Source organism: Somniosus microcephalus, chromosome 5 (genome assembly GCF_052327205.1).
Source record: "Somniosus microcephalus isolate GS21.2 chromosome 5, FLI_Smic_1.0, whole genome shotgun sequence".
Taxonomy (NCBI): Eukaryota; Metazoa; Chordata; class Chondrichthyes; order Squaliformes; family Somniosidae; genus Somniosus; species Somniosus microcephalus.
In genome coordinates, this window is record NC_140991.1 from 25,575,757 (window position 1) to 25,719,935 (window position 144,179).

The 144,179-nt window shown below is 46.6% G+C and overlaps 2 protein-coding genes across 3 annotated transcripts in view; one reads left to right on the forward strand and one right to left on the reverse strand.

The window, feature by feature from the left end:
- Positions 1-8,260: 8,260 nt before the first annotated feature.
- LOC147116963 (uncharacterized) lies at positions 8,261-116,386 on the forward strand. Its single transcript, XM_085987469.1, has 11 exons — positions 8,261-8,566; positions 41,941-42,079; positions 63,392-63,545; positions 75,854-76,091; positions 76,239-76,327; positions 83,234-83,532; positions 93,369-93,530; positions 95,529-95,665; positions 96,649-96,755; positions 112,823-113,226; positions 114,339-116,386. Exons 1-11 carry the CDS (start codon positions 8,458-8,460, stop codon positions 114,343-114,345), a joined length of 1,845 nt encoding a protein of 614 aa, XP_085843595.1. The 5' UTR covers positions 8,261-8,457; the 3' UTR covers positions 114,346-116,386.
- A 15,935-nt stretch (positions 116,387-132,321) lies between these two features.
- Positions 132,322-144,179, reverse strand: part of LOC147116964 (WD repeat-containing protein 48) — a 144,462-nt gene continuing 132,604 nt past the window's right edge. For both annotated transcript variants that reach the window (XM_085987467.1, XM_085987468.1), the window contains exons 14-19: positions 142,812-142,907; positions 140,100-140,205; positions 139,612-139,699; positions 138,111-138,187; positions 134,966-135,158; positions 132,322-134,048 (exon numbers count right to left, since the gene is read on the reverse strand). In XM_085987467.1, the coding sequence (XP_085843593.1) occupies positions 133,953-134,048; positions 134,966-135,158; positions 138,111-138,187; positions 139,612-139,699; positions 140,100-140,205; positions 142,812-142,907 (656 nt within the window). In that variant the 3' untranslated portion in view covers positions 132,322-133,952. The remainder of the gene's footprint in view (positions 134,049-134,965; positions 135,159-138,110; positions 138,188-139,611; positions 139,700-140,099; positions 140,206-142,811; positions 142,908-144,179) is intronic.

A 144,179-nucleotide genomic window follows, 5' to 3' on the forward strand; every position in this document is an offset into this window, starting at 1 on the left:
GGAGGCTTCCTGATTCTGTCTGGATAACGCCTCTTTGGGATATCAGGTTCTTCTGGCAAGGTTGAGTCGGGATCAATGTCGTTGTTTGGTTCGTCTGCTTCCAATATCACCGATTCTGCGGTAGATGCAATTGGTACTTCGGTTTCATCGCCAGGTGTATCAGATCGTGGTGTGGAGTTGACGTTTTCCAGTGACTCTAGAATCTGGTCAGCATGGCGTCTTACAATGCTCTCTCCAACGTCCACGGTATACATTAGAGGTCCTTGCCGCGTACAGATCGTTCCTGGCTGCCATTTCTCTGTGCGGTAGTCCCGGGCCAAAACTGGTTGACCTATCTTAAAACTCCTGGTCGGCCTTTCATTCATATTCTGAAACTGCCTGTTCTTCACATCTCTTCTGACGTTTGGCTTAACCAAATCCAAGCGGCATCGTAGTCTTCGATTGAAGAACATCATGGCTGGAGTTTGGTTGGTAACCGCATGTGTCGCATTCCGGTAGGCAAACAAGAAGTTATCCACCTTGTGTTGTAGGGGTATATCTTCATTACACATTGCCTTGATAGCCTTCTTGAATGTTTGAACAAACCTCTCGGCCAATCCATTAGTGGCTGGATGATATGGGGCGGATGTGCAATGCTTAACACCATTGTTCTTTAAGAACCTCCGGAACTCTTCAGACACAAACTGTGGTCCATTGTCAGAGCAAATCTGTTCAGGCAGCCCATTCCTGGCGAATATGGTTCGTAAGACTGTGATAGTTTTTTCTGTGGTGGTTGAGGACATTTTTATTACCTCTGGCCGCTTTGAAAGTGCATCCACCGCAATTAAAAACATCGAGTCCATAAAGGGACCAGCAAAATCAATGTGCACCCTTTGCCATGGAGATGAGGGCCACTCCCATGGATGTAGAGGGGCTTGTGGTGGGGCGTTTTGGACCTTCTGGCATCCTGTACAGCTCTTGGTCATCTCTTCAATTTCTCTATCGATTCCCGGCCACCACACAAATGCTCTGGCTAAGTTCTTCATTTTTACCCCTCCCAGATGACCCTCATGAAGCTCATTGAGCACTCTATCCTTCAATTTGGGTGGAATTACTACTCTGGATCCACACATCAAGGTTCCTTTGCACACTGACAGCTGTTCTCTTCTCGGCGAGAATGCTGGCAGCAGTGGTTCGCCATGTGCTGGCCATCCCTTCACCGTTAAATCATAGACCCAGGAGAGTGTCGGGTCATTTCGTGTTTCCTTTTCTATGTTTGCATTCGTCACAGAGAGACATTCGACTATAATCGAGTGGAATAACTCCACTGGATCCACTGCCAGTTCTTCTTCCACCGTCGGCAACGGGAGGCGCGACAATCCATCAGCATTCCCATGCTGTTTAGTTCCTTTGTACTCGATGTCATATTGGTGTGCCCCTAGGAAAAGGGACCACCTCTGTAGCCGTTGTGCCGTCATTATCGGTACGCCCTTCTGAGGGTTGAAAATGGAGACGAGAGGTTGATGATCAGTTAGTAGAGTAAATTTCTGACCGTGCAGGTAGTGATTGAACTTCTTCACCCCCCACACCAGGCTGAGGGCCTCTCTGTCAATCTGGGCGTAGCTACGCTCGGCTGAAGTTAACGAGCGTGACGCAAAAGCTATCGGCCTCTCTGAACCATCAAGGAATTTATGTGACAGTACCGCCCCAATGCCGTAGGGAGACGCATCACACGCCAGTCTTATCGGTAGTGATGGGTTGTAGTGAGCCAATACTTCTCTTGAAGTGATTAGGTCCTTACTCTTCTGAAAGGCCCGCTTACATTCATCGCTCCATTTCCATGCTACTCCCGTTCGTAGTAGGGTGTTCAGTGGATGCAGAATTGTGGACAAATTCGGCAAAAACTTATGGTAGTAATTCACCAATCTGAGGAATGACCTCAGTTGCGACACATTTTCAGGCGCTGGAGCCTTAACTACCACTTCAATTTTGTCAGGGGACTTATGCAACCCCTCTTCATCAATCACGTGGCCACAATACGATATCTGTTCCTTAAAAAACTCGCACTTGGGCCGATTGGCTCGTAGCCCATGTTCACGTACTCTAGTGAGCACCTGCTCTAGGTTGGCAAGGTGTTCACTGTCATCTTCACCTGTCACTAGGATGTTGTCCAAGTAACACTGAGTCCCCGGAATCCTTTGCAGGACTTGTTCCATCGCTCTTTGCCATATCGCCGGAGCTGATGCTACTCCGAATACCAGTCGATTATACTGGTAAAGACCTTTGTGAGTGTTTATCGTGAGATACTTCCTAGAGGATTCTTCAACCTCCATCTGCAAATATGCTTGTGCTAGGTCAATTTTTGTAAAACGCTTCCCTCCAGATAGTGAGGCGAAGATATCTTCTATCCTTGGAAGAGGATATTGTACTGTGTGAAGGACTGGGTTCACCGTCACCTTGAAGTCCCCACAGATGCGAACCTTCCTTGGCTCCTCAGACTTATTGTTTAACGTTTTCTTCATGACAGGGACGATGGGTGTCACCCACTCGCTCCAGTCTACCTTAGATAACACGCCTGCATTCTCCAGATTCTCCAGCTCTGCCTCGACAGCTGGGCGAATTGCATATGGTACCGGTCTTGCTTTGAAAAACTTGGGAATTGCATTCTCCTCTATTTTTATCGAGGCGGTTACGCCTTTAAGAGTGCCCAGTTCTTGTTGAAATACCTCTTTGGCGTCAGCTAAGATTGTTGACAATCGTCCAGGAGTGACGTTGTCATCCTTTTTACCAGCCACCGTCAGTGCCTGAATGGAGTGCCAGTCTAAACTTATCTTTCTGATCCATTCACGTCCCAATAACGGTGGTCCACCATCTTGCAGAATGTAGAGATACAATTTCCGTATTTTCTTGCCGTTGTATTTGACAGGCACCCTTATTTTTCCTCTGGGGTATACTTTTTGCCCTGTATACGTCCTCAAGACAATGGATGTCTCTCTCAAGGGTATGTGTGAGAATAGCCGCTCGTAGTCTCGTCGATTCATGACGGTTAGAGCTGATCCTGTATCCAATTCCATTTTGACTTGGGACCCTGCTATCGTGAGGGTGACCCAAATGGTTCGGTGATCCTCTTTTGCGATTATGTTGTGAAGTTTGAGACAGCTTAGTCTCTTGTTCCCGGATTCACTATCGCTCATCTGGTCTTCGGAACTACTGTCCGTCATCTTTTGTACTTTCCTGTATGGTTCCTTAGTAGCCTTTTTGTTGTCGTTGGTCTTCTTCCCAGACCTGCAAACTCGTGCAATGTGTCCCATCTTTCTGCATTGCCTGCATATTTTGTCCTTGGACCAGCAGTCCTTCTGGTCATGGGTTGTTCTGCCGCAGCGATAACATTTTGCAAATCCCCATGTCATTTCGTGGGTGCCGTATTCCTGTGGCTTTTGTTGTATTTCCACAGCTCCCCTTGCTGCTGCTTCGTACGATACTGCCACGCTGAAAGCCTTATCTAGCATCAGCTCTTTCTCTGAGAGTAACCTCTTCTGGGTTCCTTCACTCAGGAGTCCACAGACAAATTTGTCCCGTAAGGTATCTGCCAGTCCTGCTCCGAACTGGCAGTGCTTTGATAGCTTGCGTAGTTCCGTAAGGTAATCAGCATTGCTTTCATTTTTATGCTGATTTCTCCTGTGGAATTTAAATCTTTCTGCTATCAGCAGCGGTGTAGGATTTAGGTGTTCCTGTAGGATAGCAACAATTTCGTTAAAACTCTTCGCCTTCGGTTTGGCTGGAGTAATCAGGTCCCGCAATAGGCCGTACGTTCTTGCGCCCATTAAATTTAGCAACACCGATGCCTTTTTCTCATCGGCTATTTCGTTTGCCTCGCAATATACCTCGACACTTTCCACATACGTGGTCCAGTCTTCTATTTCATTATCGAAGGCAGTGATATCGCCAGTCTTTGGCATCTTGAAAATCTAAGATGGCGCCTCTAAGATGGATCAAAATGGCGCCTCCCGCGCTTTTCCTTCTTCCCTGCCGAGTTAAGATGGCGTCTCCCGCACTTTCCCGCTGCTGCCGCTGCTGCCAACGCTGTTGCTGGCGATTATATTTATTTTACTATCCTGTAATGGTGACGCCCTATGGCCTTCGCGCCTCCCCGATCGCTGCTGCCAACGCCGCTCTCCGTGGTATTTTTATTTTTCTATCGCGCTTCAATATTTGCTCCGTTAATTGAAGAACCGTTCCCGTCATGGAGCGGACCCTCTGGGACACTTCCCTCCCTCTTCTTAGGTCTGAACGCTGCCCGGCTTCGAAGCACCGGCCGCGCCCTGTGTGCTCCACCCTCTCTCTCTCTTTGCTTCCCGACTCGCTGCCCGGCCCCGTTGCAGAGCCACCCGATCGAGCTCTAGCCCGCCGCAGCCCAGGAAGGATCAGTGCACTACCTGCCACCAGCCCGATTAGCTGGGAAACCACAGACTGGAGAACCAAGCCTGGCTCTCGACAGTCTCTCCTGCACTTTTCAATTCGATGATTTGGAGGGCGGTTGCCCACGGTCGACGCCCGTTTCTCGAGTTTCTTTGGATTATTTTTTTTTTCTTTCTTCTGGCTTCAACCTTCAATAACGTCATCTGAGGTGCTGCCGAGTTGCAGGTAAGTTCGTTTCTTACTCGTCGCCAGTATTATGTCCATGTATAATTGAGACACGGACTGCAGGAGTTGATTATAACAAGTCTTTACTGAATGGAGACAACCTGGAAACTGAAACTACAGAAGCCTGCTAAGGCCTTTTATACAGGGGTGGTCACTGCCGGTACTGCAGTCTGAGACCAGTTATTCCCTTAAAGGTACATACACAACATTCACCACCCTCTGTGAGAAGAAATTCCTCCTATGAATCTGCTTCCGCCACCCTTTCAGGTAGTGCATTCCAGATCACAGCAACTCACCTCATCTTGCTATTGTTCAATACAACAAGGCTGACCTGAAAATAAAATCACAAAATAATTACGGATGAGGAAGCCTACTCGACCCATTTTAGTGCATCCACCTAAAAAACCTACAGTATCAGCACCTTCCTCTTAAACTATTTTAAGACTTTATCGTCTACTATCCTCTGTTCCAAATTTCAGTGACTTGTCGGGCAATTAAGAACTTCCTTTACAGTGCTCTGGTCAGAGCACATCATTAAAAAGGAAAAAATCGCAGGGCTATGGGGAAAGAGCAGGGGGGGTGGGACTAATTGGACGGCTCTTTCAAAGAGCCAGCACAGGCAGGATGGGCAGAACGGCCTCCTTCTGTGCTGTAAGATTCTATGATTCGATACTGTGTCCAGTTCTGGTCAAGCCATTCGAGCCATGGATCCGTTGCAGAGAAGAGTCACAAAACTGATTCTCGGTAGTGTCCAAGATTGAATTATAAAGAAACATTGGCAAAATTGGGCTCTTTGGCCTTGAAAGGTGACTAAGAGGGGATTATAGATAATATCAAACAGTGTAGAAAATATAAATCTGGTACATCAAATTAAACCATGACCGGACAACAGGGGGCACAGATGCAGGAATTATCTCTAGAAGAGCAAAGGGGGAAGCCAAAAGAATTTTACTTTGACAAGGTTATTAGAACATCTAAGGCTAACACTCCAGTGCAGTACTGAGGGAGCGCTGCACTGTCGGAGGTGCCGTCTTTCGGATGAGACGTAAAACTGAGGCCCCGCCGGCCCTCTCAGGTGGACGTAAAAGATCCCACGGCGCTACTTTGAAGAGCAGGGGAGTTCTTCCCAGTGTCTTGGCCAATATTTATCCCTCAACCAACACCTAAACACTAAAAACAGGTTAGCCGGTCATTATCATGTTGCTGTTTGTGGGAGCTTGCTGTGCGCAAATTGGCTGCCGCGTTTCCTGCATTACAACAGTGACTCCACTTCAAACGTACTTCATTGTTCACCCTTCACCCCTGTGCTCGTGGACCTACATTGGCTCATGGTCCGGCAACACCTCAATTTAAAAAATGTCATCCTTGTTTTCAAATCCCCCCATGGGCTCGCTCCTCCCTATCTCTGTAACCTCCTCTAGACTGCAATCCGCCGAGATCTCTGCACTCCTCCAGTTCTGGCCTCTTGCGCATCCCCAATATTAATCGCTCCACCATTGGTGGCCGTGCCTTAAGATGCCAAGAGCCTAAGCTCTGGAATTCCCTCCCTAAACCTCTCTCTCTCTCTCTCTCTCTCTCTCCTTTCAAATCGCTCCTTAAAACCTAACTCTTGTCCTGATATCTCCTTATGTGGCTCAGTGTCAAATTTTGTTTGATAACGCTCCTGTGAAGCACCTTTGGACCTTTTACTACATTAAAGGTGCTATATAAATGCAAGTTGTGGTTGTTGTAAATTCTAATTGAACATAAAATAACACACTCATAAGAATTTTAAAATGCAATAGTGTGGGGAAGAGAAAGAACAGGCCATTAGTACGGAAAGCCAATTTATTTCCCAGACTCTTTACAACTTGTCCTGTAAGGGACCCTGTCAGAATCATCCATTAGAAGGATTTGTTGATGGGGTGAGATGAAGAGGGGTGGGAGGAGGCGCGTGTGGAGCGTAAATGCCGGCACGGACCAGATGGGCCGAATGGCCTGTTTCTGTGCTGTAGGTTCTATGCCAAAACTCAAATGACATTTTTTTTGGAGCTGGGTCCAGTGGAAATGTAATTCTGAACTAAATAAATAAATAAAATACATTTGAAGATACTAAAATTTGGTCTAAACTCTTCCCATTTATTAATCATAACAACAACTTATATTTATAAAGTGCCTTTAATGTAGTAAAACGCCACAAGGCGCTTCACAGGAGCGATTATCAAACAAAATTTGACACCGAGCCACATAAGGAGATATTAGGACAGGTGACCAAAAGCTTGGTCAGAGGTAGGTTTTAAGGAACGTCTTAAAGGAGGAGAGAGGTATGGAGGCTTAGGGAGGGAATTCCAGAGCTTAGGGCCTTGACAGCTGAAGGCACGGCCACCAATGGTGGAGCGATTAAAATTGGGGGATGCGCAAGAGGCCAGAATTAGAGGAGTGCAGATATCTCGGGGGTTGTGGGGCTGGAGGAGGTTACAGAGATAGGGAGGGGGTGAGGCCATGGAGTGATTTGAAAACAAGGATGAGAATTTTAAAATCAAGGCGTTTCTTAACTGGGAGCCAATGTAGGCCAGCGAGCACAGGGGTGAAGGGTGAACAGGACTTGGTGCGAGTTCAGACACAGGCATTTAAAATATATTTTTTAAATTGTTAAAAAGAAAATTCCCCTTTAATTGCAAAACTATCAAACTGTCCTAAGAAATATATATATATATATATTATATGTACATATAGCGCCTTTCACGACCACCCGAAATCCCAAAGCGTTTACAGCCAATGAAGTACTTTTTGAAGAGTAGTCACTGTTGTAATGTAGGAAATACGGCAGCCAATTTGGGCACAGCAAGCTCCCACAAACAGCAATGTGATAATGACCAGATCATCTGTTTTAGTGATGTTGGGTGAGGGATAAATATTGGCCAGGACTCCGGGGATAACTCCCCTGCTCTTCTTCAAAATAGTACCATGGAATCTTTTATGTCCACCTGAGAGGGCAGACGGGGCCTCGGTTTAACATCTCATCCAAAAGACATTTGGCAACCTTTTAAAATTGAATGATTCGAGTTGTCTCTTGGCAATGAAATGCTCCCCTGGCTGTGCCTGCGGCAGGGCTGGTCTGGTCTGGCAAGGCTGAGCCTGGTCTGGGGCTGGATTGGTCTGGCTGGGCTGAGCCTGGTCTGGGGCTAGGCTGGTCTGAGCCTGGTCTGGGGCTGGGCTGGTCTGGCTGGGCTATGCCTGGGCTGGTCTGGGCTGTGCCTGGTCTGTACCTGGCTGGGGCTGTGCCTGGTCTGGGCTGGCTGGGCTGAGGCTGGTCTGGGCTGGCTGGACTTGGGCTGGTCGGGCTGGGGGCGGGGGCTGGGGCTGTGCCTGGGCTGTGCCTAGTCTGTGCCTGGTCTGGCTGAGCTGTGTCTGGTCTGTGCCCGGTCTGGTCTGGCTGAGCTGTGTCTGGTCTGTGCTGTGTCTGGTCTGTCTGAGCTGTGCCTGGTCTGGTCTGTGCCTGGTCTGGGCTGTGTCTGGTCTGGTTGAGCCGGGTCTGGGCTGTGTCTGGTCTGGTGGAGCTGTGTCTGGTCTGGTCTGGTCTGGGTCTGGTCTGGTCTGGTTGAGCTGTGTCTGGTCTGGCTGGGTCTGGGCAGGTATCTCAGGTATACCAGCCTCCGGCAGGGTGTGCCGAGCCTCGGCGCGTCACTCCCGGCTCTCCTCTCCTCCCCATATCCGTCACCAGATCAGATCAGATCAGAGCCACAGACATGGCTGACGCTTATCTCTACAAACTTTGCTCATCCTCGCCTTAGTCACCTTCCCTCCCCGCCGCCCCGGGCTCACACGGCCGGCTGTTTGGTGGGGGAGAGGGGAATGGAAATCAGCGGAGGCGACAACAGCCCATCTCTGAGTGAAAGCGCCGGCTCCAACTCTTGGATGAGATCGTGGGACAACAGCAGCACCTTATCGGCATTAAACATCGGTAGGGAAAGTTCAACCCCAACACTTGTTGCGCCTTGTCAGGCTTTGGTTTATTTACCTTGGGTGCACTGCATGCTTCTTGGTTGTATTTTCTCTCTCTCTCTCCAATCATCCTTTTTCTTTCTTCAGTTTTACTCTCTTGACTTTCTTGCTGGGGTCTGAGTGATTGCACAGGTGCCCCTCAAGCACTCTTGTCCAACCGGCCTGTTATTCCCGTGTCATGCCCCGGCAGTGAGAATTATTGGCAGGTATCCCACCTCGACCCCCCCCCCCCAAGGTAGATCCCAGGTCCTGGTCCTGGCACCACCCAGCACTCGGATGTGTCCTTCCCCCGTCAGGAGTCACCGAATAACGATTTAACAGCACAAACCCTTAACCATCATCTCCCAGCACCCCCCCCCCTTCTCTTTCGGATGAGACGTTAAACCGAGGTCCCTCCTGCTCTCTCAGGTGGATGTAAAAGATCCTATGGCACTATTTCGAAGAAGAGCAAGGGGGAGTTCTCCCCGGTGTCCTGGCCAATATTTATCCCTCAATCAACATCACTAATAACAGATTATCTGGTCATTATCACATTGCTGTTTGTGGGAGCTTGCTGTGCGCAAATTGGCTGCCTCATTTTCTAGACTACAACAGTGACTACACTTCAAAAGTACTTCATTGGCTGTAAAGCGCTTTGGGACGTCCAGTGGTCGTGAAAGGCGCTATATAAATGCAAGTCTTTCTTTATGAATAGTGAATTATTTTATTATTATCTCTGCTGGGATCCGTTAATTCATTACAGAGCTGGGGGAGTCGGACCTGGGGACCATCCTGGCCTGATGGCTCAGTTACTGAATAAGGTCGCTAAACCATCAAGGCCCCTCAGTCCCTCTTCCTTTCTTGCCGTATAACATGAGAGAAAGGTTTTCAGGATAGTTGTTTTGAATGTTCTGTTTGGGGCCTTTGGCTGTAATCTAAAAAGCATCGCTTGGGACTGTCGACTGTCATGAATACATTGAACTGATGGGTCGAGTGACGGCTAGCGAGGTGTAGATTTACTAAAGGTCAGCCTCATTGTTCTGACTTTGCCACAGCTGTTTGACTGATCTAAAGTCTGGTTTATTTGTAGATTAATTGGCTTCCAAAAGTATTTATCCCACTTACAATCCCGACAAGTCATCATTGTGGAGAACATTGCAATGAAAATAATGCTTTACTCTTGGTTTTGCAAAGTTGAATAATAGGTTCACCGATTTGTTTCAATTATATCATGTACTATTTATCATTATTTTTAAAAATTCCCACTCCAATTTTCTAGCTTTCTCTCCGAGGGGCGCTAAGTTCGCACAGGTGCCTCAGCCGTGGTTTAGTTGCTGGCGCTCTCGCCTCAGAGTCAGAAGGTTGTGGGTTCAAGTCCCACTCCAGAGACTTGAGCACAAAAATCTAGGCTGACACTCCAGTGCAGTACCGAGGGAGTGCTGCACTGTCGGAGGTGCCGCCTTTTGGATGAGATGTTAAACTGATCTCTCGGGTGGATGTAAAAGATCCCATGGCACAATTTCGAAGAAAAGCAGGGGCGTTCTCCCCGGTGTCCTGGGATTTACCCCTCAATCAACGTAACAAAAAACAGGTTTATCTGGTCATTGTCACATTGCTGTTTGTGGGAGCTTGCTGTGAGCAAATTAGCTGCCGCGTTTCCTACATCACAACAGTGACTACACTTCAAAAGTACTTCATTGGCTGGAAAGCGCTTTGGGGCATCCGGTGGTTGTGAAAGGCGCTATATAAATGCAAGTCTTTCTTTATGAATAGTGAACCAATCTCTTATTATGGGATGGACGTGCTGCACCTTCAGTGTAAAATTTTTTACATGGCTCTTGAAAGGTGGACAGAACACTTGTCGCCAATGAGACGTAAAACCAAAAATCATTTTTTATTGGCAATTTTTCACGATTATATAAAGCTTTAATTAGAGGATATGCCAGTCACCCTTTAGATATATATTGCAAACAAGGTGCGTATTATGAAATTGATGCAAGTCTGTTGGGTAAGTGCCATATCAGATACTCACTAAATATGTTTTCAGTTTATGTCGTAAACTTAAAATTATGATTAAAAATGTTTCAACTGACCATCTCCAGTTTGCAGACCAGGGTGATTTTAGGTTTTATCCCTGGTCTGTGTTGATTTAGCTATTCCTAGGCTGCGTGACATTAAGGGTTGTTTCAGTAGGTCTCGGTGCCAATTACTGATATAAATGCCAGACTTGTTCACAGATTAACACAATGTGAAGTGACATCATGATGCCATGAAAAGTGATGCCATCGCACATGGTGTACATGCTTATTGAATCAATGTTTGTCATCCTTGTGATCAGATGATTAATGTTGAGGAAATTTGTTTGTGGCTGCAGGGTTTTTTTTTTAATCAGAAGATGTTCGTTCTGTAGCAGGTGATTCTTTTTTCTTTCTCCAGCTCGCAACCAGTTTTAGAAATAGCCTTAAATTAAAACAGAAATCGCTGGAAACGCTCAGTCGGTCAGGCAGCATCTGTGGAGAGAGAAACAGAGTTAGCGTTTCAGGTCGATGAAGCGTTTCCTGTTTTTATTTCAGATTTCCAGCATCCGCAGTATATTGCTTTTGTTTTAGAAATGGCCACTGCGGCTTAAACTGGGGCCTCAGCTTAACGATCGGTCAAATGAGATGTTAAATCTTTCAGATGGGTATTAAAGATCCCATTTTGAACAATAGCTGGGAGCTTTCCTGGTGTTGTGGGCAACCTTTCCCCCTTCAACAGATGTTAAATCGAAGCCCTATCTATCTTCTCAGGTGGATGTAAAAGATCCCATGGCACTATGTTGAAGAAGAGCAGGGGAGTTCTCCCCGGTGTCCTGGCCAATATGTACATCTCAACCAAAATCACTAAAACAGATTATCTGGTCATCATCACATTGCTGTTTGTGGGAGCTTGCTGTGCACAAATTGGCTGCTGTGTTACCTACCTTACAACAGTGACCACACTTCAAAAGTACTTCATTGGCTGTAAAACTCTTTAGGATGTCCTGAGGTCGTGAAAGGCGCTTTATAAATGAAAGTCTTTCTTTTTTTTAGATATACAGGAAACTTTGTTATATCCGGCACCGACGGGACCGAGCTGTTGCCGATCTATCAAAACTGCCGGACATACCAGCGTTAATGTTGAAGCATATGGAGGTTTTCATCTCCGTATCTGACAACAAACACTGTTGCTTAGCAACAGCTTCTAAACAGTCGGCCCGTACCTTGGATGCGTCTCTGTAGCTTAGCAACAGCTTCAGAGAGACTTTCCAGAGCCCGACTGTTGAAAAAAAAGCCACGAGAAGAAAAAAAACCTAACAAAACGGCTCCTGATTTCTGCCGGTAGATTGAGGTTTCCGGACATACAACCTCCGGATAAACCAAAGTCTCCTGTAACCTCTCAGTTCTGGTATCATTCTGTCAGGAGGAAAAGAGAGAAGGTAGACGTTTAAAGGGACTTTTGGCCATCCCCACACTTCTCAGAAATACCTGATGCAGCAGACACAGAAGGAGGTAGCTGAAGGCCACTAGTCTTGACTGTGGCTGCCTTACATACAGGCCCCTTGCATTGTATAGCCCAGGGAGGTCTAGGGCCATCAGAATCCCAAGAGGCTGTTAAGGCAACCCTGATGCTAGCCACATTCCTTCGAAGGAATCACTCAGTAGAAGGTGGTAGTAGAGATATCCTGATCCGAAACAAAGCACAATCACCAAAGGGCAGCACAGTGCCAGCTCAGGCTGCCAACTTTCACACACTACACAATTTACAATTTTTTTTACAATTTAAATCGCTTTATTGGCATGATAAGTTACATCTTATGTTGCCAAAGCATCAAAATACATCTATGGTTTAGCACATAAACGCAGTTCTATTCATACAGTGTATAAACAGGTATATCCCTGAGTGTATAAATATACATTCGCATTGTTTATATATATTTTTTTCTTAGTTTACTGGTTGTCCCTCTGTTCATGGCAAGCTGTAACATAGTGCGCCGCCAGTGTTATACAGCTTCTCTCCTCTCCCAGTAGGAATGGGAGTTTTTGGTTGTCATTCAGATTTCTGAAATCAGGGCATATTTGTGAGAATTTTTGGTAGAAATTCTCCCTGATGCCCTGATATTTTCCACAAGCTGTGAGGAAGTGCATCTCTGTCTCCACCACTCCCTGACTGCAGTGAGAGCATATCCTGTCCTCTCTTGGCAGCCTGGTCTGCCTGTGTCTGCCTTTTTCGATCGCTAGGCTATGTTCGCTAAGTCTGTACCTTGTCAAGGTTCTTCTCAGTTTGTTATCCTTTACCATGGTCAGGTAATCAGCTATGTTGTATTGTCTGTTTAGGGCCAAGTAGCAATTGAGTTTGCTTTGGGTTTTTGTTGTTTCTGCCCAATATGTCAGATATTTTTCCTTTTGCTTAGCGACGATTGTGTTGGGTCGAATTCTTTGTGTTACCCTGTCACTGTCCTGGGGCTGGTTATTGTTAGTATTGTTAGTAGTTACTTCACTGAGTCCCAGGACTAGTTGACTGAGGGTATTCTTCTTTATGGTCAGCTCTTGGCATTTCAGGGCGTCGTAGTGATAGCATTGGGGATTGCTCATTTGTAGGTGATTCCAAAATTTGGTGGCTCTTTTTTGGATAGTGATTATTAATGGATATTGGCCTAGTTCCGCCCTGCATGCATTGTTTACTGTTTTCCTTTGAGTCCGGAGGATACTTTTACAGAATTCTGCATGTAGGATCTCAATTGGGTGTTTGTCCCATTTTGCAAATTCTTGTTGAGTTAGCGGTCCCCATACCTCACTGCCATAGAGTGCAATTGGTTCAATTACTGATTTGAAAATTTTGAGCCAAATGCTAATTGGGATTTCTATTTGGATTGATTTTTTGATGGCATAGAAAGCCCTTCTTGCTTTCTCTTTCAGTTCATTCACAGCCAGTTTGAAGTTTCCCGTAGAACTGATTTTTAAGCCCAAGTATGTGTAGTTAGTGGTTTGTTCAATTTTGGTTGTTCCTACTGTGAAATTTATTTTGGGTCCCTGATGTTTGGATCTTTGCTGGAACACAAGGACTTTGGTTTTTTGGGGATTTATTGTCAGGGCCCAAGTCTGGCAGTACGACTCCAGCAGGTCCAGGTTTTGCTGTAGCCCCTCTTTAGTAGGTGACAGCAGAACCAGGTCGTCTGCATAGAGGAGGAATTTAACCTTGGATTCATATAGGGTGAGGCCGGGTGCTGTAGATTGTTCAAGTAGTTTTGCCAATCCATTTATGTAAATATTAAAGAGTGTCGGTGAGATTGGCGAGCCCTGCGTCACCCCCCGCCCCTGTGGGAAGTATTTTGTTTGTTTGTCTCCAATTTTAACTGCACATTTGTTGTTTGTATACATTGATTTAATTACATCATATGTTTTCCCTCCTACCCCACTTTCGATAAGTTTCAGGAATAAACCGTCATGCCAGATGGAGTCGAAAGCCTTCTGGAAATCTACAAAGCATGCGTAGATTTTGCTTTTGTTATTGTGAACGTGTTTGTCAATTAGGGTCTGTAGGGTGAAGATATGATCGGATGTTCTATAGTTTGGCAGGAATCCAATTTGGCTTTTACTCAAGACATTGTGCTCCTCAAGGAAGTTTATAAGTCTTTTGTTTATGATGCTACAGAATACCTTCCCCAGGTTACTGTTTACACAGATGCCTCGATAGTTGTTTGGGTCGATTTTGTCCCCACTTTTGTATATGGGCGTTATGAGTCCTTTGTTCCAGATATCAGGGAAATAACCGACACTCAGAACCAAGTTGAAGAGTTTTAGGATAGCCAGTTTCATTTTGTTGTCTGTGTGTTTAATCATCTCGTTTAGTATGCCATCTGTCCCGCAGGCTTTTCCTGGTCGCAGGTCCTTGAGTTTTTCAAGAAGTTCTTTTTCTGTTATTATGGCGTCCAGCGGGTTTTGGTTATCTTTTATGACCATTTCTAGCTTTTCCAGTTTTTTGCATATTTGGTGTTGCTCTGGTCTTAGTGTTTTTTTCTGGTATAATTTTTCAAAGTGGTTTACCCATGTGTCCCCATTTTGAATGGCCAAATCGTCGTGTTGTTTTTTGTGTAGTGTTTTCAAGTTTTCCCAGAAACAATTGGAATCAATGGATTCCTCCATGGAGCTGAGTGTATTCTTAATATATTGCTCTTTTTTGGTTCTGAGTGTGTTTCTGTATTGTGTTAGTGTCTGACAATAAGTAAGGCGTAGTTCCTCGTTTTCTGGATGTCTGTGTTTTTGGTTTGATATTTTTCTAAGTTTTTTCCTCATGTTATGGCAATCTCGGTCAAACCATTTTTCATAGTTTTTTGTTTTGGGTTTGTTCTTGCGAGCTTTCAAGTTTGCATTTGTTGCCAAATTATCAAAAATATTGTTTAGTTTACTAACTGCCCGGTTTACGCCTTCTTTATTGTGAGTGTATATGTTATCCAGAAAGGTGTCTAAGAGAGCTTGAGTTGATGCATTGCTAATTGTTTTCTGGTATTTTTCCGTGTCGTTTTTGGCCCATCTGTACGATTTTTTGGTGTTGTACAGTTTACTGGGTTGTGTTTCTATGTTGTTTGTTTCTGTCTTTTTGAGGAACATAGTAATTTGACTGTGATCTGACAGTGTTGTTTGTGGTTTGACTGTGAATGCTCTGAAAGAGGATGGGTCTAAGTCTGTAATCATATAGTCTACTGTGCTGCAGCCAAGAGGTGAGCAATAGGTCGATCTTCCTAGGAGGTCTCCTATGAACCTACCATTGACAATGTACAGACCCAGGTTTCGACAGAGCTGTAGTAGCTGTTTTCCGTTGGTATTTGACTGCTTGTCGCAGTTATGCCTGTATGGAAGGGAAGGGATGTCAAAGTGGTTATTCCCGAAAACATAATTGTTTCCCTGATTATTGGTGAAGTCTGGTTCTTCGCCCGTTCTTGAATTGAGGTCCCCACAGATCAACACGTTCCCCTGGGCCTGGTATTGGATAATTTCCCCCTCCATGTTGGAGAAGGTGTCCTCTTTAAAGTACGGGGAATCGATTGGAGGGATATAAAGTGCGCAAATGTAAACATCTTGGGTGTTTGAGATAATCTCCCTCTCAAGTTTGAGCCACATATGGTTTTCGCCCTTTTTTATAAATTTGATGTAATTCTTAAGTTCTGTTTTAAACCAGATCAGTATGCCTCCGGAGTCTCTGCCTTGGGTTACACTTGGTAATTTATTGGAGGGCACCACCAGCTCAGTGTACCCTTGGGGACAGCCAGTGTGTCCTTTTCCTTTATACCAAGTTTCCTGTAAAATGATAATATCTAGGTCTTTAGTTTCATCTATGAACTCTGGGGTCCTACTTTTCACTTCTCGCAGTGAAGAGCGTAGACCTTGGATATTCCAGGTCGAAATATATAAGGATTTCATGTTAAGTTTGATCTTTTACTATGATAGGTTAAAGAGTGGTACGTGTTTGTCGTGTCTAAGTGTGGGAAAAAAAAGATCACATCAGTTGTCTACAAAAGTTAATACAATTTGGTTACAGTTCTTTCTATTAATTAGTCCTTGATCCATAAGGCGGAAGTAGATGCTGCTGCACATCTGCTTATTGTCTCTTAATGGATTGTTTCTGTCTGAGGTATTGCGTACGTCCTGTGCATCTCTCCCTCTGTCTGGCTGGGAGCAGTCCTATTCCCCTGTGGGACAGGAGTGGTGCAGGTCTGACATTGTTGTTTTGCATGGGGATCCTCTCTGGTCTCGGTTGGTGTGTTGGTGGTCCTTGTAGTGTTCCTGATATGTACCCCGCTGATCTCTGGTGGTCGGGGGGGGGGTCCTCTTTGAGTCTGGGTATGGACCCGGTTAAAAGCGACGTCCTACACAATAGAGGAAATAAATGCCCTGCGCTTTGCTTGAATACTGTGTTGATTGTTTAACTTTCATGTTTACAGTAGAGCAGGAGTCGAGGATAACCTGAAGTAGTAGGAATATTTGGCAGTAGAGAGGGAGATGCTGTAATTCTTAATGCAAGAAAGGTCAATCAGAGTATTTTCTAAATGGCGAGAAGCTAGGAACTGTGGCGGAGCGGAGAGATTGAGGTGTCCACGTACAGAAATCACTAACAACTAGTGGACAGGTACAAAAAATCATGGAATGTTAGTCTTCATCTCAAGGGAGCTGGAATACACAAGGGTGGAAGTTAGGTTACAGTTGTATAAAGCTCTGGTTAGACTGTATCTGGAGTAACTGCACTCAGTTCTGGGCACCGCACCTTAGGAAGGTTATAATGGCCTTGGAGGGGGTGCAGCGTAGATTCACCAGATACCAGGGCTAAAAGGGTTAAATTATGAGGACAGGTTGCATCGACTAGGCTTGTATTCCCTTGAGTATAGAAGACTGGAATGCTCTACCCGAAAAGGTGGTGGAAGCTGATTCCATAAATAATTTTTAAAAGGGAGTTGGCCGGGTACTGGAGGATGAGGAACTTCCAGGGTTACGGACACAAAGCGAGGGTGTGGGATGGAGCACGACTGCGCTTTCAGAGAGCCAGCACAGGCACGACGGGCCGAATGGCCTCCTTCTGTGCTGTAAGATTCTATGAATCTACGAGTGGTTAGGATTTGGAATGTACTGCCTGATAGGGTGGTGGACACTGATTCAATAGTAGCCTTCAAAAGGGAATTGGATAAATACTTGAAGGAGAAAAGATTGCAGGGATATTGGGGAAAGATCGGGGGAGCGGGACTAACTGGATTGCTCTTCGAAAGAGCCGGTGCAGACTCAATGGGCCGAATGGCCTCCTTCTGTGCTGTACTGTTCTATGATTCCTATTGAGGGGTGATTTAATGAGGCATTAAAAATGATTAAAGGATTTGATATGGTACATAGGAACAGGAGGAGGCCATTCAGCCCCTTGGGCCTGTTCCGCCATTCAGTTAGACAATGGCTGATCTGCATCTTAACTCCATCTACCCACCTTGGTTCCGTAACCCTTAATTATCCTTGCCTAAAAAGAATCTACCAATCTCAGTTTTGAAATTTTCAATTGACCCCCAGCCTCAGCAGCTTTTTGGGGGGGAGAGAGTTCCAGATTTCCACCACCCTTTGTGTGAAGAAGTGCTTCCTGACATCACCCCTGAACGGCCTAGCTCTAATTTTAAGGTTATACCCCCTTGTTCTGGACTCCCCCCACCAGAGGAAATAGTTTCTCTCTATCTACCAAATTATATCCTTTAATCATCTGAAACAGATAGAGAGAAACTATAAGTGTAAAAACAAAGAAACACTTGCCTTTATTTAGAACCTTACATGGCTTCAGGATGTTCCAAAGTGCTTTTCAGCCAATTAAGTACTTTTGAAGTGTGGTCACTGTTGTAATGTGGGAAACGTGGCAGTCAATTTGCGCACAGCAAGATCCCACAAACAGCAATGAGCTAATGACCAGATAGTCTGTTTTATGTGTTGGTTGAGGGATAAATGTTGGCCAAGAATGCTTGGGAGGAAAAAGGTGACTTTGGACCGATGGTTCCCAGAGCTCTCCACCACTGGTTTTTTTTTCCTTGCATCATGACTGGGTCTGTCGTAGACAAATCGATAGGGATTGATTGCTGTGATTAGTCAACAACTCCGTTATCATTATACCATGCGACTACCAGGATGGTAGAAGGCGAACTAGATGGACCTTGGTCTTTTTTCATCGAGCAATTCCTGTGTAAGTTAAGGATTTTTTTATGCTGCTCAAATTCAGTGACCTCTCCTGGAAGTACGTGTGAAAAAAAGAAAAAGGTAAGACGTGCATTTCTATAGCGCCTTTCATGGCCTCAGGACATCCCAAAGCGCTTTGCAGCCAATGCAGTACCTTTTGAAGTGTAGACTCTGTTGTAATGTAGGAAATGCGGCAGCCAATTTACGCACCGCAAGATCCCACAAAAAGCAGTGTGATCATGACCAGGTAATCTGTTTTTTTTTAATGATGTTGAATGAAGGATAAATGTTGGCCAGGACACCAGGGAGAACCTCCCTGCTCTTCTTCAACATAGTGCCGTGGGGTGCTTTACGCCCAGCTGAGAGGGGCCTCGGTTTAACATCTCACCTGAAAGACGGCTCCTCCAACGGCGCAGCACTCCCTCAGCACCGCACTGGGGGAGTGGTCAGCCTAGAGCTTGTGCTCAAGTTTCTGGAGTGGGGACTAGGAACCCACAACCTTCTGCCTCAGAGGCAAGAGTGCTACCCACTGAGCCACGGCTGACACACGAGTTCCTCTCTGGGCCCCTGAGCATCTGATCAGTGCCCTATGTAAGGTGCTCAGTGCGTTTGCACAGGTTGCTCCTGCACTTCCCGCTCCTCTTGCCTTCCCAGTGTGAAGCTTTGGGAAAAAGCAGAAATGCGCGCACACAGAGAATGGCTCTGCTAACCAGAATGGGGAACACAGAAAGGCTTAACGGGCTGACTGCCAACCAACCTGTTGGCTCTTTGTTAACACTAGAAACCTAAAGGTGGAGCCCCTGGGAACTCTTATAAACTTTCAAAGTGAGATTTTTTTTTTTAAAGTTGGCTTCGTGCAGTTGTGCCGTCGCCGGTGTGAAACTCAAGTGGTGTGAGGTTACCCACTGGCCCCAACACCTGAAGCTGAAGTGCCTGCTGGTTCGGCTTCAGTGATTGTGCACATTTAGTGTCACAGCAATGCACAATGTGCAGTGATCTGCCCTATTAAATATGGATCAGTGCCCAGAACCAAGACCACAGGATTTGTTTGGCAAACTTGCAATTAACTTAAATTTAGATCTTTGGCAGGCCCGTGAGTAGATCAAGTTAAATGTCAGTTCTAAGCACTAAGGGCATTTTTATTTGTTTTTCTCTCTTTTTTCCTACATCACTTTTCTTCCCTCCTCTCTTGAAGCAGTAACGAAATTGATGGGCAGGAAAAGACCAGCTGGTACATCAAGCCTGCCCCACATCTCATGATGGTTGGAGCACCCTGACTAGGCACTTCCCACCCCTGCTCGTCCCCACACCCCCTCTACTCCCTCTTCCCCAACCCCCCCCCCCCCCGCCCTCCTCACTACCAGCCACTGGGCAGATGCATGGCAGATGCAGTATAACGTGGATAAATGCGAGGTTATCCACTTCGGTGGCAAAAACAGGAAGACAGATTATTATCTGAACGGCAATAGATTGGGAAAAGGGGAAGTGCAACGAGACCTGGGTGTCCTTGTGCACCAGTCGCTGAAGGTAAGCATGCAGGTGCAGCAGGCGGTTAAGAAGGCAAATGGTATGTTGGCCTTCATAGCGAGAGGATTCGAGTACAGGAGCAAGGATGTCTTGCTGCAGTTGTACAGGGCCTTGGTGAGACCACACCTTGAGTATTGTGTGCAGTTTTGGTCGCCTTATCTGAGGAAGGATGTTATTGCCATGGAAGGAGCGCAGCGAAGATTCACCAGACTGATACCTGGGATGGCAGGAATGACGTATGAAGAGAGATTGGGTCGATTAGGCTTATATTCGCTAGAGTTTAGAAGAATGAGAGGGGATCTCATTGAAACTTATAAAATTCTAACAGGACTGGACAGACTAGATGCAGGAAGGATGTTCCCGATGGCGGGGGAGTCCAGAACCAGGGGTCACAGTCTAAGGATAAGGGGTAAGCCATTTAGGACTGAGATGAGGAGGAATTTCTTCACCCAGAGAGTGGTGAACCTGTGGAATTCTCTACCACAGAAGGCAGTTGAGACCAATTCATTAAATATATTCAAGAAGGAGTTGGATATATTTCTTGAGGCTAAAGGGATCAAGGGATATGGGGAGAAAGCAGGGACAGGGTACTGAATTTGGATGATCAGCCATGATCTCATTAAATGGTGGAGCAGGCTCGAGGGGCCGAATGGCCTACTCCTGCTCCTATCTTCTATGTTTCTATGTAATCTCCTGGGAGATGCGGAAAAAACCCAGCCTCAATATAGGGACAAATTCTCTGGAATGTTCCTCTCCGACCTTCTCAGGCGATCTAACCGGTCCAGGAGATGACACGGACCAAGTGTTATCTATACAGACACTTACCTTCTATATGATGCGATTTCAGTGGACTCCCTTCCTCCAGTATCTTGCCCAAGTGGCCGTTATGGATCTTTTTGCTACCGACGCTTATTTGACCCTGAGCTGAGCTTCCAGGCCTATATCTTCTCCATCACCAAGGCCGCCTACTTCCACCTTAGTAACATCGCCCGTCTCCTCCTCTGCCTCAGCCCATCTGCTGCTGAAACCCTCATCCATGCCTTTGCTACCTCTGGACTCGATGATCCCAATGCTCTTCCTGGCCGGCCTCCCACCTTGCAATCTCCGTGAACTTGAGATCATTCAAAACTCTGCTGGCCATGATCGCATTGAATGGCGGAGCAGGCTCGAGGGGCCGAATGGCCTACTTCTGCTCCTATCTTCTATGTTTCTATGTTGCTATGGCCGTATCCTAACTCGCACCAAGTCCCGCTCACCCATCACCACCGTGCTCGCTGTCTTACATTGGCTCCTGATCCGGCAGCGCCTCAACTTTTAAACTTTCATCCTTGTGTTCAGATCCGCCCACGGCCTCACTCCCTCCCTATCTCTGTATCTTCCTCCAGCCCCGCAACCCTCTCAGATCTCAGCACTCCTCCAATTCTGGTCTCTTGTGTAAACCCGATTTCCTTCACTCCACCATTGGCGGCCGTGCCTTCAGCTGCCGAGGCCCTAAGCTCTGGAATTCCCTCCCTAAACCTCTCCGCCTCGCTACCTCTCTCTTTCCTCCTTTAAGTCGCTCCTTAAAACCTACCTCTTTGACCAAGCTTTTGGTCACTTGTCCTAATATTTCTTTGTGTCTTGATGCCAAATTTTGTACTCATAAATAGAGGTATTGGTTTGGCCACAACTGGAGTATTGCATCCAGTACTGGTCACCACACTCTAGGAAGGATGTGAAGGCCCTCGAGTGGGTGCAGAGGAAATTTACCAGAATGGTTCCGGGTATGGGGGATCTTAGCTACAAGGACAGGTTGGAGAAGCTGGATTTGTTTTCATTAGAGCAAAGGAGGTTGAGGGGTGATTTGATAGAAGTACAAGATTATGACGGGTTTGGATAGGCTAGACGGGGAAAGGCTGATCCCACTAGTTGATGGTACAAGGACTAGGGGACACAGATTTAAGGTTTTGGGCAAGAGATACAGAGGGGGACATGAGGAAAAAAAATTTTACGCAGCGAGTGGTGAAGACCTGGAACTCGCTGCCGACGGAAGTGGTGGAAGCGGAGACACTCAATGCTTTCAAGGGGAGACTGGATAGGCACTTGAGGGAAATAAACTTGCAGGGCTACGGGGATAGAGCGGGGGAATGGGACTGACTGGACTGCTCTACAGAGAGCCGGCACTGACTCGATGGGCCGAATGGCCTCCTTCTGTGCCGTTATGACTCTATGATAACGCTCCTGTGAAGCGCCTTGGGACATTTTACTACGTTAAAAGGCACCTTTATAAAGGCAAGTTGCTGTTTTTATTGTTCTGCTGCTCCCCTTCCCTTTGTCAGCTTCCCAAAGGGCGACCGTAGAAGACAGTCAAGTTCGACCTGGTAGTTCGAGAAGTGCGACCAGGTCTGGTCTGACTACAAAACCAGCCATTTCAGAACTATTTCTCAACCGGTCACTGCCCACATTTAGGAATTTGCAGGTCCCAGCTCCAGGATGGAGCACAACTCGAAGGGACCCATAGGAAACAGGGAAATTTAGATTATAAAAGTAAATTAAGAAATAGTAATGCCAATTGAAATTAAACCAGTGACTAATCAAAAGATAGAGAGAGCGCCAGTAGGAACAATAGAGAGAAAAGGGAGGAGGGGTAGAATAGATGATGTGTAGAGCAGATGTAATGTTTTATAAACTTTTTGACTGTGGCTCTGCTGGTAGCACTCCCGTCTCTGGGTTAGAAGGTTGTGGGTTCAAGTCCCACTGCATAGGACTTGAGCACATAATCTAGGCTGACACTTCAGTGCAATACTGAGGGAGCGCTACACTGTTGGAGGAGCTGTCTTTCGGATGAGACGTTAAACCAAGGCCCCGTCTGCTCTCAGGTGGTCGTAAAAGATTCATAGATTCATAGAAGATAGGAGCAGGAGTAGGCCATTCGGCCCTTCGAGCCTGCTCCGCCATTCAATGAGATCATGGCTGATCATCCAATTTCAGTACCCTGTCCCTGCCTTCTCCCCATATCCCTTTAGCCTCAAGAAATATATCCAATTCTTTCTTGAATATATTTAATGAACTGGCCTCCACCGCCCTCTGTGGCAGAGAATTCCACAGGTTCACCACTCTCTGGGTGAAGAAATTCCTTCTCATTTCAGTCCTAAATGGCTTACCCCTTATCCTTAGACTATGGCCCCTGGTTCTGGACTCCCCGGCCATCAGAAACATCCTTCCTGCATCTAGTCTGTCCAGACCTGCCAGAATTTTACAGTGTTATTTCGAAGAAGAGCAGGGGAGTTCTCCCCAGTGTCTTGGCCAATATTTATCCCTCAACCAACATCAATAAAAAAGATTATCTGGCCATGATCACATTGTTGTTTGTGGGACCTTGCTGTGTGCAAATTGGCTTCCACATTTCCTACATTACAACAGTGACTACACTTCAAAAAGTACTTAATTGGCTGTAAAGTGTTTTGGGACATCTTGAGGTTGTGAAAGGCGCTATATAAATGTAATTTCTTTCTTTCTGTTTGTCTCTCTGTCTGTCTGTATATTCATAGTATACTATATATATGGTATAAAATATCCATGCTACGTTGTGGGAGTAAGCTTTGCTAATTTACTAGGGTTATGGCAGAGGTTATAGTGTACCCTCCATGGCCTCGCCCCTCCCTATCTCTGTAATCTCCTTCAGCCCCACAACCCCCCGAGATATCTGCGCTCCTCTAATTCTGCCCTCTTGACCATCCCTGATTATAATCGCTCCACCGTTGTTGGCCGTGCCTTCTGTTGCCTCGGCCCTAAGCTCTGGAATTCCCTACCTGAACCTCTCCGCCTCGCTACCTCTCTTTCCTCCTTTGAGGCTCCTTAAAACCTACCTCTTTGAACAAGCTTTTGGTCACCTGCCCTAATTTCTCCTTATGTGGCTCGGTGTCAAATATGTTTTCTTATAATACCACTGTGCAGCGCCTTAGGACGTTTTACTGCGTTAAAGGCGCCATATCAATGCAAGTTGTTGTTGTTGTACTACTGTGCATACCCACCGTGTTAGTATCTGGTGGGTTATGGTCGTGCCAATAGGGATATGCCGGTTGCTGTTTTTGGGTAGGGTGTAGCCTGCTCTGGTGTACGACCTATGCGCAGCTTCTGTTGACATGCCGGCCAGCTACCTGGACAGTGGGCAAAGAATGAGGGCCAGACTTTGAATAATGTCTACTGGATCAGCCTCAGGATTGTATAATTTTCTCCTGCATATCCTTTCCACTAGTGAAACAAAAGTCAATCCCGAGGAGGGACAGTAATCCCAGGCTACTCATAGAATCATAGAATGGTTACAGCACAGAAGGAGGCCATTTGACCCGTCGAACCTGTAGGGAGCACTTCAGCTAGTCCCGCTCCCCGTAGCCCTGCAAATTTTTTTTCCTTCAGGTACTTATCCAGCTCCCTCTTTGAAAGCCGTGATTGAATCTGCCTCCACCACCCTCTCAGGCAGTGCATTCCAGATCCTCACCACTCACTGCGTTTAAAAAAAAGTTTTTCTTCGTGTCGCCTTTGGTTCTTCTGCCAATCGCCTTAAATCTGTGTCCGCGCGTGCACACCTCCTCACAGTGGAGTTGAGAGTGGATTTGAAGGAAGCTTGGGTGAAGTGGGAGAAAGGAAGAAACATAGAAAAATAGGAGCAGGGGTAGGCCATTCGGCCCTTCGAGCCTGCTCCACCATTCAATACGATCATGGCTGATCCTCTATCTCAATACCATATTCCCGCTCTCTCCCCATACCCCCTTGATGCCTTTTGTGTCTAGAGGAAGACATTTCTGGTGAAGTATCAGGAGCAGGGAGTTTGCCCTCAGTGCCATGGGCAACATTTCTCCCTCAACCAACATTACCAAACCACAGACTAACTGGCCTTTCACCTCTTTGCTGTTTGTGTGTTGTTGCTGGCAAAATGGCAGCCGTGTTTGCCTAGATCAGGGTCGCCAACTCTGGTTGGACGTATTCCTGAAGGTTTCATCACATGACCTCCCAACTCCAACCGCCCCGCCCCGCCCGGTCAAATAGCCTTCCCCCCCCCCCCATCTCCAATATTTTTATAACTAAAACGAAAATGTTCCAAAGAAAATGAAAACAACACACAATTCTTTATCGCCCCTATGATTTTTCTCCCCCAGGAGTTGTTGGCAGTGGTGTCCTGGAGATTAATCTTTCATTCCTGGAGACTCCAGGTCAATCCTGGAGGGTTGGCAACCCATGTTCCCTTTAAGCCGCGCGGCCGGCTCACCGGCTTATAAGTAGGAAAAACCGCGCATGCCCGGTATTTTGATTGGGCTGTGCAGCCCCTTAAAGGGGCCGCGCTCCCAAAAATAATTAAAGGGAACTTTGTTGGCAACCCTAGGTTAGATATTAGGACAAGTGACCAAAAGCTTGGCTAAAGAGGAAGGTTTTAAGGAGCGCCTTAACGGAGGAGAGAGAGGCGGAGAGGTTTAGGGAGGGAATTCCAGAGCTTAGGGCCTAGGCAGCTGAAGGCACGGCCGCCAATGGTGGAGCGAAGGAAATCGGGGGATGCGCAAGAGCCAGAATTGGAGGAGCGCAGAGATCTCGGAGGTGTGTGGGGCTGGAGGAGGTCACAGAGATAGGGAGGGGGCGAGGCCACAGAGGGATTTGAAAACAAGGATGAGAATTTTTAAAATTGAGACGTTGCCGGACCGGGAGCCAGTCTAGGTCAGCGAGCACCGGGGGGTGACGGGTGAACTAGACTTGGTGCGAGTTAGGACACGGGCAGCAGAGTTTTGGATGATCTCAAGTTTATGGAGGGTGCCAGGATGTACGCAGGACAGGTGCCGTATAACGCAGTATATTATTATAAAACTATCGATGACTACTAGTAAGCCCTGACAAACGGACAGCAGGAAAGAAGAAGAAGCTGGAACAGGCTATCAGCTGCCACTGGCTCAATTAGTTCTCTGTTGTGATTGGAATTTAATTAAACCTGTGAAACCTGTAGTACTGTCCTCGGGGATCAGTGAATTGCGGGAAGGTGATGCTGGGAGAGGATATAAAGAAGACAGTGTGAATAGGTGAGACTCTATCCATCAACACTTCTATAGCGTGATGACAGCGCGTGAATAGCAGGAACTTGCAACAAAGGACCACGATGAGATGTGAAAGGGTTTTTGGGAGCTGGTGTTAACCCTTTCATGTTAATGATTGTGTCAGGAAGTAGTACAGAGGCAGCAGGAAAGAACGATTTCTGCACACTCGTGGGGGCAAGTTGTATCAGAGTGTATATCTATGGGGGACAGTTATATCAGGAGTGTATATGGTGCTCTGATAGTGCTCCCACAATGGTGATAGGTAGGGAATTCCGGGATACCGAACCAGTGACGGTGGAGGAACAGCAGTGTAGTCCAAGTCAGGATGGTGTGTGACTTGCAGGGCAGCTTTGGGTTGTTGGTGTTCCTACGACATTGCCGCTCTTCTTCTTGGTGGCAGAAATGGCAGGGGAGGTGCTGCTGAAGTTAACAACAACAACAACTTGTATTTATATAGCGCCTTTAACGTAGTTCCGAGGGACTGCCTAAGAAGGAACGTAGTAAAATGCCCCAAGGCGCTGCCCAGGAGTATTTTAAGACAAAAAAATTTGACACCGATCCACATAAGGATAAAAGCTTGGTCAAAGAGGTAGGTTTTAAGGAGCGTTTTAAAGGAGGAGAGAGAGGCAGCGAGGCGGAGAGGTTTAGGGAGGGAATTCCAGAGCTTAGGGCCCAGGCAACAGAAGGCACGGCCACCAAAGGTTGAGCGATTATAATCAGGGACGGTCAAGAAGGCAGAATTAGAGGAGCGCAGATATCTCGGGGGGGGGGGGGGTGGGGGGTGTTGTGGGGCTGAGGGAGATCACAGAGATAGGGAGGAGCGAGGCCATGGAGGGATTTGAAAACAAGGATGAGAACTTTGAAATCGAGGCGCTGCTTAACTGGGAGCCAATGTCGGTCAGCGAGCACGGGGTGATGGGTGAACGGGACTTGGTGCGAGTTAGGACACGGGCAGCCGAGTTTTGGATGACCTCAAGTTTACGTAGGGTGGAATGTGGGAGGCCAGCCAGGAGTGTGTTGGAATAGTCAAGTCTAGAGGTAACAAAGGCATGGATGAGGGTTTCAGCAGCGGATGAGCTGAGGCAAGGGCGGCGACTGGCGATGTTAACGTGGTGTGTTGCTGCAGTGCATGCTGCAGATTGTAGATACTGCAACAGTACAACAGTGATGGAGGAGGTGGATATTGAAGCTGGTGAGCGGGATGCCAATCAAGCTACGATAGCAAAATACTGCTAACTGCTCTGACCTGGATGATGTCAGTGTCTTGAGTGTTGTTGCAGCTGCACCCGTCCAAGACTCACACTCCTGACTTGAGCCTTGTAGGTGGTGGATACGCATGGCTTGACGGTGTCAGCAGTTGAGCCAATCATCGCAGAGTATCCAGCCTCTGTCTTGCTCTTTTATCCATTGTGTTTTTGTTGATATATCCATATAAATGGGGGCATTTGTTACACAGAATTAGATAGTATTTACAGCACAAAACCGGGCCATTTGACCCAACAGGTCCATGCCGGTGTTTATGCTCCACACGAGCCTCCTCCCTCCCTACATCATCTCAGCCTATCAGCATATCATTCTGGTCCTTTCTCCCTCATGTACTTATCTAACTTCCCCTTAAACGCATCTTTGCTATTCGCCTCAACTACTCAAAACACCTTTAAGGATTTGTGTACATGGACACGAAGGTCTGTCTGCTCATCTACACTTTTCAAAAAGAAAGAAATTACATTAATACAGCGCATTTCATGACCTCAAGATGTCCCAAAGCCAACAAAGTACTTTGGAAGTGTAGTCACTGTTGTAATGTTGGAAACACGGCAGCCAATTTGCACACAGCAAGCTCCCACAAACAGCAATGTGATAATGACCAAATAATCTGTTTTTGTGATGTTGATTGAGTGATAAATATTGACCAGGACACCAGGAATAACTCACCTGCTCTTCCTCGAAATAGTGCCATGGGATCTTTTACGTCCACCTGAGAGAGCAGACGGGGCCTCGGTTTAACGTCTCATCCAAAAGACGGCACCTCTGACAGTGCAGCACTCCCTCGGCACTGCACTGGAGTGTCAGCCTAGATTTTTGTGCTCAAGTCTCTGGAGTGGGACTTGAACCCACAACCTTCTGACTCAGAGGTGAGAGCGCTAGCAACTGAGTTGGGAGAGAAACTTCAAAACCCATTCCACACAATCACCGGCAATTACCTTGTTACAGGCAGCTGTTTACCATGCAGCTGGACCAGCCACATAAATACTGTGGCAGGTCAGAGGCTAGGTATTCTGCGGCGAGTGTCTCACCTCCTGACTCCCCAAAGCCTTTCCACCATCTACAAGGCACAAGCCAGGAGTGTGATGGAATACTCTCCACTTGCCTGGATGAGTGCAGCTCCAACAACACTCAAGAAGCTCGACACCATCCAGGACAAAGCAGCCCGCTTGATTGGCACCTCATCCACCACCTAAAACATTCACTCCCTCCACCACCAGCGCACCGTGGCTGCAGTGTGTACCATCTACAAGATGCACTGCAGCAACTCGCCAAGGCCTCTTCGGCAGCACCTCCCAAACCCGCCACCTCTTCCACCTAGAAGGACAAGGGCAGCAGGCGCATGGGAACACCACCACCTCCGTGTTCCCCTCCAAGTCACACACCATCCTGACTTAGAAGTATATCGCCGATCCTTCATCGTCGCTGGGTCAAAATCCTGAAACTCCCTCCCTAACAGCACTGTGGGAGTACCTTCACCTCACGGAAGGTGGTTCGAGAAGGCGGCTCACCACCTTCTCAAGGGCAACTAGAGATGGGCAATAAATGCTGGCCTTGCCAGCGACGCCCAGATCCCATAACCGAATAAAAAAAATTGCAATATTTCAATTCTAAATTTCTAAATAGGCAGTTTCGATGTTAAATGTTGAAGCAGAAAAAATCCAAGAGAGGCTTTTAGTTAAATGGAATGAAAATAATGTGCATGGAAAATGAAAGAGATCTGGGGATCCTGATTGACAATAAATTGAAGTTAACGCAAGCTGTGGCTTGGTGTCTAAATAGATAAGAACACAAGAAATAGGAGCAGGAGTAGGCCATAGGGCCTCGTGAGCCTGCTCCGCCGTTCAATAAGATCACGGCTGATATTCAACCTCACTTTCCCGCCCGATCCCCATATCCCTTGATTCCCCCAGATTCCAAAAGTCTATCGATCACTGTCTTGAATATACTCAAAGACTCAGCATTCACAGCCCTCAGGGGTAGAGAATTCCAAAGATTCATCACCCTCTGAGTGAAGAAACCTCTTCTCATCTTTGTCCTAAATGGCCGACCCCTTATCCTGAGACAGTGACCCCTGGTTCTAGACTCCCCAGCCAGGGGAAACATCCTCCCTGCATCTACCTACACTGTTAAACCCTTTAAGAATTTCAATGAGATCACCTCTTCACAAAGGAGGACACAAATAACCTCCCAGAGATGCCAGGGAACATAGGGTCTGATGAAAGGGTGGAACTGAAAGAAATCAGTATTTGTAGGGAAATGGTGTCAGGAAAATTGATGGGACTGAAGGCCGATAAATCCCCAGGGCCTGATAATCTACATCCCAGGGTACTTAAGGAAGTGGCCCTAGAAATAGTAGATGCATTGCTGGTCATCTTCCAGAACTCGATAGACTCTGGAACGGTACCCATGGATTGGAGGGTAGCTAATGTTACCCCACTATTCAAAAAAGGTGGTAGAGAAAAGGCAGGGAATTATAGACCGGTAAGCTTGACATCGGTAGTGGGGAAAATGCTAGAGTCCATTATAAAAGATGTAATAGCAGAGCACTTGGAAAGCAGTGACTGGATCGGACAAAGTCAACATGGATTTACAAAAGGTAAATCATGCTTGACTAATCTGGAATTTTTTGAGGATGTAACTGGTAAAATAGATAAGGGAGAACCAGTGGATGTGGTGTATTTGGACTTTCAGAAGGCTTTCGATAAGGTCCCGCATGAGAGATTAGCGTGCAAAATTAAGGCACATGGGATTGGGGGCAAGGTATTGACTTGGCTAGAGAACTGGTTGGCGGACAGAAAGCAAAGAGTTGGAATAAACGGGTCGTTTTCTGAGTGGCAGGCAGTGACTAGTGGGGTACCGCAAGGATCGGTCCTAGGACCCCAGCTGTTCACAATATATATTAATGATCTGGACGAGGGAATTGGATGTAATATCTCCAAATTTGCAGACGACACAAAGCTGGGGGGGAGGGTATGCTGTGAGGAGGATGTCGTGAAACTCCAGCACGATTTGGACAGGTTGGGTGATTGGGCAGAAACATGGCAAATGCACTATAATGTGGATAAATGTGAGGTTATCCACTTTGGTGGCAAAAACAGGAAGGCAGATTATTATTTGAATGGTAATAGTTTGGGAGAAGGGGAAGTGCAAAGAGACCTGGGTGTTCTTGTACACCAGTCACTGAAGGTAAGCATGCAGGTGCAGCAGGCGGTTAAGAAGGCAAATGGTATGTTGGCCTTCGTAGCAAGAGGGTTCGAGTACAAGAACAAGGATGTCTTGCTACAGTTGTACAGGGCCTTGGTGAGACCACACCTTGAGTATTGTGTGCAGTTTTGGTCGCCTTACCTGAGGAAGGACGTTCTTGCCATGGAAGGAGTGCAGCGAAGATTCACCAGGCTGATACTTGGGATGGCAGGAATGACGTATGAGGAGAGATTGTGTCGATTGGGCTTATACTCACTGGAGTTTAGAAGATTGAGAGGGGATCTCATCGAAACCTATAAAATTCTGTCAGGCCTGGACAGACTAGATGCAGGAAGGATGTTTCTGATGGCCGGGGAGTCCAGAACCAGGGGTCATAGTCTAAGGATAAGGGGTAAGCCATTTAGGACTGAAATGAGGAGGAATTTCTTCACCCAGAGAGTGGTGAACCTGTGGAATTCTCTGCCACAGAGGGCGGTGGAGGCCAGTTCATTAAGTATATTCAAGAAAGAGTTGGATATATTTCTTAAGGCTAAAGGGATCAAGGGATATGGGGAGAAGGCAGGGACAGGGTACTGAATTTGGATGATCAGCCATGATCTCATTGAATGGCAGAGCAGGCTCGAAGGGCCGAATGGCCTACTCCTGCTCCTATCTTCTATGTATCTATGTACCTCTTATTCTTCTAAACTCCAGTGAATATAGGCCCAGTCTACTCAATCCCTCTTCATAGGATAACCCTCTCGTCCCAGGAGGGTGCCTGGTGTGGTACTGAGCCATACAAATGGGGAAGATCCCAGGGACATTTACTGACTTGTGCTGGAGTTAGCTTCCCTCAGCCAGTGCAACAGTGGGAATGGTTTAATTGCTCCTTGGCGCTCCTTACCTCCTGCAGTCGTTCTTTCCTCCCACAATGTACAAACTCTTAAAAACCCAAGCTTGATGTCGTTCATCACTAGTTCCTAGCAGGGTGTCAGTCGTGGCTCAGTGGCTAGCGCTCTCGTCTCTGAGTCAGAAGGTTGTGGGTTCAAGTCCCACTCCAGAGACTTGAGCACAAAAATCTAGCCTGGCACTCCCAGTGCAGTGCTGAGGGAGTGCTGCACTGTCGGAGGTGCCGTCTTTCGGATGAGACGTTAAACCGAGGCCCCGTCTGCTCTCTAAGGATCCCATGGCACTATTTTGAAGAAGAGCAGTGGAGTCCTGGCCGACATTTATCTCTCAATCAACATCACTAAAAAGAGGTTATCTGGTCATTATCACATTGCTGTTTGTGGGAACTTGCTGTGTGCAAATTGGCTGCCGCGTTCCCTGCATTACAACAAGTGACTACACTTCAAAAAAGTACTTTATTGGCTGTAAAGCGCTTTGGGACGTCCTGGGGTCATGAAAGGCGCCGTATAAATGCAAGTGTGACTTTTACTTTTTCCTAAAACAAATGCGCCTTCTCTGCTCTTCAACCGTGGTGGTGCCCTGCGCTGTGGGCCTTGGCTTCTGTTCCTCAAAAAAAAAAATTTTTTTTAATTGGCCATTTAACAAAATAAAGCACAGCGTGTGAAAATGAATGCGACACTGCAGCAACCGGCGATATTTCCTGTTTAACGAAAGAGTTAAATTGCTGACCCACATACGCTAACCTTGTTTTTATTATCTTAGCGACGTCAGTAAATTGCTTCCAAACTCAAAAATTGGAAGGGTTTTTACAGGCCGCTCTGCTGTCGGGCCCGGTGGCTCCAGAACCTTGCTGTCGGCGCCCTGTGGAGAAATCAAACCGTTGGACAGCATTGGGCATTTGAGTGTTGTCGGAAAGCATCGCAGTGGTTTAAAAAATTGTTTCCTTCTGTCTTTATTTGATTTTTTTTTAAATTATGATATTTGAATATGTCACTGGGTGAAATGAGCTTAAATGAGTAACTGAGCAGATCCACTCCGGAGACCTGAACACACAATCCAGGCTGACACCTCAGCGCAGTGCTGTGGGAGTGCTGCACTGTCAGGGGTCCCAGCTTTTGGACACGTTGTTAAACTTAAGGCTGCGACTGTCTGTTGAAGTGGGTTTTAAAGGTTCCACGGCACCACTTAGAGGAAGAGCAGGTGGTTCTCCCAGCGTCCTGACCCATACTGCTTCCTCCGCAAAAGGCGAAGTGGTCACTCATCTCATTGTTGATGATGGGATGTTGCTGGCACCGAACAGCTCCCAGATGTTTCTACGTAAAAAAAAAACAGCCACCGAACGTCAAAAATAATTTTCCAGTTCTGACGAAGGGTCGCCGGCCTGAAACGTTGACTCTATGGGCTGGATTTTCATTGGGCCGTGAGGCGGGATTGGAGGCGTGTGGGGGGTTAAAATCCTGAAATCGGGGGTCCCGACCCCATTCTGCCCCCAACCCGCCTTCATGCCAGTTTCAAAGGAGGCGGGTACCCACCCCGCACTGGGACCCGCCTACCCGAGGCGGGAAGGGGATTAGTGCCAATTAACTGCCTGTTAATAGATAGTTAACAGGCAGTTTTTAGCCTAATCCCTATTTTCATTGTTAAACTGTGGGATTCCCGACAGCTCCAAACCACGCCAAGTTAGCGAGGCGAGCCGTCGGGATGAAGGGCTTGGAGGGGTCGAGATGTCCGGTGTTCAGGTGAGTGATGGGTGCATGAGTGCAGAGGTATGTGTGTTTGGTGTGTGTAAAGTGTTTAAACAAGTTCTACTAACCTTTACTTACCTTTACAGCCTTCCTTCCTTCAGGTCTCGAGAGTCCCTCATCTCACCGGCACAGAAAGCAGAATGGCCGCCAGCTGTCAAAATCTGCAGCCTCTGCTTTCTGTTCTGGGGAGATCTCTAAATCATCCTGAGAGGAAGGAATTAACCTGGAGTACAGATTGTCAGTGTTTGACAGCTTCAAACAGCTGTGAAACACTGATATTTCATCTGTCAAAAGGTCTTGACAGATGAAATTTCAATCTGTGACGTCACCTTTTGCCGGGTGGCCCTTAATTGGCCTGCAGAGCCCACTGGGCGGGCTCAACAAGGTCAATCAAGTGAAAATCGCGTGGGTTGGCCACAACTCGATGGAGGCGGGACTACAACCCCGAAAGTTGTAGTCCCGCCTCCTCAATGAAAATCCAGCCCTGTTTCTCTCTCCACAGAGGCTGCCTTGGCCCGCCGAGTGTTTTCCAGCATGTTCTGTTTTTTATTTCAGGGTTCCAGCATCCGCAAGTATTTTGCTTTTGTCAAAAGTAATTCATTGTGTGAAGCACTCTTGAGGTGTTTCAACATTGTGATCAGGCTCTATGTAAACACAAGTCTTTATTTATTAGCTCAGTAGGATGAGGGAGCTGAATTTGTTGTTGTAATGAGCCGATCGCGGGAGGTAATGATTGTATCCACTTCTGCTAATGCCGCTCACTCACGTGTCGAACATTAGCTCCTTTAAGCCAGTTCACCTGATGATGTTATCGGCTTCTAGAGAATTTTTGCATTACTTTTTCATGCCAGTTTCCTCCCCTACCCTCCTCCCCCGAAGGCATTGACTGGTTTTTTTCCCTGGGCTACGGTTCCACAAAATCTAGCTGTTCTCCGGTGCCTAACCCAAGTGGGCCATTTTTCATGTGCGAGCTTCGCCGGTGAATGCGCTCAAACTATTCAACTGCCGTGGGTGAAAGGGGACGCTCAGCAGGGGTCTCGCGGTGAAACCCTATCATCCAAAGCTCTCCTGACTTGCATCAAGGCCCGTGCACCCCTCACCCTTGGCCTACATTAGCTCCCGGTCCAGCAAAGTCTCAATTTCAAAATTTTCATCCTTCTGTTCAAATCCCTCCATGGCCATGTCCCTCCCTATCTCTGTAACCTCCTCCAGCGCTACATCCCTCCCTATCTCTGTAACCTCCTCCAGCGTTATAGCCCTCCCTATCTCTGTAACCTCCCCCAGTGCTACATCCCTCCCTATCTCAGTAACCTCCTCCAGCGCTACATCCCTCCCTATCTCTGTAACCTCCCCCAGTGCTACATCCCTCCCTATCTCTGTAACCTCCTCCAGCGCTACATCCCTCCCTATCTCTGTAACCTCCTCCAGCGCTACATCCCTCCCTATCTCTGTAACTTCCTCCAGCGCTACATCCCTCCCTATCTCTGTAACCTCCTCCAGCGCTACATCCCTCCCTATCTCTGTAACTTCCTCCAGCGCTACATCCCTCCCTATCTCTGTAACCTCCCCCAGTGCTACATTCCTCCCTATCTCTGTAACCTCCTCCAGCGCTACATCCCTCCCTATCTCAGTAACCTCCTCCAGCGCTACATCCCTCCCTATCTCTGTAACCTCCTCCAGCGCTACATCCCTCCCTATCTCTGTAACCTCCTCCAGCGTTATATCCCTCCCTATCTCTGTAACCTCCCCCAGTGCTACATCCCTCCCTATCTCAGGAACCTCCTCCAGCGCTACACCCCTCCCTATCTCTGTAAACTCCTCCAGCGCTATATCCCTCCCTATCTCTGTAACCTCCTCCAGCGCTACATCCCTCCCTATCTCTGTAACTTCCTCCAGCGCTACATCCCTCCCTATCTCTGTAACCTCCCCCAGTGCTACATCCCTCCCTATCTCAGGAACCTCCTCCAGCGCTACACCCCTCCCTATCTCTGTAACCTCCTCCAGCGCTATATCCCTCCCTATCTCTGTAACCTCCTCCAGCGCTACATTCCTCCCTATCTCTGTAACCTCCTCCAGCGCTACATCCCTCCCTATCTCTGTAACCTCCTCCAGCGCTACATCCCTCCCTATCTCTGTAACCTCCCCCAGTGCTACATCCCTCCCTATCTCAGGAACCTCCTCCAGCGCTACACCCCTCCCTATCTCTGTAAACTCCTCCAGCGCTATATCCCTCCCTATCTCTGTAACCTCCCCCAGTGCTACATCCCTCCCTATCTCAGTAACCTCCTCCAGCGCTACACCCCTCCCTATCTCTGTAACCTCCCCCAGTGCTACATCCCTATCTCAGTAACCTCCTCCAGCGCTACATCCCTCCCTATCTCTGTAACCTCCTCCAGCGCTACATCCCTCCCTATCTCTGTAACCTCCCCCAGTGCTACATCCCTCCCTATCTCTGTAACCTCCTCCAGTGCTACATCCCTCCCTATCTCTGTAACCTCCTCCAGCGCCACATCCCTCCCTATCTCTGTAACCTCCTCCAGCGCTACATCCCTCCCTATCTCTGTAACCTCCTCTAGCGCTACATCCCTCCCTATCTCTGTAACCTCCTCCAGCGCTATATCCCTCCCTATCTCTGTAACCTCCTCCAGCGCTACATCCCTCCCTATCTCTGTAACCTCCCCCAGTGCTACATCCCTCCCTATCTCAGTAAACTCCTCCAGCGCTACACCCCTCCCTATCTCTGTAACCTCCTCCAGCGCTATATCCCTCCCTATCTCTGTAACCTCCCCCAGTGCTACATCCCTCCCTATCTCAGTAACCTCCTCCAGCGCTACACCCCTCCCTATCTCTGTAACCTCCCCCAGTGCTACATCCCTATCTCAGTAACCTCCTCCAGCGCTACATCCCTCCCTATCTCTGTAACCACCTCCAGCGCTACATCCCTCCCTATCTCTGTAACCTCCTCCAGCGCTATATCCCTCCCTATCTCTGTAACCTCCTCCAGCGCTACATCCCTCCCTATCTCTGTAACCTCCCCCAGTGCTACATCCCTCCCTATCTCTGTAACCTCCTCCAGCGCTACATCCCTCCCTATCTCTGTAACCTCCTCCAGCGCTACATCCCTCCCTATCTCTGTAACCTCCTCCAGCGCTACATCCCTCCCTATCTCTGTAACCTCCTCCAGCGCTACATCCCTCCCTATCTCTGTAACCTCCTCCAGTGCTGCATCCCTCCCTATCTCTGTAACCTCCCCCAGTGCTACATCCCTCCCTATCTCTGTAACCTCCTCCAGCGCTACATCCCTCCCTATCTCTGTAACCTCCTCCAGCGCTACATCCCTCCCTATCTCTGTAACCTCCTCCAGCGCTACATCCCTCCCTATCTCTGTAACCTCCTCCAGTGCTGCATCCCTCCCTATCTCTGTAACCTCCCCCAGTGCTACATCCCTCCCTATCTCTGTAACCTCCTCCAGCGCTACATCCCTCCCTATCTCTGTAACCTCCTCCAGCGCTACATCCCTCCCTATCTCTGTAACCTCCTCCAGCGCTACATCCCTCCCTATCTCTGTAACCTCCCCCAGTGCTACATCCCTCCCTATCTCTGTACCTTCCTCCAGCGCTACATCCCTCCCTATCTCTGTAACCTCCTCCAGCGCTACATCCCTCCCTATCTCTGTAACCTCCTCCAGCGCTACATCCCTCCCTATCTCTGTAACCTCCTCCAGCGCTACATCCCTCCCTATCTCTGTAACCTCCTCCAGTGCTGCATCCCTCCCTATCTCTGTAACCTCCCCCAGTGCTACATCCCTCCCTATCTCTGTAACCTCCTCCAGCGCTACATCCCTCCCTATCTCTGTAACCTCCTCCAGCGCTACATCCCTCCCTATCTCTGTAACCTCCTCCAGCGCTATATCCCTCCCTATCTCAGTAACCTCCTCCAGCGCTACATCCCTCCCTATCTCAGTAACCTCCTCCAGCGCTACATCCCTCCCTATCTCTGTAACCTCCCCCAGTGCTACATCCCTCCCTATCTCTGTAACCTCCTCCAGCGCTATATCCCTCCCTATCTCTGTAACCTCCCCCAGTGCTATAAATCTCCCTATCTCTGTAACCTCCTCCAGCGCTACATCCTTCCCTATCTCTGTAACCTCCCCCAGTGCTATATCCCTCCCTATCTCTGTAACCTCTTCCAGCGCTACATCCCTCCCTATCTCTGTAACCTCCTCCAGCGCTATATCCCTCCCTATCTCTGTAACCTCCCCCAGTGCTATATCCCTCCCTATCTCTGTAACCTCCTCCAGCGCTACATCCCTCCCTATTTCTGTAACCTCCTCCAATGCTACATCCCTCCCTATCTCTGTAACCTCCTCCAGCGCTACATCCCTCCCTATCTCTGTAACCTCCTCCAGCGCTACATCCCTCCCTATCTCTGTAACCTCCTCTAGCGCTACATCCCTCCCTATCTCTGTAACCTCCTCCAGCGCTACATCCCTCCCTATCTCTGTAACCTCCTCCAACGCTACATCCCTCCCTATCTCTGTAACCTCCTCCAGCGCTACATCCCTCCCTATCTCTGTAACCTCCTCCAGCGCTACATCCCTCCCTATCTCTGTAATCTCCTCTAGCGCTACATCCCTCCCTATCTCTGTAACCTCCTCTAGCGCTACATCCCTCCCTATCTCTGTAACCTCCCCCAGCGCTACATCCCTCCCTATCTCAGTAACCTCCTCCAGCGCTACAGCCCTCCCTATCTCTGTAACCTCCTCTAGAGTTTCAGTAGCAGATGTTTTTTGGAATACCCTTTGCCAATCTTGGATGTTGTGAACAGCTCTCTCTCTGGTGCCCTGACAATATTATATCATGGCCTCAAACTGCCAGCATCTACAGGTGTGGTGAGCAGTCCTGTGGTTTATGACTATTTTGTGAATAACTGGTCTGGTGCTCAAAGACAGGATTGAGAGCACAATTGACTTCTTGTATTCGACGAACCTTGTGCAGTGGTTGATGGTGCACGCTCAGCGTGCTGGCTGAGAACAGACTGCTTTAATGAAGAACTGGGTCATAGCAGGTTCTCCTGATGACTTTCTGGGCACCGCATCTCGGGAAAGATTATATTGACCTTGGAGAGGGTGCAGCGCAGATTTACCAGAATGATACCAGGGCTTAGAGAGTTTAATTATGAGGACAGATTGCAGAAACCTGACTTGTATTCCCTTGAGTATAAGGGGTGATCTGATCGAGGTGATTAAAATGTTATAAGTATTCAGTAGGGCAAACACAGAGAAACTATTTCCTCTGATGGGGGAACCAAGAACGAGGGGGCATAATTTTAAGATCAGAGTTAGGCCATTTCGGAGGGAAATCAGTAAGCAATTTTTCACAAAAAAGGGTAGTAGAAACCTAGCATTCTCTCCTCAAAAAAGCTGTAGCTGCTGGGGCAATTGAAGCTTTCAAGACTGAGAGCGCTAGATTTTTGTTAGGTAAGGACATAAGAACATAAGAAACAGGAGCAGGAGTAGGCCATTCGGCCCCTCGAGCCTCTTCCGCCATTCAATAAGATCATGGCTGATCCAATCTTGGCCTCAATACCACTTTCCCGCTCTCTCCCCATATCCCTTGACTCCCTTGTACAGGAAACTTTCGATTAACCGGCCCCTAAATAACTCTATCCACCGGCAAAATTCAGGAGTCGGTTCCGTTAACTTTTATTACTTTCATTACCTTTTTAAACTCCATTTGTTGCTGTGCAAGGGTGTAGCTGAAGCTGTTGCTAAGCTACAGAGAGGCTTGCAACTTGTGCCGATTGTTTTGAAGCTGTGGGTTTGTTGCTTTATACGGAGCTCTGAGCTCCGTATCTTTTACTATAGCGTTCGGTTATCCGGAATTGTTGATGAACCGGCACCACGTCGGTCCCGTCCGTGTCGGATAAAAGAAAGTTTCCTGTAGTTCAAATGTCTGTCAATCTCCGCCTTGAATATATTCAGTGACTCCGCCTCCACAGCTCTCTGGGGTAGAGAATTCCAAAGATTCCTGACCCTCTGAGAGAAGAAATTCCTCCTCATCTCCGTCTTAAATGGGCGACCCCTTATTCTGAAACTGTGCCCCCTAGTTCTAGATACCCCCACTAGGGGAAACATTCTCTCAGCATCCACCCTGTCAATCCCCCTCAGAATCTTATATGTTTCAATAAGATCACCTCTCATTCTTCTAAACTCCAATGAGTATAGGCCCAACCTGCTCAACCTTTCGTCATACATCAACCCCTTCATCCCAGGAATCAATCTAGTGAACCTTCTCTGCACTGCCTCCAATGCAAGAATATCCTTCCTTAAATATGGAGACCACAACTGTACGCAGTACTCCAGGTGTGGTCTCACCAGCGCCCTGTAAAGTTGCATCAAAACTTCCCAACTTTTATACTCCATACCCCTTGCAATAAAGGCCAACATTCCATTAGCCTTCCTAATTACTTGCTGCACCTGCATGCTAACTTTTTGTGTTTCATGTACTCGGACCCCCAGATCCCTCTGTACCGCCGCATTCTGTAGTCTCACTCCATTTAAATAATAATTTGCTTTTTCATTCTTCCTTCCAAAGTGGATAACCTCACATTTTCCCACATTGTACTCCATCTGCCAAATTTTTGCCCACTCACTTAACCTATCTATATCAAGGTATATGGAGAAAAGGCAGGCAAATGGAGTTGAGATACAGATTAGCCATAATCTATTGAATGGCGGAGGGGGTTGAATGGCCTACTCCTGTTCCCCAGTTCCTGGAGTGCAAGTGTACTGTGCGGATAGTGTTTGAGCTGCACAAACTAGCAGAGCCTCGGTTTCGGCCTCTGGTTGACAATGAGCTAACAGATAGAACCCGAGTTTCCTACAAAAGAGTTGAAGAGAAGGAAGGATATATGCAGTGAGGGGCACTTTCTAGCTCAATGGATATGCTGTGGCATGCATAAAGCAATAGGTCAACCTACCCCCTGAATGATACAAACAGCTCACCTGATGGCTTAATAGGTAGCTACAGTGTGTGGTGTTGTACTGAACTACAAGGACCAGAGGTCCCAGGTTTGATTCCTGGCTTAACTTATTTCACCCTTCTGCAACAGTCCAATTGGCAGTTTTGAAGTGTAGTCAAAAGTGGGAAATGGGATCGCCAATTTGCGCACAGCAAGGTCCCACAAACAGCAATGAGATAGATGACCATTTAATCTGTTTTAGTGATATTGGTTGAGGAATAAATATTGGTCAGGATACCAGGGGAGAACTCCCAAGCTGTTCTTCAAATAGTGCCATGGGATCTTTTACATCTACCTGAGAGGGCAGACGGGGCCTCGGTTTAACGTCTCATCTGAAAGATGGCACCTCCAACAGTGCAGCACTCCCTCAAGAGTTCTACCACTGAGCTGAGGCTTTGGGAAGGGGAAAAATATCACCTGATTGCTATTCAGTAGGCCTGCTGGAGAGCACATCTGTATTGAGGCCAGCTGAAGACATAATCGTAAAGAAGGACTATTTGGATAAGGATCTAGAGGCCTGCTGACACCCATGGAACTGTAACACAGAAAAAGACAATGCCTACAGGATAGGAAGGGAGATAACTCGGAAAAGAAATACCGTGATATTTACACTTGTGTACAGCTTAACTCAGTGGTAGAGCTCTTGAAGATCAAAAGATCCTGGTTTCAAGCCCCACTCCAGGACTTGAGCAGAATAATCTAGGCTGACGCTTCAATGCAGTACTGAGGGAATGCTGCATTGTCGGAGGTGCCGTCAATCAGACGAGATGTTAAACCAAGGCCCAGTCCATCTGGTCGGGTGATTGCAAAAGATCCCATGGCATTATTTAAAGAAGATCAGGGCGTTCTTCCGGTGGCCTCCCCAATCCTCCCCAACCAACAAGGATTAACCAGCTATTCACTTGGTTTGACCTTGTTGAATGCTATGTTTGTGTCAGCCTTGACACTCTCACCTTGGAGTCAGAAGGTTGTGGATTCAAGTCCATTTTTCGGATAAAACGTTATTTCGAAGGAGAGCAGGGGAGTCACCCCCGGCGTCCTGGACAATATTGATCCCTCAACCAACATCACTAAAAACAGATTATCTGGTCATTATCGCATTGCTGTGCGTGTGTGGGATCTTGCTGTGCGCAAATTGGCTACCGCGTTTCCTACATTACAACAAGTGACTACACCACAAAAGTACTTCAGCGGCTGTAAAGCGCTTTTGGGGGCGTCCTGAGGTCGTGAAAGATGCTGTAGAGAAATTCAAGTCTGTCTTTCTTTATATTTTGAAAATCACATCTTGTGGAGCTCTTTAGACCTAACTCTGGTCAGGTGACGAGCCTGAAGTACAGGAAACTCTTTTTTATCCGGCACCGACGGGACCGGCGTGTTGCCGGTTTATCAAAAATTCCGGATGACGGAGAGGATTATCTACCGAGGCTATTTTTAACAAAGAAAAATAAAAAAATCAAGAAATGTGCAGTGTACAGTAATTGGGTACTCACCTACAGAATGTTGTGTTAAATGGATGGTGGAAGATGCTTGATTAAGTACAGTACTGCCAGTTGAGGGTAATGCAATGCAGTGATTACCAGCAGCGTGGGAGACACACAGCACCCCTGTAAAATGGCGGATCAGAAGAGACTACCGGCAGCACGGGAGAGTCAGACTCCTGTTACAGGGGTATTGAGGTGTTCCAAGTTCCGACAGCGCCAAGAAGCCGAGTAGTGGCAGTTTGGAGAACTCCCCCCACTGACTAACTCGGCTACCGCGGGAGACTTGTACTCGGCAACATTGCCGGTTATTGAGGTGTTGTTTTCGGAGTGAGAATTTTGCCAGTTAATAGAGAATTCCAGATATTTAGGTGCCGTTTAAACGAGAGTTTCCTGTAACTGGATTGTTACTAAAGTTCTTCCTTGTTCTTCAAATCTGTTCTTCCAGGAAGTGGTTCGGAAATAGACGGCGGGGACGACGATAAAGAAATTGCATCGAAGGCGGTGGCCTTCGTCATCAGAAGCTCCCGGAAGGGTGTCGTCCCCCTCTGCGCCGATGTTGCCAGTCTCTTGAAGATCAAGTGGAGGTGAGTCGCGGCGGAAGGCAGGCTGTTACATAGGGGTGAATTTTAACACCCAGAAAAAAACGGGTGGGCTGTGGTCGGCGTTAGATTGAAAAATCAGAAACCCGTCTCCAACCCGCTGTACAGCGTTTGAGTCGGGAAAGACGTTATTATAATTGCAATTCTTTCTTTCACTTTCTCTTTCAAATTTCCACCAGAAGAATTTGGAAAGCAGTCTGCAACAGTACTGAAATGTTGTACTTAAATATATGTGTTTAAATTAGGATTTTTATTTCGAACCGCCCTCCAAACTTTACTAGCGGTACAGGCCTTCCATATCTTGCTACCTTGTATGCGTGAACAATACTTTTTCTCTGAGTTGTCAGTATGAACATGAGTAAAAGGCAGTTGTTTTAATAATTATAACATTAACAAAGCAGCCCGCTTGATTGGCACCCCATCCACCACCTTAAACATTCACTCCCTCCACCACCGGTGTACCGTGGCTGCAGTGTGTACCATTTACAAGATGCACTGCAGCAACTCGCCAAAAGCTCCTTCAACAGCACCTTCCAAACCCGCGACCTCTACCACTTAGAAGGACAAGGGCAGCAGACGCAAGGGAACATCACCACCTACAAGTAGTGTATGTACCTTTAAGGGGGAGAACTACTTTTTACAGCTCCTGTATCCTGTAGTACCGGCAGTGACCACACCTGTATATAAGCCCTGAGTGGCGCTCTGTACAGTCAGTTGCAGTTTGAACTTCATCCAGTAAACACCTGTTGATCGTTCCCTGCAGTCTTTGTCTGATTATTGAAAGGACACAACATTAAGATACCCGGATCTAACATTGGTGACGAGAAGATTTGAACCTACCTGCAACTCTGCATAAGGAGGTCGAGTCCAGAAGCACGGGCATCGCAGGGGAGGCTGTCGAGAGCCAGGCTTGGCCTTCCAGCCACGGTGGTCCAGCGAAACGGGCTGGCAACAGGTACTGCGCAGACCCTTCCCGGACAGCGGCGGCTAGAGCCGACCGAGCGGCACAGAAAGGGCCGAGCAGCGTCGACGGGGGAGAGAGAGAGGGCAGAGCGCACGGGGCGCAGCCGGTGTTCAAGGGCCGAGCAGCGTCAATGAGAGAGAGCAGAGTGCAGTCGGTGTTCGGGACCGAGCGGCGTCAACGGGGGAGAGAGGCGAAAGAGAGCAGAGCGCAGCCGGTGTTCAGGGGCCGAGCAGCGTCAAAGGGGGAGAGAGGCGCGCAGGAAAACGCGAGGCGCTGCCATTGCCACGAGGACCGCAGAGAACGGCATTGGCAGCAGCACGCGAGGCCCACAGGGCGTCGCCATTTGCCAGGAGGACCGCCGAGAGCGGCGTTGGCAGCAGCACGGGAGACGCCATTTTAAGCCGCTGCGGGGGAAGAAAGGAAAGCGTGGGAGACGCCATTTTAAGCTGCAGCAGGGAAGAAAGGAAAGCGCGGGAGACGCCATTTTAAGCCGCAGCGGGGAAGAAAGGAAAGTGCGGGAGACGCCATTTTAAACCAGTCTAACCACACCCAAAAATGCCAAAGAGTGGCAGTATCACAGCGTTCGACAATGAAGTCGAAGATTGGACGACATATGTCGAACGCATAGAAGTATACTGCAAGGCGAATGAAGTGCCAGATGACAAGAAAGCGCTGGTATTGTTGAATTGAATGGATGCAAAAACGTATGGCTTACTACGAAACCTAGTAACCCCAGAGAAGCCAGTAGAAAAGGGTTTTGAAAACATAGTGTCAATCCTACAGGACCACTTAAACCCCACACCGCTGCTGATAGCAGAAAGATTTAAGTTTCACAAAAGGAACCAGCATAAAGATGAAAGTAATGCTGAGTATTTAACGGAACTGCGCAAGCTATCGAAACACTGCCAGTTTGGAACGGGACTAGCAGATACTTTAAGGGACAAGTTTGTGTGTGGGCTTCAAAGTGAAGGAACCCAGAAACGGCTTCTATCAGAAAAGGATCTTACGCTGGACAAGGCTTTCAGCATTGCAGTATCACACGAAGCAGCCGCACGGGGCGCTGCAGAGATACAACGGAGATCGCAAGAATATGGCACAAATGAAATGTCATACGGAACAGTGAAGTGCTATCACTGCGGCAGAACAACACACGACCATAATGATTGCTGGTTGAAGGACAAAGTGTGCAGACAGTGTGGAAAAGTAGGACACATAGCAAGAGTCTGCAGTTCGGGAAAGAAAACCAGCAGCAAAAAATCTCCACAGGAGAAGTACAAGAAGGTACATAAGGTGATGGAGAGTAGGTCAGACGAACAGAAGAGTGATACAGACTCCGGAAGCAAGGAGCTGGGTTGTCTGAAACTACATAATGTGATCAAAACGGAGGATCACCAAACTATCGGTCACGCTCAAGATAGCAGGAGTCCAAGTGAAAATGGAATTGGACACAGGATCAGCCCTAACAGTCATAAACCGAAGGGACTACAAGCGACTATTCTCACATATACCCTTGAGAGATACAAAGATTGTCTTGAAGACGTACACGGGGCAAAAAGTCTACCCCAAAGGAAAAATAAGGGTGACCGTTATATATAACGGCAAGGAAATACCAAAAATGGACCTATATGTATTGCCAGATGGAGGACCACCACTACTAGGACGTGAATGGATCCGGAAGATACAGCTAGATTGGCATTCCATACAAGCACTGACTGTAGATGCCAAAAAGGATGACGACGTCACACCTGGACGACTGTCAAAAATGCTAACTGATGCACAAGAAGTGTTCCAGCAGGGACTCGAAACACTAAAAGGCATAACAGCGACGATCAAAATAGAGGAAAATGCAAGCCCAAAGTTTTTTAAGGCCTTATGCGATCCGCCCAGTCGTCGAAGCAGAGCTGGAAGGTTTGGAACGTTCAGGAGTACTGTCCAAAGTGGACTGGAGCGAGTGGGCTACACCCATCGTTCCTGTAATGAAGAGGTCGTTTAGTAATACGCCTGGGGAACCAAAGAAGGTTCGCATCTGTGGGGACTTTAAGGTGACAGTGAACCCAGTCCTTCACACCGTACAATATCCGCTTCCGCGGATTGAAGATATTTTCGCCTCGCTATCTGGAGGGAAACGCTTCACTAAGATTGATCTGGCCCAGGCGTACCTGCAAATGGAGGTAGAAGAAGCCTCGAAACAGTACCTCACGATCAACACTCATAAAGGTCTCTACCAATACAACCGGCTGGTGTTCGGGGTAGCATCAGCTCCGGCTATTTGGCAAAGGGCAATGGATCAAGTCCTGCAAGGGATTCCAGGGACCCAATGTTATTTGGACGACATCCTGGTCACGGGCGAAAATGACAGTGATCACCTCGCCAACCTGGAGCAGGTGCTCACTAGATTGAAGGAATATGGGCTCCGAGCTAATCGCCACAAATGCGAGTTTTTCCAGGAGCAGATCTCGTATTGTGGCCACGTTATTGATAAAGAGGGGTTACATAATGTTAAGTATGTGTATTGTATTGAACAATTAACACAAAGACTTAAACGTATAACTCAAACAGGTCTTTACTGGTTGGAGGTAGGGACTACACGTAGGTCTTTACTTCATGCCCACAGGCGGGAACTGAGGGGGATCAGTACCCACAGTACTATTTATACCCCTATGGCCAGGAGTGGTACTGCGTATCACTACGCCCAACAAGTAGTGCAGTCCTGTCCATAGGTTCAAAGTAGCACACATATTACATACACAACATTCCTCCCTTCCTAGCTTTACAGTCATCTCCCCATTTAACATAACGTAATAACATATATACATATATAACTTCAGGTTTACATAACAGAATAACATAGATACATAGATAACTTCATGTCAAAAACAGATCACAGATTCAGTCTCTGCGGAAAACAGTTCACAGATTCAATCTCTGTGGTGTAGTCGGTTCACGTTGCTAGAGTGACTCATTCAATAGTCCTTCCATGGATTTAACAGTTTGAACTTCCGAACTGAATTGGCTCCGTTCGGAGGGACCACGTGTGTGATCTGGTAGAGGTGATAATGGTTCAGATGGGTCATCTTCTGTTTTTACTTTTCCTTTTCTGCTTCTTGGAGACTCTCTGGGCTCCATTGTCAGCTGCCACAGCTGCCAGCTGCATGCGCAGTTCCTCCTTCTCTTCCTCCTGTTTCCGTCGTAGAGCCAGCTTCTCCCGATGTTCCGTAGACTTTTGGTGCTCCTCCATGATTTCTGCACTTTGGGAGTCGAAGTTACAAGCTGGGCAGGACAGGACATCGTAATATTCGGTGTCGTCCTGAGCTAGACCAGTGAGAGGGTCGTCTATTTCCTCCATACCTAGCTGGACGTTAGCCAGCTCTTGTTCCAAATCCAGACATCTTTCCTGAAGAGACTTCTTCATGTGTACCTCTGCATCCAGCTTTTTCTGGGCTTTCAGCAAGTCGTTTACTAGTGACCTCATTTGTGATTTTAATACTTCAACTTCCTTTGGAGATTGATTGATCGGACTATGCAATCCCTCTACCGGAGCAGCTGTTTCAGCGGTCTGTTGTTCTACGTTGACGTGAGTCAGCGTACTTTTGGCATCCAAGGGCTGCTCTGTTGCAGTCATCTCAGTCTGTGTTGCCACCTCAGCTCTTCCAATAACCTTTGAGAGCTCCGAACCCCTTTCGTTTGAATATTGAAGTTCATGTTCAAGTTTTTCCCATTTCAGAGTCCTGTCCTTCAGCATATGCAGGAGTTGGCTGACCGTTAACTCCTCTGACATCAGACGTTTTGTGTGCTCCTGCTCCATTTTCTCCATCAGCTGCTTCTGTTGTCTTTCCAGATTCTCCAACTCTATATCAAAGAACTCTTTCGTTGCATTCAACTCTTGCTCAAAACGGCGAAGCATTTGTTCTAATTGCTGTTGTAGTTTGAAATGGAGTTGAGTTCGAGCCCGGTGTCCCTCAGAAATGGGCACATCAGTAGACTTGCCAGACTCAGAATCCACAGTTAAACTATGTTGTTGTTGCTCAGTGGAATTCTGTGCTGAAACTTTGTCTTTTGCACCTGAGTTGGGCTTACCATCATCCGTTCCAGAGTCTGGGCCGACTATCTTCACCGAGTTCTCACTCGTTATTGTTTGTAGGAAATGCCAGTCCATATTCATTTTCCTAATCCACTCCCGTCCTAGTAGTGGAGGACCTCCTTCAGATATCACATATAAGTCCATTATTTGACTGTCTTCGCCCTTGTGGGCCACTGCAACCTCTATTTTCCCGATGGGGTACACTCTTTGCCCCGTGTATGTTTTCAATATAATCCCCGTATCCTGTAGGGGAATATGTTGGAATAACTTTCCGTAATCTTTCTTATTTATGACCGTCAATGCCGATCCAGTGTCCAATTCCAGTTTTACTTGGACTCCTTCTATCTGAAGAGTGACCCAAATTGTCTGGAGGTCTGCACCCTTACCAGCGTTGAGTACTCTTAAGCTAGCCAGTTCATTACAGCTTAAGCTAGCCAGTTCATTACTGCTAGCGTCTGAATCGGACTCCTGTTCGGTCACCTTGTGTACCTTTGCGTATTTTCCTTGCGGTGACTTCTTGTTGCTGGTCTTCTTCCCTGACCTGCATACTCTAGCTATATGTCCAAGCCTACCACAAGTTCTACATTCTTGGTTTTTAAACCAACACTGGTTCTGATCATGCGTTGTCTTTCCACAACGATAACATTTGCCAGAACTCACACCCAATTTGTGTGCACTGAGCTCCGGTGACCGTAGCTGCATTACTGCCGTGCCTCTCGCTGCGGCTTCGTGTGCTGCTGCCATAGTGACCGCCTTCTCAAGCGTCAGCTCATTCTCCTCGAGCAGTCGCTTTTGTGTATCCTGTTTAAATAAACCACACACAAATTTGTCTCGTAGTGCATCTGTCAATCCCGTTCCAAACTGGCAATATTTCGCTAATTTACGCAATTCCAGCAAATATTCAGCATTGCTTTCATGCTGTAGCTGCCTTCTGTCGTAAAATTTAAATCGTTCCGCTAGCATCAGCGGCGTGGGGTTTAGATGATCTTTCAGGACAGTAACAATCTCATCGAACGTCTTATCCGCCGGTTCATCTGGTGATAACAGGTGTTTCAATTGCCCGTACGTCTTCGCACCCATTAAATTTAATAATGTTAGAGCTTTATCTTGGTCACGAATTTTATTGGCCTTACAATAATTTTTTACTCTTTCAACATATATGGCCCAATCTTCGAGGTCACTATCAAAGGTGCTAATATTCCCGTGTTTAGGCATTGTAGATTTGCAATTTCTCAGATTTTATTTTCTTTACTTGTTATCAAAGATGGCGGCTTCCCGCTCTTGCCGTCGTCCTCCGCCCACAAAATGGCGGTTTTCCCGCGCTTGGCGGTCTTCACCCGTCCCCCGACGCCGTCTCCCTTCAGCCCTCGAGTGCGGCCCTTATCTTCGCCGCGATCGATAGCCCGCGCTGTGCACCGCGACTCTCGCACCTTGAGCTTCTGCAGCCGCCGCGCCTTTCAGTCCGAGTGCGGCTCTTATCTTTGGTCCCGATCGCTGGCCCGGCTGCGCCCCTCACTTCAAAGCGGCCCGGCCCTTATCTGCCGATCGCTATCGCCCTACCTCTCTCTCTTCCCCAGTCCTGTCTTTACTCCGGTTCACAAGCTGATGGAGGCTTCAGGGTCCTAATGCCTGTCACTTCCAGTCGCTGGAAGCTGTCAGGATTTCTGCTGCCCTTCAGTTTTGAGTGGGGTGTTGAGGATTGAAACCTCTCTTCAACGTCCTGTCTTTGGACGAAGCCGCCTGGAATAACTGCCGCAGGGTAAGAGCCTGACTCGTCGCCAGTGTTAAGTATGTGTATTGTATTGAACAATTAACACAAAGACTTAAACGTATAACTCAAACAGGTCTTTACTGGTTGGAGGTAGGGACTACACGTAGGTCTTTACTTCATGCCCACAGGCGGGAACTGAGGGGGATCAGTACCCACAGTACTATTTATACCCCTATGGCCAGGAGTGGTACTGCGTATCACTACGCCCAACAAGTAGTGCAGTCCTGTCCATAGGTTCAAAGTAGCACACATATTACATACACAACACATAAGTCCCCTGAAAAGATTGAGACAGTAGTCAAGGCTCCAGCACCGGAAAATGTGTCACAACTGAGGTCGTTCCTCGGGCTGGTGAACTACTACCATAAGTTCTTGCCGAATTTGTCTACCGTACTACACCCACTGAACACCCTACTGCAAACGGGGGTTCCATGGAAGTGGAGTGACGAATGTAAACGAGCTTTCCAGAAGAGCAAAGCATTGATCACATCGAAAGAGGTGTTGGCTCATTTCAACCCAGCACTACCAATTCGGTTGGCGTGTGATGTATCACCCTATGGCATTGGAGCGGTGCTATCGCACAAATTCCCGGACGGCTCGGAGAGGCCAGTGGCCTTTGCGTCTCGGTCACTAATCTCAGCCGAGCGTAACTACGCCCAGATTGACAGGGAGGCCCTCAGCCTAGTGTGGGGAGTGAAAAAGTTCAATCACTATCTGCACGGGCAGAAGTTCACCTTGCTGACTGACCACCAACCACTTGTCTCCATCTTTAATCCAAAGAAGGGCGTTCCGGTGATGACTGCGCAACGGCTACAAAGATGGTCCCTTTTTCTAGGGGCGCACCAATATGATATCGAGTATAAGGGCATGAAACAGCATGGAAACGCTGATGGGCTATCACGCTTGCCACTGCCTATTGCGGAGGAAGCACCAGCAGTGGATCCTGTCGAAATATTTCATTCGACTATAATTGAATGCTTGCCAGTAACTAACGCTGGTATAGAGAAGGAGACCCGAAATGACCCGACACTGTCTCGGGTATATGATTTGACGGTGAAGGGATGGCCAGCACATGGCGACTCACTGTTGCCAGCATTCTCATCCAGAAGAGAACAGCTGTCAGTATGCCAGGGGACCTTGATGTGTGGATCCCGAGTGGTAATTCCACCCAAGTTAAGGGAGAGAGTGCTCAATGAGCTTCACGAAGGTCATCTGGGAGGGGTGAAAATGAAAAGCCTTGCTAGGGCTTATGTGTGGTGGCCAGGGATCGATCAGCAAATCGAGGACCTGACAAAGAGCTGCTCAGGATGCCAGAAGGTCCAAAATGCACCACCACATGCCCCTCTACACCCATGGGAGTGGCCCTCATCTCCTTGGCAACGGGTGCATATTGACTTTGCTGGTCCATTCATGGACTCAATGTTTTTAATAGCCATGGATGCGCACTCGAAATGGCCTGAGGTGATCAAAATGTCCTCCACCACCACAGAGAAAACTATTGCAGTCCTACGGACCATTTTTGCCAGGAACGGCTTGCCAGAGCAGATTTGCTCTGATAACGGACCACAGTTTGTGTCCGAAGAGTTTCGAAGTTTTATGAAAAGGAATGGGGTAAGGCATTACACATCCGCCCCGTATCATCCAGCCACAAATGGATTGGCTGAGAGGTTCGTACAAACCTTTAAAAAGGCGATAAGGGCCATGTGCGATGATGAAATTCCACTACAGCATAAGGTGGACAATTTCCTGTTAGCCTACAGAAATGCGACACATGCAGTTACCAACCAGACCCCGGCCATGATGTTCTTTAACCGAAGGTTGAGATCTCGTCTGGATTTGCTCAGACCAAATGTGCGAAGAAATGTTGAGAATAAGCAATTCCAGCACATCAATGAGAAGCCGACAAGGAGCTTCAATGTAGGGCAACCAGTCTTAGCCCGCGACTACTGAACAGAGAAATGGCAACCAGGAACGATATGCACACGGCAGGGGCCACTAATGTACACAGTGGATGTTGGGGAGAACATTGTGAGACGCCATGTTGACCAGATCCTAGAGTCACAGGAACGAGTCAACCCCATGTCTCGGCCATACGTACCTGGTGAGGAACCCGACGTACAGGTCGCATCTACCTCAGAAACAATAGCATTGGAAGCTGATGAATCAACTGACGACAGGTTGTTAGAATCGCCTCCGCACCAAGAGCGAGACACTCGGGGAAAGACGTTATCCAGAAAGAATCAGGAAGCCTCCCCAAAGACTGAATTTATAAATAGACTATTTCCAGTTAATGTTGCATGTTAAAAGTGTTAATTGTAATTAGTTTGATATTTAATTGTTAAATGAGTGTTCTGGTACTGTTAATCTAAAAGGGGAGGAATTGTAGTGTATGTACCTTTTTAAAGGGGAGAACTACTTTTTGCAGCTCCTGTATCCTGTAGTACCGGCAGTGACCACACCTGTATATAAGCCCTGAGTGGTGCTCTGTACAGTCAGTTGCAGTTTGAACTTCATCCAGTAAACACCTGTTGAGCGTTCCCTGCAGTCTTTGTCTGATTATTGAAAGGACACAACATTAAGATACCCGGATCTAACACTACAAGTTCCCCTCCAAGCCACACACCATCCTGACTTGGACCTGTATCGCCGTTCCTTCACTGTCGCTGGGCCAAAATCCTGGAACTCCCTTCCTAACAGCATTGTGGGTGTACCTACACCATATGGACTGCAGCGGTTCAAGAAGGCGGCTCACCACCATCTTCTCAAGGGCAATTAGGGATGGGCACTAAATGCAGGCCTAGCCAGCCAGCGATGCCCACATCCCATCAATGAATTAAAAAAAAAGGAGGCTCACCACCACCTTCTCAAGGGCAACTAGGGATGGGCAATAAATGCTGGGGTTACCAGCGACAACCACATCCCAGGAGCGAATATAAATAAAAAAATTAGAAATATAAAGACCTGCTTCTTCACCACTCCCCTGTATCCCTCAGCTTAGCTGCGTTCAGCTTTCTTACTGAACTTGTTGACGATTAACGACAGATCAACACAGATACACTATCCACCTTTCTTTGCTTTCAGATTTTCCTCAGAAAAAGTTGAAGAGTTCACGCTCTGTCGAAAACTTTCAAGCTACCCAATTATTTCTCTGTGGGTTTTCCATCTACAGTATATGTCCATCAATTATAGAGGAAGGCAGCAGGAGCAGGCTCACATCCTGCCAGCCATGGCACGCTCTGTGAATGTGCAGACTTGCTGTCAATTGCAAGCTTTTCTCCAATTTCTATGCAGCTAGAATCAACGTTCCCTTGGCCGCGCCGTCATCTCAAGGTCCCGCGCATCTCGAGGTCCCGCGCCGTCTGTGAGCCGGCTCCCCAATGCAAAGTTTGAATGGGCCGCGCAGCCCATTAACAGGGCCGCGTGGCCCCCCAAAAAAATGAGGAGGAACATTGGCTCGAATGTCTTTTTTTGGCAGCTGTGCCTTCAGCTGCCTGGGCCCTAAGCTGCGAATTCCCTCCCTAAACCTCTCTACCTCTCCCTCCTCCTTTAAGACGCTCTTTAAAACCTACCTCTTTGACCAAACTTTTGGACAACTGCCCATGAATCTCTTTATGTGGCTCGGTGTCAAATTTTGTCTGAAGCTCCTGTGAAGTGCCTTGGGATGTTTTACTACATTAAAGGTGCTATATAAATGCAAGTCGTTGTTGTTTTTAACATAACAAACTTTTTTCCAGCACTAAATTTTCCAGCAAGGGGGAGTTTAAGATAGTGACATCATCTGAAAACACAGCGTCAGTTTCCACATGTACGCTGACGACACCCAGCTTTACCTCACCACCACCTCCCTCGACCCCTCCACGGTCTCTAAATTGTCAGACAGCTTGTCCGACATCCAGTTCTGGATGAGCAGAAACTTTCTGCAATTAAATATTGGGAAAACCGAAGCCATTGTCTTCGGTCCCCGCCACAAACTCCATTCCCTAGCCACTGACTCCATCCCTCTCCCTAACATCTGTCTGAGGCTGAACCACACTGTTCGCAACCTTGGTGACATATTTGACCCTGAAATGGGCTTCTGACCACATATCTGCAGCATAATTAAGACCGCCTACTTCCACCACCGTAACATCGCCCTTCTCCGCCCTTGCCTCAGCTCATCCACTGCTGAAACCTTCATCCATGCCTTTGTTACCTCTAGACTTGACTATTCCAATGCACTCCTGGCTGGCCTCCCACATTCCACCCTACGCAAACTTGAGGTCATCCAAAACACAGCTGCCCGTGTCCTAACTCGCACCAAATCCCGTTCGCCCATCACCCCTGTGCTCGCTGACCTACATTGGGTCCCGGTTAAGCAACGCCTCGATTTTAAAATTCTCATCCTTGTTTTCAAATCCCTCCATGGCCTCGCCCCTCCCTATCTCTGTAATCTCCTCCAGCCCCACAACCCCCCGAGATATCTGCGCTCCTCTAATTCTGGCCTCTTGAGCATCCCTGATTTTAATCGTTCAGGCATTGGTGGCCTTGCCTTCTGTTGCCTAGGCCCCAAGCTCTGGAATTCCCTGCCTAAACCTCTCCGCCTCGCTACCTCTTTTTCCTTCTTTTAGGACGCTCCTTAAAACCTACCTCTTTGACCAAGCTTTTGGTCATTTGCCCTAATTTCTCTTTAAGTGGCTCGGTGTCAAATTTTGTTTTATAACGCTCCTGTGAAGCGCCTTGGGATGCTTTACTATGTTAAAGGCGCTATATAAATAGAAGTTGTTGTTATTGTTGTTCATACTAATTAGTTTTCCTTCCTGCTTCTTGCTTGCTGATTTGATACATAGCCTACTTGTTCAATTTTGATGTGTTGCAATGTTAAGAAAAGAAAGAACGTGCATTTATATAGTGCCTTTCATGAGTTCAGGAAGTCCCAAAGTGCTTTACAGCCAATGAAGTACTTTTGGAGTGTAGTCACTGTTGTAATGTCGGAAACGCGGCCGTCAATTTGCGCACAGCAAGCTCCCGCAAACAGCAAAGTGATAATGACCAGATAATCTGTTTTTGGTGTTGTTGGATGAGGGATAAATATTGGCTACAGCTCCCCTGCTTTTCTTCAAAATAGTGCCCTGGGATCTTTTACACCCACCTGAGAGGGCAGACGGAGCCTCGGTTTAACGACTCATCTGAAATATGGCACCTCTGACAGTGCAGCACTCCCTCAGCACTGCACTGGGAGCGTCGGCCTAGATTGTGTGTTCAGGTCTCTGGAGTGAGACTTGAACCATACATGTGTGACATGTGACAGACAAACCATACCATAGATGCATATATACCAAGTTTAACTAACATTGAGTTATAAGATCAGGCACCATGACAGGGGCCCAACTGAATGGTCCTCACGTGTGAATAGAATCATAGAATGATGTAGCACAGGAGGAGGCCATTTGGCTCATCGTGCCTGTGTCGGTTCTTTGAAAGAGCTATCCAATTAGTCCCAAACCCCTGTCCTTTTCCCATAGCCCTGCAAATTTTTTCCCTTCAAGTATTTATCCAATTCTCTTTTGAAAGTTATTATTGAATCTGCTTCCACCGCCCTTTCACGCAGTAGATTCCTTTGTGGATATGATTTAGTAACTGGTTAAACAGATATTAACCAACTACTAAATCATGTCCATGGATTATATAATTTATATAATAGCCTTTGTGGGCCATTCAACTGGGGGAAAGGAATGTAGGGCATCATACCTGAGTCCGCTACCATTAGTACCCAATAATACTATATAATAATAATGGCCGTCTTCTGTGCTGTAGGTTTCTACGATTCGTGAAATTTCCATAAGGTGCCATTGGATAGCAACTGGGAACGGTTGGCTGATTTCCCCCCCCCCCCAACATCTTAATTGCCCCTGCTATCTAGCCTGGCGACATTAAAGTGCCCCAACTGATATCAGCGAACACAGCACAGAACAGGGATCAAACCCGACCCTGGCTAAAACTGTGTACCTCAGAAGGTGGCTGGGCTCATTTAGGACGGGCCAGTTGATGGAACTGTTGAAGCGAAGGCAATGCAACACAATTAGTAACCGTGTAACACCAGGCTCCTTTTGTTAATCTTTAACTCCAAATAACTAACTTTTCTTCTTGAGTCAGAAAAGATTTACAAAAGAGTTGTTCAGATTTTATAGAGAAGCAAGTCACATGGTGACCTGGGTGAGACGCTAGCTTGAATTCCAGGGGACATGTCATATGAATTCAAGCCTTTGCTGATGGGCTGCAGGCGAAGCCTCGTGTAGCCTCCATATGTGAGTGAATGACAGTCGGAACCCAACTTGTCTCCAGGGTGTGTGTCAACCAATGCAAGCTTGAATGACTGCTCGACGAAAGACCCATATAAAAATGTTTATTCAGTACCGGGTAGAAAATATCTGCCGATGAAGAGAACCTTCAGGGTAACGTTGACTTAGCTCACCGGTGGCGTGATGCTATAAAAGCTTCTTAATGAGCACTGCATGTTCCTGATGTGTTCCCGTCTTCAGTTACTCAAGTTAGATTTTGCAGAGTACATTGAATCAACAGCAGCTATAACAATATTTAAATAGGCAACTTGGGGAGGATTGTCACATCACAAGAGTGGATCAGATGAAGAAGGTCCTTCAAGCCATCTGGTTCCCCACCCTCTGGAATACCAACTCTATCATCTCCCCATTACAGAGTCTGGGTGGTTTTTTTTTAATGAGTCCAGTGTCCTGTCAAATATGTTTTCTAGCAACCTGTTCCAACCGTTCACCCCCTACTGTGTAAAGAAATACCTCCTGACGGCTATCTTAAATTTGGCCTTCACAACCTGGAACCTTTGCCCTCTTACTCAGCTGTCCTTGCATATCTGAGAGTATTGTTCTGAGTTTACATTTTCTATCCTATTAACAGAGATGGCCCAATCTGTACAATAGCAAAATACTGCGGATGTTGGAAATCCGAAATAACAACAGGAAATGCTGGAAAAACTCAGCAGGCCAGGCAACATCCGTGGAGAGACAAAGGGTTTGACCCGAAACGTTGACTCTATTTTCCCTCCACGGATGTTGCCTGGCCTGCTGAGTTTTTCCAGCATTTTCTGTTGTTTTTATGGCCCAATCTGTGTTTGTTCTCCCCAATGTAGAGGAGACTGCATCGTGAGCAGCAAATACAGTATGCTAAATTGAAAGAAGTATAAGTAAATCATGGTTTAACCTGGAAGGAGTGTTTGGGGGCCCTGGACGGTGGGAAGGCAGGAGGTGAAAGAGCAGGTGTTGCATCTCCTGCACTTGTACGGGAAGGTGGCGCGGGAAGGGGAGCGGGTGTTGGAAGAGCGGACCAGAGTGTCGCGGAGGGAACGGTTCTGGGTCTTTTTTTGATTTTCCCCTTGGTAAGTTCTATCCCGTCCATGGAGTACACAAGGCTTCTACTTAGATATTTATCGTTTTCCTTTGTCCATTCGCCACTGATCAGTTCATGTGAAAAACCTGTGGCACTATAATTGTAAGATCTTGGTTATCCCCACCATCCACCCTTCCCCCTAGCAGTGAATGGAACTAGCTTACAATGATACTGTCATTCCAACTCGTTTAAGTATATCAGGAACAGTTAAAGTCCAGCATAGATCATTGGAGCACCAACTCAATACGTCCCCTCATTTCAATCTAGCTTCACTTACAGCTACGCTCGGCTTCCTTCCCTTTAACCAGTTACTAAATTATAAAACTCGAGGAACAGCACCTCATCTTCTGATTAGGCACTTTACAGCCTTCCGGACTCAATATTGAGTTCAACAATTTCAGATCATAACCTCGGCCCCTATTATATTTTTATATTTTTTATCCACACTTTTGGTTTGTGCCTTTTCCTTTTTTTCTCTCTCTCTCCCACATGGCAGCTGTCTCTCACTCTGCCCGCGCATTTCACACTTCATCTAGAGCCATTGTCTGTTTCTTTACCTGTCTTATTACCATCTCGTCTCACCTTGAATATCTCTTAATGTCTCTTCTTTCATCCCCTCCCCCATTTCCCAGCCCCCAAACTGCCTTTTGTTTCATTTCCTGCCTTTTCTCTCAGTTCTGTAGAAGGGTCTCGACCCGAAACGTTGACTCTATTTCTCTCTCCACGGACGTTGCCTAGCCTGCTGAGTTTTTCCAGCGTTTTCTGTTGTTATTTCAGATTTCCAGCATCCGCAGTATTTTGCTATTGTACTAAATCATGTCCATGTCCTGCCTGTGGTACCCACTGACCTTAGTCTGAAAAGGAGTCTATTACTGTAAGTGGGTACTTTATTAAAGGTTTTTTTGGGAGTCTAGGTGCACTATGTCATAGGGTTTTCCAGCACCAATTTGGAACGTTACCTGCTCAAAAAAGTCTGAGAGTTTGGTATGACGAGATCTACTCCTCCTAAAGCTGTGTTGCCTGTCATTTAGTAGCCTATTATCATACGGGTACTTTTCTCTAGAAAAGAGAAGGCTGAGGGATGACCTGATAGAGGGCTTTAAAATTATGATGGGGTTTGATAGGGTAGACGTAGAGAAGATGTTTCCACTTGTTTGGGGGGGTGGGGGGGAAGACCAAAACTAGGGGCCATAAATATAAGATAGTCAGTAATAAATCCAGCAGGGAATTCGGGAGAAACTTCTTTACCCAGAGCGTGGTTAGAATGTGGAACTCGCTACCACAGGGAGTCGTTGAGGCGAATAACACAGATGCATTTAAGGGGAAGCTAGATAAACACGAGAGGGATAGGAATAGAAGGCTATGTTGACAGGGTTCGATGAAGTAGGGAGGGGAGGAGGCTCGTGTGGAGCATAAACACCGGCATGGACCTGCGGGGCTCAATGACCAGCTTCTGTGCTGTAAATACTTTGTTTTTGGTTATTAATTCCATTCGTTTTTCAATTATTGAGGTGAGGCTCATGTGTTTGTCGTTGCCCTTCGCCCTTCTTGAATTTGGGAAATACATTTGCCTCTTCGCAGTCTGTTGGAACCTTCCCAGTTGTTTTTTCAAAATGACACTTTCCAACGTTGGAGCTGCATTCCTGTGGCTTCCTCAGATTTTTTTGCTATCTGTTGATTTGGAGATAAGTTCTTCTTTTTCACAGTTTTACACCTGCACGGTTGTGCATATTTGTACGGCTGCATTTGTTGACGATCATGGAATGATACAGCACAGAAGGAGGCCATTCGGCCCATCTCACTCTTTGGTAGATCTATCCAATTAGTCCCGCTCCCTTGCTCTTTCCCCAGAGCCCTGCAGATTTTTCCTTTTTAAGTCTCTATCCAATTCCCTTTGGAAAGTTATTATTGAATCTGCTTCCACTGCCCTTTCAGGCAGCGTGTTCCAGATCATCATAACTTGCTGAGTAAAAAAAAAAAATTCTTCTCATCACCCCCCTGGCTTTTTCTGCAAATTAAAATCTGTGCCCTCTGGTTACAGACCCTTCTGCCAGTGGAAACAGTGCCAGTGGGTTCGATCACAAGTGCCTAACAACTCGAGCAGTTTTCTTTCCTTTCTCAAAACACGTGGAATTTGGTTCGTGTTGAATCTTTCACTTTCCCCCCCCCCCCCCCATCTAATTTCCTGAAGACACTGACTCAAGCTGGAGTGCAGTTGCACAGGCAGCACAAATGGCCGGTCTTCATGTGGGTCAGTAGGTTATTCAATTGAATCATTTCTTTCTCCGCCCCTCCCAGCTCAGGAACACTGATCTGCCGATTGTAGTATTCCTTGTGGCACGTTGGCAGTACAAGCCACTTTGGGACCTTCTTCGCCTGTGTAGCTCGGTGCCACAGCAGCAATGTCCCCCGTAAGGAGTGTGATGGAATACTCTCCACTTGCCTGGATGAGTGCAGCTCCAACAATACTCAAGAAGCTCGACACCATCCAGGACAAAGCAGTCCGCTTGATTGGCACCCCATCCACCACCTTAAACATTCACTCCCTCCACCACCGGCGTACCGTGACTGCAGTGTGTATCATCTACAAGATGCACTGCAGCAACTCGCCAAGGCTTCTTCGGCAGCACCTCCCAAACCCGCGACCTCTACCACCTAGAAGGTCAAGGGCAGCAGGCGCATGGGAACACCACCACCTCCGTGTTCCCCTCCAAGTCGCACACCATCCTGACTTGGAAGTATATCGCCGATCCTTCATCGTCGCTGGGTCAAAATCCTGGAACTCCCTCCCTAACAGCACTGTGGGAGTACCTTCACCACACGGACTGCAGCGGTTCAAGGCGGCGGCTCACCACCACCTTCTCAAGGGCAACTAGGGATGGCCAATAAATGCTGGCCTTGCCAGCGACGCCCACATCCCATAAACTAATTTAAAAAACAATTTTTTCGGGGATGTGTGGCCCCTTCAAGGGGCTGCCTGGCCCATTCAACCCTCCGCGTATACGCGGTTTTTCCATTAAGGAACCGGCAAGCTGCTCAGCTAAATGGAAGCAATGCACAGCAGGTGATCCATTCACCTGATCATCCACTTCCTACATTACAACAGTGACTACACTTCAAAAAGTGCTTCATTGGCTGCAAAGCGCTTCGGGAGGTCCTAAGGTCGTGAAAGGTGCTATGTAAATGCAAACTCTTGCTTTCTTTCCATTTGAGGGAGGCCTTTACGCTGTTAACCTGCAACCAACTGCAGGAGAATGCTCGAAAGACACAACTTGTTGCTGGTTGTGCCGTTCATTGAAGCGGAAAGTCACGCAAGGATTTAAAAAAAAAATGTTTCAAGTAAGCTGCCATCAAACCTTTATATCAAAAGTTCCAACTCCCCTCAACCACGTAGTAATTCCCCGAATCTACGTTGTCCTCCTCGGTTGGGAGAACAGGTTGACTGAGCCCATTTCTGTCTCCATAGATACCGGCAGGGCTGCTCCTTGGCTAACCGAGGTTTGAATGAGAAAAGGAGGAGTGTATATAATATTAAACCCACTCATCTATTTTCGAGGTGGTCGTGCGAGGAGCTTTTACATTTGCGATTCTCATCGCTACCCTCATTATCAGTGTACCGACCGGAATGGAAAAGACCACTGCAGCCACCTGATCAGACCCATATATTACATGCCATGATTCATTCACCTCGTGGCTAACTTGTCCAAGTCTCTCTTGTATCTGCTGGTACAGTCAGTCCCCCAACCGCCTGCCGTAGCTGGACATTCAACGTGTTTTTGTCGCCACACTGCATAAAGTGGTTAAATCTAAACTGTCGCCCTGCTTCTGCTAAATTCCAGGCTCCGCTCTTGTTCCTTGCTTGTGTTTTTATTTATTTTTCCGTGCCCAAGTGAGCCTCGGCAGTGGTGTAAGCAGGCTATTCCTCTATAGTGGCATCATAGCTTAGCCAACGCTCTCCTCACCATGCACCATCTTCCCTCTGGATAGCAATCAAGAGAGCCAAACCTGGCCGCCTTATTCCCCCTTCCCTAATCCGGGAACACTGAGGCCACACTAAGGGAATTTTTTTTTTTTGGACACCAAGGGTTATATGGGGATAGAAAGCAAATGGTATGTTGGCCTTTATTACAAGAGGATTTGAGTATAAGAGTGAAGACGTCTTACTGCAATTATATAGGGCCCCGGTGAGACCACACCTGGAGTATTGTGGACAGATTTGATCTCCTTACCTAAGGAAGGATGTACTTGCCTTAGAGGGAGTGCAACAAAGGTTCACCAGACTGGTTCCTGGGTTGGGGGGATTGTCCTATGAGGAGAGATTGAGTAGACTAGGCCTATATTCCCTAGAGTTTAGAAGAATGAGAGGTGATCTCATTGAAACATACAAAATTCTTACAGGGCTTGACAGGGTAGATGCAGGGAGGATTTTTCAAGGCTGAGATCGATAGATTTGTGGATATTAAGGGAATCAAGGGATATGGGTACAGTGCAGGAAAGTGGAGTTGAGGTAGAAGATCGGCCATGATCTTATTGAATGGCGGAGCAGGCTCGAGGGGCTGTATGGCCGACTCCTGCTCTTATTTCTTATGTTCTTAATGACATCACCCCTGGCACCAACTTAACAGACCAGGGATTGAAGCTGGGACTTGTCTGGCCTGTATGGCTCAGCTACTCACTGAGCTATCGGGGAGCTCTTGGCTATAATTATTTGAATAAGATTTTGTTTAAGATTCGAACAAAGACGGACAGGTAAAGACCCTCTGGTCCATCCCGCCTGTCCCACACAACTTGTCATACCTTGTGCATCACAATATCGACACTCCCCATCCCACCCGAAAACTGTGTCATCTCCTGGGAGAGGCGAAGAATCAGATTTAAAAAAAAAACAGGCCAATTTTGGGGGGGGGGGGGCGGGAAATTCCTCTCCGACCCCCCCCCTTAGGCTATCAAAATTAGTCCAGGAGATCACTCTGTCCCTGATGATTCCTTGCAGTACCTACCTCTTGTACGAGGTGATCTCCGTCCCAGCCAGAAACAGGGCCAGTTCTTGCTGAAGGAATTCACCGAATCGGCGTCCACCGCGCGAGCCGGCAGCCTGTTCCAGAGGTCCACTATTCTCTGGGAAAAGAACCACCTCCTGACATCTAACCTAGATCTAACCTTGTACCAACTTAGAATTGTGACTCCCCCCCGCCCCCCAGTCCTCCCTAACAGTGTCAGCTGTGGCTCAGTGGGTAGCGCACCTCGCCTCGGAGTCAGAAGGTTGTGGGTTCAAGTCCCGCTCCATGGACTTGAGCACATAAAGCTAGGCTGACACTCCAGTGCTGCACTGTCGGAGGTGCCATCTTTCGGATGAGACGTTAAGCCGAGGCCCCAATTGCTCCCTCAGGTGGACGTAAAAGATCCCATGGCACTATTTTGAAGAAGAGCAGGGACGTTATCCCCGGTGTTATGGCCAATATTTATCCCTCAACCAACATAACAAAAACAGAAGATCTGGTCATTATCACATTGCTGTTTGTGGGACCTTGTTGTGCGCAAATTGATTGCCGCATTTCCTACATTACAACAGTGACTCCACTTCAAAAGTACTTCATTGACTGTAAAGCGCTTTGAGACGTCCGGTGGTTGTGAAAGGCGCTATATAAATGCAAGTCTGTCTTTCTAACTTATTTAATTGGTCGCAACATGAATCATAACAACTGGTTCTTCCCCTTCATTTTCCAAGTTCCTCTCCAGCCGTTTCGAGATATCCCTTACCCTGGCACTGGGGTGGGCAACACACCCTCCAGGACCACCTTTTATTGATTATTTGTAAAACAACAACAACTTGCATTTCTATGGCACCTTCAATGTAGAAAAACATCCCATAACACCTGTTGTGAGACTATTGTAGCTCAGAACAAAATGGGCCATTTTCTGGGAGTGAGCCTGGTTTTTGATCCCGGGGAAAACCAATCCATGAAACATCATAAGACAAAAATGATTAATTTCTGTCACCACATGACTTCTGCAATGTCTCTGGTCGCTGTGTGTTGTTGTGTGTTGCTGTCGTAAATGTTTTGGAAGATTCCCTCTAGTTTATTTGTGTCCTTATTGAAAGCTCTCCGGAAGATTCCCTCTGGTCACTGTGTGTCGTTGTCGTAAATGTTCCACAATATTCCCTCTGGTCACTGTGGAAATAGTAAACATTTTTTTTTAACAACCTATTTATGATTTCACTAGAACTACTGCAGATAAGAAGTCCTCCCGATTTGTTTACGACGCGGCTAACGCCCAGCGACTGAGGAAATCTTAGCTGATTTAATAACTTCGAATTTACAAGACTTGGGGGCAAAAATTGGGTGGCGCCCCCTTTGGGGCGCTAATTTAGCCGGGGCCCAACTTTTAGTGCCCTGAAAAAGTTAGCGCCCCCATGCCCGAAATTCACTGGTAGTGCCCCAAGAGGGAGGCAGGGCGTCGTGCCGCGGTACTGCAGGCCTTCCTCCCCTTATTAAAGGGGTGGGACCTAGCACAGCGCGACCCAGGGCCCAACTTGGCCACCAGGGATCGGGGTGCTTGCAAAAGAGCCCGGCACTCAAGAAGGGTGCCGGGCTGACGGAGCGGGGCCGGCACCCCGTGGAGGGGCTACAGAGGAGGCCGGGGACGGCAGAGGGGTCAGGTGCTGGTAGGCGGCCAGCAAAAAATATGGCCGCCTGGCACCTCCCCATAAATTATCGCCGTCCCGGCCGCACGTACAGCACCGCCCCCCCCCCCGACCCTGTCAGACATAGTGTCTGGCTGTAAGTCAGGGGGCGCTACTGAAGTTCGCGGCTGGGGTGCAGCGCACGGCAGTGACGTTATCGCTGGAGGCGCAGCGCTGCGGGGCGCTACCGGTTAACGCCACCGCTGAATTTTGCGGGAGGCATTAGCGGCGGCTCGCTCGGGCGCTGGTTGCTTTGCGCCTCGTTAGTGCCCTCTTAGGGCACTAATGGGACATGCAAAGCAACTGAATTTTGCCCCCTTTAAGGTTTTGATATTGTGCATGCAAAGAATGTTTGATTTTGTAAAGTGAAATAAATAATTGGTAACTCTCCTTTCCAGATTAGAACGAACCATCAAAGCTCAGCAACTGGAGATCCATCGCTTGCTCAGCGTGTCACGGACACATTGCAATCAGTCCGCAGCCAGCACTCAAACCAGCTCCAGCGACCTCAGCAGCTCAGTCCCTTCTTCAAGTGCCCAGTCCGTCACGCAGGTAGGAAGCTTCCTGTAAACATCCACCCTTCACCCCAACTGAGGACTGATGCCTGCCAGTCTGGGACCCAGCAGCTTATAACTGGCCTAACGAAAAGCTGGTTAGCGTGAGATCGAAAGTTGAAGGCGGAGTGAGCAGAGTAAGACCGCTGAACATCTATTACACCTGTATCATAGAACATAGAAAAATAGGAGCAGGAATAGGCCATTCGGCCCTTCGAGCCTGCTCCACCATTCAATACGATCATGGCTGATCCTCTATCTCAATACCATATTCCCGCTCTCTCCCCATACCCCTTGACGTAAGAAAACTACTAGGTACTTGGTCTGAGTATTAAACAAAGCTTTAATCACCTGTTTTTCAACATGGAGATCTAGTTGTGTCCTTCATTAGTTCCTGTTAAAGAATGTCCTGAGCAAGCTGGGCCCATGCCCGAGTATTTATACTCACCCTGGACAGCGCCACCAGCAGGCCACCCAGTATTATTACATAAGTCATTTCCACATGAATGACAAGATTCCTTTGTGTCTAGAAATCTATCTATCTCCTTCTTAAATATATTCAGTGACTGGGCCTCCACAGCCTTCTGTGGTAGAGAATTCCACAGGTTCACCACCCTCTGAGTGAAGAAATTTCCCCTCATCTCAGTTCTAAATGTCCTACCCCGGATCCTGAGACTGTGACCCCTCGTTCTAGATTCCTGAACATGCTGACTTTTCTGCTGCATTCATCTTACAGCGGCGACTTTTCTTTTTAACCATCCTTGGGATGTGGGCGTCGTTGGCAAGGCCGATATTTATTGCCCATCCTCTAGTTACTCTGAGAAGGTGGTGGTGGGCCTCCTTCTTGAACCGCTGCAGTCCGTGTGCTTTATTCTTTGTAATGGTTTGAGTGGCTGGCTAGGTCACTTCGGAGGCAGTTTTAAGAGAGCCAACCATGTTGGTGTGGGACTAGAGCCAGACTGGGTAAGGACGGCAGGCTTCCTTCCCTAAAGGACATTAGTGAACCAGTTGGGTTTTTAAACGAGAATCCAATAGCTTCGTGGTAACTTTTTAGTGATACCAGATATTTATTTCCAGAATTTAAAAAAAAACTGAATTCAAATTCTCAAACTGCCATAGGAACATAGGAGTTGCTAGACAAAGAAAGGCCAAGATTCACCTTCTAACATCCTGATAGTCATGTGACACAACGACAATGGAGTTGTGATTAATCACAGCAATCAATCGCCATCAATTAGTCTGCGACAGATCCAGACATGAGGGAAAACCCCAGTGGTGGAGAGCTTTGGGAACCATAGGCCCAAAGTCACTCCCAGGCATGTTTCCAATTATAGAAACAAAGAAACATAGAAGGTAGGAGTAGTGCACAAGGACACCCAGGTCTCGTTGCACTTCTCCTTCTCCCAATCTATTGCCGTTCAGATAATAATCTGCCTTCCTGCTTTTGCCACCAAAGTGGATAACCTCGCATTTATCCACATTATACTGCATCTGCCATACATCTGCCCAATCACCCAACCTGTCCAAATCATACTGGAGTATCTCGGCATTCTCCTCACAGCACACACGCCCACCCAGCTTTGTCTCGTCTGCAAACTTGGAGATATTACATCTAGTTCCCTCGTCTAGATCATTAATATATATTGTGAATAGCTGGGGTCCTAGGACCGATCCCTGAGGTACCCCACTAGTCACTGCCTGCCACTCGGAAAAAGAGCCATTTATTCCAAGTCTTTGCTTCCTGTCTGCCAACCAGTTCTTTATCCAAGTCAGTACCTTGTCAATTATTATTGCACTCGCGTCCTTTGGATTATTAGTCCAGGAACAGCCGCTACGCTCCCCATACCTGTATGCAGTGGCGGGAGCGCTGTGAGGTAAGTAAGATGACGCTGCTGTGTCGGGATGATGAGCCCATCTAAAGAGGAATATGCGTGGGCTTTTTTTGTTGATAATAGTCTCTTCGGGAGGCAGTATCATTCTGCTGAGAATGGAAATTCCATTGGTGTCAGCCCGTGTCTCAGTGGGTAGCATCCCTTGCTTCTGAGTCAGAAGTTTGTGGGTTCGAGTCCCACTCCAGGAGACTTGAGCACAAAAATCTAGGCTGACACTCCAGTGCAGTACTGAGGGAGTGCTGCACTGTCTGAGGTGCCGTCTTTCAGCTGAGACGTTAAACCGAGGCTCCGTCTCCTCTCTCAGGTGGATGTAAAAGATCCCACGGGACAATTTTGAAGAGGAGCAGGTGAGTTCTCCCCGGTGTCCCGGTCAATATTTATCCCTCAACCAAAGTCACTAAAAACATTTTACCTGGTCATTACCACGTTGCTGTTTGTGGGAGCTTGCTGTGCGCAAATTGGCTGCTGCGTTTCCTACATTACAACAGTGACTACACATAGATAGACATAGAAGATAGGAGCAGGAGTAGGCCATTCGGCCCCTCGAGCCTGTTCCGTCATTTAATGAGATCATGGCTGATTATCCAAACTCAGTACCCTGTCCCTGCTTTCTCCCCATATCCCTTGATCCCTTTAGCCTCAAGAAATATATCTAACTCCTTCTTGAATATATTTAATGAATTGGCCTCAACTGCCCTGTGTGGCAGAGAATTCCACAGGTTCACCACTCTCTGGGTGAAGAAATTCCTCCTCATCTCAGTCCTAAATGGCTTACCCCTTATCCTTAGACTGTGACCCCTGGTTCTGGACTCCCCCGCCATCGGGAACATCCTTCCTGCATCTAGTCTGTCTAGTCCTGTTAGAATTTTATAAGTTTCAATGAGATCCCCTCTCATTCTTCTAAACTCTAGCGAATATAAGCCTAATCAACCCAATCTCTCCTCATACGTCATTCCTGCCATCCGAGGTATCAGTCTGGTGAATCTTCGCTGCACTCCCTCCATGGCAAGAACATCCTTCCTCAGATAAGGCGACCAAAACTGCACACAATACTGAAGGTGTGGTCTCACCAAGGCCCTGTACAACTGCAGCAAGACATCCTTGCTCCTGTACTCGAATCCTCTTGCTACGAAGGCCAACATACCATTTGCCTTCTTAACCGCCTGCTGCACCTACATGCTTACCTTCACTTACACTTCAAAAAGTACTGCATTGGCTGTAAAGCACTTTGGGACGTCTGCTGGTCGTAAATGCGCTGTATAAATGCAAGTCTTTCTTTGGTGGCGCAGTTGCCATTTTATTGGCGGTAGAGAGGCTGAGAGCTGTACATTTGCCGATCTGGACACACCTTCCCCAAGGTATCCGACGGCCTGAAATTAGTCCCGGATGGTGATTCCACGTGCAGTTAGGTGCTGCTCTCAGTGCTGTGGCTTCTGTTCTGCATTGGAACGCACAGCACTGAGAGTCTAGAGCTTTATAAAGCTACCTCTGCTCGAACCGCTTCTGTAATATAAGAATGTAAGAGAGTGGGAACCTTAAAAAAGCCGTCTGCCTAAAGAATGTGTTCTGTTTTAAACGTAAAACTGTGCTCCCTTTATGGCTCAGCAGGTCAGTGAGCATTATGGTGGCGTACCGAGGTCCAAAATTCAATCTTGGGCCAAGTTCAGCTAGTGGGAGGGATGGCGGGGGTGGGGGGGAGGCGGGGGGTTGGCGGCAATGTTCCCTGCGGCCACGCAGCTGTCTGCCGGTCCCGCGCAGCCCAAGACCTGCTTTTCCAATGTGAAATTTCGCACATGTGCAAAAACTTTAAATGGGCCACGCAGCCCGATAAAGGGACCATGCACCCAAATTTAAAATTAGGAGGAACATTGGTGGGAGGTTCTGTGGTTAGCTGATTCATCCTGCAATAAGGAGTGGAAACATCAAGCAGTTTCTATTGGATTTGTTCAAGAAGTGGATGTCATGGTGGAAGTTCTTTCCGGGTAAATTAACTGAGAGGGGCCAAATGGTCTTCCTCATCTGTACCTATGTGGTCAGTATTTCCTGCCCATGTTGTTGCAGTGGCAATGAGGTGGACACAACTGCAGATCTCTATCATTTAAGACATGAAGAGACTTTACTCTTTTATCATTGCTGTAATACATGGAGGATAGGCGCACCAACGTCAGTGTTCTCGCTCAGGCCAACATCCCCGGCATCGAAGCTCTGACCACGCTCGATCAGCTCCAATGGCCGGGCCACATCGTCCACATGTCCGATACCAGACTCCCAAAACAAGCGCTCTATTCAGAGCTCCGGCACGGCAAGAGAGCCCTCAGGTGGGCAGAGGAAACGCTTCAAGGACACCCTCAAAGCCTCCTTGGAAAAAAGTGCAACATCCCCACCGACACCTGGGAATCCCTGGCCCAAGACCACACAAAGTGGAGGAGAAGCATCCAGGGAAGGCGCCGAACACCTCGAGTCTCTTCGCCGGGAGCAAGCAGAAGCCAAGCGCAGGCAGCGCAAGGAGCGCACGTCAACCCAAGCATCCCACCCACCCGCCCCTTCAACCACCGTCTGCCCTACCTGTAACAGAGACTGTAGGTCCCGCATTGGACTAATCAGTCACCTGAGAACTCATATTTAGTGTGGAAGCAAGTCATTCTCGGTTCCGAGGGACTGCCTAAGAAGAAGAATACATGGAGGATGTGTCATGATAACTGTTTCCACCAGTGAGTTCGACAGGAATATTGCACAGCACAGTGCTGTGGGACATTTGGGTACAAACATGCAGCACCACGGAGCAGGTTTGATCCGCTGCTCCGTCAAGCTCCTGATCTCAACCCCACTTTGCCTGGCGTCACCGAACAGGGGAAAGCTGATAATAACCCTCAGTCGAAATAGGCATAATTAGGAAAGAAAGAACTTTCATTTATATAGCGCCTTTCACGATCTCAGGACGTCCCAAAGCACTTTACAGTCAATGAAGTACTTCTCGCTGTAAGAAATGCGGCAACCAATTGCACACAGCAAGGTCAATGAGATAATGACCTGTTTTAGTGATGTTGGTTCGGGAATAAATATTAGCCAGCCTTGTTCGAAATAGTGCCATGGGATCTTTTAGGTCCAGCTGAGAGGGCAGACGGAGTCTTGGTCGAACATCTCATCTGAAGACCGGCACCTCCGACAGTGCAGCACTCCCTCAGTACTGCACTGGGAGTGTCAGCCTAGATTATGGGCTCAAGTCTCTGGGAGTGGGACTCGAACTCACAGCCTTCTGACTCAGAAGCAAGAGTGCTGCCCACTGACACCTGTTTACTTTAGTTCCCATTACTCCTTTGGTTTGGTCCGATACTATGGATCCCCAGACAGGGCTCTTGCCTGGGGCTTTATATTAATAACAAATAAGACATGCTTCGCAGGGCACAATCAGCTCTTTAATTGGCGATGGCAGCGGGGATTAGGCAGGTGAAGGATTCCAACCAAACTGGCTGTCCCTGATGAGGTGCCAACTTTTTACTTAATACAAGAACCAGTTTTTTTTACGCAGCCTCGCCCACCTCATTACCAAACAACATACTAGTTGGAGTGCATGGGAAAAAAAGCCCTGTTTCAATTGCATGGTATCCAGTTGTCTGTGGCATTAGTCATTTGCCCCTCTCTGATACGTGTGTGTGTGTGTGTGTGCACACGTGTGACCGTCACCTATCTTGACTTGAGAAGTCAGTGAGGCATGCCTGTTTGTACCCTTGCTGCAAAGCCCGAGTGTATGCGTGTGAGATGGGTAAGAACAGGGCAGGCGACCGGCTGTGATCCCTGTCACGGTTGACTAGCCCGCCAACACTAACTGTCCAGGATCTCACATGACCAGTAACCATTTGGACAAGCTATTGGAGGATCTCGTGCCACCTTGCCCAGCCTGAGTCAGTACTCTCGGGAAGAGATGGCAATATCGGTGGGTTTTGAGGACCTCGGGTTAGGGGTGACCGTTATGCTATGGATTTGATCAGACTGTTTGAAACGCAAGCGCCAAGAGGCTTGCAGGTGTACTATTCTCTGTAGAAAGTTAAAGGAGAATTGGTTTATAATGCCGGCTTTAGAAAAGATTTTCCTTTCATTTTGCAGATGGAGGGGATACACCCCTTAATCTCTCCAAGATCTCTGTGATCCTCCAATTCTGGCCTCTCGCGAACCCCCGATTTCTATTGGTCCACCTTTGGCGGTCGTGTCTTCAGCTGCCGAGGCCCCAAACTCTGGAATTCCCTCCCTAAACCGCTCTGCCTCTCCCTCCTCATTTTAAACGCTCCGAGAAAAGCTACCTCTTTGACCAAGCTTTTGGTCACCTGTCCTAATATCTTTTTACGTGGCTCGGTGTCAGATTCTGTTTGATAATCGCTCCTGTGAAGCGCCTTAGGGACGTTTTACTATGTTAAAGGCACTATACAAGTTGTTGTTGTTGATCTCTGTGGTACCGTCAAGAACATAAGAAATAGGAGCAGGAGTCGGCCATTCGAGACTGCCCTGCCATTTAATGAGATCATGGCTGATCTTCTACCTCAACTCCACCTTCCCGCCTGATCCCCATATCCCTTGGTTCGCTTGGTGTCCAGAAATCTAATGATGTATCCAAAAATCGTATTGACTGCAGGGCAGAGCTGCTTTGCTCTGCGGAAACTGTAGTGTATGTAACGTTCCACCTTTAAGAGAACTATTTTAAGGGTTGCACTACTTTATCTTGGCTACTGTATACTGTAATACCGGTGGTGACCACACCGGTATATAAGTGCTGTGTAAGGATTTATTGGGCAGATTCGCCCTGACCTTCGAATAGTAAAGTCCTGTTAAAGTTACTCTTGTAGTCTGTGTATTAATTCACCATATAACCCACAGACTTTACAGTGGCGACGAGTTCGACCTTACCCTGCGGCAGCGATACATCCGAAGCAGTTAACGAGTGTCGAGAGGAGGCACCCGCCCTCGTCATTCTGCTGAGAGAAGACTCGAGTCTGCAGAGCAAGGAAGAAGGAAGAATTCAGACACGAAGCCTTCCATCAGCAACAGGCAGTGATCGTCCCTTCTGCCACGGTGGTGAGTGAGCCGATCAGCCACGAGAAGCAAGTCGGCCACGTTGACTGTGAGTAGGGGGAAAATTTAAAAAAAGAACAGAGGAAGGGCGGTGAACTCGACCACGGTCGGGGGGGAAAGAAGCCGGACAGAAGTCGGGCCCAGAGGCGCTGAGACTGGGGCAGCGTGGGGCACGGAAGCCGCGGTGCAAGCGGGAACGCAGCCGGTGTGAGAGACCAGGCTACAAGCGGGCTGGGAGACGCAACAGCGTCGTGAGACAGCTCGACCGCGACCGGCGAAAGGCCGGGCAGCTACCGAGGCCGCGAGGCGCTGCGACCGGGATCGTAAGGCGCGGGAAGAAATAAAAATAAGAAACCGCGGAGAACTCAGCCGCAGCCGGGGGAGGAAAGGACCGGACTGCGAGAGGGCTGGGAGGCGCGATTGGAAGCCGCTGAGGGAGAGACAGAGCCCGAGCGAGCGGGAGAGACAGAGCCGAGCGAGGGAGACCGAGGAGATTCAGCCAGCGGCTGGAACTGTTCGCCGTCAACGGGTTGTCCCCAGCGCCGGTTGCCCTGCCGAGAAAAGGGAACAAAGAACGCACTGAAGCCGGCGCGCAGGCTGCGAACCCCGAAAGCCAGCGGTCGTCGCCCGAGGGAAAAGCTTACCCCTCCCGCCAGTAGGCGGAGAAGAAGACAGGAGCGGGAAACCGCCATTTTGAAAGTGGGCGGGGAAGAAGACAAGCGCGGGAAACCGCCATTTTTGGAAAAAAAAAAGTTAAAGAAAAATTTCGTTGTTGTTTCTCAGGAAGATTGTGAAGATGCCTAAGCGTGGCAACATCAACGAATTCGATTCTGATGTGGAAGATTGGACCACGTATGTAGAACGCATCGAGATATATTGTAAGGTCAATAAGATAGCAAATTATGATAAAGCTCTAACCTTACTAAACTCAATGGGTGCGAAGACATACGGGTTATTGAAGCATCTTCTATCACCAGCTAAACCGGCGGATCAGTCTTTCGCTAATATTGTTGCTGTCCTGAAGGATCATGTGAACCCCACACCGCTGATGTTAGCGGAACGAGCTAAATTTTACGGGAGAACGCAACTAAAGGAGGAAAGCAACGCGGAGTACCTGGTTGAACTGCGTAGGCTAGCAAAATACTGTCAGTTTGGGGTAAATCTGACAGAGGCACTGAGAGACAAGTTCGTGTGCGGGATGTCGAAGGAAGGAACACAAAAGCGACTGCTCGAAGAGAACGATCTTACACTTGATAAGGCTGTCCTTATTGCAGCATCGCACGAAGCCGCAGCGAGAGGCACGGCAGAAATGCAGCTGAAGACAGCGGTACTCAGTGTGGATCAAATGACTTCGGGTACAACGAAATGTTACCGTTGTGGGAAGACAACACACGACCAGAACCAATGCTGGTTTAAAAACCAGGAATGTAGAAAATGTGGCAAACTTGGTCACATAGCTAATGTATGCCGGTCAGGAAAGAAGACCAGCAACAATAAGTCACCGCAGAAGAAGTACAGAAAGGTACATAACGTGACTGTGAAGAGTCCAGATGAACTGAATTCGGATTCAGACCCCAACAGCAAGGAACTGGGTAGCCTGAGGATTCACAATGTGAGTAAAGAAGCTGACCGACAAACTATCTGGGTCACACTGCAGATTGCAAAAGTCCAAGTGAAGATGGAAGTGGACACCGGATCGGCGTTGACGGTCATGAATAAACAAGATTACAAAAAGTTATTCAAACATATTCCCCTACGGGATACGGAGATAGTATTGCAGACATACACGGGGCATAAAGTATACCCCATCGGAAAGATAATAGTCAAGGTGAGACACAAGGGCAAAGATCACCAAGGAATGGACTTATATGTACTACCCGAGGGAGGTCCACCACTTCTGGGACGGGAGTGGATCAGGAAAATAAAGATAGACTGGCACTCACTAAACACAATGACGGTAGATTTCGGAAAGAAAGATGTCAAACCTGAACGGTTGTCCAGAATATTGGACGAGGCTAAAGAGGTATTCCAGCAGGGACTGGGAACACTGAGAGGAATTAAGGCAAAAATCAAGATTGCAGAACATGCAAGCCCAAAATTTTTCAAAGCCAGATCGGTACCTTACGCGATACGACCTGCTGTGGAGGCAGAACTGGAAGAGCTTGAACGTGCAGGGGTACTGTCGAAGGTGGACTGGAGTGAGTGGGCCACGCCCATTGTTCCCGTCATGAAGTCTTCATCAAGTAACAAGCCAGGGGACCGGGGAAGGTCCGCATCTGCGGAGACTTCAAGATCACAGTTAATCCGGTGCTTCACACGGTACAATACCCGCTTCCGCGGATTGAGGATATCTGTGCTTCATTGTCTGGCGGGAAACACTTCACCAAGATAGACCTGGCACAAGCATATTTACAGATGGAGGTCGAGGAAGAGTCACGCCAGTATCTCACAATCAACACGCACAGAGGCTTGTATCGATATAATAGACTGGTTTTTGGAGTAGCTTCGGCTCCAGCAATTTGGCAGAGGGCCATGGAGCAGGTCTTACAGGGTATTCCAAGCACTCAGTGTTACTTGGACGATATCCTGATTACGGGAGAAGACGAGGAGGAACACCTCACAAATTTGAAACTGGTGCTCACCAGGTTGAAGGAATATGGCCTTCGAGTTAATCGCCAGAAATGTGAGTTCTTCCAGAAACGGATCTCGTACTGCGGTCATGTCATTGACCAAGAGGGGCTGCACAAGTCACCTGACAAGATCGAAGCGGTCGTGAAGGCCCCCGCTCCGGAAAATGTATCACAGTTGAGGTCGTTTCTGGGGTTGATTAATTATTACCATAAGTTTCTGCCAAATCTATCCACGGTGCTGCATCCGCTGAATGCTCTGTTGCGGAAAGAAGTACCATGGAAGTGGAGCGAGGACTGTAAGAAGGCCTTTCGCAGAAGCAAGGCGTTGATTACCTCTGAGGAAGTGTTGGCTCACTTCAACCCAACGCTACCTCTTCGTCCAGCTTGTGATGCTTCCCCTTATGGTATTGGAGCTGTACTCTCACACAAGTTACCAAATGGCTCAGAAAGGCCAGTCGCATTTGCGTCCCGATCATTGACCTCCGCTGAGCGAAATTATGCTCAGATAGATAGGGAGGCTCTCAGCCTTGTGTGGGGAGTAAAGAAATTCAATCATTACCTGCAGGGCAAGAAGTTTACATTACTGACAGACCACCAGCCGTTGGTGTCCATATTCAACCCTAACAAGGCCGTTTCCACTATGACAGCACCAAGGCTACAGAGGTGGTCCGTTCTACTAGGGGCACACCAATATGACATCGAATACAAAAGGGCCAAACAGCATGGAAATGCTGATGGGTTATCGCGCCTACCGTTGTCAGTGGAAGAAGAGGCGACTACAGTGGACCCAGTGGAGATGTTCCACTCAACCATAATGGAATGTCTACCAGTAACAAATTCCATGATCGAAAAGGAAACAAGAAATGACCCGACTCTCTCACGAGTCTACGATTTAACGGTGGAGGGATGGCCAGTACATGGCGAACCAATGCTGCCAGCATTTTCGCACAGAAGAGAACAGCTGTCAGTGTGCCGAGGAACCTTGATGTGTGGATCTAGAGTGGTGATTCCACCCAAACTCCAGCAGAAAGTACTAAAGGAGCTTCACGAGGGGCATCTGGGTGGAGTGAAAATGAAGAACCTAGCCAGAGCGTTTGTGTGGTGGCCAGGTATTGATGGAGACATCGAAGAAATAACCAAGAGCTGTCTAGGATGCCAGAAGGTCCAAAACGCGCCACCACAAGCTCCTCTGCATCCATGGGAGTGGCCCTCATCTCCATGGCAAAGGGTACATATCGACTTTGCTGGTCCATTTATGGACTCAATGTTTTTAATCGCGGTGGATGCACACTCCAAGTGGCCGGAGGTAATAAAAATACCCTCCACCACCACAGAAAAAACCATCACAGTATTAAGGACCATATTTGCCAGGAATGGGCTGCCGGAACAGATCTGTTCTGATAATGGACCGCAATTTGTGTCCGAAGAATTCAGGAAGTTCTTAAAAAGCAATGGGGTCAAGCACTATACGTCCGCCCCATACCATCCCGCCACCAATGGATTAGCTGAAAGGTTTGTCCAGACCTTCAAGAAGGCCATAAAGGCCATGGGTAATGAAGACATAAATCTACAACATAAGGTAGATAACTTCTTGTTGGCGTACAGGAATGCAACACATGCGGTCACAAACCAAACTCCCGCCATGATGTTTTTCAATAGAAGAATAAGATGCCGGCTGCATTTGATTAAGCCAAACGTCAGAAGGGACGTAGAGAACCGGCAATTTCAAGGCATGAATGAAAGGCCAACTAGATCCTTTCAGATAGGTCAACAAGTTTTGGCCCGGGACTACCGTACCGAGAAATGGCAGCCGGGAACTATTGGAAAAAGGCTAGGACCGTTGATGTATACTGTGGACATTGGTGAAAGCATAATAAGGCGCCATGTTGACCAGATCATAGAATCATCCACAAAGGCCCAACCTACTCCACAACTCTATACGTCTAATGTTGAAGCAGAGATACCCAGAGCATCTACCTCCGATCCGGTAATACCGGAATCCGATGAACCTGAAACGGTCCTTCAAGCCGAATCGACCTTGCCAGAAGAACCTACTACACCACCGAAAACGACTACACCACCGAGGCGTTATCCGGACAGAGTCCGGAAGCCTCCAGAGAGACTGAATCTGTGAACTGTTTCACATAAAGTTGTATATATGTTAAGATGTTATATTAATGGGAATATGTATATATTGTTAACCTAAAAAGGGAGGATTGTAGTGTATGTAACGTTCCACCTTTAAGAGAACTATTTTAAGGGTTGCACTACTTTATCTTGGCTACTGTATACTGTAATACCGGTGGTGACCACACCGGTATATAAGTGCTGTGTAAGGATTTATTGGGCAGATTCGCCCTGACCTTCGAATAGTAAAGTCCTGTTAAAGTTACTCTTGTAGCCTGTGTATTAATTCACCATATAACCCACAGACTTTACAGAAACTGTTGTATGTCCGCTTCCCTGGCTGCAGTGATTGAGCTGTGATGCCTGTAGCCGAATTCTCCCAGTGTTCCACATAAGCCTTTATTCTTCGGCAGGTTGAGAATGTCCTCTTGTTCCTGGCCTGTGGAAGGGGTTGGGGTCGGGTGAGCAGAATGTGGAACCTAAGAAAAGGCGGCAGTGATGGTGGAACTTATAAATTTCAATCCACTGTCAAAAATTTACATTATTTTAATTTGCGTGTGTGTGTTTTTCCCCCCCCCTCGCTTTCTATGCAGACAACAGAACCGATAAGTTGTAAAGAGAAACAGCAGTTTGTGATCCAGGTGTCTCCCAGGGTACCTCACCATCAACTGGATGAGGAAGTGTTGGCCAAACCTGTCTCTTCACCACGGAATGTGCAGTCACCACGGGAGACAAGTCCACGGGTCCACAAGTCCACGGTGTCCCGAGAGGTCCAGGTGGAATGTCCCAAGCTCCTTATGCAGAAGAGGTGCGAGGAGCAGCTAATGGAAAGTATGTCCACGAAGAGAAACGTTAATGGATGCCCACAGTCTATGTTTAAGCAGTTATTATTGGGATTGATTTTTTTGTTGTTAAATGGTGGGAATAAATGAGCAATCAGTGGCTTCCCTGGCTGATTATACATCTTTCCCGTTTCAGCACTGCTATTAAATTCCAGACTGACGGAAGATCTGGGGAACGCGTGGCAGCAGATTGAACTTCTACGCGATCGTCTGAGACAGAGCGAGGTAATCGGCGGGATGCTTCTTCAACAGTGCACATTGCCCAACAAACAGCGAAAGGGGAGGGCCGTCTAGGGCAGTACTTTGAACAAAAAGTACTCTGCTAACACCTACACAAAATTAAAAAAAAAAAAAAAAATTAGAAATACTTTTTGCCGGATACGAGTTTTGGGCAGCTCCAGATTAAGATGGATGGAGAACATTCTGGAGGTGCTCTTCACCAGTGAAACCACTGAAGGAGGGAAGGAGATCCGAACTGATGGTTTCTGTCAGGGTAGAAATCTCCACGTGGTTCTTTTTAAACATCAAGAAATAATACTTTTATAATAATTATGCTTTTTTTTTACAATACCCGTTAGTTTTCAAATTTGATTGTGTGGGGACCCCCTACAAATATTACCACACTCCCAGGCAAAATGTCACGGGAACATAAGGGAGGAGGCCATTTAGCCGTTCGGGCCTGTTCCGACATTCAATTGGATCATGCTTGATCTGTATCTTAATTCCATTTACCCGCCTTGATTCCGTAATCCTTAATGCCCTTTGCCTAACAAAAATCTGTTGATCTCGGTTTTGAAATTTTCAATTGACACCCCCCCCCCCCAGCCTCAACAGTTTTTGGGGGGAGAGAGTTCCAGATTTCCACCACCCTTTGTGTGAAGAAGTGCTTCCTGACATCACCCCCTGAACAGCCTGGCTCTAATTTTAAGGTTATGCCCCCTTGTTCTGAACTGCCCCACCAGAGGAATTAGTTTCTGCGTATCTACAGGAAACTCTTTTTTATCCGGCACCGACGGGACCAGCGTGGTGCCGGTTTATCAAAAAGTCCGGATTACAGAGAGGTATAGTTAAAGGTACGAGAGCCCCATACACAGCAACATATCCAGGCTTCCCTGTTGCTTAGCAACAGGTGCAGGAACACCGGTTACACGGCCACAGATCCAGGAACGGCCACTAATATGAAGTAAAACTTCCCTGAACCTACTCCTGAATTTTACATAAGAACATAAGAAATAGGAGCAGGAGTAGGCCAATCGGCCCCTCGAGCCTGCTCCGCCATTCAATAAGATCATGGCTGATCTGATCCTAACCGCCAATCCACTATCACAGAACCATCTCCTGCATCTAACAGAATTAGACACACGAAATAGGAGCAGGATCAGGCTACACAGCCCCTGGGCCCGCTCCGCTACCCACAGGGCCATGACCATTCCGAACCTAGACTCATGTCCAAATTCCTGCCTGCTCCCCGTAACCCTTAATTCCCTTTACTTCTAGGAAACTGTCTATTTCTGTTTTAAATTTATGTAATGATGTAGCTTCTACAGCTTTTTGGGGCAGCATATTCCATGGACCTACCACCCTCTGAGTGAAGTAGTTCCTCCTCATCTCAGTTTTGAAAGAGCAGCCCCTTATTCTAAGACTATACCCCCTAGTTCTAGTTTCACCCATCATCGGGAACATCTTCCCGCATCCACCCGATCCAACCCCTTCACAATCTTATATGTTTCAATAAGATCGCCTCTCATTCTTCTGAACTCCAATGAGTAGAGTCCCAATCTACTCAACCTCTCCTCATATGTCCATCCCCTCATCCCCGGGATTAACCGAGTGAACCTTCTTTGTACTGACTCGAGAGCAAGTATGTCCTTTCTTATCGGTATATCAGGAGGAAAAGACTGGTAAAATCCCAAGTCGGTCCCTTGCAGTCCGATTCGGGAGAATATATAATGGAGAATAAGGAAATGGCAGACCAATTAAACTCATACTTTGGTTCTGTATTCACAAAGGAGGACACAAATAACCTCCCAGGAATATCGGCAAACATAGGGACTAATGAGAGGGAGGAGCTGACAGAAATTAGTATCTCTAGGGATATGGTGCTGGGTAAGTTGAGGGGACTGAAGGCCGACAAATCCCCGGGGCCTGATAAACTACATCCTAGGGTACTTAAGGAGGTGGCCCTGGAGATAGCAGATGCTCTAAGGATCATCTTCCGGAACTCCATTGACTCGGGAACAGTACCCGTGGATTGGAGGGTAGCTAATGTTACCCCAATATTTAAAAAGGGGGGTAGAGAGAAAGCAGGGAATTATAGACCAGTAAGCCTTACATCGGTTGTGGGCAGAATGCTAGAGTCCATTATTAAGGATAAAATAGCGGAGCACTTGACAAATGGGGAAAGGATCGGACAGAGTCAACATGGATTTACAAAGGGTAAATCGTGTTTGACTAATCTGCTGGAATTTTTTGAGGAAGTAACTGGTAAAATAGATGGGGGAGAGCCAGTGGATGTGGTGTACCTTGACTTCCAGAAAGCCTTCGATAAGGTTCCACACAAAAGATTATCATGCAAAATTAAGGCTCATGGGATTGGGGGCAAAGTATTAACGTGGATAGAGAACTGGCTGGCGGATAGAAAACAGAGAGTTGGAATAAACGGCTCGTTTTCGGAGTGGCAGGCAGTGACCAGCGGGGTGCCGCAAGGATCTGTCCTGGGACCCCAGCTGTTCACAATATATATAAATGATCTGGATCAGGGAATTGGATGCAATATTTCCAAATTCGCTGACGACACTAAACTAGGAGGAGGGGTGGGCTCTGATGAGGATGTCAGGAGGCTACAGTGCGATTTGGACAGGTTGGGGGAATGGGCGGATACGTGGCAGATGCACTATAATGTGGATAAATGCGAGGTTATCCACTTTGGGGGTAAAAACAGGAGGGTAGATTATTATCTAAACGGCAATAGATTGGGAGATGGGGAAGTGCAGAGGGACCTGGGTGTTCTTGTGCACCAGTCACTGAAGGAGAGCATGCAGGTGCAACAGGCGATTAAGAAGACAAATGGTATGTTGGCCTTCATATCAAGGGGGTTCGAGTATAGGAATAGGGATACCTTACTACAGCTGTACAAGGTGCTGGTGAGACCGCATCTGGAGTATTGTGTACAGTTTTGGTCGCCCCATCTGCGGAAGGATGTTCTTGCCATGGAAAGAGTGCAACGGCGATTCACCAGGCTGATACCTGGAATGGCGGGAATGACCTACGAAGAGAGATTAAATAGTTTGGGCTTGTACTCACTGGAGTTTAGAAGATTGAGAGGTGATCTCATCGAAACATATAAAATTATGGCAGGCCTGGACAGGCTGAATTCAGAGAGAATGTTTCCAATGGCCGGGGAGCACAGAACCAGGGGCCACAGTCTAAAAATAGCGGGCAAATCATTTAAAACAGAGATGAGGAAGAATTTCTTCACTCAAAGAGTGGTGAGCCTGTGGAATTCCCTGCCACAGAGGGCTGCGAAGGCTAATTCAATAAATATTTTCAAGAGAGAATTGGATATATTTCTGAAGGCTAAGGGGATTAAGGGTTACGGAGAAAAGGCGGGGACGGGGTACTGAACTGGTAAGATCAGCTATGATCTCAGACGAAGATCAGCCATGATCTCATTGAATGGCGGAGCAGGCTCGAAGGGCCGAATGGCCTACTCCTGTTCCTATCTCTATGTTTCTATGTTAAGTATGGACACCAAAACTGTACGCAGTATTCCAGGTGCGGTCTCACCAATACCTTGTACAACTGAAGCAATACCTCCCTATTTTTTATATTCTATCCCCCTAGCAATGAAAGCCAACATTCCATTGGCCTTCTTAATCACTTGCTGCACCTGCATACTAACCTTTTGAGTTTCGTGCACCAGGACCCCCAGATCCCTTTGTACTTCAGTACTTTCCAGTTTCTTGCCATTAAGATAATAACTTGCTCTACGATTTTTCCTGCCAAAGTGCATAACCTCACACTTTCCAGTATTGTATTCCATCTGCCAAATCTCTGCCCACTTACTTAGCCTGTCTATGTCCCCTTGCAGGTTTTTTATGTCCTCCTCACTCACTACTTTCCCTCCCATCTTAGTATCATCTGCAAACTTTGATATGTTACACTCGGTCCCCTCCTCCAAATCGTTAATATAGATTGTAAAGAGTTGGGGACCCAGCACTGACCCCTGCGGAACACCACTAGTTACTGATTGCCAGTCTGAGAATGAACCATTTATCCCAACTCTCTGCCTTCTGTTAGATAGCCAATCCTCTATCCATGCCAGAATATTACCCCCAATCCTGTGATTTTTTATCTTAAGCAATAATCTTTTGTGTGGCACCTTGTCAAATGCCTTTTGGAAGTCTAAATACACTATGTCCACTGGTTCCCCTTTATCCACCCTATATGTTACTTCCTCAAAGAACTCCAGCAAATTTGTCAAACATGACTTCCCCTTCATAAAACCATGCTGACTTTGTTCTATTAAATTATGATTATCCAAATGTCCTGTTACTGTCTCCTTAATAATGCACTCCAAAATTTTACCTACCACAGATGTTAGCCTAACCGGTCTATAGTTTCCAGCCTTCTGTCTACTGCCCTTTTTAAATAAGGGTGTTACATTAGCAGTTTTCCAGTCTGCCGGGACCTTTGCCAAGTCCAGGGAGTTTTGGAAAATTATTACCAATGCATCCACAATCCCTACCGCCACTTCCCTCAAGACCCTAGGATGTAAGCCATCAGGTCCAGGTGATTTATCCGCCTTGAGTCCCATTATTTTACCGAGTACCACTTCCTTAGTGATTTTGATCGTGTTTAGCTCCTCCCCCCCTTTAGCCCCCTGTTTGTCCAGTGTTGGGATATTCTTAGTGTCTTCTACTGCAAAGACTGATATAAAATATTCATTCAGTGTTTTTGCCATCTCCATATTTCCCACCATTAATTTCCCGGTCTCATCCTCTAAGGGACCAACATTTACTTTAGCCACCCTTTTTCTTTTTATATAACTATAAAAACTCTTACTATCTGTTTTTATATTTTTTGCTAATTTACTTTCATAATCTATCTTCCCTTTCTTAATCAATCTTTTTGTTATTTTTGTTATTTTGCCGGTTAACAAAGATTTCCGGTTATTTAGGTGCCGGTAAATCGAGAGTTTCCTGTACCTGTCGTATCTGCAATATTAATGCACTCTTGGGATTCCATGACCTAACTTCTGAAAGGCAATGTGGGGAGGTTGGGGGCGGGGGGGGGGGGGGCGGGGGAGGTGGTGGCGGTGATCTGGTGCAGAACCTGCCCAATTCTCCTCCCATTGAAATCGATGGAAATGGTGGGTGGGCGAGTTCTATAAAAGGCAAACAATCTGCTCCACCAAACTATCTGCAGGTGGTGAGGGTGAAAATTACCCCATTGTTCGGTACCAAAAGGAAACATATTTTTGATTAGTATGAAACAGCGGGAATAAGGTCAACACATATAGAAATCTGATGACCTTGTGAACGCCCCAAGGTTTGCCTCCAGTTTACAAACTTGGGACATAGAAGCTGTACTTTGAGCAAAAAACAATCAACAACTTGTATTTATTTGGACCTTTAATGTAGTAAAATGTCTCAAGGCGCTTCACAGGAGCGTTATAAAAGAAAATTTGACACCGAGCCACATATGGTGATATTCGGGCAGATGACCGAAAGCTTGGTCAAAGGAGCATCTTAAAGGAGGAGCGAGAGGTAGAGAGGCAGAGAGATTTAGGGAGGGAATTCCAGAGCTTAGGGCCTCGGCAGCTGAAGGCACGGCCGCCAATGGTGGAGCGATTAAAATCGAGGATGCTCAAGAGGCCAGAATTGGGGGAGCGCAGAGATCTCAGAGGGTTGTAGGGCTGGAGGAGATTACAGAGATAGGGAGGGGCGAGGCCAAGGAGCGATTTGAAAACAAGGATGAGAAATTAAAAATTCATGCTTTGCTTGACCGGGAGCCAATGTAGGTCAGCGAGCAGAGGGTTGATGGGTGAAGGGGACTTGGTGCGAGTTAGGACACGGGCAGCAGGGTTTTGGACGACCTCAAGTTTACAGAGGACAGAACCTCCATAAACATTCTTCCTCCTTTAATTCCCCCTCTCGGTATCGAGGTTACAGTCACAGCTGTCAAGCCTGAGCAGTTTATTTTTCAGTTCAAGTGATTTAGTTCCTGTTATAGTTTTGAGGCTGGGGGGTCAATTGAAAATTTCAAAACTTGAGCTTGATAGGTTTTTGTTTGTTAAGGGTATTAAGGAATGCGGAACCAAAGTGGGCAAATGGTATTGAGGTACAGATTAGCCACAATCTTATTGAATGGCGGAACAGGCACAAGGGGCTGGGTGGCCTGCTCCTGTTCCTACGTACCTAGGACCTATCGTGTGCATAATGGCTAAAGAAGGATATCCTTAGTTATAGGGGATCTTCGGGTGCCTGGATTGTCGTGTTGAGAAGGGAGATTGAGGGTTATAGGGATATTAACAACACTGCTTGACTTTGGAAATTTTTATAAATTATGATCTAAAGGAAGCGGTAACAAGCAGGTTATTGCTGCCTTATTCAAAGGTTTATGGATTCCATTTGATATTTATGTCGATTGCTTTAGTCTGTATGAGGTAATTTTTTTAAAGAATTTGTGTAATCTAATCCCTGGGCCTGACCTTAGCTGATCTTAGGGAGGGTGTTGGTCGTGTCATTATAATTGGTTGCAAGGCCCTGGATTGGTGAAGAGAAAATTGCTTAGGGCTCTCGTTTCTGATATACATTCAGCAAATCCTGCTGGAAGTGCGTGTGTGCGTGCGTCCACTTGGATAAGGTGCTGGAGAACAGAGGTCCGGGATTTAGAGCAGAGGATGGGGAGGGAAGACATGAGCCAATGCATAAAACATTTTTGGGTGGGAAAACATATACTCAGGTCTCCCCCCCCCCCCCCCCAAATCTCGTTCTCTCCCTTTCTCTTTCTCTCCCTTTCCTGCATCAGAGGATGCTCATTGCCTGGAACCATAGGCTACCAAGGCTGTCAACACTTTTCAAGTGAGAAATAAAACACATAAAGTGATGTCATCTTTTGAATTTTCAGAAACAGCAGCCACAGGAGATTCTGACAATGGAATATATGTACCATGAAAACGGCACCGGGCAAAGGGATGACTCTAGGCCATGTGACACAGAACCAATCACCACCACTTGCCGATGTGTCAATCAGGCCTTGTGTCAGGAGACAGGACGAGCCAGTTACATAGAAGAACAACGCTTGAGAGAGAAGACAAATACAACATACCAGGGGAGACTGAGGAAACTCTCAATAAACTGCACACTTCCAACAAAGGAGGGACAGTTACAATCTGCATCCTACGATGACACACCAAAGACAAGAAGGTAGGTGGAGGGAGAGGTGTATTTTGGTTGCTTCCGCTCCTGCGTGTGGCACACTGATGCTCAGTATTTCTACCTGTGAGACTTGAAAGGCTGACGTAAAGAACCCATAGAAGGTAGTCTTATATAGAATGAATCACAGAACGATACAGCACAGAAGGAGGCCTTGCAGCCCATCGTGTCTGTGCCGGATATACTCAAGGTCGATTCAGAAGAAGGTCCATCATCCTTCCAGAACACACACTCTCTACCATCTTTTCATTATAGCATCTCAGTCATCCTTCCTGGCAACTCATTCCAGCCGTTAATCACTCTCTGTCTAAAGAAATACTTGCTGGTGTCTGCCCTAAATGTGCCTTTGACGTCTCTTATCCTACCTCCTTGGCATATCTAAAAGTATCAGGGCTATTTTCTCTATCCCATTAAGTGTCTTATGTAGCTGCATAAGGTCCCTTTTAAGACGTCTTTTGACGATGAAGAGCCATAGTTTATCTAGTTATTCTTCATAGCCCCTTTCCCTTTAACACCGGGCAGTCGTACCATTGCTTTCCTCTGAATGGCTTCATGGGCTGGAATGGTCCCCCACATCCTGGTGTGCAGAGCTTTAGTCAGTACTCCAGATATGACTTGATCAGCAGTCTGTATTCCACCATGAGCCCTATGAGTCACCCGAGTGTCCTGCATTTTGATTTTCCATTGTACAGAAGGACTATCTCCTTCCTTTGGCATCTTTGCGTTTTGATTTCTTTTTGGATTTATCTTACAACCTCTAAAGATGATCATGTTCTGTAGACCCACGCACATTACAGGGGCGATATTCTGAGATATATTTCTGAAGGCTAAGGGGATTAAGGGTTACGGAGAAAAGGCGGGGACGGGGTACTGAACTGGTAAGATCAGCTATGATCTCAGACGAAGATCAGCCATGATCTCATTGAATGGCGGAGCAGGCTCGAAGGGCCGAATGGCCTACTCCTGTTCCTATCTCTATGTCTATGTCTAGATCATGCTGCTAGTGGGAAAGTGTGCCTTGTCCTGCCCATGATTTAATGATTAAAATGATCGGACGGAAAACCACGGGCAGTGCACAAATTGGCTGCTGTGTTTCCCTGCATTACGACAGAGGCTATACTTTGAAAGCACTTCATTGGCTGTGCTGGGTTTTGGGATGTCCTGAGGATGTGAACGTTCTTTGTTTCCAAATTTTCATTGGTTTGATTGGTGCCAGCTGTGACCTGTTGAACCAACCTGATATAGCAATAGAGCTGCTTTAGGATTGCGTTCTGCTTGTTTGTGTTTTCTTTAATGCTGCTAAGAAGCTGAATGCCAGTTTCATAGATTTATCTACCCTATAGCCCCTTGATCTCATCGCATCAGCGATTGTGCCTATTGTTCCATTTAATACACAATCCTTCTTTAGGTTTTTGCTTCCAAACTAATTATTTTATACCTGTACACATTGAACAGCATCCGCCACCTATTGGCCCAAATTACCTGAAAGATGTGAATCTGGTTGCATAGTTCCTCATTGGCAAGAATAAATAAGACTTGCATTTATATAGCGCCTTTCACAGCCTCAGGACGTCCCAAAGTGCTTTACAGCCAATGAAGTACTTTTGAAGTGTAGTCACTGTTGTAATGTAAAAGAGTAGTTTCCTGTCTCTTTATTTTTGCATAATCTGTAAACAAGGAGATTTTGCATATAGTGATTAACTATATATTAAAAATATATAGGCTTGCTCAAGTCCCCGGAGTGGGGCTTGAACTCACAGCCTCTCACTCTGAGATGGGACAGCTACAATAGGGTGACCATATTTTCGAAATCAAATCCGGGGACACACAGGGTCGGGAGCACAGCAAAGTAGCCAGGGCGGAAAATGTAGGTTGTGCATCGTAGTCAGGCAAATTGGTTTAGCAGCACATATACACTCCAACTGCAAAACAAATGTGCGTGTAATTCCCGTGGATGTGATGTCACACTAATGAAGCACATTCAGACACCGTTTATAAATAATACAGTAACACTGTTCAGTCCATTGACCTGAAACTGTGATTATGTCTAATGGAATGATATGCACATATTCCAATGAATATGGCTCTAGTCTATTGGGGTCGAGTCTTGTGAACCGGGGACATTGTTTGCTTGGGGACACAGTACCTCATCCGGGGACAAATTGGGGATATATGGTCACCCCAAGCTACAATTAAAGTCCCAGGACTGACCGTTTTAGATTTGGAAGACATTTTAAAGTTTAATAATGCTGCTCTCAAGTTAGGACAAGGTTTAAATTTATCTGCAAGTATTGGGATGTCCCAATTAAATCAGAACAGCAGAGGGGTACGAGCTACATATGAGCCTGGCGTCAGCGTGGACACAGGAAGGGGGTAAAGATTGTTTCCCTGGTGCTGTGACAGTGATGCCCGTGAAGTGGAACATGGGATTAGAATAGACAGGGCTTGATGGCCGTCGCGGACACGATGGGCCGAAGGGCCTCTTTCTGTGCTGTATAACTCTTTGACTCAGTGGTTCTCAAACTGCGGTGTGTGAGACCTGTCCTGGTGGGGGAGGGGGAAGCGCAGGGGGCATTGGACTGGGCTTTGTTTCAGGAAATAACTTATTTGTTAGCTACCCAGTGTCAGCTGTGGCTCAGTGGGTAGCACACTCGTCTCTGAGTCATGAAGGTTGTGGGTTCAAGTCCCACTCCAGGGACTTGAAACACATAAAGCTAGGCTGACACTCCAGTGCAGTGCTGAGGGAGTGCTGCACTGTTGGAGGTGCCGTCTTTCGGATGAGACGTTAAACCTGCTCTCTCAGGTGGACATAAAAGATCCGATGGCACTATTTCGAAGAAGAGCAGCGGAGTTATCCCCGCTGTCCTAGCCTAATACTTATCCCTCAATCTAACATAACTAAAACAGATTATCTGGTCATTATCACATTGCTGTTTGTGGGACCTTGCTGTGTGCAAATTGGCTGCTGCATTTCCCACATTACAACAGTAACAGTACTTCATTGGCTGTAAAGTGCTTTGAGATGTCTGGTGGTCATGAAAGGCACTATATAAATGCAAGTCTTTCTTTTATTTGGATGCAAGCATTAAATTTAAAGCAGACTTGCCATTAAATCCTGGTAAAAATCACAGCGCTGTGGTGGTCGTCCTCTTGAAATCTCATTTAAAATGCAGTGTCGATTAGGCGTGTAAAAGTATTTGTATGTGTTACTGTTATTGACATCACGCCAGTTGCAAAAAAAGAAATTGTGGAGGGTGAAGTCTGTGTTGAGCCGTAGTTCTGATTGTAATTTAGAGCAGAGGATGTGGAGGCTCGACCGATCGGGTCTCATCTCCATAAATGGTCTCGGAGTCCTGCCCGAACCTGGCCAGATCCACCACTCGGTGGGGTGGGGGGTGGTCTAGAGGTGATTGGGGGGAGGGGGATTTAGCTATGATGGGGGGATGGGGAAGTTGAGGGACGCTCTGGCTGGGATAGGGCGGGGAGGCCCAAGGTGAGGGAGCCTCGGATGAGGACACGTGCACCTCCTGGCCCACAAGGAAACCTAAATTAAAAATGTTCACACTTACCTGCTGGGCCTCTTCTGGCCCACAATCCATCTCCCGACAGGTTTGACTTGACAGGGACGCCTGTTCAGGCCTTCAACTAAAATTGCAGATCCTGATGACACCACAGGGACCCAAACTGCGTATGTAAAGAAGGACCCTGCGGGTGGCCTGCTCGAAAGTGCAGCTTAAAATCGGGACACGGCGAGAAGGCAGCGGGGGTGGGGGGGGGGTGGGAGTAAGTGACTGGCCTCATATTAACTTCCCCCACCTGCCCGGTTTTCACCAGGCAGAGGGTGGGGAACGGGAGGGGGTTTAAATGGGGGGGGGCCTCGGTTTATATTCTGACCCAGTAAATTTCTTGTCTGTCGAGCTTAATTCTTTTTTAAATGTGTGTGTTTGTGTAGACCGGTTGAGGATAGGATCTGTGTCAATGTGATGAAGTGTTTAGTGATGGGTATTCACTACCCTAGGCTCGTGTATGAAGAACGGGCAATTCGGGTAAGGCGCTGGAGGGATGGCGGTGTGAGACAGAAGGTTACCATGCCGACTGATCACAAGGTGGGTGAGCGGGAGGAATAGCTCCCCTGTTGGTCTCTGTCAACACAGTTTCTATCACTGGTTGACTGACTGGCTGGATGCCAGGTTGAGGTAATCCTTCGGTACCCTGGAAACCTGGGATCACTTACGTGTATTTTGCTGGTGTAACGAACGACAATCCTATTAATTGTTGGTACTTTAAGACGTGGCTGTGTTCCCTTTTCTATTTTAAAACCGAATAGTACAGATTTTTAAATTTTTTTTAAACAATGGTACTGTGCCTGTTTCTCTGGCAGGAACAGCAGGCTATGTATTTCTAACAAGATACAATCAATCACACTCCAGGATTGAGGCATTAGATCCTGATCACTGGAGCTGAACATCTGTCAGGTGCTGTTGGCATGTCAAGATAAAAAGGTCGTCAGAAAATTATTTTGCACGAGCACGCACTCGAGGAGGCAACAGTCTGGAGTTATTGGTTAAACAGTTTGTTTGAAATAGATGCGCTCAGCTAATTTTGTGTTTAAATGCCATTAGAAACTCTTTGCCATTTGAAACAGATCCAATAAAACTGGTAACTGTGCGTTTTATCAGACTCATCCGGGGCTGATGTCTTGCACTGAGGACTGTGTGTGTTGTGGTACGGGAGGTTAGGTTTATAAACAGCGTTTTAAGAGTCAGTCTTTGCTGTTCAGTGTTGTCACTATCTTCGCGATGCTCCTCGACTCCTGCTGTAGAGTGATTTCCACCGCTGCACACTGTGTCGCTAGGAATTCTCGTCGGAACAGAAGTCTCTGGCTACATTATGCAGTGGCTGAGATTACTTGGCAACCGTACTCAACAGCATTGGGAGGAGAAAGGAGGGGCGAAATGGATGGCAGTAAAGAGAGAGAAAAGGGATAGAAAGAAATTGCATCTGTATCGCGCCTTTCATGGTCTCAGGACATCTCAAAGTGCTTTGCAGCCAATGAAGACCTTTTTGTACTTCGTTGTTGTAATGCAGGAAACGCGGCCAGCAGCCAATTTGCGCACAGCAAGCTCCCACAAACTGCAATGAGATAATGACCAGATACAGGAAACTCTTTTTTTTATCCGGCACCGACGGGACCGGCGTGGTGCCGGTTTATCAAAAAGTCCGGATTACAGAGAGTTATAGTTAAAAGGTATGAGAGCTCCGTACACAGCAACAAATCCAGGCTTCCCTGTTGCTTAACAACAGCTGCAGGAACCCCGGCCACAGACCAAGCGTCCCTGTTGCTTAGCAACAAGTGCAGAAACCCCCGATTACACAGCCACAGATCCAGGAACGGCCACTAATATGAATAAAAACTTAACTGAACCTACTCCTGCATTTTGCCGGTTAATCGAGATTTCCGGTTGTTTAGGTGCCGGTAAATCGAGAGTTTCCTGTATTCTGTTTTTAGTGATGTTGGCTGAGAGATAAATATTGGCCAGGCCAACTCCCCTGCTCTTCAAAACAGTGCCGTGGGATCTTTTACGTCCACCCGAGAGAGCAGACGGGGCCTCGGTTTAACATCTCATCCAACCCAGAACCTCTTGACTCGGAGGCAAGAGTGCTATCCATTGGGCCATAGAAACATAGAAGATAGGAGCAGGAGTAGGCCATTCGGCCCTTTGAGCCTGCTCCGCCATTCAATGAGATCATGGCTGATCATCCAAATTCAGTACTCTGTCCCTGCCTTCTCCCCATATCCCTTGATCCCTTTAGCCTTAAGAAATATTTCCAACTCTTTCTTGAATATACTTAATGAACTGGCCTCCACCGCCCTCTGTGGCAGAGAATTCCACAGGTTCACCACTCTCTGGGTGAAGAAATTCCTCCTCATTTCAGTCCTAAATGGCTTACCCCTTATCCTTAGACTATGACCCCTGGTTCTGGACTCCCCGGCCATCAGAAACATCCTTCCTGCATCTAGTCTGTCCAGGCCTGACAGAATTTTATAGGTTTCGATGAGATCCCCTCTCAATCTTCTAAACTCCAGTGAGTACAAGCCCAATCGACACAATCTCTCCTCATACGTCATTCCTGCCATCCCAGGTATCAGCCTGGTGAATCTTCGCTGCACTCCTTCCATAGCAAGAACGTCCTTCCTCAGGTAAGGTGACCAAAACTGCACACAATACTCAAGGTGTGGTCTCATCAAGGCCCTGTATAACTGCAGCAAGACATCCTTGTTCTTGTACTCGAACCCTCTTGCTACGAAGGCCAACATACCATTTGCCTTCTTAACCGCCTGCTGCACCTGCATGCTTACCTTCAGTGACTGGTGCACAAGAACACCCAGGTCTCTTTGCACTTCCCCTTCTCCCAATCTATTGCCCTTCAAATAATAATCTGCCTTCCTGTTTTTGCCACCAAAGTGGATAACCTCACATTTATCCACATTATAGTGCATTTGCCATGTTTCTGCCCAATCACCCAACCTGTCCAAATCGTACTGGAGTTTCACGACATCCTCCTCACAGCATACCCTCCCACCCAGCTTTGTGTAATCTGCAAATTTGGAGATATTGGCCTAGAAATTCATTAAGGCGCTGCCAGCTTTGCGGTCAGTTACCGCCTAAAGAGGGTTTCTGCGCCAAAAATGAGTTTGCGCTGATATTCAGCGCAGCGGTATTGGCGGCGGTAGCCGTTAGCGCTGCGCCGGCACCGATGACGTCATCGGTGTGCGCAGTGCCCCGGTTCCGCCCCGAAACCGGCCCGATCCCCATATTTAGTAGCGGCCGCCTCCTCCGAAGCGGCCGCAAACAGCGACCAGAAAACAGGGCCGTGCTGTAGCCTTAGTGGGGCGCTTTAAAGGGGAAGGTGCGGCTGGCCGCTTTTTCGGCGGCCGCCTGCCCGCACCTCCTTCCCCGGCCTCCTCCACAACCCCCCCCACGGCATTGCCGGCTGCTTTCCGCGAACCCGACACTTCTCCGTGGTGCCGGGCTCATTTGCCGGCACTCTCCAGCGGCGATCTCCCCGTTCCAGGCAGCTCCCCCTTAAGAGAAGGAGGAGGCCTGCAGTACCGCAGCCTGCCGCTCCGCAGCGGCTGGCGCAGCGGCGCCAAGAGCGCTGAAATTCAGTGTCAGCGCCCCAAGCGGAGGCGGGCACACCCTGGTATAGCGCCCGGTTCCGAATTGGGGCGCAAACACTGAATATCTGACGATCGCTAATGGCTCCCCGCCCAGCGCTAACTTTTGGGCGCGAGCGAGCTGGCCGCCCCAAAGTGAATTTCTAGGCCATTACATCCAATTCCCTCGTCCAGATCATTAATATATATTGTGAACAGCTGGGGTCCTAGGACCGATCCTTGCGGTACCCCACTAGTCACTGCCTGCCACTCGGAAAACGACCCGTTTATTCCAACTCTTTGCTTTCTGTCCGCCAACCAGTTCTCTATCCAAGTCAATACCTTGCCCCCAATCCCATGTGCCTTAATTTTGCACGCTAATCTCTTATGCGGGACCTTATCGAAAGCCTTCTGAAAGTCCAAATACACCACATCCACTGGTTCTCCCTTATCTATTTTACCAGTTACATCCTCAAAAATTCCAGTAGATTAGTCAAGCATGATTTACCTTTTGTAAATCCATGTTGACTTTGTCCGATCCAGTCACTGCTTTCCAAGTGCTCTGCTATTACATCTTTTATAATGGACTCTAGCATTTTCCCCACTACCGATGTCAAGCTTACCGGTCTATAATTCCCTGACTTTTCTCTACCACCTTTTTTGAATAGTGGGGTAACATTAGCTACCCGCCAATCCATGGGTACCGTTCCAGAGTCTATCGAGTTCTGGAAGACGACCAGCAATGCATCTACTATTTCTAGGGCCACTTCCTTAAGTACCCTGGGATGTAAATTATCAGGCCCTGGGGATTTATCGGCCTTCAGTCCCATCAATTTTCCTAACACCATTTCCCTACAAATACTGATTTCTTTCAGTTCCACCCTTTCATCAGACCCTATGTTCCCCGGCATCTCTGGGAGGTTATTTGTGTCCTCCTTTGTGAAGACAGAACCAAAATATGTATTTAGTTGGTCTGCCATTTCTTTGTTCCCCATTATAAATTCCCCCGATTCTGACTGCAAGGGACCTACGCTTGACTTCACCAATCTTTTTCTCTTCACATATCTATAAAAACTTTTACAGTCAGTTTTTATGTTCCCTGCAAGCTTACTCTCATATATTCTATTTTCCCCTTCTTAATTAATCCCTTTGTCCTCCTTTGTTGAATCCTAAACTGCTCCCAATCCTCAGGATTATTGCTTTTTCTGGCCAATTTATATGCCCTCTCCTTGGACCTTATGCTGTCCCTAATTTCCCTTGTTAGCCACGGTTGGGTCACCTTTTTTGTTTTATTTTTATGCCAAACTGGGATGAACAAATTCTGTAGTCCTTCTATTCGGTCTTTGAATGTTTGCCATTGCCTATCCACCATCAACCCTTTGAGTGCCATTCCCCAATCAATCCTACCCAACTCGCTCCTCAGACCATCGTAGTTTCCTTTATTTAAATTGAGGACCCTAGTCTCCGAGTCAACTACTTCATTCTCCATCTTAATGAAGAATTCGATCATATTATGATCGCTCCGACCCAAGGGGCCTCGTACAACAAGATTGCTAATTAATCTTTTCTCATTACATAATACCCAGTCTAAGATGGCCTGATCTCTAGTTGGTTCCTCATCATATTGGTCCAGGAAACCATCCCGTAAACACTCCAGGAATTCCTCCTCCACAGTTATTGTTACTAATTTGGTTGGTCCAATCTATATGTAGATTAAAGTCACCCATGATGACTGCTGTGCCCTTATTGCACGCTTCTGTAATTTCCCTTTTAATGCCATCCCCAACCTCCGCCTTACTGTTTGGAGGTCTATAAACCACTCCCACTAACGTTTTTTTCCCCTTAGTATTTCTCAATTCTACCCATACAGATTCCACCTCATCAGAGCTAATATCCTTCATTACAATTGTGTTAATCCCTTCTTTAACCAGTAATGCTACCCCACCTCCCTTTCCTTTTTGCCTATCTTTCCTGAATATCGAATACCCCTGGATGTTGAGTTCCCAGTCCTGGCCTTCCTTGAGCCACGTTTCCGTAATCCCAACCAAATCGTATTTGTTTACTTCTATTTGCACAGCCAATTCATCCACCTTATTACAAATGCTCCTCGCATTAAGACACAAAGCCTTCAGGCTTGTTTTTTTAACGCTCTTAGACCTATTAGAATTATTATTTACTGTGGCCATGTTTGATTTAAACCGTAGACAGTAAACGGCCACAGTAGACACCTAATGGATGGTGGATGGATGACAATGAAGAGGGAAGAGAAGGGAGGGGAGGATGGCTGGCAATTCAAGGGAGAGGTGCATGGCAATGAAGGAGAAAATGAATGGGAAGAGGGAGATAAATGACAATGAAGGGGAGAATCAATAGCAATGAAAGGAGAAGGAGGGTGAAGCACAGATTTGCTGGACATATATTGGCAATATAATGTATTGGACTGAGATGTAAATGGAAAAAAAATGGTGACTGAAAAGATGTAGGCATGGTAACATTGGGTTGGTGGAGATTGTTCACAGGTTTGCTGTACCTGGAGATCAATGACATTCCTGGGCATGATGCTTTTCTGTAAGTAGGGTTGCGATAGCCTCTGATCTCATCTCATCTTTAGTAGTGTGCGATTTTACTTCATTGTTGCTAAGTGTGGTTCTCTTCTCTTCTGCCGTAGTTCTGATTTTCTGGTCAATGCCACTTTAAGTTCCTCCGTCTTCCCTTTCCCTATGGTCGGCTGCCAGTGCTCCAGCTGTGTCTCCTTCTTTAGTAACCACAAACTGACGAATGGTCGAAATGGCCATGACAAAGAGATCAAACCACTGCTGCACTTGCAAAGGTGAGTCCTGTGTTTTTGTCCACTCTCTGTTCATGGGTTAACTGTGGGTCAGAAAGATGCTTCAACCAACGTATTGTGCCAGTGATGTGGCTCCCTATGCAATGGCTTGCTAATCTTGGGCATGTCAATATAGGGACGAATCGACGAGAGGCTAGCCTCTTTCTCACAGAGAAAGTGAGTTAAGCCATCCTGCTTTCTTGCACCTCCTTTTGACTGGTTGGTTGTGGAGTATTGGTCGCTGGGTCAAATCCCTGCATAATACTCTTGTGGAAGCACCATCATCCCAAGGGATGCAACACGGAGGCCCGCCACACTCTCTCGGCAGCTAGGGATGGGCAATAAATGCCTGCCTGCCAGTGTTGCCCACGTTCTGAAGTTGATGACAGGAAGGGCTGGTTGGGCTGAATGGCCTGTTTCTGTGCTATTTATTCACTGTAAGGTCTCCCTCTCTGCTGGCTGCTCGGGGTCTTGCATTGAATGTATTTTGGCAGTCTTAATGCAGTTCCTAATGGGTTTGGTTCCCGCAGCAAAGAGATGCCAGTAATTGGAATGGAATTGGTTGCTCACTCAGAGAAGCCACAAGGATAGATGGAAAATACTACACCGGTTCAATGGGGAATGCATCTCTGAGGGTTAAGGAAAGGCCCATTGTTGTGACAGAGTATAGAGATATTAATAGCGACACTCGTGTGGGAGGGGGGGTAATTGTAACCTCACCCGCCCAGCGGGAAACTGACCGGATTGGATCGGGCGCCCATTTTACACTCGGCCCGATTTTTATTTTCCATTCACTGCATCATATAGGACGTCTAGGTGCCTGTTTCATGCCTGTAAAATGGGCACGGCGGCAACGAATTTCTAGGCCCGTGTGTCACTCGCGTCACAGTGACCCCATGTGCGGGTGACATGGAAACAAATGAGTAAATGTTTGCCAATCATTTGTTAAGGATTACTGAAAAGAGCACTTGCAGAATAAGTAAAGCTTTCAGTGCTGCTGATGTAGACTAAAGGGAAAAAAATAGCAGTTCCATTTGGTGACCCAGATAAGGCCGAATGAGCATCCTCCAACATTGGGTGATGGAGTGGGTTAGCACACTCTCCTTTCACCTCTGGGATCTGGCTTTGAATCTAGCTCTCTGTTACTTGGTGAAATGAGTTTGAATAGTCTCAGCTCTGGTACTAGCCTGCAGCAGAAAACTTGCCAGTATGTTTGGCATTGACCATCTCACTCAGACACTACAAAGATGGCAGGTGCGGAAATGTCGCACTGGTGCTGTTTTGAGATTGGGGCTAGGGTGCATGGGCTTAGGGCCTCTACCGCCTAGAAGGGCAGCAGGTGCATGGGAACACCACCACCTCCAAGTTGCCCTACAAGTCCCCCTCCAAGTCACACACCATCCTGACTTGGAAGTATATCGCCGTTCCTTCATCGTCGCTGGGTCAAAATCCTGGAACTCCCTCCCTAACAGCACTGTGGGAGGACCTTCACCACACGGACTGCAGCGGTTCAGGAAGGCGGCTCACCACCACCTTCTCAAGGGCAATTAGGGATGGGCAGTAAATGCTGGCCTTGCCAGCGATGCCCACATCCCAGGAACGAATGGAAAAAAAGAGGGAGCTTTGAACTTTCACTGTGTCAAGCATAAAGTGTTTTAAAGCGCTATGAAACCCGGACAGGAAAACCAAAGAATACAATTACTGAGAGCGCCTCCCAGTTCAGGGAATGCTGGCTTGGTTGGCCCATTACAGGGGATACTGGCTCAGTCAGCCCAGTGCACTTGTCCCAAAGTATTCAAAGGGGAATTGGATCAATTCCTGAATTCAGCAAGGAAATATGGGATAGGAAAAGAAAATGATCAAACCTGCTCCTGGATGGTGGAGTTGAGCTGATGGACTGAGTGGCTTTCTCGTGCTGTGACATTTTGATGTTTAAAGGAAAGATCCTGCTGAGTGGGACGGCGCACTGTGGGATAATCTTTCCTTCTGATCCTTCTACAGACAGAAACTTCCCATTAACATAAACGATTACGTGATTGTAAATGGCAACAAGTCAGGCACTGCTCACTACGTTGGCCATTTGGACAGTTCAGGAATGGCCAATGCAGTTTTCGTGGGCATTGAGCTGGATGAGCCAAGTAAGTACAATATCTTCACCAAATGTATGAAAGAAATCTTGAATCCGTACTGAAACTTAAAATGACTTCCGTTGGGTCACCTCACATGTGATTAATTCTTCTAATTTATTTTGTTTATATTGAAGTTCTTTTCTATTTCTCCTTCCTCTGCTTGGGTCTCCCTGCACCCACACAATACCTGAGAGGACAGATGGACAACTTGCAGTCAGGTTACTGTCGGCACCATTCATCAACTGACTGCTACAAGGAGGTACAAGAATGTACCTTGGGGAGACCCCAACTCCAATGAGCCATCCTTTGCTGTGAGGAACTGCCTGGCTTCCACTTTACACCTCCCTACTGCATCACACTTGAGATTGAAAAGATAAAGAAAGAAAGACTTGCATTTATATAGCACCTTTCACGACCACCAGATGTCCCAAAGCGCTTTACAGCCAATTAAGTACCTTTGAAGTGCAGTCGCTGTTGTAATGTAGGAAACGCGGCAGCCAATTTGCGCAAAGCAAGCTCCCACAAACAGCAATGTGATACTGACCAGGTAATCTGGGACTGATAGGAGAGCTCTTTCAAAGAGTCTGTACAGACATGATGGGCTGAATGGCCTCCTCCTGCGCTGTATGATTCTACGATTCTAATTCTATTTTAATGGAACCCTTAGGGATAGATCTGCCTCCTCGCAGTATCTGCTTGTATTTTTTTTTTTAACTGGAGAGCAAGAAAAGTAGAGCAGTGAATCTCGAGTTCCACAGCCGGGCAGGGCACGAATGGAGACCTACAGGCACTTGGAGCTCAGGCCCACAGGGTGAATGGGGCCTGGATCATATTTCGAGTGCCGCACCTCCAACAGGAATTGGTAGCACGTCGAGCCGTAACGAACCCTTTCCCTATCTCTACCAACTGTTGTAATTAAAACAGGCAATGCGCGCAGAATACTCGGTTATATTACCCGCTGTAAAGTTCCTCAATATTTGCTCGGATTGCAGGTGGTCAGCATGACGGCACATTTGAAGGAAAGAGATACTTCCAGTGTTACGAGAACTTTGCCATTTTTGTTCCGGTGCACGAGATATTTTATGTTATCAATAAAAAGGTAAGAGAGGAAGAAATGAGAGCATCAAGAGTTAACAACGTAACTTGCCTATATATAGCGTCTTTAACATAATGCAGCACTTCACAGAGGCCAAAATAATTGGAGACGGGGTGGTTGGGAGAAGGGATAAGCAAAGGCGTGATCCACGAGATTGGTTTCGAGAAAACTTTTGCAGCAGGATGAGAGTCACCGAGTGGGAAGGGGTGTAGGGGAAGAGTGTTCTAGTGTGTGGGGCCACGGCGGATGAAGTCTCTGCCACTATAGGAGCAGTGGGGGCAAGGGAGCGGAGGGAAGGGAGCAACCGCAAAGGAGGCCAAAGTCAGAGGCGTATGGGGCATGGGTCCCTCACTCATACAGCGCCTTTCACGGCCTCAGCATATCCCAAAGCGCTTTACAGCCAACAAAGTGCTTCTGAAGTGTTGCAATGTAGGAAACACAGCAGCCAATTTGCATACAGCAAGGTCCCACAAACAGCAACGAGATAATCTGTTTTAATGATGTTGGTTGAAGGATAAATATTGACCAGGACACCGGGGAGAACTCCAAAGTTATCCACTTTGGTGGCAAAAACAGGAAGGCAGATTATTATCTGAATGGCAATAGATTGGGAGAAGGGGAAGTGCAACGAGACCTGGGTGTCCTTGTGCACCAGTCGCTGAAGGTAAGCATGCAGGTGCAGCAGGTGGTTAAGAAGGCAAATGGTATGTTGGCCTTCGTAGCGAGAGGATTCGAGTACAGGAACAAGGATGTCTTGCTGCAGTTGTACAGGGCCTTGGTGAGACCACATCTTGAGTATTGTGTGCAGTTTTGGTCGCCTTATCTGAGGAAGGATGTTCTTGCCATGGAGGGAGTGCAGCGAAGAGTCACCAGACTGATACCTGGGATGGCAGGAATGACGTATGAGGAGAGATTGGGTCGATTGGGCTTGTACTCGCTGGAGTTTAGAAGAATGAGAGGGGATCTCATTGAAACTTATAAAATTCTAACAGGACTAGACAGACTAGATGCAGGAAGAATGTTCCCGATGGCAGGGGAGTCCAGAACCAGGGGTCACAGTCTAAAGATAAGGGGTAAGCCATTTAGGACTGAGATGAGGAGGAATTTCTTCACCCAGAGAGTGGTGAACTTGTGGAATTCTCTACCACAGAAGGCAGTTGAGGCTAATTCATTAAATATATTCAAGAAGGAGTTAGATATATTTCTTAATGCTAAAGGGATCAAGGGATATGGGGAGAAGGCAGGGACAGGATACTGAGTTTGGATGATCAGCCATGATCTCACTGAATGGCAGAGCAGGCTCAAGGGGCCGAATGGCCTACTCCTGCTCCTATCTTCTATGTTTCTATGTTTCCCCCCTGCTCTTCCTCAAGTAGTTCCATGGGATCTTTTACATCCACTTGAGAGGGCAAATGGGGCCTCGGTTTAACGTCTTATACGAAAAACGGCACCTCCCACAGTGCGGCGCTCCCTCAGCACTGCACTGGAGTGTCAGCCTAGATTTTTGTGCTCAAGTCTCTGGAGTGGGACTTGAACCCACAACCTTTGGACTCAGAGGCGAGGGCGCTACCCACTGAGCCACAGCCGACACCTAACAAATAAATGAACAAATAAAATAATTTTAATCTCTGTGATATTCATGTACTCATCAGGATGAGAAGTGGATTGGTTTCTCTTGAATCCGTGATTCTTAAAGTATGATGTTTTCCAATAACTAGACGGAGGCTGTAAATTAACAATCAACAGGTGTTTACTGGAGGAGGGTAGTCTAAAGACTAACAGTACAGAGGCATGCTCAAGGCTTATATACAGGTGTGGTCACTGCCGGTACTACAGTATACAGGAGCTGTAAAAGTAGTTCTCTCTTAAAGGTACATACACTACAATTCCTCCCCTTTTAGATTAACAGTACCCATAACATTCAAATAACAGTTAACACTTTAACATGCACATTAAACTGAAATAGTCCATTTATAGATTCAGTCTCTGGGGTGGCTTCCTGATCCTTTCTGGATAGCGCCTTTCCTGAGGTTCTTGTTCTTGGTGCGGAGGCGATTCTGGCCCCCTTTCGTCGGTTAGTTCATCAGGTTCCGCTGCTACTGTTTCTGAGGTAGATGCTACCGGTATGTCGGGTTCATCCCCAGGTACGCGAGACATGGGGTTGACTCGTTCCTGTGACGCTAGGATCTGGTCGACGTGGCGTCTCACAATGTTCTCCCCGACATCCACTGTGTACATTAATGGCCCCTGCCGTGTGCATATCATTCCGGGTTGCCATTTCTCTGTTTGGTAGTCGCGGGCCAAGACTGGTTGTCCTACATTGAAGCTCCTTGTTGGCTTTTCATTGATGTGCTGGAATTGCTTATCCTCAACATTTCTTCGCACATTTGGTCTGAGCAAATCCAGACGAGATCTCAACCTTCGGTTAAAGAACATCATGGCCGGGGTCTGGTTGGTAACTGCATGTGTCGCATTTCTGTAGGCTAACAGGAAATTGTCCACCTTATGCTGTAGTGGAATTTCATCATCGCACATGGCCCTTATCGCCTTTTTAAAGGTTTGTACGAACCTCTCAGCCAATCCATTTGTGGCTGGATGATACAGGGCGGATGTGTAATGCCTTACCCCATTCCTTCTCATAAATTTCCGAAACTCTTCGGACACAAACTGTGGTCCGTTATCAGAGCAAATCTGCTCTGGCAAGCCATTCCTGGCAAATATGGTCCGTGGGACTGCAATCGTTTTCTCTGTAGTGGTTGAGGACATTTTGATCACTTCAGGCCATTTCGAGTGTGCATCCACTGCTATTAAGAACATTGAGTCCATGAATGGACCAGCAAAATCAATATGCACCCGTTGCCATGGAGAGGAGGGCCACTCCCATGGGTGTAGAAGGGCATGTGGTGGTGCATTTTGGACATTCTGGCATCCTGAGCAGCTCTTTGTTAGGTCCTCGATTTGTTGATCGATCCCCGGCCACCACACATAAGCCCTAGCAAGGCTTTTCATTTCCACCCCTCCCAGATGGCCTTCGTGAAGCTCATTGAGCACTCTCTCCCTGAACTTGGGTGGAATTACCACTCGGGATCCACACATCACTGTCCCCGGCATACTGACAGCTGTTCTCTTCTGGATGAGAATGCTGGCAACAGTGAGTCGCCATGTGTTGGCCATCCCTTCACCGTCAAATCATATACCCGAGACAGTGTCGGATCATTGCGGGTCTCCTTCTCTATATCCGCGTTAGTTACTGGCAATCATTCAATTATCGACGAATAAAATATTTCGATAGGGTCCACTGCTGGTGCTTCCTCCACAGTAGGCAGTGGCAGGCGTGATAGCCCATCAGCGTTTCCATGCTGTTTCGTGTCCTTATACTCTATTTCATATTGGTTCATCCCTAGAAAAAGGGACCATCTTTGTAGCCGTTGTGCAGTCATCACCGGAATGCCCTTCTTTGGATTAAAGATGGAGACAAGTGGTTGGTGGTCAGTCAGCAAGGTGAACTTCTGCCCATGCAGATAAGAACATAAGAACATAAGAAATAGGAGCAGGAGTAGGCCAATCGGCCCCTCGAGCCTGCTCCGCCATTCAATAAGATCATGGCTGATCTGATCCTAACTGCCAATCCACTATCACAGAACCATCTCCTGCATCTAACAGAATTAGACACACGAAATAGGAGCAGGATCAGGCTACACGGCCCCTGGGCCCGCTCCGCTACCCACAGGGCCATGACCGATCCGAACCTAGACTCATGTCCAAATTCCTGCCCGCTCCCCGTAACCCTTAATTCCCTTTACTTCTAGGAAACTGTCTATTTCTGTTTTAAATTTATGTAATGATGCAGCTTCTACAGTTTTTTGGGGCAGCATATTCCATGGACCTACCACCCTCTGAGTGAAGTAGTTCCTCCTCATCTCAGTTTTGAAAGAGCAGCCCCTTATTCTAAGACTATGCCCCCTAGTTCTAGTTTCACCCATCATCGGGAACATCTTCCCTGCATCCACCCGATCCAACCCCTTCACAATCTTATATGTTTCAATAAGATCGCCTCTCATTCTTCTGAACTCCAATGAGTAGAGTCCCAATCTACTCAAACTCTCCTCATATGTCCATCCCCTCATCCCCGGGATTAACCGAGTGAACCTTCTTTGTACTGACTCGAGAGCAAGTATGTCCTTTCTTAAGTACGGACACCAAAACTGTACGCAGTATTCCAGGTGCGGTCTCACCAATACCTTGTACAACTGAAGCAATACCTCCCTATTTTTATATTCTATCCCCCTAGCAATGAAAGCCAACATTCCATTGGCCTTCTTAATCACTTGCTGCACCTGCATACTAACCTTTTGAGTTTCGTGCACCAGGACCCCCAGATCCCTTTGTACTTCAGTACTTTCCAGTTTCTTGCCATTAAGATAACTTGCTCTACGATTTTTCCTGCCAAAGTGCATAACCTCACACTTTCCAGTATTGTATTCCATCTGCCAAATCTCTGCCCACTTATTTGCCTGTCTATGTCCCCTTGAAGGTTTTTTATGTCCTCCTCACTCACTACTTCCCCCCCATCTTAGTATCATCTGCAAACTTTGATATGTTACACTCGGTCCCCTCCTCCAAATCGTTAATATAGATTGTAAAGAGTTGGGGACCCAGCACTGACCCCTGCAGAACACCACTAGTTACTGATTGCCAGTCTGAGAATGAACCATTTATCCCAACTCTCTGCCTTCTGTTAGATAGCCAATCCTCTATCCATGCCAGAATATTACCCCCAATCCCGTGATTTTTTATCTTAAGCAATAATCTTTTGTGTGGCACCTTGTCAAATGCCTTTTGGAAGTCTAAATACACTACGTCCGTTGGTTCCCCTTTATCCACCCTATATGTTACTTCCTCAAAGAACTCCAGCAAATTTGTCAAACATGACTTCCCCTTCATAAAACCATGCTGACTTTGTCCTATTAAATTATGATTATCCAAATGTCCTGTTACTGTCTCCTTAATAATGGACTCCAAAATTTTACCTACCACAGATGTTAGGCTAACCGGTCTATAGTTTCCAGCCTTCTGTCTACTGCCCTTTTTAAATAAGGGTGTTACATTAGCAGTTTTCCAGTCTGCCGGGACCATTGCCGAGTCCAGGGAGTTTTGGAAAATTATTACCAATGCATCCACAATCCCTACCGCCACTTCCCTCAAGACCCTAGGATGTAAGCCATCGGGTCCAGGTGATTTATCCGCCTTGAGTCCCATTATTTTACCGAGTACCACTTCCTTAGTGATTTTGATCGTGTTTAGCTCCTCCCCCCCTTTAGCCCCCTGTTTGTCCAGTGTTGGGATATTCTTAGTGTCTGATGTAAAATATTCATTCAGTGTTTTTGCCATCTCCATATTTCCCACCATTAATTTCCCGGTCTCATCCTCTAAGGGACCAACATTTACTTTAGCCACCCTTTTTCTTTTTATCTAACTATAAAAATTCTTACTATCTGTTTTTATATTTTTTGCTAATTTACTTTCATAATCTATCTTCCCTTTCTTAATCAATCTTTTTGTTATTTTTTGCTGTCTTTTAAAGTTTTCCCAATCCTCTATCCTCCCACTAGATTTGGCTACCTTATATGCCCTTGTTTTTAGTCGAATACTATCCTTAATTTCTTTACTTAGCCACGGATGGCTGTCTTTTCTTTTACACCCTTTTCTTCTCAGTGGAATATATATTTTTTGGAAGTTGTAAAATAACTCCTTAAATGTACACCACTGATCATGTATCGTCTTACCCTTTAATCTATTTTCCCAATCCACTCTACTCAATTCCGCTCTCATACCTTCATAGTCTCCTTTATTCAAGCTTAGCACGCTTGTTTGAGATCCAACCTTCTCAACCTCTAATTGAATATGGAATTCAACCATGTTATGGTCACTCATTCCAAAGGGATCCTTTACTAGGACATTTTTAATTAATCCTGTCTCGTTACACAGGACCAGATCTAAGGTTGCTTGCCCCCTGGTCGGTTCAGTTACATACTGCTCAAGAAACCCATCCCTAATACACTCAATGAACTCATCCTCAAGGCAGCCCTGCCCAATTTGATTTGTCCAATTAATATGATAGTTAAAATCCCCCATAATTATAGATGTTCCCTTATTACAAGCCTCAACTATTTCCTGATTGATACTCCGTCCAACAGAGTTGCCACAGTTCGGAGGCCTATAGACTACGCCCACTAGTGTTTTTTTCCCCTTATTATTCCTTACCTCCACCCAAACTGTTTCATTGTCGTGATCTTTTGACCCAATATCATTTCTCTGTATTAGTGATTCCTTCCTTTATTAACATAGCTACCCCACCTCCCCTTCCTTCCTGCCTGTCCTTCCTGATCGTTAAATAACCTGGTATGTTTAATTCCCAGGCATTGTCACCCTGCAGCCATGTATCTGTAATGCCCACAAGATCATACCCATATGTAGTTATTTGTGCCATTAACTCATCTATTTTGTTACGAATAGTGGTTGAATTTTTTTACTCTCCATACTAGGCTGAGGGCCTCCCTGTCGATCTGGGCGTAGTTGCGCTCGGCTGAGGTTAGTGACCGAGACGCAAAGGCTACTGGCCTCTCCAACCCGTCTAGGAATTTGTGCGACAGCACCGCTCCAATACCATAGGGTGATGCATCACATGCCAACCGAATTGGTAGTGCTGAGTTGAAATGGGCCAACACCTCTTTTGATGTGATCAATTCTTTGCACTTCTGGAAAGCTCGTTTACATTCGGCATTCCACTTCCATGGTACCCCCTGTTGCAGTAGGGTGTTCAGTGGGTGTAATACTGTAGACAAATTTGGTAAGAACTTATGGTAGTAGTTCACCAGCCCGAGGAACGACCTCAGTTGTGACACATTTTCCGGTGCTGGAGCCTTGACTACTGCCTCAATCTTTTCAGGGGACTTATGTAACCCCTCTTCATCAATAACGTGGCCACAATACGAGATCTGCTTCTGGAAAAACTCGCACTTGTGGCGATTAGCTCGTAGCCCATATTCCTTTAATCTAGTGAGCACCTTCTCCAGGTTGGTGAGGTGATCACTGTCATTTTCGCCCGTGACCAGGATGTCGTCCAAATAACACTGGGTCCCTGGAATCCCTTGCAGGACTTGATCCATTGCCCTTTGCCAAATAGCCGGAGCTGATGGTACCCCGAACACCAGCCAGTTGAATTGGTAGAGACCTTTATGAGTGTTGATCATGAGGTATTGTTTCGAGGCTTCTTCTACCTCCATTTGCAGGTACACCTGGGCCAGATCAATTTTGGTGAAGCGTTTACCTCCAGATAGTGAGGCGAAAATATCCTCAATCCGTGGAAGTGGATATTGTACCGTGTGAAGGACTGGGTTCACTGTCACCTTAAAATCCCCACGGATGCGGACCTTCTTTGGTTCCCCAGGCGTATTACTCAACGACCTCTTCATTACAGGAACGATGGGTGTAGCCCACTCGCTCCAGTCTACTTTGGACAGTACTCCTGAACGTTCCAACCCTTCCAGCTCTGCTTCGACGGCTGGTCGGATCGCATAGGGCACCGGTCTGGCCTTAAAAAAACTTTGGGCTTGCATTTTCCTCTATTTTAATTGTCGCTGTTATGCCTTTTAGTGTTTCGAGTCCCTCCTGGAACACTTCTTGTGCGTCAGTTAGCATTTTTGACAGTCGTCCAGGTGTGACGTCGTCATCCTTTTTGGCCTCAACCTTCAGTGCCTGTATGGAATGCCAATCTAATTGTATCTTCCGGATCCATTCACGTCCTAGTAGTGGTAGTCCTCCATCTGGCAATACATATAGGTCCATTTTGGGTATTTCCTGGCCTTTGTATATCACGTTCACCCTTATTTTTCCTTTGGGGTAGACTTTTTGCCCCGTGTACGTCTTCAAGACAATCTCTGTAGCTTTCAAGGGTATATGTGAAAATAGCTGCTTGTAGTCCCTTTGGTTTATGACTGTTAGTGTAAAGTCTGTGGGTTGTTTAGTTAATTAATACACAGACTACCAGAGTAACTTAAAACAGGACTTTACTATTCGAAGGTCAGGGCGAATCTGCCCAATAAATCCTGACACAGCACTTATATACCGGTGTGGTCACCGTCGGTATTACAGTATACAGAAGCCAACAAAGTAGTGCAACACCTAAAGTAGTTCTCTTAAAGGTGGACGGTTACATACAATAGTTCTCTTAAAGGTAGACGGGTACATACACTACAATCCTCCCTTTTTAGCTTACAACATACTGATTCCTCATTAAACATACATTATAACATATATACAACTTTATGCAAGACAGTTCACAGATTCAGTCTCTCTGGAGGTTTCCGGACTCTGTCCGGATAACGCCTCGGTGGTGTCGTAACACCCGGCGGGGTAGTAGGTGCTTCTGGCAAGGTCGATTCGGCTTGAAGGACAGTGTCAGGTTCATCTGAATCCAGTATTACCAGATCGGAGGTAGGTGTTCTGGGTATCTCTGTCTCAACATTAACCGTGTAAGGTGGTGGAGTAGGTTGGCCATTTGTGGCTGACCCTATGATCTGGTCAACATGGCGCCTTATTATACTGTCCCCAATGTCCACCGTATACATCAACGGCCCTAGCCTTTTTCCAATAGTTCCAGGCTGCCATTTCTCGGTACGGTAGTCCCGGGCCAAAACTTGTTGACCTATCTGAAAAGATCTAGTTGGCCTTTCATTCATGCCCTGGAATTGCCGGTTCTCTACGTCCCTTCTGACGTTTGGCTTAAGCAAATCCAGCCGGCATCTTAGTCGTCTATTAAAAAACATCATGGCGGGAGTTTGATTTGTGACCGCATGTGTTGCATTCCTGTACGCCAACAAGAAGCTATCCACCTTATGTTGTAAGTTAATGGCTTCATTACCCATGGCCTTTATGGCCTTCTTGAAGGTCTGGACAAACCTTTCAGCCAATCCATTGGAGGCGGGATGGTATGGGGCTGACGTGTAGTACTTAACCCCATTGCTCTTTAAGAATTTCTTGAATTCTTCGGACACAAATTGCGGTCCATTATCAGAACAGATCTGTTCCGGCAGCCCATTCCTAGCAAACATGGTCCTTAACACTGTGATGGTTTTTTCCGTGGTGGTGGTGGACATCTTTATTACCTCCGGCCACTTGGAGTGTGCATCCACCGCTATTAGAAACATTGAGTCCATAAATGGACCAGCAAAGTCGATGTGTACCCTTTGCCAAGGAGATGAGGGCCACTCCCATGGATGCAGAGGAGCCTGTGGTGGCGCGTTTTGGACCTTCTGGCATCCTAGACAGCTCTTAGTGATTTCTTCGATGTCCCCATCAATGCCTGGCCACCACACAAACGCTCTTGCTAGGTTCTTCATTTTCACTCCACCCAGATGTCCCTCGTGCAGCTCCTTTAACACCTTCTGTTGAAGTTTGGGTGGAATCACCACTCTAGATCCACACATCAGGGTTCCTCGACACACTGACAGCTGTTCTTTTCTCTGCGAAAATGCTGGCAGCGTTGGTTCGCCTGTGCTGGCCATCCCTCCACCGTTAAATCATAGACTCGTGAGAGAGTCGGGTCATTTCTCGTTTCGTTTTCGATCATCGAATTTGTTACTGGTAGACATTCCACTATGGATGAGTGGAACATCTCTACCGGGTCCACTGTAGTCGCTTCTTCTACTATCGGCAATGGCAAGCGCGATAACCCATCAGCATTTCCATGCTGTTTGGACCTTTTGTATTCGATGTCATATTGGTGTGCCCCAAGTAACACGGACCACCTCTGTAACCTTTGCGCTGTCATGGTGGAAACGGCCTTGTTAGGGTTGAATATGGACACCAACGGCTGGTGGTCTGTCAGTAATGTGAACTTCTTGCCCTGCAGGTAATGATTGAATTTCTTTACGCCCCACACAAGGCTGAGGGCCTCCCTATCTATTTGAGCATAATTTCGCTCCGCGGAGGTCAATGATCGGGACGCGAATGCCACTGGCCTTTCCGAGCCATTTGGTAACTTGTGTGAAAGTACTGCTCCAATTCCATAGGGGGAAGCATCACAAGCTAGACGAAGAGGTAACGTTGGGTTGAAATGAGCCAACACTTCTTCAGAGGTAATCAACGCCTTGCTTCTGCGAAAGGCCTTTTTACATTCCTCACTCCACTTCCATGGTACTTCTTTCCGCAACAGAGCATTCAGCGGATGCAGCACCGTGGATAGATTCGGCAGAAACTTGTGATAATAATTAATCAACCCCAAGAATGATCTTAACTGTGATACGTTTTCCGGAGCGGGGGCCTTCACGACAGCTTCTATCTTGTCAGGTGACTTGTGCAGCCCCTCTCGGTCAATGACATGACCGCAGTACGAGATCCGTTTTTGGAAGAACTCACATTTCTTGCGATTAACTCGAAGGCCATATTCCTTCAACCTAGTGAGCACCAGTTTCAAATTTGTGAGGTGTTCTTCCTCGTCTTCTCCCGTAATCAGGATATCGTCTAAGTAACACTGCGTGCTTGGAATTCCTTGTAATACCTGCTCCATGGCCCTCTGCCAAATTGCTGGAGCCGAAGCTACCCCAAAAACCAGTCTATTATAACGATACAAGCCTCTGTGTGTGTTGATGGTGAGGTACTGACGCGACTCTTCCTCGACTTCCATTTGTAAGTATGCCTGTGCCAGGTCTATCTTGGTGAAGTGTTTCCCTCCAGCCAACGAAGCAAAGATATCTTCAATCCGCGGAAGCGGGTATTGTACCGTGTGAAGCACCGGATTCACTGTGATCTTGAAGTCTCCGCAGATGCGGACCTTCCCCGGTCCCCCTGGCTTGTTACTTGGTGAAGACTTCATGACGGGAACAATGGGCGTGGCCCACTCACTCCAGTCCACTTTTGACAGTACCCCTGATCGTTCAAGTTCTTCCAGTTCTGCCTCCACAGCAGGTCGTATCGCGTAAGGTACCGATCTGGCTTTGAAAAATTTTGGGCTTGCATGTTCTGCAATCTTAACCTTTGCTTTAATTCCTCGCAGTGTTCCCAGTCCTTGCTGGAATACCTCTTTAGCTTCGTCTAATATTCTGGACAACCGTTCAGGTTTGACATCTTCCTTTCCGGAATCTACCGTCATGGTGTTTAGTGAATGCCAGTCTATCTTTATTTTCCTGATCCACTCCCGTCCCAGAAGTGGTGGACCTCCCTCAGGCAACACATACAGGTCCATCCTTTGGTGCTCTTTGTCCTTGTATCTCACCTTGACTTCTATCTTTCCGATGGGGTATACTTTGTGCCCCGTGTATGTCTTCAATACTAGTTCCGTATCCCGTAGAGGAATATGCTTGAATAACTTTTTATAATCATGCTTATTCATGACCGTCAACGCCGATCCGGTGTCCACTTCCATTTTCACTTGGACTTTTGCAATCTGTAGTGTGATCCAGATAGCTTGTCGGTCAGCTTCATTACTCACATTGTGAATTCTCAGACTATCCAGTTCCTTGCAGTTGGAGTGTGAGTCCGAATTCTGTTCTTCCGGACTCTTCCTAGTCACCTCATGTACCTTTCTGTACCTCTTTTGTGGTGACTCATTATTGTTGGTCTTCTTTCCTGACCGGCATACCTTAGCTATGTGACCGAGCTTGCCACATTTCCTACATTCTTGGTTTTTAAACCAGCATTGGTTCTGGTCGTGTGTTGTCTTCCCACAACGATAGCATTTCGTTGTACCCGAAGTAATTTGCTGCACCCTGAGTGCCGCTGCCTTTAGCTGCATTTCCGCCGTTCCTTTCGCTGCGGCTTCGTTCGATGCAGCAATAAGGACAGCCTTCTCAAGTGTAAGATCGTTCTCTTCGAGCAGTCGTTTTTGTGTTTCTTCCTTCGACATTCCGCACACGAATTTGTCTCGCAATGCCTCTGTCAGATTCCCTCCAAACTGGCAGTGTTTCGCTAGTCTACGCAGTTCGACCAAGTATTCTGCGTTGCTTTCGTCTTTCCTTTGCGTTCTCGCATAGAATTTGAATCGTTCCGCCAACATCAACGGTGTGGGGTTCAAGTGATCCTTCAGAACAGTCACAATATCATCAAAAGTCTGATCCGCCGGTTTAGCTGGTGATAGTAGATGCTTCAAGAGCCCGTATGTCTTCGCGCCCATCAAGTTTAGCAAGGTTATAGCTTTGTCATCTTCTTCTATTTTATTGGCCTCACAATAGATCTCAATGCGTTCCACATACGTGGCCCAGTCTTCTACCTCGGAATTAAAATCGTTGATGTTACCACGCTTAGGCGTCTTCCTCTCTTCCTGATAAACACCACGAATTATTTCTTTAAAATTTTTTTTTTTTCAAGATGGCGTTTCCTGCGAAAATGGTGGTTTCCCGCGCTTATCTTCTCTCCCCGCCCACTTCAATGGCGGTTTCCCGCTTCTGTCTTCTTCCCCGCCTAATGGCGGCTTCCCGCGTTTCTTCCCTGGCGGGAGGGGTACACTTTCCCCACGGGCGACGGCCGCTGGCTTTCAGGTTCACAGCCTGCGCGTCGGCTTCAGTGCTTTCCCTTTTCTCGGCAGGGCAACCGGCGCTGGGTACACCCCGTTGACGGCAAACAGTTTCAGCCGCTGGGCTGGCTCTCGCTCAGTTCCCCTTGCTCGGGCTCTGTCTCTCTCCCGTTCGCTCGGCTCTACCGGCGCTGGGTACACCCCGTTGACGGAGAACAGTTTCAGCCGCTGGACTGGCTCTCGCTCAGTCTCCCTTGCTCGGGTTCTGTCTCTCTCCCGCTCGCTCGGCTCTACCGGCGCTGGGTACACCCCGTTGACGGAGAACAGTTTCAGCCACTGGACTGGCTCTCGCTCAGTCTCCCTTGGTCGGCTCTGCCTCTCCCGCTCGCTCGGCTCCCAATCGCGCCTCCCAGCCCTCTCGCAGTCCGGTGCTTCCCTCCCCGGCTGCGGCTGAGTTTATCTCTTCCCGCGCCTACGTTCCCGGTCGCAGCGCTTCGTGGCTTCGGTCGCTGCCCGGCCTTTTTCGCCGGTCGCGGTCTAGCTGTCTCACGATGCCGTTGCGTCCCCCAGCCTGTCTGTACCGCGGCTTCCTTGCTCCACGCTGCCCCAGTCTCAGCGCCTCTGGACCCGACTTCTGTCCGGCTCCTTTCCCCCTCGACCGTGGTCGAGTGCACCGCCCTTATCATCCGGTTATTCTTTTTACTTTCCCTTACTCACAGTCACCGTGGCCGCCTTGCTTCTCGTGCTGATCGGCTCACTCCCCACCGTGGCAGAAGGGACAGTCAGTGCCTGTTGCTGATGGGAGTCTTTGTCTCTAAATTCTTCCTCCATTCTAGTTCTGCAGCCTCAAGTTTTCTCCCAGCAGAACGACGAGGGCGGTTGCCTCTTCTCGACGCTCATTAACTGCTTCGGAAGTATTGTTGCCGCAGGGTACGATCAGACTCGTCGCCACTGTAAAGTCTGTGGGTTGTTTAGTTAATTAATACACAGACTACCAGAGTAACTTAAAACAGGACTTTACTATTCGAAGGTCAGGGCGAATCTGCCCAATAAATCCTGACACAGCACTTATATACCGGTATGGTCACCGTCGGTATTACAGTATACAGAAGCCAACAAAGTAGTGCAACACCTAAAGTAGTTCTCTTAAAGGTGGACGGTTACATACAATAGTTCTCTTAAAGGTAGACGGGTACATACACTACAGTTAGGGCTGATCCTGTGTCCAATTCCATTTTCACATGGACTCCGTCTATCTTGAGCGTGACCCAGATAGTCTGGTGATCCTCCATTTTAATTACCTTATGTAGTTTCAGACAACCCAGCTCCTTGCTTCCGGAGTCTGTATCACTTTTCTGTTCGTCTGAACTACTGTCCATCACCTTATGTACCTTTTTGTACTTCTCCTGTGGAGATTTCTTGCTGCTGGTTTTCTTCCCTGACCTGCAGACTCTTGCTATGTGTCCTGCTTTTCCACACTGTCTGCACACTTGGTCCTTGAACCAACAATCCTTCTGGTCGTGTGTTGTTCTGCCGCAGCGATAACACTTCCCTGCTCCATATGACATTTCATTGGTGCCATATTCTTGCGGTCTCCGTTGTATCTCTGCAGCGCCCCGTGCAGCTGCTTCGTGTGATACTGCCATGCTGAAAGCCTTGTCCAGCGTAAGATCCTTTTCTGATAGAAGCCGTTTCTGGGTTCCTTCACTTTGAAGCCCACACACAAACTTGTCCCTTAACGTATCTGCTGGTCCCAATCCAAACTGGCAGTGTTTCGATAGCTTGCGCAGTTCCGTTAAGTACTCAGCATTACTTTCGTCTTTATGCTGGTTCCTTTTGTGGAACTTAAATCTTTCTGCTATCAGCAGCGGTGTGGGGTTTAAGTGGTCCTGTAGGATTTCCACTATGCTTTCGAAATTCTTATCCACTGGCTACTCTGGGGTTATTAGGTTTTGCAGTAAGCCATAAGTTTTTGCACCCATGGAATTCAACAAAACCAGTGCTTTCTTAGCATCTGGCACTTCATTCGCCTTGCAGTGCACCTCAATGCGTTCCACATATGTCGCCCAATCTTCGACTTCATTGTCGAACGCAGTGATACTGCCACTCTTCGGCATCCCTAGGTGTGATTAAACTGTCTAAAATGGCGTCTCCCGCGCTCTCCCTTCTTCTCCGCTGGCACAAAGTGGCGTCTCCCGTGCTTTCCTTTCTTCCCGCGCTCGCCCTTCTTCTCCGCTGCGGCTTCTAAAATGGCGTCTCCCGCGCTCTCCCTTCTTCTCCGCGGCTCAATGGCGTCTCCCGCGCTTCCTTTCTTTCCCCCGCGGACGCTGTTCATCCCTTGAGCCCTGGCTGTGCTCTGCGCGTTCTCCTGTGTGCCTCTCTCGTTGCCACCACTCGGTCCTGAAGCCGGCTGCTGCTTTACCCTCTCTCTCTTTTTGTTTTCCGTCGACGCCGCTCGGTTTTCAACCCCCGGCTGCGCCCTGTGCGCTTCACCCTCTCTCTTACCCCGTCGATGCTGCTCGGCCTTTTCTGTGCCGTCGGTCGGCTCCATCCGCCGCTGTCTGGGAAGGGTCTGCGCTGTACCTGTTGCCAGTCTGTTGCTGGATCGTCGTGGCTGGAGAACCAAGCCCAGCTCTCAACAGCCTCCCCTGCGATGTTCACTCTCTGCCGGATGACTGGGCGGTTGCTCGTGGTCGACGCCCGTGCTTCTGGCCTTGACTTTCTTCCACCGTCCTCCCGGAGCGAATCCTTGAAAGGAAATGCAGAGTTGCAGGTAGATTCGAATCGACCTCGTCGCCACTGTTGAATTCGTGATTCTTAAAGTATGATGTTTTCCAATAACTAGACGGAGGCTGTAAATTAACAATCAACAGGAGTGTAGTCTAAAGACTAACAGTACAGAGGCATGCTCAAGGCTTATATACAGGTGTGGTCACTGCCGGTACTACAGTATACAGGAGCTGTAAAAGTAGTTCTCTCTTAAAGGTACATACACTACAGTTTCCACTTTTTCCTCAGTGACAGATTCCTACCATTCCCAGGTCAGGGCAGATGCAGTGGATAGTTCTCTCAGGAAAAAGCCCTGGAATCAATCTGATTAGGGATGCTTTAGTCTTAATCAGAGAAAGTGAAGGAAACTTAGATTCAGTGGATCTAACTCATACTTTAAAAGTACATTATTTAGCATTTAATTTCTGGATCTTCTGCTGGCTTAGTGGATGGTGGCACTGGGTGGTGTGGTACTAGCCCACAAGGCCCAGATTCAATCCCCAGTCTTAATGTGGGGTAGCAGTAAGTGCACTACTTTTGGTCTCAGTAGTGATGGAGGGAGTTGGGGTGGGAATGTGGAAAAATCAGTCTGGGTTTCCATTCCTGATTGCTACCCAGTGCTCCCCTGTGGATAGGATTGGCCTTAGCTCTGATGCCTTATTTCACAACCTCTGGTCAGCACCACAGTGGGTGGGTACAGAGCAGTGAGTTGCAATTGCTTTATATGTTTGTGATGCACTTTGCTAGAGAGAAAAAGAATGTAACTTGCTCAAACTCCACTCTGTTACAGCCAAAGAAACCTATTTCACCTCCAGCCCCGAGCTCAATGCAACATCGGCACTCCCTCGGATCCCTCTCCTCTTTGACCAACAATTCTGGGGCCCGAGGGGCGCACAGCCATCAAGCTAACTCCAGGAAGAAAAAGCAACACGTACCCAAGGACCTTAATGTGAGTAAGAGAGTTCTGAGGAAGCCGGGAGCATCTACCTCCTCGAGGACGTCCGACACGAGTGCGATCCCCTCTCAGGAAGAATGGAGCGACAGTAATGGGAGGACGGAGAAGGTGTCCGTCTTCTCCCTGCAGCCAAAAATTAACAACCGGGCTTCCACAATCACCACAAGTCTACCTCCCGACTTCACCCAGTACAGACCGGTTCATGCACCAAACAGAGCAAGCCCCAGGAAAGTTTCGAGGTGGGTTCAATGGCTCTTCTAAACCCCCCTTTGCAAATGTTGCAATTTTGCCATCCACCCTATGAATGGCCAATTAATCTATTTCTTTGGTGATTGAAGGAAGAATGTTTTGGTGATTGAAGGAAGAATCTTGGCCAAAACCTTGGAGAACTCCCTGCTCTTCTTTGTAATGATAGACTTGTATTTATACAGCACCTTTCACAACCTCAGGACGTCCCAAAGCGCTTTACAGCCAATGAAGCACTTTTGAAGCGCAGTCACTGTTGTGATGTAGGAAACGCAGCAGCCAATTTGTGCACAGCAAGCTCCCACAAACAGCAATTAAATAATGACCAGATCATCTGTTTTTTAGGTGTTGGTTGATGGATAAATATTGGCCGGGACACTGGGGACAACTCTCCTGCTCTTCTTCGAAATAGTGCTATGGGATCTTTTACGCCCAGTTGAGAGGTTTAACGTCTCAACCAAAAGACTGCACCTCCAATAGTGCTGCAATCCCTCAGTACTGCACTGGGACTGTCAGCCTAGATCATGTGCTCAAGTCGCTGGAGTGGGACTTGAACCCAGTGACTCGGAGACGAGAGTGCTGCCCACTGAGCCACAGCTGAAGCAGTATAGTGGCTTGGCGGGCAGACAAAACCTGTAGGGTGTTGGTTTAGATTATGCACTCGGGTACTGGTATGGGGCTTGAACCCACAATCTCCTGCTAGAGATAAGAGTGCTACCAATTGAGTCAAAATTACAATTGTTTTCCTCCCTTTCCCTACATACTGCCAGTGTGAAATCTGATATTGCAGCCCGCACCCATGTGGCTCGGCTGTTTTGCGTCTGGTGGGGTGGGGGGAGAAGAGGGAGAATTAACCAACATCTTGCTTCTACACTAACACAGCAATATTAGTCACAGTCCACACATGGGATGCTTGCCAGTTCTCTCTGGTGTACGATTGTATGTTACATGAGTTAGGGCATCTGAAAAAAGGCAAGAGAAGTGCCTTTCCCAGGAGCAGGGAGTAGATGGAGTGATAATACGGCGCATCTTTAGCAGTGAAGGAGTTGGTGGGAAGTAGTGAAAAGCACTGCCAGTTTCACCATTGGTCTTGTTCTTCCTACAGGCGCTGACGACGGACGACCGAGACTGTCACCAGAGAAGAGCGGCCAGCTTGAAGGGAAGAATGTTTTCATTGGACAGAAGTTTCTTGGAATCGCGGTTTTGCCGCAGCCTGTCGTGTGCCTTGCTTTGCGAGCAGCACCGAAACCGAGACTTGCACCTTGCAGACATTGGACTTTACTGGGTTGGGGGGGTCTTGCAAGTAGCGTTAGTGAAGCTGCACTGACAGTACCAAGGACTACTGTAATCCAGAACCGCGTAGCTCTGATAGCCACACTCTCTCGGTCTGCTGTAGCATTTAATATTGTTGGTACAGACCTGTACTAAATAAAACCTGCACTGAAATCAGACTGAACATCTGCGCGGTTGATACCAGTGCGGCACTGACTTACGCTAAAGCTGCACTAATCACTTTTGTAGCGCTGCTTTTCTTTTCTGCAAAAGTGGCCTCAACAACCCCAGAGTCAGCGATGCTCTGACTTTGCAGCAGTAAGCCTGGCCAGTTTGGGTCCATTGTCTACCGGTAACGGCACAACCTCCTGCTCCCAGAGTTCGGGCGTCCAGTGGGATGCCGGATGGACGTCCAGTACTGCAGCTGAGCAACAAAGTATTTTGAGACCGTTGATCTTTCTGTGTTCTTAGTCTTCCATTCCTAAAAGGGTCGGCCATTTTGGACTGAGAGATGAGGAGAAATTTAATCACTCAGAGGGTGGTGAATCTTTGGAATTCTCTACGCCGGAGGGCGGTGGAGGCTCAGTCGATCGATAGATTTTTGGACACTTAAGGGAATCAAGCGGGAAAGTGGAGCTGAGGTAGAAGATCAGCCACAATCTCGCTGAATGGCGGAGCAGGCTCGAGGGGCCGTATGGCTTGCTCCTGCTCCTATTTCTTAGGTTCTTCGCTTTCAATATGCTGTGCAGGAGAACGTGCGTGCAACATTGCGCCGATCCCCATAGACTGCGTAGTACAGCTTGGAGCCGGAGACTGGCTTAGGAAACGCTGCAAAATCCGAGAAGTCGGAGTGGCAATACAACAACCGCAAACTACTCGGCCTGTGCAGCAAACCTGTAGCCTTAAAGACACAGGTTCCCTTTTCCAGCGTAAATTACATAGAATTTATTACATTACATAGTATTAACAAGCACAGAAACAGGCCATTCGGCCCAACACGGCCTGTTCTCCACAGGAGCCTGCTCCCACCCGAAGTAGCCACAACTGGTGGGTATTAAAAAGCTTGGGGAAAGACCTATTGCAATACAGCAATTTCTGCTGGGATGAGAAGGATTTTGGTAATTTCTTTTTGCGTGGAAGGGCAGAAACTGGTAGAGCCTCATATTATCTTCAGCAAAGTCACATGCAAGTGAAAAGACGACATGTTTCAATGCCGTTTGCACAGAATTATAGAAATGGATGTAGATTGATTGGAATGATCAACAAGACATTCACATAGCATTTTCATTCTGCTGAATAACTGTTCTGCTGTATACTATAGATATTATAGAATGTATTTTATTGCAACATGAGGTCTTCCAATGCTCCAAGATACTAAATTGGAATTTATTCCAATTATTTTTCTTAAAACGGGTGACAAAGATGTTACTGACTCTCCTGTGGACAAAAAAAAGTCTCACCTTTCTCATTTTGGTATTTGTACGTGACTCTTTATAATTCTTTCCGCCAGTCTCCCTTTTCCTTTGACCCCTGTCTCTACAGGTTTGTGTCCTTTACTAATGTACTCTTTTATCTTTGTTAAATCCCAGATTATACGCCAAGGTGGCAACCAACATTCAGTGGGTTATCGAATCATAGAATGATACAGCACAGGAGGCCACTCGGCCCATCATGCCTGTGCTGGCTCTATGGTAGTGCTAGCCGATTAGTCCCACTCCCCTGCTCTTTCAGGATTAGGTGGCAGGGGGACAGGCTGCCCAGGAGCTCGTGCATCATCGCGGCTTCTCCTGGGATTGGGATGGAGGTGACTTGGGAACGGAGCAGATTGTTTGGAGAGTGGCTGGGTACTGGACTGTGAGCTCTTGAGGTGAAGCAGGGATCGGGGGGGTGGGGGGGTGAGGGGAGCAGGGGGGACAGGGGACAGGGATTGGTTTGCGGACTAGACCTGGAAGCACTCCAGCCTGGTCTGGAGTGGAGGGCAGGCTCGGGGAAGAGGGCAGAACAAAGGGCAAGAACAGAGTGGGCAAAAAAAAAAAAGCAGCAAGCGATAGTGAATTCTCAAGTTGCACATAGGCAACAAAACATTGTGGTGGAGGATCCGGCTCTTTTTGCTTTTGCATTCCTGACATTGTCAGTTGACTCAAGTTCACTGGTAACAATTTCCATGCAGTGAGATGACAGGGCGTGTAAAGGGTTTCCCCACCACAAAGGTCCTATCAATACATGGTACATTCAGAAAAGATGATGGATTTTAATAATGACAGTCAAGTCAGTTGTAAAGACTTTCAACTTTATATTAAAAAAAAATGACTTGAAGGCAATGTTCCCTCTAATTTTCTTTTTGTGCGCGGTCCCTTTAACTGGCTGCGTGGCCCATTCAAATTTATGCGCATGCGCGATTTCTTCCATTGAAAAGTCGGTGAGCGGCCTGAGGGGGACCTCCAGACCGCTGCGAGAACGTTGCTTGAAGGTATAGTTTTCTTAACATTTAATTAAGCCTAACATTAAAATAAAAGGAAATACAGAAAAGAATAAAGTCAACAGGCGTCAAGACATGCATCTCAAAAATATCTGGCAATCGTGACCTGTAAAGACCAGGAAAAATACAGTTCTGAAAGAGAAAACTTAAAAAGGAATGAGGAAAGAACTAAAAGGTGGTAATGAGGATGAAATTCTGAGGAGAAAGAAAGAGATTAACTAGAGGTTGGAAAAGGGCCCTAGAGGTGAGGATGGAAAAAGATGTTGAGCAAAGTACTAAAACATTCTGCCAGTACCAGTAAGGAAAGAAGTCGGTTCCTTGAAAGATAAAATGGAAGATTATCAAGTTTACTAGAGTTATATACCAAAGACGCGAACACAAAGTTGCTGCCCAATCTTTGTTGGACTAACCATATCTAAAGCAAGGATGTCCAATCTGTGGTTCCCCACCCTACAAGGCCCAGCAACCCAGCCCTCAAAGCCCAGGGAACCTAGTGATGTGTTGAACGGCATTTATTTTTCTCTATAATTAATACTAATGTGAAGAAAGTAATTAATTAAAGTATGATTCTTACAAGTTTTCTGGTTGTAGAAATTCAGACTACATTTTTCTTAGACACACAGGGATAGCAGTGCAGGGATCCCTCTTGATATTCGTAAGCCATCATGACTCCTCAGTGTTTCCAAGGGCAGCACATTTGCACCAAGTGCTAGAAAATTGAGTCTCTGGAGCAGAGGATCTTGGTGCTCGTGCAACAACTGGCCACCCTCCACAGCGTCAGAAAGAGCGCTTTTTTTTACTCGTTTATGGGATGTGGGCGTCGCTGGCAAGTCCAGCATTTATTACCCACCCCTAATTGGCCCTGAGAAGGTGGTGGTGAGCCATCTTGAACCACTGCAGTCTGTGTGGTGAAGGTACTCCCACAGTGCTGTTAGGAAGTTCCAGGATTTTGACCCAGCGATGTTGAAGGATCGGTGATATACTTCTAAGTCAGAATGGTGTGTGACTTAGAGGTGGTGGTGTTCCCATGCGCCTGCTGCCCTTGTCTTTCTAGGTGGAAGAGGTCGCAAGTTTGGGAGGTGCTGCAGTGCATCTTGTAGGTGGTGGAGGGAGTGAATGTTTAAGGTGGTGGATGAGTTGCCAATCAAGCAGGCTGCTTTGTCCTGGATGGTGTCGAGCTTCGAGTGTTATTGGAGCTGCAGTCATCCAGGCAAGTGGAGAGTATTCCATCACACGCCTTACGTGTGCCTTGTAGATGGTGGAAAGACTTGGGGGAGTCAGGAGGCGAGACACTCGCCGTAGAATACCTAGCCTCTGACCTGGTCTTGTTGCCATAGTATTTAAGTGGGTTGTCCAGTTAAGTTTCTGGTCAATGATGACCCCCCCAAGATGTTGATAATGGGGGATTCGGCAATGGTAATGCCATTGAATGTGAAAGGGGAGGTGGTTAAACTCTCGCTTGTTGGACATAGTCATTGCCTGGCACTTGTGTGGCACGAATGTTACCTACCCGTTATCAGCCCAAGGCTGAACGTCGGCCAGGTCTTGTTGCATACGGGCATGGTCTGCTTCATTATCTGAGGAGTTGTGGATAGCGCTGAACACTGTACAGTCATCAGCAAACATCCCCGTTTCTGACCGTATGTTGGAGGGAAGGTCATTAAAATATGTTTCTAGATTGTACACTCTAGAATGTGGTCAAGAATGGGCTAGACAGTTCAGGACTCGGGGATAATATATAGAGAAGTGGGCGACAGTCACTAGGGGCAGCAGAGAGAGACAGGACTAACAGTGCAGGGAACCCTCAGGTTACCGGGTGAGTCCTGCAGATGCTTACATGTTGGAGAAGAATGGGATGGACAGTGACTCAGAGGAGGATGGTCCTCAACAACATTAGTGCTCCGTAAAGGGGGGTAGGAAGAGTGTGGGAAGCAGGTAGACTATAATAGGAGAGTCGTAGTAGAGTCCAATTGCAACCAGGTGTCCCGAATGTATGTTGCCTTTTTGGCGCTCACCCTACACATTTCTAGATCTAGTTATAAGTAATAAAATAGATCAGGTAGTGAGGTAATTATGGGTAAACATCTCAGGAGCAGTGACAGTAATAAGGGTTAACCTCCAAACAAAAAAGGGGAAAAGTTACTGCCAAAACCAAGGGCGCCAGCTTGGAATAGGGCAGAAAAAGATGAGAGTGAGCCAAGTGAGATGAGGTGGAAAGAGAAATTGGTACGCAAGACTGCAGATCCAACAATAGGATTTTTTTTTTATATAAAAAGGAGATGGCAAAGGTGTAAAATATATACCATTTAAAAAAGAGACGCCTTTAAGTTTCATGATGTGGTGGATAAATAAACAGGTTAGAAACTAAAATTGAAAAAGATGGCTTATAGGGCTTAGGAATGATAAAAATAAGAGAATATGATAAAATAAGGAAAGAAGTTGAGAGGGGTAAGAAAGTTAGAGTAGAATATGAGAATCTTAGAAAAAAAACAGTAGTCGAAAGAAAGAACAGCTTGCATTTATATAGCACCTTTTACGACCTCAGGACGTCCCAATGAGCTTTACAGCCAATGTCTTTTTGAAATGTAGTCACTGTTGTAATGTAGAGACTCCCAAAACAAGCGCTCTATTCAGAGCTCTGGCACGGCAGGAGAGCCCCAGGTGGGCAGAGAAAACGTTTCAAGGACACCCTCAAAGCCTCCTTGAAAAAGTGTAACATCCCCACCGACACCTGGGAATCCCTGGCCCAAGACCACACAAAGTGGAGGAGAAGCATCCGGGAAGGCGCCGAACACCTCGAGTCTCTTTGCCGGGAGCAAGTGGAAGCCAAGCGCAGGCAGCGCAAGGAGCGCACGTCAACCCAAGCACCCCACCCACCCGCCCCTTCAACCACCGTCTGCCCCACCTGTGGCAGAGACTGTAGGTCCCGCATTGGACTCATCAGTCACCTGCAAACTCATTTTTAATGTGGAAGCAAGTCATCCTCGGTTCCGAGGGACTGCCTAAGAAGAAGTAGTCTACAAATATATCAGTAAAAAAGAGGAATATACAAGGATATAGGGAAGTTAGCAGGGCGCTGGTGTTAGTTTTGGATTGCTCTAGCGAAAAGCAGGCACAGCGATGATGGGCTAAAAAGGCACCTTCTGTACTGTAAACTTCCACAGGTTCTAGGTTTACAACATTAGTCAAAGGGAGGTATTGAGTGGAGTCCACAGGGGTTAATTTGAACCACGTGTTACTAATCTACATCAATAATCTAGATGGTAAAATGGAAACTTGGCCATTTTGCTGATAACACTAAAACAATGAAAAGAGTCGAGACAGATTATGCAGTGTAAATTTGCAAAAGGATTGAGTTTGGTTATGTAATTGGAAATTTAACACTGATAAAGCAGTACTCACTGGTCAACAAAGGTGTAAATGTAAACAAGGAGTGTGATTGAATACGCAGAGGAACTTAAAAGCGGATTTAGGAGTAATCCATATCCTCGAGAATCTTGATAACTTCAATGAGATCTCCCTGAACTTTCTTTTCTCGTGTAAATATTCCCTTTTCTGTAGCCTCTCTCATAGCTAAGCTGCCCAATCACTAATGTGCGTCAGCCAGTGGCTCAGTTGGTCACACCCTCGCCTGAGTCAGAAGGTTGTGGGTTTAAGTCCTACTCCAGAGACTTGAGCACATAAAGCTAGGCTGACACTCCAGTGCAGTACAGAAGGGAGTGCTGTACTGTCAGAGATGCCATCTTTCGGATGAAACATTAAACCGAGGCCCCGTCTGCCCCCTCAGGTGGACGTAAAGGATCCCATGGCACTATTTCGAAGAAGAGCAGGGGAGTTATCCCTGGTGTCCTGGCCAATATTTATCCCTCACTCAACATAACAAAAACAGGTTATCTGGTCATTATCACATTGCTGTTTGTGTGGGAGCTTCATTGGCTGTAAAGCGCTCTGGGACATCCGGTGGTCGTGAAAGGCGCTATATAAATGCCAGTCTTTTTTCTTTTATCAGTTTTCATGCCCTTCTCCAACCTTTTTACAGCCAAAATTTCCATGCTACAGTCTGGTGACCAGAACCATATACAGTACTTGAGGTGGGGCCAAATTAGTCCTCCATACAAACTCAACATCAGCACCCTGGGACTTGTGTTTTGTCAATGGAACTCTACACCCTTGTATCTGGTTTACCATCTTTGCTGGTGTTGTAAAATGAGCTGATCGTTTCAAAAAGCTACCCATCAGAACCCCCAAGTACCTCTCCTATGTTGCGTCACATAATCTGCCGTTCATCTTAAATTCCAGCATTCTCCTACCCCAATCTTATCTGGCATTTCTTCACAAACATCCGGCACTTGTCAGTCAACCCCCCCCACCCCAACTGAGCCACATCCCTACGTACTTGGTCCACTTATTCCTACTTATTCCTTGTGTTAGTGCTTTGGTTTCTGTCCGCACTTTCAGATTCTTCTTTCGTATGGTAGTAGCAAAGCAAATCAAATGTCAATTATCGGATTCAGATTATTGATAAACAATAAATGATCCCCGAGACACGCCAGTAATTACCACCTTCTCATCTGGTGCAGCTCCATGTGCCTTTAATTCCTCTGATAGAGCTGAATATTTAAAAAAACTTCCATATTCATAACATCGTTAATTTTAGAAAAACCTGCATTTATATCGAGCTGTTCACGACCTCAGGATGTCCCAAAGCGCTTTACAGCCAATGAATGAAGTACCTTAGTATTCACTAATTCGGGTTATCATCAATTTGTCTTTTTTAAAAAATTCTACTTAAAGAGGGAAAGCCCATTTACAGATGAAACCCTCTACAGCTACAAAATTTTCAAGCAAGGTTCGAAATGAGAAAAAAACTTTTCCCCCTCCACAGGTTAGTGGGCATGTCGAACACACTCCCGAAAGGCACCTGGCTCGGGTCAGTTAACACCTTTAAAAAAAGAGATGGAGCAGTATCGGTTAAAAAAAGAGTACTGAGGATTATGAAGCTATTAACAGCACTGCCTGTTTCCCCCTCCCATGGGAAATGGGGTAAGGAACTTAAGTGCTCCTTAAACCCTACCTCTTTGACCAAGTTTTTTGGTCACCTGTCCTAATAGCTCCTTATGTGGCTCGGTATCAAATTTCGTTTGATAACGCTCCTGTGAAGCGCCTTGGGACATTTGACTACGTTAAAGTCGCTATATAAATACAAGTTGTTGCTGTAAAGTAACAGATCGACAGGTGGCAGCAGAGAGGATCCATGAAGAATAATGATACATGGGGTCTAGAATCAGGCCGGATGAGCTAAAATACCTTTTCTTGCGCTGACCTTTTTAAAGTCCTTAATAGTAGGCTCATCCCTCAATGTCTAGACAATGTGGTGGGCCAAATAAAAAAAGTTGATAGAATGCTGAAATTTAATAGACAGAACAGTAGAATAATAAGTCTTGACGTTATGCACTAGTCAGACCAGACTTGCTAAAGCCTTACCCTGTGGGTAAGAGCTATGCCCGTCTTTTTCTAGGATTTAAAAACACTCTTCAAATCCGACTCAGGCCCTCCTCTCACTCAACTCTTCCATTTATGACCAACGGTGTTACTTCTTGCTCTGATCTTCAGTATTTCATTAACTATGCTTCCAGTTTCCACACATCCCTCATCTTCACGTGCTCCATCGGATTAGTCACATCTCTTCCTGAAATTCTCTATCTCTGGCCATGGGATTTCTACAAACTCCCATAAGTACCTGGATTAGACTTCTTCCCAATCTCCAGTGGTTTTGTCTCTACCTGGCGGTCCATTTCATGTGTTGATCTCGGTGTGAAGAACTTACTCACAACACCAGTTCTAATCTGCCTTCAACTAGTTTGCACTTCTGGCTGCTTCTTCCACTCTCACAATTAACATGTCATTCTGGTTTCAAGGGCTTAAATTTTCAGAAGCCAGAACATTGAAGCAAAAAGCACAAAGGCAGCCTTCCTTCCTATAAACGTAAAGCTGAAACAAATATATTCCATAAAACACTTTTTTGCTTTGTTATATAGATGTGCAAAGAATTTTCCACCTCTGCAGCTGCCATTTAATTTCTTTTTCAATTAACTTCATGCAACTGCAAACAAAGTGCTCAACATAATGTCCTTGTCAATGTGAATTTAATAGTGTTCAGTCTATCAGGTGCCAACCAATGGAAAATGAGCAATGGCACTGCTTTTCTAGATGATGCAATATACAATTTGCAAAGTTGGTTTGCTCTCCCAAGAAAAATCTTCCAAGGACACAACTTTCGGATCGTGACCTATAATAGGAGCATCACTGATCTAATACATACAAAGCAAGGTAGTGTTGATTAAAAAAAATTGCTCTTTTACTTCAAAGTTTATGATATCTAATTCATCAATTACCATTCAACCTCTTCGTATAGACTGGTTTTTGAACCAGTTCTTATTTTGCAAGTGCTGGTAAAGCCAGGGATGTTACAGACCCAACCATAATAATAGACGACAGAATTGTACGCATGGTCTATCTGTGGCACAAGTTAAGAAACTGTGAAAAACAAAATCCTGGACCCTCTAGTACCCCTAATCAGGACCAAGGGTTTCTAGCAACTGATTACAAGTTACTGTCCCTTTACATCAACACGGAAAAACCGTGGCCTTACCTACAATATACTGAAGGGATTTATTTTCCCCCGGATTGGCTGTGGGATTTTTTGCCACTCCCTGGAGATTACGTGACTGACAGTGGGCGTGTGTGCTGGTGGGGAACGGGTGCCTAATCCTGATGCTCCAGTTATCGCGGCTCTGTCGAACAGGCTCAATGGACCAGCTGGGTCTTTTCCTGCCGGTCGATATTGTATGTTCGTAGGGCTGCTATTCCCCATAATCAGGGCCACAAATTTACAGCAACTAAGTAAGTCAAAAGCAGCGTTTTTTTTTAAAAAACATGGAATTTGGGGATTTTTGAACCAATATTGTGGGGGTCGCATTCCTCATTTCTGTCAATTTACTGTGGAGACCAAAAACCTCACCAGTGTGTAAGCCAGCTTGCATTTATATAGCACCTCATCGCACCTCTGACACATTTCAAAACAGCTCAGGGGCAATACATTGCTTTGAACTACAGGGAGGTTACATTGTGCAAAATGGCTGCTGTGTTTGCTAAAGCAAAATCCCATCAACAGCAACGAGAAGAGTGACCAGCCAATCTGTTGGCCTGGACACTGGGAGAACGCCTCGCTTTTCTTTGAACGGTCACAGAATCTTTTGAGGTCTTGGCTTAACGTCTCTTCTAAAGGATGATTATGTACCCTGAAGTGGATCCACATCCTTCGATGTGGTGAGCCTGCTACACTTATAAAAGGATCCACATTACAAGACTGCTACCTAGGCCAACAGTAAAAGAAAAACAGTAAGTTATCAATTACAACATTGTTTAGATAGAAAAACTGTCGAAAAGTCATTCCATCAAGAGACATGGTTTAGGCTGCAGATGAACTATGGTCATACCAGGTGTAAGAGACCCTAGTTGTGTATACATAGGGTTAGGATTTGGTTTAAGCTCATATGATTAAGGTTTTTGCTTTCTTTTTACTTATAAATGGCGCATGCATTTGTACTGTAGATAGAAATAATGAAATGGCTGAAGTTGTTCATTCTCAGGATGCTTTAGGATTTAATGTGTCAGGGTATAATTTAGCTGACTGTGCTGTTCAGCTTCTGCTGAAACTGCAGGGTGTTGATTCGTGCCTGTTGACTTATTTTTGTGGTTATATTGTGAAACAAGATAGCCAAGGCAGTCTTGAGATAGGAAGTGAGACAATGGAGCTCAGGATTATTACTTACATCCTAGACAGCAAACAAGTTGGGATCTGGTGTTTTGAAGGAACTCTCTCATTTCTAGGGGTCTTGTTCACAATAAACACTTGGCATGCCATAATGAATCAGCAAGGACAGCGTTCACGAGAAGTGGCCTATAAAGATCTTGAGCTTTCCTTAACAATTTGCAGACAGAGTCATACTCGAAAAGATTGAAGTACTGCAGAATGCCTTCCCCAGATCACCACTCGCAATTAGTTGCAGTCTACCCAGGGGAACACTGGGTAATAGTGTATTTCTCTGCATGTCTACTGCTCAAAGACATTGTGGGTGTCTGGACTTGGTGAACACAATAAACGACTTTTGCTGTTGCAACCATATTTGGTGTCTGATTCGAACCATCTTACACAGGGAATCTCCAGATCTCCGTATTAACATACAAGGTCATGCATAGCTTCTATGACCAAAAATTACATAAGGCAAAAAACTCTTCCCCTTGATGTGGGTTCGGAGTCTATAAATAATCCAAAAATGTGGCTAGACAGGTCAGACTGCTCTTCTTTGTGATCCTACCTCACCACACCTAAAGGGAAACCAGATCCTTGACTTTTATTGCTTTTCTTTCTGTAATGCAATTTCTTTTGTAAACTTACATTTTTGCAAAGAGAGCATCTTTCAATTCATTAGCTCGAAAAGCACATCCCTTTCCTCCTTCCCCTCTCCCCAAGAAAAAACACGCACAAAAAAGTATAAATATCCTTTAAATTCAGAAGTTTTAAAACATTTTAAACAAAAGTTATTTATTTAACATGTTGTGGAAATTTTGCACATTTGTCACTCTTTTGGCGTTGCACGATTTTGCTAGGTTTCCAATTAAATGTGCTTTGGATCAGTCCGCTTTGATGAGCCCAGTTAATTGGCCAGCGATGCAATGCAAGGCTGGCGGGAAGGCAAAGGAGGTTGAAGGGTGGCCACATGTAGGACAATACAGCAGTACGCTGAAAAGAAGGGCTTTCACCACATGAGATAACACTGCAGCACGGATGAAATACAGGAACAGGCAAAGCAAATGGACTTTTAACAATAATTTTGGTTGATCCCATTTGTACCAGAGTCCCGAGAGGAGGATGTGCAAAAAACAAATTATACTAGTGTTTCGCTAATTAACATCTACAGATAGTCATTGGAGATGATTAATTGCGTGACTAGGTATTGGTAATAAATATGACGACCAGTCAATATCATCTACAAGATGCACTGCAGCAACTCGCCAAGGCTTCTTCGACAGCACCTCCCAAACCCACGACCTCTACCACCTAGAAGGACAAGGGCAGCAGGCGCATGGGAACACCACCACCTCCAAGCTCCGCTCCAAGTCACACACCATCCTGACTTGGAAATATATCGCCATTCCTTCACCGTTGCTGGGTCAAAATCCTGGAACTCCCTCCTTAACAGCACTGTGGGAGCACCTTAACCACACGGACTGCAGCGGTTCAAGAAGGAGGCTCACCACCACCTTCTCAAGGGCAACTAGGGATGGGCAATAAATGCTGGCCTTGCCAGCGACACCCACATCCCAGGAACGAATGAAAAAAAGAGGGCGCTTTGAACTTCTACTGTGTCAAGCATAAAGTGTTTTAAAGCGCTATGAAACCCAGACAGGAAAACCAGAGAATACAATTACTGAGAGCGCCTCCCAGTTCAAGGAATGCTGGGTGGTTGGCCCCTTACAAGGGTTATTGGCTCAGTCAGCCCATTACAGGGGATACTGGCTCAGTATATTGCCGTTCCTTCATCGTTGCTGGGTCAAAATCCTGGAACTCCCTCCCTAACAGCACTGTGGGAGTACCATCGCCACACAGACTTCAGCGATTCACAGCGGCGGCTCACCACCACCTTCTCAAGGGCAACTAGGGATGGGCAATAAATGCTGGCCTTGCCAGCGACAGCCTGTGGTAAACCACTTTTATCGTTCACTATCGTTATACTATGGTTATCACTGTTTACACTGTTGTATCACTACACGAGGTCGCCTCTTGTCACGCTGTTATACCTGGGCTGACCACTGCTGACTCCGCCCATGGCTCCACCTACCTGCCCAGGTATAAAGGTGGTCGACTGGCTGGTATTCCTCCTTGTTGGATCCGATCACCCACGAGGGTGGGCTCTGTTATTTAGCCAATAAAAACCTATAGTTACTTTCTTAACTCGTCGCTTTTCATTGGATGAATTGATAGCCACATCCCATGAACGAATTAAAGAAAATAGTGCAAGTCTCTGCCAAACCCTCCAGTAGATTTTAGCAGTACTAGTTTTACAGGAAGAAAAACACTACTCCTGGTAAGAGGCTTATTAAAAAATACATACAATGTAGGTGGTATGATCAGTAAGTTTGCAGATGACACGAAAATTGGTGGAGTGGTAAATAGCAAGGAGGGAAGCCTCAGGCTACAGGACGATATAGACGGGATGGTCAGATGGGCAGAACAGTGGCAAATGGAATTTAACCCTGAAAAGTGTGAGGTGATGCATTTTGGGAGGACTAACAAGGCAAGGGAATACACAATGAATGGTAGGACCCTAGGAAGGACAGAAGATCAGAGGGACCTTGGTGTGCATGTACATAGATCCCTGAAGGCAGCAGGACAGGTAGATAAGGTGGTTAAAAAGGCATTTGGGATACTTGCCTTCATTAGCCGAGGCATAGAATATAAGAGCAGGGAGGTTATGATGGAGCTGTACAAAACGCTAGTTAGGCCACAGCTGGAATACTGTGTGCAGTTCTGGTCGCCACACTATAGGAGGGATGTGATTGCTTTGGAGAGGGTGCAGAGGAGATTCACCAGGACGTTACCTGGGCTGGAGCGCTTCAGCTATGAAGAGAGACTGGACAAGTTGGGGTTGTTTTTCTTAGAGCAGAGAAGGCCGAGGAGGGACCTGATTTAGGCGTACAAACTTATGAGGGGCATAGATAGGGTAGATAGAAAGGAACTTTTCCTCTTAGTAGAGGGGTCAATAACCAGGGGGCATAGTTTCAAGGTAAGGGGCAGGAGGTTTAGAGGGGATTTGAGGAAAAGCTTTTTCACCCAGAGGGTGGTTGGAATCTGGAACTCACTGCCTGAAAGGGTGGTAGAGGCAGGAACCCTCAACATTCAAGAAGCATTTAGATGAGCACGTGAAACACCGTAGCATACAAGGCTATGGACCAAGTGCTGGAAAATGGGATTAGAATAGACAGGGCTTGATGGCCGGTGCAGACACGATGGGCTGAAGGGCCTCTTTCTGTGTTGTATAACTCTATGACACTATAGAAGGTCCACCATTAATATTCTGGCTCCACTGGAGGGGCAGGGGGCCGGGGAGAAAGAAGAAGGGAAAAGGGAAAAAAAAAAAAAAAAAAAAAAATCGCAGGTAAATGTTTTGGGTAGCGATTCTGTTCTGCAGAGTCTCTACTCAAACCTGTCAGATGCGGAGGTTTGCTGTGCATTGCCAGCATTGTGTGCTATTACATCCGTGATTGAATATCTTCAGTTCTTACTTAGAATACAAGTAGGAAATTCACAGTAAGCATCGGAAGAGAAAATTGGTGGGGGGGGGGGGGGGGAAGAAATAACAGGTTAATGTTTTGAGGTGGGAATCCTAATCAGTACAGGCCAGTTCTGATAAAAGGGCCCTACCCCACAGCATAATCTATCCTTTCCCTTTCAGATGCGGACAGAGATTTAATCGCAGCGTATTTCCAGCATTTTCTGTTTTGAATTCAGGGTTCCCAGCATTCACAGTGTTTTCATTTTAATCTCGACAATTACTTGGAAATGTCAATAGCAAAACTGCCATCAGCTCTTACCGATGGGATTGTGATAGTGGCTAACAGCATGTGGAGTGCTTATTATTGGAAACAGCACAAGTGAAACAAGACTTGGCAAACTCTCTTTCCCTGCCCAGTCAAGCATGGAAAGGGTCCAGTACAATGCACTGTCATGGGGCCCAAGTTATTATAGTTAAGTGCCACGCTACAATTTTTTAATTAAAACAAATATTCAAAATAAACTGTGCTGCCCTCCTTCCTCTCTGCACAAAAATCAACCCTAGGTGACAAATGCAACAACAAACCTAATACATCTCATCACTGGCCTACCTGCTGTGAAACTGGGTCAGTTTGCAGGAGAGTGTGTGCAGCTATAGCCTGCTTCAGGTGGCCTAGGTTCAAAATGCTGCCTTTAGCCCAATTCTGCTCGAAATTGGTATATAAAAAAAAATAGATTAACAAAGATGTAAAATTAGTAATTGTTGGTAAAAGAATCACCACATATTTGGTGATTTAAAAAAAATATAAACATGCTCTCAAAATACAGGAAACTTTGAGCTTTCTGGAAGTTGAATGTCTGGCAACTTTGATCTAACGGCAGAAATCAGCAGCCGTTTTGGTTAGGTTTTTTTTTCTCCTAGCATTCTTTTCACAGACAGGCTCTGGAAAGCGTCTTTGTCGCTTAGCAACAGCTTCAGAGACGCTTCCAAGCTACTGGGCCGAGTGTTTACAAGCTGTTGCTGAGCAACAGTGTTTGTGGTCAGATACTGCGATGAAAAGCTCCTATCTGATAACATTGACGCTGGTCTATCCGGAGCTTTTAAAAAAATGGCAGTAGCTCGGTCCCATGGGTGCCGGATAACACAAAGTTTCCTGTACCTGGGAAAAGGAGCAATTTTCCATCTTTTACACCAGTCAGCAGCAAACACTCTTAGGTCAGGTACAGCACGGGATGAGTGCAGAGTTAAGCTCGTTGTACATTGCCTCAAAAGCTCAACTTCAGGTGAATACCCAGTATTACACTAATCCGACTTTTAAATTTTTTTTAATTTCACAAGCCTACCATTCTGATGGCTTCTCTGACCGAGATTGCCAGTTTTGTGCTGTGGACTGGTGCCCATCAGGAACTGCGTTTGACACAACCCAAAATCATCTCGCTTTGGGATCCTGCTGCTTCTTGACTGCAGACAAGATATTCCCGAGACAGCAGAAGACCTTTTGACACAAAAGGCAGGTGAGAATTGACGCTCTTGGACTATCAGAGGTCCTTTCCTGCCCTGGTAACACAGGAGATGGAAGATTTTAGAAGATATCATTACCTGTTGCACTTCATCGAATAATGTCAATTACTGAATCTGGAGCAGTGAGGTTTCAGAATTTTAATCTAAACTCTCAGTATCCTTCTTCGAAAATCTAAACTATCCTTCTTCGACAGCACCTCCCAAACCCACGACCTCCGCCACCTAGAAAGACAAGGGCAGCAGGTGCATGGGAACATCACCGCCGCCAAGTTCCCGCTCCAGGTCACACACCATCCTGACTTGGAAATATATCACCGGTCCTTCATCGTCGCTAGGTCAAAATCCTGGTACTCCCTCTTACTGCATTGTGAAAGTACCTTCATCGCACGGACCGCAGCGGTTCAAGGCGGCGGCTCACCACCACCTTCTCAAGGGCAACTAGGGATGGGCAATAAATGCTGGCCTTGCCAGTGACAGTTTCCAAAAAAGTGCTGTTCTGCACATTACAGCGGGCAAAAGCACTAGCTCCATTCTAGTATAAAGTAAATTTTACCAGACGGAAAGGGTGCAGATGAAAACTGGCACGTGACTGTGAACGGTTTCATTAATAGGACTATTCCGTTAAATAGCCAAGGCTCAATCTCTGACACCCTGTTACAATTGGAAACCTGAAGATGTTGATTCCTAATTTAAGTCACTCCAGCAGTTTCAACACTGACACACCAGGCAGAATATGGGAGCTAAAGACACTTTTACATCCAGTGCGCTAACGGAGACAGGAGTGTGATGCAGTACTCATTCCAATGACGGCACAGTACATTATAAAAGTACATGAACCCTAAATGTCCATCAGCAGCCAGGAAAACAAAAAAGGTGTGGAAAACAAGTGTTTCTTTCTATTGAAAGAAGAAAGGCTTGCATTTATAGAGCCTTTCGCAACCTCAGGACGTCCTAAAGTGCTTTAGTTAATGAAGTACTCTTGAAGTGTAGTCACTGTTGTAGGAAATGCGACAGCCAATTTGCACGTAGCTATGTCCCACAAATAGTAATGTGATAATGATCAGCTAATTTGTTTTTAGTGATGTTGGTTGAGGGATAAATATTCCTCAACCTTGCTCTTCTTCAAAATAGTGCCATGGGATCATTAACATCCACCTGAGGGGGAAGACGGTGCCTCGGTTTAACGTCTCATCTGAAAAAAGAGCACCTCCGACAGTGCAGCACTCCCTCAGCACTGCACTGAAGTGTCGGCCTAGATTTTGTGCTCAAGTCCCTGGAGTGAGATTTGAACTCACAACCTTCTGAGCACGGCTGACGGTTCTCCAACAGGAAGCAGAGAAACAAAGCAGTAAAACCAGGAAAGGGTCTCTACACAAGAGAGACTCGCCCAGAGGCTCAAGCTGCTTTCACGTTGACTTTAAAGCAGCGACAGCGCTGCAGGGTCCCGACAGGCAGGTCTCGTGCACCCAGCAGCAACTCAGGCCAGCTGCTCTAAACACCTGGCAAAAATAAATAAATGAAAGGCCCTCCGAGTGGCCGAGCTTAGCGAATCGCTAGGTTTACACCGGGGTTGCTGTCGGGTGCGCAAACTCCGCAGGTCAAGAAGCAGAAGTGCAAGCACCCCTCTAAAGCCAATGCGAAAGCACATTCCTATGCAACCTAGAAGGACAAGGGCAGCAGGCGCATGGGAACACAAAGCCCCCCTCCAAGTCGCACACCATCCTGACTTGGGAATATATCGCCTTTCCTTCATCGTCACTGGGTCAAAATCCTGGAACTCCCTCCCTCACAGCACTGTGGGAGAACCTTCACCACACGGACTGCAGCGGTTCAAGGCAGCGGCTCACCACCACCACCTTCTCGAGGCCAATTAGGGATGGGCAATAAGTGCTGGCCTTGCCAGCGACACCCACATCCCGTAAATAAAAAAAAACTCTGCACCCTCATGGGAAGAAACGAAACGACCGTCCAGGAAAGTGAATTCTCACCCTGCCCTTTTGTATCAAAGGTCTTTTGCTGTCTCTGATATTCACTTCCTTTAAATTCAGGGCTAGATCTTACTTTGTGAGGCACTCTGGTACAAGAAATATTAAGAGCCTCGCTTGCCACTGCTACAAGTGCACACAACTTTTAATTTCAATACCGAAATGAGCTGGTGTGCACAGATTAATGGGTAGAGGGAGACAACAGCAAAATCCGGCAGGTATAAAATGGATCAGTGCTTGAAAATGGCAATAACTTGCCTCTGCAGAATGAACTTAATTAATTGTCCTTTACTTTTACATTAGTTTAGAAAAATTGCAACCTGATTTCTCAAATTGGAAAGGTTTTATGATTCATCGGTTGCACCCAAGTGCTAAAATTTACAATATAAAACATGAAGTGAAGGTTGGGTCGGAGACAAGACAGCACTGACAGCTGCAAGGGTATCCCGTCTGTTCTGTGTATCTACAGCGCATTAGATTGAAAGTACCACATTGGTTTAAATATTACTTTATTCAAGCCTTAATGTTTCAACTCTGGATCTGTAGCATCCAAAAAAAAAAAAAAATTAGTTTTGCAATCAACTACAAAGTCTCAAAAGCTTTTTTTTAAAAAAAAAGTTTAAAAAATCTTGTCATTTAATAGTCGGATGAATAAAAAAGAATCTTATTTACAACAAGTTTCTCACAAGATAGGATTTGGATCAAGGCAGCCCTTCAGCCCATTTGATTTCTTTCTTTTAGAATATCAATCATACCATCCTCCCGTTATAGCATCCCACTACAGGAAACTCTCGATTTACCGGCACCTAAATAACCGGAAATCTTGGTTAACCGGCAAAATTCAGGAGTAGGTTCAGGTAAGTTTTACTTCATATTAGTGGCCATTCCTGGATCTGTGGCTGTGTAATCGGGGTTCCTGCACTTGTTGCTAAGCAATAGGGACGCTTGGTCTGCGGCCGGGGTTCCTGCAGCTGTTGCTAAGCAACAGGGAAGCCTGGATTTGTTGCTGTGTACGGAGCTCTCGTACCTTTTAACTATACCTCTCTGTAATCCGGACTTTTTGATAAACCGGCACCACACCGGTCCCGTCGGTGCCGGATAAAAAAAGAGTTTCCTGTATTTCCATTAGCCTGGCTTCAATCACTCTCTGGCAACCCATTACCAGCTGTTGATCATTCTAATGTAAAGAAATACTTTCTGGCGTCTGTCGTGAACTTGCCCCCATAACCCTGAACTTGTGCCCTCTTGTCCTGCTATCTAGATTTAGTTCTCTTTCCAATTAAAGTATCCCTACAAGGTTTACCACCCCCCCCCCACCCCACCCATACCTCTCTCTTCTGCTAGATTAACGTTGATGGACGTAGCACCACTAACTGAGTTTAATAAAATAACAGACTAAAACTCAAGTGGCGAGAACAGTCAATCTGGGGGTACAATTCACAAATACTAAACACATTTAACTGGTAGCTGGGGAGACGGGTTGGTTTCAACACTAGCGACGAATCTGCTCTTTGCACATTCCCTTAAGATTCCATTCGCCCACCCCATTTTCTAAATGAGCCAACAAGACCGTTGACACTTAAATGACATCTAAAAAGAAATTTCTGGAATGTATGGAAACATAGCAATTCGCAGTGACGGATAACATCACGTGTAGTAAGGTGACTGCAGTAGCTAGTGTGATGCCCATGCAGGAGTAGAAGGTGACAATGAGTTAGAAACAAATAAAGGACACCTACTGGATGAGGCGGTTATGTCCATTATCTGGATCATTTATCTATGCTTTGTACACTGCACAGTGTATTCCCCGCCACACTATAAGTCTACAATAATCTGTGCCCTGTCCATTCAAATTAAGACAGTGCACTGGGAGTAAATCAGATTTACATTCTGTAATCTTCCTATGTTATATATAGCATTAGAATTTTCCGTATATTTGACGCATTTCTCCATACTGGATTAAATCGATCAGCGAGCTGGGTCTAACACAGAGCGGTGCGTGGGGGCACTGTTACTACGCTTTTCACCCAGTACAGGTAATGAAATTAGGCGCAGAGAGGAAAGTTCACAATGGAAACTACTGGCTTCTGGGAGTCGAGCCCTCTGCCATGCTTGATTAGACATCACGTCGACTTCTGCCGATAATGAAGCGTCAGATCGCCTCCACTCTTCCAGATGAAATGCTTCACTGTCCGCAGGTCCATGTTTGGATCAAGAACCTGCGGGGTTAAGTTGGAAAGGTTGAGAATCAAAACACTGGACCATGCTACTACACAATGAGAATGGCCAAGTAAATCTCAAACACCAGAATGGGGTAAGGTGATCAAAATGGAATCACCTGGGATCTTCAATCATTCACTGTATGCTCACAACCTCTTATGAGGAAATAAAAGTACTGCTTTTAATGTAGCACATTTGCAAAATAAACATCTCATAGCACTTCATACGATGAATTACTCTTGACGTGTAAAGACTTATTTAAGAAAACATGGCAACCATTTTGTGCCAACATCCCATTAACAACAGGGTGCATGATCAATTATTCTGCCTTTTTTTGGTGACAGAAAAGAGGCCAATATTCCTCTATGAATATGGCCCTGGGAATCTTTAACTTGCATCTGATCCACAGAAGTAGGCAGATGGGACATCTCATCCACAGGACAGATCCTTTGACAAGGTAACACTCTCTACGATTTAGGTGTTGGTTGAAGGATTATTATTGACCAGGATATCGGAACTCCCTTGCTCTTCTTCGAATAGTGCCATGGGATCTGTTACATCCAGCTCTGAAGGTCCCGGGCAGTTGGCTTTTAAATAGAAAAAACGTGCAAAACCGGTAATTTGAATGGGCCGCGTGGCTCCCCCAAAAAATTACAGGGAAAACTGGCAGACGGGGCCTCAATTTAACGTCTCATCTGAAAGCTGGCACTTCCGACAGTGCAGCACTCCCTCAGTACTGCACTGGGAGTGTCAGCCTGCATTATATGCTCAAGTATCTAGAGTGGGTCTTGAACCCATGACCTTCTGACTCGGAGGCAAGAGTGCTACCACTAAGCCAATGCTGATACCTTGCAGCACCAACTACTGTCTTGGCTGAGATTAACTAACTTGAGTGCAGATTAGGGATCAAGCTAACCTGATCTTGACAAAGTAGTTCAATCTTCTCCTCAGCCAGCACAGCAATATCTTCTTCTTTGTCCTGCTCTCCAGGTTTCTCATTGTTTGAGGAGCTGGTAGTTTGTGACTCGTTGTCCAGGTTGATGATCTTCTCGTAAACATGCTCCATCACTTTTCGAACCTGTAGCATGTCACTGGCTGACAAACGATCTCTGGAAAATGGTTAAAAGTCGGTAAGGAGGTTCAGTAAGCATGGCTGCAATGTGGTGCTCTGAATGCTGCTGGGAGGCAGAGCTTCACATATTAATAAATCAAGTGAAGCGACTAAAAGGTCATGGGTGCCGGAAATCAAATTAAAAACGCACTAAATTCACAGCAGGCCAGGCAGCATATTTTAAGCGCCCGCCCCAAAAACAGAGCCCCATTCAAAGCTTTAAACTCACGTTTTTCTTTCAGATGCTGCCATTTCAGGATTTCATTTTTATTTCATTAACAGTTTTTAAAAAAAGTCACATTTATGTCTTATGAGCTACGGTGTGCTTAACAGCCATAATGATTTCTGATATCAAACGAGATAGGGAACAGTATTTATTTACAGTAATGCAAAACATTCGCTCCTCGCAGTCACTCGTTAACAGCGCACGGCAGAGGAAGCAGATTCTGGGCACCTAGGGACGGGCAATAAACTAGGTCCTGCCAGCGTGGCTCAAGTCTAGGAGAACAAATAAAGCCGAGCTGCCATGTTGCTGCACAGAAACACAGACTCAAGTTGGCCAACGGTTCATATTTCAGATCAGGGTTATTAGAAGTTTTCCAGATTGAACTGATCAGTTTGCAAATCTCAAACTGCGCCACTGGTTCAGAAATTCAAATCAGAAGAAAAAACACAGACACAAACGTGACTGTATTCATAAACTGCTGCTGCTCTTTCTCGGTGGAACTTGGCAAAGCACCGCCTGTATTTTTCTGTGAGCTCTGCACAAAGAACCCGATTATTGAGAACATCTTGTTCTTGGGATCAGTATTAAATTTACGCGAGAAATGTTATAGCACATGAGCGCATAGGAGTTGCTTTGGGTCGCTGGAATCAGAATTAGCAGTTTGAGTTTACTTGCAACAGTTGCAAATATATCGGAGTTAAAATATTAATTGGCCGTTATAAGCCTGCTACATGGATTGAACTTATACATGATTGACTCTTAATCCCCTCTGATGTGCCCTAGCAAGCCACTCTGTTGTTAAAACAGCCAGTAGTTCAAGCAGAAGGCCCAACACCACCTGTTCACATCCCCAAGAACAACATTTAAAAAAATGTAATTTATACTAAGAGCAAATCCAGAAAAATAAAATCCTCAGATAGGGCTGTGGGAATGTGAAAGGTACTAGCCCAGCTAGCCATGGGTACAGGACCAACTGAGATGTTTAAAAGGGTGATGGGTATTTACTTGGGAAGGAAGGGGTATTAGAAAAGGCGTGCAATTGGAGTTAAACAAAGAGCCACCATGGCTAACAAAACAGCGAAGCAGGTGTGACGAGCCGAATGGCCTGCTCCAGTTCCTACGCTCCGAAAGTTCTCACTCTGCAGGCCTGCAAAAGCTTCTTCTAAATGAAAGCGGACTGCAATGGCATATGCTGAAGTAGTTAAAGACTGGACTAGTACAACTGGATATTAACTAGTGATGATGTCACCAATAGAGACGGAAGATCAATATAGCTAGCTCATCTCGCCCTTCCTCCTTCTGGAGTAGCAGCTTGCCTCCTCCAGATAGCCTGGCTGAGAATGGGGACTTTCATCCTACGACAACACTGTGCTGTGCAACTGGGGTGCTGATTTTGTCTTCAGACACATTTTCAATCATACAGGCGAATAATGGCCACAGATGTACAACAGGTTTATTAAGCTTTTTCTTGCCTCTCGTTTCTAGCTTTTACAGCAGTAGCACTTGCGAGTTGCACAATCTCCATGTACTACCAGCACAATAGTGACGTTTTTATGAAAGAAACAGGTTTTATAAACATCAGACACAAAAACTCCACAATCATACAGGTCTTTACAGAGATGATTAAGAATTAAGAGATATTAATAGCACTGTCTGATTTTGCTCTTAGAGAGCTCAAGGAAGAAAGTGACCCTTAAAATGAGAGATCACAGGGTGCTGGTGACGGGTACGGTAGCATAGTGGTTATGTTACTGGACTAGTAATCCAGAGGCTTGGACTAATGATCTGACGACGCGAGTTCAAATCTCACCATGGCAGCTGGCTAATTTAAATAAAAAATAAATAAAAAGCTAGCATCAGTAATGGTGACCATAAAACTACCGGATTGTTGTAAAAACCCATCTGGTTCACTAATGTCCTTTAGGGAAGGAAATCTGCCATCCTTACCCGGTCTGGCCTATATGTGACCCCAGACCCACAGCAGTGTGGTTGACTCTTAACTGCCCTCTGAAATGGCCTAGCTCAGTTGTATTCAAGAAAGCGGCTCACCACCACCTCCTCGAGGGCAATTAGGGATCGGCAATAAATGCTTGCCATGCCGGCGACGCCCACATCCCATGAATGAAAAAAAAAAGGGGAATAAAGCCCACGAAAGAATGGTCATCCATGGGCTCGGGATGGAGCATGCCTGATGGCCTAATCTTGCGCCAGACAGTCCTTTCTAACCGAGGATTATCTAAGGCTTCACAACACTGGTTGCCAGGTTTTTTTGGCGACACTGATTTGCCTGAACTGCTTGCTGCAATGCAAAGCACGGCGACAATCAACACTTTTAAAGGGAAAAACTGTCAGTTACGCTGACAGTTAATTTTTTGTAAGCAGTTTTTCCAATCACTTTATAATAAATAGTCACACTAAACACTGAAAGGCTAAATAAAATAGGATCAATTTCAGCAGATACAACAGATTTCCAATCAGCACAGTATTACTTTACAAAACGCAGCCCTTTGATATCCTACAACACAATGCTCACTGCGCAAACCCAACAGTCTTAAACCTGCATTTGCACATTCCCTCTGATCTAATTGAGGTCCAAAGAACAAAAGATCCAAAGATGTAGGGGGAAAAAAAAGGTAGTTGTTCTCAGCTCTAAAGCAGGAGCAAATTATCTGCTTAGGGGAAATGAATATCTTTCTGAAGGGCTCTTTCATTAGGTCTACTTACTTCTTAAGCGTCTTTGCTCCTGAAGAAGAATGAGGCTGGAGGTAGAATGGGATTTTGTTGAATTTGGGCATGTTTTTCTGCAAAAGAAGAACGAGAAAAGTAAGAGTGACGCAGAAAGTCCACAGCACCACAACCACAAAGAAATCTGAGCAAGAAACCAAAAGGAAACAAAGCAGTCAGATACCCTATAAGAATTATTTATTGGACCGCGTGTGTTTAACAAGTAGCATTGCTCTATTGCTGGCGATTCCTGTTCAAAATCAGCACAATAAGATTTTCCATCGTATTATCTTGGCTGCTGTGCAAGAGATTCTGCATCATCCTATTTTTAAAATGGTAAATAAAAGCATGCCACCATCTCAGGCAACAGGTTTACTTATTTAATTAGTTAATTAAATGAAGGGAGCGGGGGAAAGCAAATTAAGAGGTTGCACAAGACCAGCACTGTATGTAATTCTGATTATCTAAATCACAGGAAGGATTTTATTGCCATTGAGAGGGAACAGAGGCGAGGAAACAGGATGATGCCAGGTACCAGAGACACAAGGAACTAGGAAAAATTGAAAAGTAAAACTGGGTTTAATCTCCTTGCAAAAGGGGAGACTTTGAGGTGACCCAATTGAAGGTTGAGATGAAGACAGTTCATCTTGGCAAAGGGTTGTCTGGTGAAAGGTTTAAATAACATGGCACACTAGTTTAAATAAATGGAATTTAGGAGCCAAAGGTAATAGCGAACACTCTCCTGCCCCCTATGTGTAAGGCAGTCAAATACATTGAATTGCACAGACCATGATGATTCCAGGTTTGACTCCCCAGTCTAAATTGAGTTAGGGGAGCTCAGCTTAAGCAGCACCTGCAACAGTGCAACTTGCCTCAGTTCCCACTGGCAAGAAAGGGTGGGGAAAAAAATCCAAGTCAGCTAGTATCGCTGGTTCTGATCGCTATCCATGATCGCTATCCAGTAACCCCGCCCAGACCGTGAACATCAGGCAAGGGCAGGATCTAGCTGGGCTGTGGTGCCCTCCACAGTCAAAAGCCAAGCATGAAGAACTCACCAAGGCTGCTGGTGTCCATGGAACCAGCGATCTTGCAAAACGCCTGAATTCCAACGGGAGCCTTTCCATGATCCTGAAAATCTGTGCGTTTTAACAGGACGCTCAATATCCTTTAAAAGCTGTGATGCGAATTTATTTTTGGTCTTGTCCACAAGAAAAAATCTTACACCCACAATAACTTAACAAAATAGCGTTTACTGTTTATATAACCCAAGGGAACCTTCATTCAGATTCTGGGCTCCAATTTCTTGCCATGTGCTCAGCAGTACTGCTACCGAACTCTTGATGAATTTGGAATAAATCACTTTTAGCGGCTCACTGCTAGTTAAATAAGGTATCACTAAACAATGCAATGTAGTGAAACAGTTTTGAAGATCAAATAAATATGCTGCATCACTTAGTCGGTTCTGTGCTGGTGGGCGAACTGAATCAGATAAGTTACTTACGTCTACAGTGATGTCGATAACCCATTGAGGCACAGTTTCATTTAGAAGCATGGATTCGGTTTCACCCCCTGCATCCCGACACAAAAGCCTGCAAAGAAGAATTTAATAAAGTGCTACTGTCTCTGCTCAATGATTTAGGAAGGGGGGGGGGGGGGGGGGGAAGTGAAAAGACAGAAGGGGAAAAAGAACATATGTTGACGACAGATTTAAAAACAGAATATTCAAGAATTTGGGCAACAAGATAAAAAAGGTGCTGTTAGTGGACTTGAATCTATAATGCAAACCTAGGTTAGTTCAGTCCTCTCCACTTTCACTGCCAGAATGAATATTTAATTCCTTTTAGGTTTAGTTAGCAGTTGCAAAGTAATAAGGCTTGGCATTGGTCTAGGCTGATTAGTTAACATTTTCCTAAAGCTACGCATTGAATCCTCGGTGTCGTTTATTTTGCTGTTGGCCACAGGAATGTTAGAATATACGGTATACAATACCTGAAGAGAGTGCGACCCCCAGCCTCGCCAAAGATGACTGGAGTGTGTGGTGGCACTTGGAAATACCCATTGCCTTTCTGTATCCGGTTCTCTTGCTCACCATTAACTGAAATGAAAAAAAACCCCTCAATTTTCTTAAATAAAATCTACCTTTAAAGTTGGTCATTTGGATTACGTAGTTCTATCACCATTTAAATAAAAGGTCATGCTTTACGAGACGCAATTCAACAGCCTAAACGAATTCCACAACCTCTGCCGATAAGAAATAAATGATCTATAACAGAATTACAGCACAGAAGCAGGCCACTCGCCCCAAGTGGTCTATGCCAGTATTTATACTCCACACGAGCTTCCTCCCACCCTACTTCAGCTAATCCTCTCAGTATGTCCATCTATTCCTTTCTCCCTCATGTACTTATTTAGCTTTCCCTTAATTGCATCTATACTATTCGCCTCAATTACTCCCTGTGGTGGCTAGTTCCACATTCTAACCACTCTCTGGGTAAAGAAGTTTCTCCTGAATTCTTTATTGGATTTATCAATAACTATCTTACAATTATAAACCCTAGTTTTGGACTTCCCCACTGACATCATTGTGTCTCAATCATACCAGCCTTTCAACTCAAATACAGTATAATCAAACAGCCCAGTAGAACTTCCGATCAACCAGGAACGCTAACCTGCTCAGACAACTGATTTAATACCTGCGAAAAAGTAATGCACACGCAGGAAAGTAGGAGAGTGTTAAGCTTTCACACACAGGAACAGGAGGAGGCTATTCAGCCCGTTGAGCCTGTTCTGCCATTTAATTCGATCATGGCCGATCTGTAGCCCAACTCCATCCACCTGCCATGGCTCCATATCACCTAATACCCTTGGGCGAGCAAACATTTATCGCTCAGATTCAAAATTATTAATTGATCTAGCATCTACTGCTTTCTGCAGGAACTTTGCTGATTGGAAGTTCTACCCTCCTATGTTTTAAAAGGTTTAAGAGCTTCATAGAGAACTATAATAATGGGGATAACTGTAACATATTACTAAATGGAGTTTATTGGTCATTTTATTTACTGCACATAACTCCTTGGTATTGTACAATGGAGTCTAATATTGCTACCCATTGCATTTATGTTGCTGTTCGAGCCACATATGCCTTTTCAGCTTTGAAAAATTGGTGCCCAGATTAATTAATGCCACTGACAACACGTACTAACAGCACCTTACGAGAACAATCAAGTTTGAACATATAGCATTGCCAGAAGGAACTGATTTGTTCCCAATGAGTAGGACGGAGCGCTCCGTCAATTATTGCACTCGGGCAACTTTGTAGAACTCAACCCCACTCAAAAAAAAGAGTTAACTTCAACATAATGTAATGGTTTCGCTCCTTCGCTGAAACCCCAGACAAGGCTGCTGTTGGCAACCTGTGAAGAGCAAGCCAAGAAAGGAAATAACCACTGGTAGAAATCACTTAGTGCCGCACAAATACAGAATACCAGATCCATCTACAAGTGAAAAAAGAGCGTCCATTTATCAACTTGGACTGTTAGCTATTGGGTTAAGAACACAAAGGGAAAACAGTAAAGGATTTGCTACTTTCTTCCTTCCTGTTTTTTTTGTTCCCATTTCTACTTTTGAAGGGTTATGCATCAGTTCATTCTTTACGTTTAGCTCTTAACTGCTTTCAAAGTCTTGCTCAAGCTCAAACCCTTCAACCATGCCTCGTGTCCCCTCCCTAACCGTCTCCGCTTTCCCCCCTCCAGTGCTCTCTTCCTCCTTGATGTAAGAGAACTTTAAGATGCCTTCTCGCACGTGAGGTGGATTGTGCAAGTAGCTACTGTTGCTTGACACTGTAAAACCATGTGCTCTAGCCCTGTGGACTGCCTTATAGTCTCATTTACTTAAAACGATATAAATGCAAGTTCTATCTTCCTAGACTGCATTAATCCGCTTCCAATTGCAATATTATCTTTTAATCTCAAGTTTCCAATTTATGCGTCTGCCGCAGCCAAGAGAGTTTGACAAAAGTCTTTCTGTGAGAGTTTGGCTGGGAAAGAATGCCTGATCACAAAGGCGGCAGCTGGACTGCAATTCCAGCTGGACTATAAAACAGTCCACAGGGAGAGAGAGCGCATGGTTTTACAGTGTCGAGCAACAGTAACTACTTGCATTTCGCACAGTGCACCTCACAACTGATGGGAGTTCCTGCTCTTTAGCACCATTCCTTTTCTTGATGTACATTTTCAGTTAAGATACTGGCATAACTTTTTAAAAATTAAACTGGATGCACTTGCAACAATCAAGTTTGCTGGACAAGCAATGCACTATTACATCAGAGTGGCAGGCCGCGAGTTTGCCCAATGCGTTGAGTTACCAATGTAGCCACGCTGATATTGGGAGGTTCCCGACAGGTACTTACCCTTGACTGGAAGCGGAGTGACTGACAGAGCGCTAGGTGCTAATTTTTCAATGCCATCAGTAAATAGCTAAGAGACGGTCGCTCGCCCCCTTGGCTGCAGATGATGTGCGCTTTAGGGAGTCCAAGAATGAGGAGAAAAATAACCTTAAGGACTTAAAACTTGTATAATATTGTGCCATCGTGTAAGAAAGGACAGGGGCATGTTATGATAAAGATATCAACTTCTTCAATTTTTGAACAAATTCTACATTCATCTGCTCTTAACATGACCAATTTTGAAACAAAATACTGACCCATATTCATTTCATTTTCCTCTTCATCCATAGGAATGATGTGTGTTCTTGGCCAATACTCCAACAAAGCCTGAAGCAACAGTCCTCCGAGGTTAACTGTAACATGGAAGCAGTCAGTTTAATTAAAAAGAAAATGGCTAATAAAAAGATATATCTGGGTGCTTTTAAGACCAAGAATAAAATAGATATTTGAAACCATAATCATAACTCAGGAATGTACAGGATGAGAAGAAACTATTCTGGTCCACTTAGCTGGTCTCTGGGACATCTACACTTTTCACAGTATCTTAAAGATACATACTTCTCCCTTGCATAAATGCTGGAAAAGATTCATAGGATCTTAAGTAGGCCATTTTGCCCCTCCAGCCTATTCCACCATTCAATTAGATCATGACTGATCTGTGTTTCAACTCCATTTACCCATCTTTGATGTATATCCCTATACCCTTACCCAAGAAAAATCTTTCGATCTCAAGTCTTGAAGATTTCAATTCACCTGCACAACAGGCATGCACAGCCTTTTGGGAGAGCGAGTTCTAGATTTCCACTACCATTTGAGTGAAAAAGTGCGTCCTGATTTCACTAAATGGCCTCGCTCTAATTTTATTATGCCTTCTTGTTCTGGATTCCCACACCAGAAAAAATAGCTTCTCGGCATTTACCTCATCAAATCTCTATCATTTTAAAGACTTCGATTAGATCACCTCTCGACCATCTAAACTCAAGGAAATACAAGCCACATTTATGCAAACCGTCTTTATAATTTAACCCTTTAAGACGTGGTATAATTCTGGGGAACCTGCATTGTACCCTTCCAAAACCAATATATTTTACTGAGGTGTGTTGCCAACTGAACACAGGTAGAATCTGATCAAGGCTCTGTACTACTGAAGCATCGCGTCCTCACTTTTGATTTCCAGCCCCCTTGAGAGAAAGGCCAACAATCCATTAGCCTTTTTGATTACTTTTTGTTCCTGTGCACTAGCAGTTAGTGATGTGTGTACATGGACACTAAAATCTCTTTGCTTCTTCATAGCTCCTAGTCCCTCACCATTAAGAAGATATTCCGAGTTGTCTTTCTTGGATCCATAAGAACATAAGAAATAGGAGCAGGAGTAGGCCAATCGGCCCCTCGAGCCTGCTCCGCCATTCAATAAGATCATGGCTGATCTGATCCTAACTGCCAATCTATTATCACAGAACCATCTCCTGAATCTAACAGAATTAGACGCACGAAATAGGAGCAGGATCAGGCTACACGGCCCCTGGGCCCGCTCCGCTACCCACAGGGCCATGACCGATCCGAACCTAGACTCATGTCCAAATTCCTGCCCGCTCCCCGTAACCCTTAATTCCCTTTACTTCTAG

What these genes read in the sequence shown, in the direction of transcription:
- LOC147116963 (XM_085987469.1), top strand. Translation starts at nt 8,458, where the DNA reads ATGGAAATCAGCGGAGGCGACAACAGCCCATCTCTGAGTGAAAGCGCC. An exon ending in CGAGGAGCAGCTAATGGAAA is followed by an intron (nt 76,092 to 76,238) that starts GTATGTCCACGA and finishes TTCCCGTTTCAG; the next exon opens with CACTGCTATTAAATTCCAGA. An exon ending in ATCGTCTGAGACAGAGCGAG is followed by an intron (nt 76,328 to 83,233) that starts GTAATCGGCGGG and finishes TTGAATTTTCAG; the next exon opens with AAACAGCAGCCACAGGAGAT.